This window comes from Muscardinus avellanarius (genome assembly GCF_963383645.1).
Source record: "Muscardinus avellanarius genome assembly, chromosome: 13".
In the NCBI taxonomy this organism is placed as follows: Eukaryota; Metazoa; Chordata; class Mammalia; order Rodentia; family Gliridae; genus Muscardinus; species Muscardinus avellanarius.
The window spans coordinates 4,066,373-4,205,428 of record NC_137799.1 but is presented as its reverse complement, the minus strand read 5'-3'; the positions used below and the strand labels follow the sequence as shown (position 1 = coordinate 4,205,428).

Here is a 139,056-nt window from a genome sequence, read left to right as displayed (position 1 = left end):
TCCGCGATGGTCACGAGGGGGTGGCAGGAGGGGAGAGGGTGCCCTGCTTCCAAATAAACCACCAGCACGTGCTGTGTCTCTGCAGAGGGGACCATCGTGGTGCCCCGGCCCCAGGACGGGGACTCGCCGCTCTCCGACTCACCTCCCTTCTACAAGCCCAGCTTCTCCTGGGACACCCTGGCCTCGTCTTTCAGCCACAGCTACCCGCAGGCACCCTCCACGATGCAGTCAGCCTTCCTCGAGCGCTCCGTCAGGCTGTATGGCAGCCCCCTGGTGCCCAGCGCCGAGCCGGCCCTGGACTTCAGCCTCCGCTACTCCCCGGGGATGGACACCTACCACTGTGTCAAGTGCAGCAAGGTAGGGCTCGCAGCCCGCCCCGCATCCCTCTCCAGGGCGCTGAAGGCGGCAGCCGAGGGTCCCCTGTGAGTCACGGGAGGCTGGCGGATCAAGGGTGTAGCGCATGCCTGGCCCTGTGCGACACACGTGCTCAACACACGTGGCTGAAGAGCTGTACAGTTCAGAGAGGTTAAGTTCCTTGCCCAAGACCACACAGCACAGCGGTATCAGTACCAGCATTCAAACCTGGCTTTGGCCAGCCCAGGCTCCATACCGTAGGCAATTGAGCCTTTAGTTGGGTCAAGGAGGAGCTTTCCAGATGTCTCCTCTTCCAACACCCGTGTTATAGACAGGAAACTGAGCCACAGGAGAGAAGAGGGTCCTCCCCAGGACGCACAGAAGAATGAGGAGGGCAGGCGCCAGCCCTGGCTGGGCCGCCCGCAGGGCCTCCCTCTCTGGTCTCACGCCCCGCCCGCCACAGGTGTTCTCCACCCCCCACGGGCTGGAAGTGCACGTCCGCCGTTCCCACAGCGGGACCCGGCCCTTCGCCTGCGACACCTGCGGCAAGACCTTTGGCCACGCCGTGAGCCTGGAGCAGCACACACACGTCCACTCCCAGGTGAGCCGCTGGCCACGCGCGGGACGCCGGCCCCCAAGTGACAGGGCGGGGGCCGGGTCTCCAACACCCTCTGATCCACCCAGCTGGCTTCACACACATGGAGAAGCTCTTGCCCTGGGTGGGATCTGGGGACCGTGGTGTGTCTGCGATGCTCAGAGACGGCCTGTGCCCCTGCGGGCCTGAGGACCACACGTCTTAGCATCCTGGAGTCAGGCTCAAGTATCCAGGCATCCCCCTCAGCCACGCCTCGCAGGCCCGTCTTTAGTGTGCTATTCTAGGAAGGGCACCGGGGCAGATGTGGGTCAGCAATACCGGGGCAGATGGGAAGGTCCGATGAGAAGGGCAGGAGAGGATCATGGGAGCTTCATGGATCATGGGCGCCAGCGCTGCTCTCTCCATCCTCCCAGTGCTGTGACTTAATGTTCAATACACAGACAGGCAAACCGTTGCTCCTCACAGGCCTCAAAGCCCGTGGCTCCTCAGAGGTAGAAGCCAGAATTGGGCCTCCATCAAGCGGGGCGTGGAGGATTGATCCCAGTGCTTGAGAGGCTGAGACAGGAGGATCGCAGGTTCGAAGCCAGCCTCAGCTACTTAGGCTCTTGGCAACTTAATAAGACCTAGTTTCAAAATAAAAAATAAACAAAAAAAAAAAAATAGGGCTGGGGATGTAGCTCAGAGGTAGAATACCCTGGGTTCAGTCTCCAGTTCTGCAAAAAATAAAAAAAGAAAGGAAGAAAATTGGGCCTCCATAACTGAGACTCTTGTTTTTGTTTTTTATAATTGAGACTCTTTTTTGTTTGTTTTTGGTGGTACTGGGGGTGGAACCCAGGGGCTTTCTACCTCTGGGTTTATACTCCCAGACCTTTTTTTATTTTATTTGGAAACAGGGTCTCACTAAGTTGCTGAGAGCCTCACTAAGTAGCTGAGGCTGGCTTTGAACCTTGCGATCCTCCTGTCTCAGCCTCCCGAGCGCGGGGATCACAAGTGTGTGCCACCACGCCCGGCTATAATTGAGACTCTTAACTAAGCCACTGCCCAGTCTATGGCATCCCTGCTTCAAGGAAGTCATTGTGGCATAATGTCATAGATCTGAGAGCCTAAAAAGACTCTTAGTACAGTCTATCAGTCAGTCAACAAACACACACTGAGGCTTATCTGGGGCGTGATACCTTCTGATTCGAAGGAAGCTTCTCCCAGGAGGCCAGTCGGGCCCCCTGTCGGTCCTACCTGGGAGGCAGGAGAAAGGGGGTCCCGGGGCCCTGCTCCCCCAGGCCCTGCCCTCGAGGCTACCCCAACGGAGTGTCCTCTTTCTCAGGGGATCCCGGCCAGGTCCAGTCCTGCGCCCAGCTTGGCTCTCCAGGGCCACGAGGCTCCACCTGCACCTGACCCCCCGGGGCCTCGTTTCCTCCGGCAGGAGCGCAGCTTCGAGTGCCGGATGTGCGGCAAGGCCTTCAAGCGCTCGTCCACCCTGTCCACGCACCTGCTCATCCACTCAGACACGCGGCCCTACCCCTGCCAGTTCTGCGGCAAGCGCTTCCACCAGAAGTCGGACATGAAGAAGCACACCTACATCCACACAGGTGAGCGAGCCCGCCGGCGCCCGAGGCCGGGGTGGGCGGGCTGGCCGGAAAGGAAGGCTGCGCGGCGCGGCGGCCCTGACCCCAGAACTTGAGGGGCTCAGACAGGACCCTGACCCCCGAACTTGAGGGGCTCAGACGGGACGGTCACAGCCTCAGCAACATGAGACCCTCAGCAACTTAGCGAGACCTTGTTTCAAGATAGAGACTAAGAAGGGCACGGGGTGTAGCTCAGAGGTTGAAGGCCATGGGTTCAATCCCCAGTACGACTACTACTACTAATAGCAACACCAATAATAATTATAACAGGCCTACGGGGTTAGAAGCCCATGGGCTCAGTCTCCAGTACCAATAATAATAATAATAATAATAATAATAATAATAACAACAACAACAACAAACAATAATCATAATAGGGCTGGGGTGTAGCTCGGAGGTAGAACTGGGGATTGAATCCTCAGTACCAAAAAAAAAAACCACAACCAAATCAATCAATAGATAAATAAATAAATAAATAAATAAATAAAGGGAAGGCCATAGGCCAGTGGGGTACCGAGGCCTGGTGCAGCTCAAGCACATTGGAGAAGTGGCAGGAGGGCTGGGAGGGAGCAGCAGAACGTGGGATTGGCTGGCGGAGTATTCACGCGTGCGTGCATTCGTTGCACTCCTCGCAATTGCCCAAGGAGTGAATGACTGTTTCACAGGGCCCTGTGCCCGCGGTGGCGTCTGTGGATAACCCAGGGGACCTCGTCCTGCCCTAACCGCGTGCCACCCAGCTCTCGCTGGCGCTTCCATCTCCGCTGGGCACCATGGGTGGAGAGGATCGCGTGGGCAGGGCGGCCCGGCCCCGCCCTCACCCCCCCCCCCCCGCCCGCAGGTGAGAAGCCTCATAAGTGCCAGGTGTGCGGGAAGGCCTTCAGCCAGAGCTCCAACCTCATCACCCACAGCCGCAAGCACACGGGCTTCAAGCCCTTCAGCTGCGAGCTGTGCGGCAAGGGCTTCCAGCGCAAGGTGGACCTGCGGCGCCACCGCGAGAGCCAGCACGGCCTCAAGTGAGGCCCGCGTCCTCGCCGGCTCCCAGACTCTCCCAGACGAGCAGGCGGCTCCGGCTCCTTCTGAGACCCCCCAGGCTGCTGTGTGACCTCGGGCAAGTGACCTTCCCTCTCCGATCCCATGACGTTTCCCTGGCCTCAAAGTGTGACCACCGGGCTGGGTGTCTCTGAGATGAACTTGTCTGCCGATGTGCCTTTTTCTGATGGAGCATGAACCGCTAGACCCCTGCCCCGCCACGCACACCAGGTGAACAGGATTTCAGGAACAGACCAGCTGGGGCCCACAGCAAGAGCCTCTCCCGCCGCCACCCGCTGGGATGGGTCGCCTCGGGACTTCAGGGGACCTCTTCCGGCTGTCACGGGTGGTCAGAGCTGCCTCCTGCCCCGCAGGAGGTCTGGCACCCCTTTGCTTCAGCCAGATGTGCTGGCTGCCCTACCACCCCCACCTCCAAGCAGCCCTCCTCTGCCCGCTGGTATCCAGATCTGCCCGCTGGTATCCGGTCTGGCCACGGAGCGGGAGAAACCAGCAGTTACTGCTGTCCAAAACCCATTCCTCTCAACTGCTGTAAATCAAAATAAAGACTATTTGTTTAGATGTGAGCAGCGTTCATGAAATGCTCCCAGGTCCAAGGGTCTGCCTGAGGCTTTGGGGAGGAATGCAGGGTGGAGTGGGGGCGGGGGCTGAAAGAAGCAGAGATTGCTGTGGAGGAACTCAGAGACAGGGTGGGGAGACCCACACACAGACCAGCTGCTGAGCGCTGTGACAGCGGGAGATGTCAGCGGACAGAGGGAGAGCAAGGCCTGCACCGGTGAGGGCAGTATCAGTCTCCAGTCGCTGCTATAACAAATCAGCCACAAGTCCAGTGGCCTCATAGAACAATAATTTATCCTCTTTCAGTTCCAGAGGCCAGAAACCCAAGTGGGTCTTTTTTTTTTTTTTTTCTTCTTTTTCCTTCAGTACTAGGGATTGAACCTAGGGGAATTCTACCTCTGAGCTACACCCCAGCTCTATTTTTTAGTTTTTATTTTGAAACAGGGTCTCACTAAGTTGAGGAGGGCCTCACTAGGTAGACGAGTCTGTCCTCAAATCTGTGATCCTTCTGTCTCAGCCTCACAAGTACTGGGATTACAAGTGTGTGACACCATACCTAGTTCCCAAGTAGGTCTTCTTTTAATTTTATTTTTTGGTACTAGGATTTAACCCAGGGGCATTCTACCTCTGAGCCACACCCTCATCCCTATTTTATTTTTTGTTTTGAAACAGGGTCTCACTAAATTGCTGAGGCTGGCATTCAACCTGCAACTCTCCTGTCTCAGCCTCCCAAGGACTGAGATTAACAGGCATGCATCATTGTGCCCAACTCAATTTTTTTTTTTTTTTTTGGTGGTACTGGGGTTCCTGGAAACCTTTCTACCTCCGGGCTACACTCCCAGACCTATTTTTATACTTTTTATTTTGGAAACAGGGTCTCTTAAGCCAGCACGGCTGGCCTCAAACCTGCGCGATCCTCCTGTCTCTGTCTCCTCCTGTCTCTGTCTCCCAAGCGCGGGGATTACAAGCATGTGCCCCCACGCCCGGCTTTTTTAAATTTTTTTTCTTTTGGTGGTACTGGGGTTCCTGGAAGCCCTTCTACCTCTGGGCTACACTCTCAGACCTATTTTATTTTTGGAAACAGGGTCTCTTATGCCAGCGCGACTGGCTTCGAACCTGCGCGATCCTCCTGTCTCCGCCTCCCAAGCGCGGGGATGACAAGCGTGCGCCACCACGCCCGGCTTTTTTTTTTTTTTTTAATGTTTTAATAGTAAAATAAATTGACAGCCAGGCATGGTGGCACACTTTTGTAATCCCAGCATTCAGGAGGCTGAGACAGGAGGACCACAGGTTAGCAGCCAGCCTCAGCTACTTAGTGAGGCTCTCTGCAACTTAGTGAGATCCTGTTTCAAAATAAAGAATGAAAAATAGGGCTTGGGATGTAGCTTGGAGGTAGAATGCCCCCCAAGTTCAATCCCTCATTTCACACACACAAAAAACTGACCCTATGGGGAAATTAAGTGTAATATCCAAATGAATTCTCAAGGCCTGGGCCTTGTCTCATAAACCAGCCTGTTTAAAGAGCGTGTCCCTGGGCTCAGCCTGTGAAGGAATAGCAAACAGTTTCGTGTCCCACAACCCTGGACAGCTCGAACTCAAGGGCAACTAGTCGTTCCCCTGCAGGCCTGGCCCTTCCTGCCACGGGCCCTGGACGCCGAGCCCTCCAGGTCCAAGGGCACGGCCAGAGAGGACCACAGCGTGCACACCCCATGCGTACTCGGTGTCCTGAGGCCGAGCAGACCTTTCCTGCAAACCAAAGGCCACAGTGGCCAGATGGGCATGGGACTCGGTGACAGTGGAACCCTGTGCCACGGGACCTCTGGGGCCTGCCTCCGGGAGGAGGTCCTGGGCATTCAGGGTCCCCTGACATTTGCTTTGGGAACAAAGAAGAGGAGGAGAGAGGAAGGGAGAGGACAGGAAGAAGGGGGGGGGGGGGGAGAGATGTCAGCTTCAGGCCCTGTGTCCCCTGGTGTAGGATCTGGGCTTTGAGCTGAGGCTGGCGTCTAGAGGTCTCAGGCTCTGCCCCTGAGGTTCACTTCAGTGCCAGAGCTCTTCCTGTTTGGCCAGAATTCCCCTAACAAACCTTTAGGGTGGTGCGGGTGCGGGCCTGGGGTGATTTGCATAAAAAGGTGGCCTGGCCTCCTGCGTGGGCTTCCTGCTTCTGGCCTACAGGGCCTGGCAAGATGGGCTTCAAGGGCAGGGCATCAGCGCCTGCAGAGCCTTGGAGAACACCTGTCTCCGCCCTCCCCCATGGGGACAGTGCCACCTCGAGAGGGAAAGGGACTTGCCCAAAGCCACGCTTCCAGATTCCAACTCTGCACACCTCTGGGCAGGAGAAGGGGCAGGGTAGGTACTGGGCGTGGGCGGGTACTTTGGGCCTCTTGCGTGCACACACACACACACACACACACACACACACACACACACACACACACCCGAGAAGCTGCTTTGCCTGCTCTTTGTTTGTTAAACCAAACCATACCAATATCAAGATTCCAGCCAGCCGGGCTTGGGGTGCACGCTTATAATCCCAGCGTTCGGGAGGCTGAGACAGGAGGATGGCGGTTCGCGGACAGCCTCAGCTACTTAGCGAGGCCCTTTGCCACTCAGTGAGACCCTGTTTCAAAATAAAGGTTAAAAAATAGGGCTGGAGGTGTAGCTCAGGGGTAGAATGCCCCTGGGTTCCATCCCCAGTATCACAAACAAAACAACAGCAACAAAAAATATTTCAGCCACTTCTGTGGCGGGGCGGGCCCAGAGGGGAGGCTGGGCTGGAAGGGGAGCCGGACCACAGGCTTTTTTTCACCTGCTGAGACTCCGGGAGGCGGGATTGGGCTTATCCACAGAGAGGCCCGCAGCGGCCCCAGAGCAGGGGGCCTCACACCCACTAGCATGTTGCCGAGAGGGGGCAGGTGTAAGGGAAGTTGGCGAGGAGTGGGCTTCGGGGAAAACAGCCCGGGCTGGATGGGCTGGAGAAGGCGAGACGGGCTGCTCAGAGCATGTCCTGCCTTTGTCCTGAGCCGGAGCGCCTGCTGCCCCTCCACCGCGTGGCCGGGCTGCTGGACCCCGGGCAGCACGAGGAGCGTTACCCGAGAGCGTTCCATCTCTACCATGCGGGGCTGAACTCATGTGGGGTGGGAGGGCGTGGGACTGAGCAGGTTCCGTGGGTTCCCCCCTGCTGTGATTTGAGCCCCTCCTTCTCCACTTCCCACGGTGCCCCTGGCCTGGAATTCCCACCACTCCAGGCGCTGGTGGGTGCGTGCTAAAGGTGCGAGCAGGCTTCTGTTGGCCACGCGGGGAACTGAAATCCCAAGAACGCAGGGCCGGCTCAGGGTCGTATTGGCAGTGAGTTGCAAAGCAGAGTCCAGGTTTCCAAGCCCTAGTCTGGTCCCCTTCCCACCAGGCCCTGGGCTGCGGGACCCCGGGGAGCTCCATTTAAACCGAACGTGGGGCCTATGTGACTTTAGAGTTGCTCCGGGTGCGGGGTTGGGGTTGAGGGTGTGCTGGGGCCGGGGTGCCAGGCCCCCGAGGCTGGCACCCATCCCTTGGTGCAGGGTTGGGTGGGTGTGCGTGGGGGCACAGGAGATCTCAAGATGGGGCCAGTGACTCAATCCAGAGTATCAGTCTATTCCATGGCCAAGAACAAAACCAATATTTTATTTTATTTATTTATTTATTTATTTATTTATTTATTTATTTATTTATTTTTTGGTGCTGGAGACTAAGTCCCGGGGCATTCTATCTCTGAGCTCTACTCTCGGCCCTTTTAATTATGTATTTATTTATTGTGGTACTGGGAATCTGACCCCAGGGACATTCTACCTCTAAGTTATTACCTCCCAATTCTTTTTTTACTTTTTTGTTTTGAAACAAGGTCTTGCTAGGTTGCTGAAGCTGTCCTCAAACCTGCAATCTTCCTGTCTCAGCCTCCCAAGCACAGGGATTACAGGCATGAACCACCATGCCTGGCTTTATTTTGAAACAGGGTCTACATTGATAAGGGTCTCACCAAGTTGCTGAGGCTGGCCTCCTATCTCAGCCACCCAAGAACTTAGATTATAGACATATATCATCACACCAGACTCTAATATTTTATTTTATTTTACTTTATTTTATTTTTGGTGGTACTGGGGTTCCTGGAAGCCCTTCTACCTCCGGGCTACACTCCCAGACCTATTTTAACATTTTTATTTGGAAACAGGGTCTCCTAAGCCAGCGCGCGGCTGGCTTCGAACCTGCGCGATCCTCGTCTCTGCCTCCCAAGCGCGGGGATTACAAGCGTGTGCCACCACGCCCGGCGACTCTAATATTTTAATAGCAAAACAAACTGACCCCATTGGGAAATGGAATATAACATCCAAATTAATTTTCATCACCAATATGCCATTGATGGTGGGTACTTAGGCTGTATCCCCAGCCCTGGGCTGGCCCTGCATCCCCTCTCCAGAAATCCCCTCCCCAGAGCAGGCTGTACCCCAGGAGGGCAGCCAGGCCCTGCCCACCCGGACCAGAGTCCCTGAGGGACAGATTGGGAGGTGCCCGCAGCGGTCCATTCAAATCACTGCCAGGGAAGGAGACGCTCTCCAGGGTCTGCTTGGGATTTGTGTGTGGTTGAGTTGGCCCCAGCCTGTCCCCATCTGTCGGGGGCAGGACTGTGCCGGCCTGGGAGAAGGGATGGACAGGACCAAGGAGGAGGCAGGGGCTGGATGCCAGCAGTCAGGGAAGTAGAGAGAGAAGTAGGGTTCTACGTTATGTATACGATCAACAACCCCTTGAGAGGGTTCCCTGGAGGCCAGGTGAGCCCTTACCCACTGCCTGGACAGTCCAGCGCCACCTTGGCCACTGGCTAAGACCCAGCCTTCGGGGGTGACCTTGGTCTCTGAATTCATTTTCTTTTTTGGTACTAGGGATGGAACCCAGGAGTGCTCTACCTCTGAGCTCCACCCCCAGCCCTTTTCATTATTTTATTTGAAAGAGGGTCTTGCTAAGTTGCTGAGGCTGGCCGTGAACCTGAGATGCTCCTGTCTCCGCCCCCCAAGTACAGGTGTGCCCCTGAATTCAAAGCTTTTGCTCTGTCTCTGCCCACGTGGCTCCCTCTGGGTGTGCGGTGGGTGAAGTCCACCCCAGAGGGGAGGGACCCAGGACGATGAAGAATCCTGTTGGCCGGGGGTGTTCTCACGAGGCCAGACGCAGTGCATCCGAGGTCAGCTCGCAGTGCACCCCTGGGGAACAGAAGGGCACGGGGGGGGGCCTGGCTCCCCTGCTGAGGTTGTTGAAGGAGGGAAGGACACCCACATGGAGACACAGCAGAACGCCAGGCTGCCCAGTCCTGCCACCCTGGGATCCCAGAGAAGCACCAGGCTCTTCCCTGTTACCCGCCCAAAGCCTTCCGGAATTCTCCTTGCTATTTCCCACCCTTGACCTTTGCCCACGTGGTTCCTGACACCTGAATGCCCTCTTCCCTCCCTGGAACCCTCTCAGCCTTAAGTCCTAGCTCCTGTGTGCGTGGGTACATGTGTGCATGTACATGTGTGCATGTACATGTGTGCATGTACCCACGCGCACACACACACACGCAGGCACACGAGCTTTCAAAGTGTGATGGCCCCTTGACCCTCCGGGGCAGAGCTGTGGGTGGGGAGGGAGCTGGCCACAGGAGCATCTTTGCAGCCTGTTTGTAATGGCAAAAAGAGAAGAACAGGGAAGCACCCTGCGCGCCCACCACTGGAGTCTGGCGAGGCGGCAGCTGTATATGCACAGGACGATGTCCCCGGGGTCGTGATAAGGAGCAAGTGCGCTTATGAGAACTGACCCCCAAGGGGTTTACACGTTGACCGGAAGCAAGAGATACACGTGGCAGGACAACGTGCCGGGTCTGTACAAACAGCACAGCCTGTGTTTGTACGGTCCAGCCTCTGGATTCAGAAACTCTGCGTCCCTGGATTTAGCCAACTGAGGCTAGAAAACACTCGAGGAAGCCAGGCATGGTGGCACATGCCTGTAAGCCCAGTACTTGGGGGGGCTGAGACAGGAGGATTGCAGGTGGGAGGCCAGCCTCGGCAACTTAGTGAGGTGCTCAGCAACTTAGCAAGACCCTGTTTCAAAATAAATAAATGAACAAATAGGGCTGGGGGTATAGCTCAGAGGTAGAATGTTTCCTAGGTTTAATACTTTGTATTTTCCCTCCCCACCCCACCCCCAAAGAGGGGAATACTTTTCTTTTTTAAAATACTTGGGGAATAAACCACATCAAGTATTTTAGGTAATTCAGGGATGATGCTGATGCTGTGGTGGGCGTGCCTGGGATTGAACCCAGGGGCATTCTAACTCTGAGCTCCACCCCCAGCCCTATCGTTACCTTTTCTTTAGAAACAGGGTCTTTCTAAGTTGCCGAGGGCTTCACTAGGTTGCTGAGGTTGGCCTCGAACCTCAGATCCTCCTGTCTCAGCCTCCTAAGTACCAGAATTACAGGTGTGTGCCACCATGCCTGGCTAGAGATGATCTAAAGAACACAGGGAGATGTGCGAGGGTGGGCAAACACTAGGGCATTTAATAAAGAGCTGGGACATCTGCGGACGTGGTGTGGAGCAGGGCCAGAACCAAGTCCCCACCATGCCAGGGGAGGCCGTGTACATTCACAGCAACAAACCAGTGGGAGGCCCCCCCGCACGGTGACAGCAGATGCTCCCGGGGCCTGGATGTCAAAGATACTCAGCTATTGTGTGTACATCTGTGTTTTGTTGTTTTTGTTTTTATTTTTGTTTTGGTGGTACTGGGGTTCCTGGAAGCCCTTCTACCTCCGGGCTACACTCCCAGACCTATTTTTACATTTTTATATGGAAACAGGGTCTCCTAAGCCAGCGCTCGCGGCTGGCTTGGAACCTGCACCATCCTCCTGTCTCCGCCTCCCAAATGCGGGGATTACAAGCGTGCACCACTACGCCCGGCTGCATCTGTGTTTTTAACTGAAAAAAAAAAAAAGAAAAGAAAATAGATTTTGCAGAATAAAAGCAGTGACAGAGGAAACTATTCCTGTTCTAAGTAAGAAAGTGGTTTGAAATCAGTATACACCGGACGATTCCGCCTTCCGCACACCAGGCGGGAGGGAAGCGTCAGGGATGCGGCGTGACTTGCTGACAGGGGCTGCCCCAGGGAAGGGGTGCACACAGTTTTTCCTCTAATTTTTTCAGACTGCTCGTTCTATTTTTCTGCTATGGGCAGGCATGATAACGCTATCACGGGTGTTAAAAAAAGACGCCCTGGGCTCCAATATAATTTGAGCTTTATAGTTGAGGTTGATATTAACTTGAGGTTTGCCCGAGGGTGCCCAGCTCTTTTTCCTGCCTCCGTAATGCCAGTTGGCTTGCCCCACTCCCAGCCCGAGGTCCCAACCTTTGGGGCCACGGACAGATGTGCAACTCTCCCACCCCACCCGGGGACCAAATCTCCTTGGCAGCTGGGGCAGGACCCCCAAGGGGGAGCGAGCAGGAGCCTGGCTTGGGCGCAGGAGGCTGCAGGCAGACCCATGATTCTTCCAAAGACACGCAGCTCTCCCTCCTGGCTTGGGTAGGGGGCTGCTCTGCCTGTCCCCCGCCTCTCTGAGTGTCCAGTTGGGGTTGGGCCCAGCCAGGAGGCAGGCGGGCCCGGGGTTCTTCGAGAGGGGTGCTGTAGGAAGGCGGCAGGAGGGAAATCTGGGGCAGGGCGCGTTCTGACCCGGCCGCGCTCAGGTTTGGTCTGATAAGTTTATCACCGGGTGCCGGCTGCCAACCGTCGGCATGGAGCGGGCCAGCGAGCTGGGCAGCAGGACGCTCCTGGCCGATAGCGCCTTCCAAGTGTTATCAGGGGGCTGGTGGCCCAGAGCGCGGGAAAGCAGGAACGGAGGAGGGGGCTGGCGGGGAGGGAGGAGAGGCTCCTGAGGTTCCAGCTCTGGTATTCATTAATTTGAGGCATCCCTGCCTGGACAGCCCAGGCCGAAGACCCACTGAGCCCCTTCTAGGGCCGTCTGGGCCCAGGAACGGTGCTTATGTTTCCCAGCTCCTGTCCAAAGTCTACAGCAAAAGCCGTCCTTTCTGGAAGGTTCCAGACACATCAGGAGCAGGGGGCAGCCCCCGCCCCCTGGGTCCCCTGTAATTAGCTGCTTTTCCACCCTTCTTTCCCACACCCCCTTTCTCTCCCTGCCCTGAGGTCTTGGGTGAGCGTGAGACTCAGTTTACCTTCTGAGGGCCCCTCTGCAATGTCCATCCGGACTCTTGTCCCGTCTTGGGAGGCGCAGCTCCTCCAACATGACCGCTCTCCTTCTGCAGGAGGACGCTGAGTCTCAGAGTGCGCGTGGACACGTGGGAGGACGGACGGGAGGCTGAGGCTGGGAGACCCCTCCCCAGGGTCCCGAGGTCCTCAAGGGCTCGGCGACCTGCAGAGCATAGTCACCCAGCTGGGAAGACGTCCGCGTCACTCCTGGACCAGCACAGCAGCGTGGTGACCTGAGTGTCAGGAGGGTCACAGATGCCAGTGGCAATGAAGTTATCTTGGGGGTGGATTTTTTGTGTGTATGTGTTACGGGGGTTGGTTAACCCAGGGGCATTCTACCTCTGAGCTGCACCCTCAGTCCTATTTATTTATTTATTTATTTATTGCAATACAGATATACATTATAATTAATATATAATATAAATATAATAATTCATATACTATATATTTAATAAATATATATGTTTAATAAATATATTTATTTAAAATAATAAATATTTATTTATTTATTTATTGCAATAAGGATTGAACCCAGGTGCCTGCTTTCCTTCCTTCCTTCCTTCCTTCCTTTTTTCCTTTCTCTCTCTCTCTCTCTCTCTCTCTTTTCTCTTTCTCTCTTTTTCTTTTTTTTTTTTTGTGTGTGGTAGAACCCAGGGGCATTCTACCTCTGAGCTGCACCCTTAGCCCTGTTTGTTTGTTTGTTTATTGCAGTACTAAGGATTGAACTCAGGTGCTTGCCTTTCTTTCTCTTTGTTTTTTCTTCCTTTCTTTCTCTTTCTTCTTTCTTTCTTTTTCTATCTTTCTTTTCTTCTTTCTTTTTTTCTTTTTTTCTTTTTTTTTTTTTTGTAGTACTGGGGATGGAACCCAAGGGCATTCTACCTTCAAGCTCCAGCCCTGTTTTATATTCTTTACTTTTGAAACAGGGTCTTACTAAGTTGCGGAGGGCCTCACTAAGTAGCTGAAGCTGTCCGCGAACCCATGATCCTCCGGTCTCGGCTTCCCAAGTGCTGGGATTACAAGCGTGCACCACCACGCCTGGCTTTTATTTTGTATTTTGAAACAGGGTCTTGCTAAGTTGTTGAGGGTGGCTTCAAAACACATACTCCTGTCTCAGTCTCCCAAGTACGGGGATTACAAGTGTGTGCCATCATGCCTGGCATGGTGGATTTTTTTGGTATTCTTTACTTTTTCTGGTTTTTTACCCCCCCCCCCATGATTTCTACAATAGAAATGTTTTTTGGAGAGGTATAAGAGAAAGAAAGGTGATGTGGTCATTTGTTTTAAGATGGAGAGAGAGGGGGAGGGTTACTGCCAAGTCTCCCCACTTAAAATCCCTGCCCCCCTGGAGCTAGGCGGGGAGGCAGGGCATAAACAGAGCCTGGGGAGAGTCAGGCAGTGGCCCGAGGAAGCCTCGTCCTCATCTGGAGCCCCGGAAGCGGATGGAGAGCACTGGCCAGGGAGTCTGGAGGCGGAATGCCCTCCGGCCCCGTGTGGCAGGCTGACTTTGGTCAGATGTTTCCCTGTGGCCATGATGTTTCTCAGCCATCAGATGCCACTGGGGGCCTTTAGAAATCTCCAGATCCAGCCGGGCGTGGGGACACACGCTTGTGATTCCGGCGCTTGGGAGGCTGAGACAGGAGGATGGCAGCTTTCCGGGCAGCCTTGGCAACTTAGCGAGGTTCTTAGCAACCTAGTGAGACCCTGTTTCCAAATAAGAAATAAAATGGGGCTGGGGGATGTACCTTGGAGGTAGAATGCCCTCTGGGTTCAGTACCCAGTACCACAAAATGCCCAGTACCACAAACAAAAAAAGAAAGAAAAAAAAAGAAGAGAAAAAGAAAAAAGAAAGAGGAAGAAGAAGGAAGGAAGGAAGGAAGGAAGGAAGGAAGGAAAGAAGGAAATCTTGAGATCCCTTCAAACTGCATGGCGCAGGATCCAGGATGCCTTGTGTTGTGTGTGTGTGTGTGTGTGTGTGTGTGTGTGTGTGTGTGTGTTACTGGGAAATGGACCCGGAGGCATTCTACCTTTAAGCTCCAGCCTCACTCCAGCCCTGTTTTTCATTTTCATTTTTATTTTTATCTTGAAACAGGGCCTCACTAGGTTGCTGAGACTGGCCACAAAGCTGCGATCCTCCTGTCTCATCCTCCCAAGTACTGGGATTGCAAGTATGCGCCCCCATGCCTGCTGTGACGGATCTTGAGCAGGGGATGGTATTGGAAGTGGCAACTTTTGAGGAGAGAAAAATGGAGAGAAATTTTTGTCAGGTTTAGGTTAGTAGAAAAGAAACATTTGATATGTTTTTGCAACTTAGACCTGCTTGGCATTGCTGATAATAAAGTAACATCTAAAATTTCCTGCAAGCCTGAGAAGCACCAGCTGATATTCATATAATTATGTAAACATAAATTATATATATAAAAATTATATATGTGTGTATACATATAACACACATATATATATAGCTACTGGGGTTTGAACCCAGAGGCTTCCTACCTCTGAGCTACACTCCCAGCCCTATTTTAGTTTTTTTTTTTTTTTTTGAAAAAGAGTCTCACTAAGTTATAGATGGCCTCACAAGGTTGCTGGGGCTGGCTGGGAACCTGTGATCCCATCTCAGCCTCCCAAGGACTGAGATTACAGGCATGTGCTACCACGTCTAGCTCTCTACGTTATATAAGTGAACTCCTGCCCATCATGGTTCCTGCCCATCATGGTTCCTGCCCGTCATGGTTCCTGCCCATCATGGTTCCTGCCCATCATGGTTCCTGCCCGTCATGGTTCCTGCCCATCATGGTGATACACATGTTGGGAAGCCGAGACAGGAGGACCGCAGCTTTACAGTTAGCCTCAGCCACTTAGCAAGACCTGGTTTCAAAAGAAAAAGGTCTGAGGGGCATAGCTTGGAGGTAGAATGCCTCTGGGTATTCTACCCAGTAGCATAATAATAATAATAATAATTATAATTATTATTATTATTATTATTATTTGACTACAATGCATCGATAAAAGTTAAAAATTAAACAAATAATAATTCTTTTTTTTGGAAGGTGTTGTTATTATTCCCATCTTCCTGATGGGGAAACTGAGGCCAGAGAGGTTAAACTGCAGCCGGCACTGACCTGCACCTGCTATCACCTGTCCCTCAGAGCCTCAGCTCCGTCTTCCCTGCCCGAGTGGCCTCTTTCTCCCAGCGCCCCGCCCTGCTGTGTCTGCCTGGCCAGCTGACTCCTCAGAGTCCAGCGCCCCCAGGGGGCCTCTCCCCTCTGGCCGGTTTGTCCTCGAAGCCTGCGCTCCCCACGAGGCAGGCCGTGAGCGGCATACGGGACGGGCGGTAGTTAGGGTGTCACTGCCCAAGCGCCGACCTTGGGCACAGGCGCAGCCCCCAGGCCAGGGCTGGGAGCCGATGGGGTCCTGCTGTTGCGCGATGGGCAGGACCGTGTCGCCCTCCTTGCCCGTCCCTGCCAACAGCCACCGACGCCGGGCAGAAGCGCACAGCTATTTCTGCCAAGGGTGACTTGGAACTTCCTTCCGGATCTCTTAAAAATAGAGGGGTTATCGTGGTCGTTGGGCCCCTTCCTCCCCGGGGGGAACTCTGACATGATTTCTGGGGAAGGCCTGAGCCCCCCGGCCTCCCCGGCCCCAGGAGGACTTATCTCTGAACTCAGTTGGACAGCGGAAGGGAGCCAAGCGACCACCGCGGGCAGCTCTTCCTCCCCAGAGCCCCTTTTGGGAGCAGCAGGGGATGTGGCCACTGACTCAGGGTGCCAATCACCCCTTTTCCCCGGGGGCTGCGGTTGCCCACCAGACTTGGGGGGAATCAGAAATCAGCTGGGTAGGGAACATTCTGGAGAAGCCCCCTGCAGTGTCCAGCCTGGCATTTCTGCCTGGGGGGCTCTGTCTGTTCCCTGCACGACCCGTCTCTGTGCGTGGCCTACTGCCATGTCGCCGCTGCTGCTGGACACTATACTGCCAGGCCCGTAGACAGCTGGAGGTCAGGAGGAGGTCAGCGGAGGGAGAGGGGGCAGGAGGCAGGCAGGGCCCCGGGGTTGGGCCTCCTCTCCCAGCCTGCTGCAGAAGAGGCTCTTGGGTCCAGCCATGTCCTCTGGGGACTTCTTCCTACTGCGAGGGCCCCAGACTTTTTATTTTTTATTTTTTAAGTACTGGGGATGGAATCCAGGGGCATTCTACCTCCGAGCTACACCCTGGCCCTATTTTTATTATTTTTTTCTTTATTGTGAAACAAGGTCTCACTAAGTTGCAGAAGGCTTCACTAAGTAGCTGAGGCTGTCCAAGAACCGCGATCCTCCTTTCTCAGCCTCCCAAATGCTGGGATTACAAGCGTGCGCCACCACGCCCGGCTGGCCCCAGACTTTTAGAAGACAGCCCCCCCTCGGGGCCAGAGGAGAGGCCCTAAGACTCCATTTTATTTTATAAGTAGGTACAGAATTGTCTGCTGTGGGCTGGGGTCTGGAGGGACGGACCCAGGAGAAAGATGTTGGGGTCAGGGGGAGGGCTCTGGGAGCCCTCGGGGTGGTACCAGGCCCAGCCCTAGAGGCCAGGGAAGTCTTCCTGGAAAAAGTAGGCTTGATTAATAATAATAATAATAATAATAATAATAATAATAATAACAACAACAACAACAACAACAACAACAACAACTGAACTGTAGCTGGGCGTGGTGGTGCATGTCTATAGCTCCAGTGCTTGGGAGGCAGAGACAGAAGAACACAGGATGGAGACATGTAATGAAACTCTCAGCAACCTAGCAAAACTGTGTTTCAAAACTAAAACCAGAGCCGGGCGTGGTGGCGCACGCTTGTCATCCCCGCGCTTGGGAGGTGGAGACAGGAGGATTGCGCTGGTTCGAAGCCAGCCGCGCTGGCTTAAGAGACCCTGTTTCCAAATAAAATATAAAATAGGTCTGAGGGTGTAGCCCGGAGGTAGAAGGGTTTCTATCCCCAGTACCACCACCAAAAAAACAAAACAACAACAAAAAAACGAGAGCCAGCCGGGAGTGGTGGTGCACGCTTGTAATCCCAGCATTTAGGAGATTGAGACAGGAGGATCATAGGTTCGCAGCCAGCCTCAGCTACTTAGTGAGGCCCTCTGCAACTCAGCAAGACCTTGTTTCCAAATAAAGAATAAAAATATAGGGCTGAGGGTGTTGCGTGGAGGTAGAATGTCCCTGGGTTCCATCCCCAGTACCGCAATAAACAAATAAATAAATAAACTAAAAAATAGGGCTGGGGGTGTAGCTCGGAGGTACAATACCCCTGGGTTCCATCCCCGGTACCATACACACAAAAATAAATAAAAATGAAAAGGGCTGAGAGTGTAGCTCAGAGGTAGAGTGCTCCTGGGTTTAATCCCCAGTGCCCCCCACAAATCTGTTAATAATGGAAGGGGCCACCCCAGGGCCAAGAGAAGAGCAGGCACAGGCCCGTGGGGGTCAGAGCCCCTGTGGGCCGGGCCAGAGCGGCTCTCCTAAGACTCAGGAGCCCACGGTGTGAACTACAGGTGACCTCGAAGGGTCCCCCCATGGCCATCGCACAGTCCGGCTTTCCAGTCCCTGCTGGATCACGGGGTGACCCGAGGCTTGGCTAGCCAAGGTTCGGGATCCCTGGGCCCAGCCTCCCCAGGCAGCGCCAAGGAAACCGGCAGGCAATCTTGGCTGGAAACCGTCATGGCTGGCTGGGGTTTCCTCCCCTGGCTCCCCAGCGCCCCTCGGCCCAGCCTCAGAATTATCACTGCCCCCCAGCTGCCTGGGCCCCAGCCCCCTCCAACCACCTCCCTTGCGTGAGTTGGCAAATCTTCCCTCCAAGGGGGGGAAGGCCAGAGTGAAGAAAATCACAATGTCAGATTACAAAGCCCAACTGTAGGGCAGGCCCTGGCGGGGAGATAAGGGTCCCCGGCTCCCCACACTCCCAGCCCCTTCACAGATAAGCCTTCTAGAGCAGGGTGGGCAGCTGCAGGTGTGGGCTGCGGAGGCCTGGCCTCACGGAAGTCCGGCCGGGAACACGGGCCGTTGGGTGGCCCTGCCGAGGCTGAGGGCCCGGGGCTCAGCCACCACGCTGCGAGCTGGGTGAAGAGGAAGCGCCCGGGCCACCGCTGGTGTTACCATCCCGCCCCCAGCCACAGAGGGGAAAAGAGAAGGGCGGGGGCTTTCTCAGAAAGTTCGATGGGAGGGCACCCCACAAATGCCCTCCACCCTGGGTACAAGTCCCCCTCTGCCAGCTCAGCCTGCAAACCAGGCTCCCCGCAGGGCCAAGCTGCACCCGCTCTGGGTGGCCCAGCCATGTTAAGGATCAGAAGGTTCCAGGCTGAAGGAGGGAGGAGCTGGGATGCCCCCCAGGTGGGAGCCCCTCTGGAGGCCTGGCTGGGGCCCAGGCAGCTCAGTTCTCAGCGGGGCCAGCCCCAGAGATCTTTCCAGGGGAACCCGGTTTTCCAGCTAGAGCTGTTAGGTCTGGAGACCCACCCTGGGTAGCAACTTAAATGCAGGAGACACTGGATCTCAGGAGGAGGCCGAGGGATGCAGGGCGGGAGCTCTGTGCTGGGCTGTCAGCTAAAGCAAGCCATTCCTCTGTGCTCAGCCCCGTTTATTGTAAAATAAGCACACGTCTCGACCATGGCAGGACGGTCTTGGGGGTGAGGCTGCCAGTGAGCAGCCCCAGGCTCCACTGTCCACTCCCAGCCTGGGGGCCCAGCATCTGGCCAGAATGGGCGTGACTTGGGGACAAGGCCTACGTGGCCCTTGGTGTACAGGTCCAGGATGTGCCCGTCCAGCATTCTAAAGGTCATTTCCCAGAACACTGCGGGGTCCCTGGACTGCACCAGGCCTCAGAGCTGCCCCGGCCTGAGTCTCTAGAGCTCGCAGGGCCCGATGCATGTGTAAGCCCTCTGCGGACTTGAGCTCCTCAAACTTTGAGGAAGTCCCTTCCTCCCGGCCTCGGTTTCCCGAACTGCAAAAGGAAGAGAGCTGGTCAAGACACTCGAGAACTTTGCAAAATACAAACTGCTCAGCTGGGGTGCAGTTCAGAGCAAAGCACTTGCCTAACGCGTGCGAGGCCCCGAGTTCCATCTCCAGCACTTGGCAAAACAAAACAAAACAAAATAAACAGTGACTCATTGTTTTTATAGTTGGGCCTAAGATATGACCCAGAGGCACATGTGCTACTAGCGGGCTGGCAGCCGCAGAGCTGCGTCGCTGTTCAGTAGCCAGAGGTGGCAGGAACCTGAGGGTCCGTGGAGTGCCCAGTGACCAGGCAGGCCGCCCATCCACAGGACAGGATGATTCGGCCTGAAAAGGGAAGGAGGCTGAGATAGGAGGATCAGAGATAGGAGGCCAGCCTCAGCAATTTAGCAGGCACCAACTTGGTGAGACCCTGTTTCAAAATAGAAGAAATAAAAATATAGCCGGGCATGGTGGCGCACGCTTGTAATCCCAGCGTTCGGGAGGCGGAGATCGAGGTTAGTGGACAGCCTCAGCTACTTAGTGAGGCCCTCCACAACTCTGAGGTCCTGTTTCAAAAATAAAAAGACTGTAAAATAGAGCTGGGGATGTAGCTCAGAGGTAGAATGCCCCTGGGTTCCATCCTTGATACCGCAATAAATAAATAAACAAACAAACAAACAAATAAATAAATAAATGGGTTGAGGGTGTAGCTTATAGGTAGATGCCCCTGGGTTCAATGCCCCAAATCAAAATGATAATAATAATTCTGACACCTGCTACAACACGTGCAACCCTTGGAGAAGTTACGCTAAATGAAACAAGCCAATCACAGAAGACCATGTGACTCCATTTCCACAAGGTCCCAAGAGCAGTTAAATTCATGGAGACAGAGTAGAATGCTGGTTGCCAGGGGCTGGGGCACGGTGGGGGGAGAAGGAATGGAGGGTTAGTGTTTAATGGGGACAGCCACAGTTTTATGACATGCAAAGGTTCTAGAATGGATGGCAGTGGTAGTTGCCAGCCATGGGAATGAAAGTGTATCACACTTGGAAATGAATGGGCGAAGTTCTCAGCACCAGAGTGAGACTCTGCTTCCAAATAAAATAGGTCTGGAGGTGTGGCTCGGAGGTAGAAGGCTCCTAGGTTCCATCCCCAGAACCACACACACACACAAAATGAATGAATGAATGAATGAATGGGTGAGCAAATTTCGTTATATTTTAGTACAAAACACAAAACAAAATAAAAACACCTTCACACCCTCCCCCCAGTAAAATAAAACCAAGCCACAGTGTGCCCTCGGTCCTTGCTAAATAAAGGCTTAAAAACCAGAACCCAGGCGGGCGTGGTGGGCACACTTGTAATCCCAGTACTCGGGAGGCTGAGACAGGAGGATCACGGTTCCCGGCCAGCCTGTTACTTAGTGAGGCCCTCTGCAACTCAGTGAGACCTGGTTTCAAAAGAAAGAATGAAAAATAGGGCTGGGGGTGTAGCTCAGAGGTAGCATCCCCTTGGGTTCCATCCCTAGTACTACAAAATAAATAAACAAACAAACAAATAAATAAATAAATAATAAAAATAGGGCTGGGGGTGTAGCTCAGAGGTAGCATCCCCTTGGGTTCCATCCCTAGTACTACAAAATAAATAAACAAACAAACAAATAAATAAATAAATAAATAATAAAAATAGGGCTGGGGGTGTAGCTCAGAGGTAGCATCCCCTTGGGTTCCATCCCTAGTACTACAAAATAAATAAATAAACAAACAAATAAATAAATAAATAAATAATAAAAATAGGGCTGGGGGTGTAGCTCAGAGGTAGCATCCCCTTGGGTTCCATCCCTAGTACTACAAAATAAATAAACAAACAAATAAATAAATAAATAAATAATAAAAATAGGGCTGGGGGTAGCTTAGAGGTAGAATGCCCCTGGATTCCAAGGCAGTACCAAAAAAAAAAAAAAAAAAAAAAAAAAAGGAAGGAAGAAAGAAAGAAAAGAGAATGAAAGGAAAGGAAAAAAAGAAAAGAAAAGGGAAGAACGGGCAGCTAGAGGGACGGGCCTCGCTGCCCCACGGGACGGGCTGGCCCGTGCTGTTGTGTTCTTTTGCTTGGGCTCTCCTGGATTCAGAGCCAGTGCCATCCCGCCCTGGGACCATGTATTTGTGAACCCATTGAGAACTGCCTCCTGGTGCGGGGAGGATCAGGGACCCAGCCCCCAGCTCACCTGGAGGAGGCACCTGTGTGTTGGGGGTGGGGGCTGTGGCCCCAAGGCCCCTGTCCACACGGGGTCCTTGCCGTGGCCTGGAACTTGCTGAGTGCATCCCCAGAGGGGAAACTGGGGCTCAAAGTAGCCCAAGGCTGGTCTGAACTTTAAAGGATGGTGCCCAAAGGCTGTGTGTGTGTGTGTGTGTGTGTGTGTGTGTGTGTGTGTGCGCGTGTGTGCGTGTGCAAGGGAACCAGCGTTCCGTGCAGTCCCTGTGGCCCGCTCTCCTCCCGGACAGGTTCACAGGCTGTGGCGCTGGGGTCAGGAAGGGTCCAGCTCTCCCGGCCTCCTTCCCCATCTTCCTCTCCCCTCTTTGGCCGCAGTAGGTCGCGGTCCTGGACGAAACTCCGACGTGGTACCGTGCACCCATCCCCGCCTCGCGTGGTCTGTGCGGGTGCGGGCGCCCTGGGGGATGGAGACCCGGGATGCCCTCCCCAGAGCAGCGCGGAGCCCAGGCGGGCCGGAGCGGGGACGCCGTCCTCTGGTGGCCACCCCGGCTCTCCTTCACGGTAGCCTTCTCGTCCATCAGCAGATTCAGGGCTGGTCCTGGCCATCGGCCTGGGGGATGAGGGCGCGGAGACCTCGCCCACCGGAGGGGACGCCGCCCGGCCCGCGGCTGCAGGAGCGGCCTCCTCCACGCAGGGGACACAGTGCCTTCCCAGGGCCCCCGAGGGGGCAGCAGGGGCCGGAGGGCCGAGGGGGTGCGGGCTAGGAATGTGGGGACAGAGGGTGAGCTGGATGTGTTGGGGAGGCGGGAGGAGCAGATGCCCAGGATCTGCTAGAGGTCTGCACTGCGGGGTACAGGGGAGTCACAGCAGTAGGCGGGAGTCAGACCTGTGACTGGGGAAGAGGAAGCCCTCTGTTTTGTGGGGAGGGGAATCTTGAGTCTCACTGAAGAGAAAAGAAGCCTAACACTGAGGGCCCCGGGCTACAGGAGGAGGGTCGGGCCCCTCAAGTTGAACAGCTCGGGGACCGTGCCAACCCGAGGGCCGCTGCTGGAGGAGGGTCCCTGTGACCCCAACGCAGGTCCAGTCTCATGAACGGGGAGACTGAGACCGTCACAGCCCCAAGGAGGAGATTCAGGAACGTCTACTAAAATCACAGCAGCACACACCCTTTGACCCCCGGCTGTCCAGCCAGCGTGTGAAAGGCCACGCTAGGTGATTCACGGCCCCTGTGTTTGTCCTGGAGGAGGCTGGAAACAACCTAAATACCCGTCAAGAGCGCTGGCTAAATAAATCACGGTCCGGCACACAGGGGGAATCGTGTGTGTCTCTTGGAAGAAACGAGGAGGCGCCCTCTGAGTGAATTTATGTGGAGTGATTCCCATGAGATGCTGCCCTCCCCGCCCCCCCAAAAAAAAAATGAGGAAGGGAAGAAGGGAGTTTATGGTCAGTTGCCATTTGTGGTTGGCTGGTAGATGGCTGACTTTCAAGGAGTCACATTATAACCTCAGGGAAGCAATAAAAACAAGCCTTTACTACAGTGCACATAGAATAACAACGCTCAACTGTGGGTTAGCTGTTCACTTGGTAAAAGGAGATGAGGAAGCCAGGTGCAGTGGCACATGCCCGCAATCCCGGTATTCGGGAAGCTGAGACAGGAGGATCGCAGGTTCAAGGCCAGCCTCAGCAACTTGGTGAGATCCTGTTTCAAAATTAAAAATAAGCCGGGCATGGTGGCGCACTCTTGTAATCCCCGCACTTGGGAGGCTGAGACAGGAGGATCGCGCAGGTTCGAAGCCAGCCGCAGCTACTTAGTGAGGCTCTCAGCAACTTAGTGAGACCCTGTTTCCAAATCAAGTATAAAGTAGGTGTGGGAATATATCCCGAAGGTAGAAAGCGTCTGGGTTCCACCCCCAGCACCGCCCACTCACAATTAAAAATAAGCTGGGCATAGTAGCGCACGCTTGTCATTTCAGTGCTTGGAAGGCTGAGATAGGAGGATTGAAGGTTTGAAGCCAGCCTCAGAAACTTAGCAAGGCACTCCACAACTTAGTGAGACCCTGTTTCCAAATAAGAAATAAAATTGAACTGGGGGTGGCTCAGAGGTAGAATGCCTCTGGGTCCAACCTCCAGTGCCACATACATACATACATACATACATACATACATACATACGCAAGCCAGGCATAGTGGAGCATGCCAGTAATCCTTGTAGCACTTGGGAGGCTGAAACAGGAGGATCACAGGTTCGCAGCCAGCCCCAGCAACTTGTGAGACCCTCCGTAACTTAGTGAGACCTTTTCTCAAAATAAAGAATAAAAAATTCAGTTGGGAGTGGAGCTCAGAGTTAGAATACTCCTTGGTTCTATCCCCAGTACCACACACACAAAACAAACAAACAAACAAACAAATAAGGGTAGGGGGTTTAGCTCAAAAGCAGAATGCCCCTGAGTTCAATTTTCTTTTTTTTTTTTTTTTTTTGGTGGTACTGGGGTTCCTGGAAGCCCTTCTACCTCTGGGCTACACTCCCAGACCTATTTTTATATTTTTATTTAGAAACAGGGTCTCCTAAGCCAGCGCGCGCGGCTGGCTTCGAACCTGCGCGATCCTCCTGTCTCCGCCTCCCAAGCGCGGGGATGACAAGCGTGCGCCACCACGCCCGGCTGAGTTCAATTTTCAGTACAATAAATAAATAAATAAAATTGAAAGGAGAAATAGGCAAATTTGCCGTCATATTGGGGACATTTAAAACATTACTTGTAGAACAAGAAGACCAAAAACTCAAAAGCAAGTCAGAAAAAGCACAGAACATTGCCCTGCTGCCTGGGGGCCCACATTCCTTCCAACGCGCCCAGGATGCTTCTCCAGTCTGACCGTGTGCGGGCCACAAAGCAAAGCCCCGTCCATTTCGGATACTAAAACACACAGAGCACATTCTCTGATTATGATAGAGTCATACATACAGGAAAGATATTTTTTAAAATTTCCAAATTTTCAATATTAAGCAATAGACTTTTCAATTACCTATGAATCAAATAAGAAAATCACAGTGGATGGCTGGGAACATTTTCAAATGGGAGAGAGGGAGAGAGAGAGGGAGAGAGAGAGGGAGAGGGAGAGGGAGAGGGAGAGGGAGAGGGAGAGGGAGAGAATATATTTAGAAAGCTGTGAAGAGCAACTGCTCCCATCATAACAATGAGAAAACTTGGCATAAACAGAAACTATAAAGCTTCTAAAAGAAAAGATAAAATAAGCCGGGCGTGGTGGCGCACGCTTGTAATCCCCGCGCTTGGGAGGTGGAAACAGGAGGATCGCGCAGGTTCGAAGCCAGCCTTGCTGGCGTAAGAGACCCTGTTTCCAAATAAAAAAATATAAAATAGGTCTGGGAGTGTAGCCCGGAGGTAGACGGGTTCCATCCCCAGTACCACCAAAACAACAACAACAACAAACAAACAACAACAACAAAAAAAAAAAAACAGACAGCCGTGATATCCCTGGGTGACAGGGCCTTGACCCAGATGTTGCTGTGATCCTGGTTCTGCAAATTTGTTGACAAGTTTATTTTGTGCCTCTGGCAGGCAGCATGGATGATTCCAAATTCTAGTACTTAAAGCTTATATAATTTCAGGGTCTTTTTCAGACAAAAGCAGACAAAGCTAAGATGACAGCATTAGGGCCGGGGTGGAGTTTGGTGGCACAGCGCTCACCCAGCGTGCAGAAGGCCCTGGGTTTGATCCTCAGCACAAAATTAGGTATGAAAGCAATAACTACTTGGAAAAGAAATCATAGCCAGGCGTGGTGGTGCACATCCGTAATCACAGTATTCGAGAGGCTCCGACGGGAGGATCACAGGTTCAAGGCCAGCCTTAACTTAGTAAGACCCTCAGCAACTCAGTGAGACCCTGTAAAAAAAAAATGACGCTGTCATCCCAGCATCTGGGAGGCTGAGACTAGAGGACGGCAGTCCGTGGACAACCTCAGCCACTTACCGAGGCCCTCTGCAACTCAGTGAGACCCTGTTTCAAAAATAAAAAAGACTAAAAAAAAAAAAAAATAGGGCTGGGTTATAGCTAGAAGGTACAGAGCTTCCCCGGTATCACAATAAAGAAAGAAAGAAGGAGAGAGAGAGAGAAGAGAGAGAGAGAGAGAGAGAGATTGATTCTTAAAATCCCCCCAATCCAATACAACGCTATTTATCCTCTTGAGCCCCTGGTCACCTGTGTTATTTTTGGCTATAGTCTTTGCTCGCCACTGTAATTCGAGAGAGAATGAGCTCTTTGGTGTGGGTGAACAACTCATGGATTTTGTTACTTTCCTTTTTTCAGCTTCAAAGTCTATGGGCAGTGCCGTGCTGACGGGCTCGGATGTGCTGGTGTGAGCTGGCTTCCCACAGCAGTAAGACAGACCTGCGGGAATCCGCTTAAGACGGCGCTGGCTGCTCTGGTCCACAACTGGGTGGACACGTCGCATTAAGTCTCCGGCCAGGGCAGGGACAGCACATCGTGGCGGAATTTACCACAGGGCAAAGGGCTCACTTGATGGCTCGGAAGAGGACGCCAAGGGCAGAACGGGTGCCCGGGATGGGAGGGTCTCCTTCGAGGCCTCACCTCTTTTTATTTTTATTTATTTTTTGGTACTAGGGATTGAATTTAGGGGCACTCTACCTCTGAGCCACACCCCAGCCCTGTGTGTGTTATTGAAGATTGAACCCAGAGGCATTCTCCCTCCTAGCCTTACCCCCAGCCTGTTTGTATTTTTTGTTTTGAAACAGGGTCTTATTAGGTTGCTGAGTCTAACTAAGTTGCGGAGGCTGGCCTTGAACCTGTGATCCTCCCGCCTCAGCCTCCCAAGTACTGTGATTACAGGCTTGAGCCACCATGCATGGTTACCCCAGCCCTTCTTACTTTTTATTTTGAAACAGGATCTCACTATGTTACTGAGATTCTTGCTACGTTGCCAAGGCTGGCTATAAACCTGTGACCCTCCTGTCTCAGGCTCCTGGGTACTGGGATTACAGGCATGAGCCCCTGCACCCAGCAATGTCCTACTTCTTAAAGTTTCCACCATTTCAGCTGGACATGGTGGCACACACCTGTTATCCCAGTACTTGGGAGGCTGAGACAGGAGGATCACAGGTTCAAGGCCAGCTTCAGGTACTTAGTGAGGCCCTCTGCAACTTAGTGAGACCCTGTTCCAAAATAAAGAATAAAAAATAGAACTGGGGGCATAGCTCAGAGGTAGAATGCCCTGGGTTCAATTCCCAGTACTGCAAAAAAAAAAAAAAAAAAGAAAGAAGAAAAAAAGTTTCTACTATTTCCCAACATTGCCAAGCTGGGGACCTGACACTTAGCCCATGAGGCTTTGGGGGACATATTAGGGTTTTTTTTTGTTTGTGTGTGGGTTTTTTTGTTTGTTTGTTTGTTTTGGTGGTACTGGGGTTCCAGGATCCAGGCTACACTCCCAGACCTATTTTTTTTTTTTTAAATTTTGGAAACAGGGTCTCCTAAGCCAGCACGGCGAACTTCGAACCTGCGCCATCCTCCCGTCTCTGCCTCCCAAGCACGGGGATTACAAGCGTGTGCCACCACGCCTGGCGACATAGTAGTTTTTTGTGGCTGGGACAAACATTTAGAGGAGAAGGATTTGCTGTGGCTTATGGTGTCAGAAGTGGCAGCCATGGCCGCTAGCTCTGCTGCTGCGGGCAGGTGATGAGGCTAAGCCCATGGGGGCTGGCGGAGGAGAGCTGCTCATCTCCTAGCAGTCAGGAAGCAGAGAGAGAACGGAAGGGGCTGGGGACAAGATAGGGCTCCCAAGGGCGCCTCCCCGGGGACCCGTTCCCTTCAACTCGGCCCCACTCCTTCGGTTGCCACCACTTCTCAATACTGACACCAGCTAAGAGCCAGTCCCACCGAGGGACGAGCCAACTGATGAGACCAGAGCTGATCCAAGCATTTCTGAAGATCCTACCTCCGCACGTCCCTGCGTCGGGGACCAAGCCCTCAACATGGGAGCCTCTGGGGACATCCCAGGCCCAGACCACAACAGGAGCCGCTTGAATAGGAACCATCACACTTGGGGGCACAAAAGCACACTGTGAACCCAGATTCGCTTGCCGGATGTTGTGCTGGTACTATCGCAGACGGCCAGATACCAAGTTCTGATCAATTCGATTCTGTGCGAATCAACAAAATCAATGTACAGTGTGTTAATAACTGCACACCCTGTGTTACCTCCTTCATTCCTGACAGTAAGAACGTCTATTCTGACTACGTCGGTGAGAACCAAATCCTCAGCTTACAATTTTTCAAGGAAAATTATGGTGAAATACACATAAAATTTACCATCTTAACCATTTTTGGGGGGGAACTGGGGATTGAACCCAGGGGTGTTCTACCTCTGTTAGAGACACAGAATGTCTCCTAAAGAGCTTGTGTATTAATGTTCAGAGTTTAATATAGTTAAATCATGAGGGTCGTAGTCTCATCCATCTCTGTACAAATCTCACTGTAATGGACTTACTGGGCAGTAACCACGGTGGGTGGGCTGTGGCTAGAGAAGGCGGGTCCCTGGGGCTGCGGCCTCAGGCATTGCGCGTTTGTCTTTGAATCCTCTTGTCTGTTTGCTCTCTCCTGATTCTGGCCTTCATGATGTGAGAACAGTCAGCCTCTCTTCTCTCTCTCTGACACCCACCACCACGCCCCAAGACCCCAGCCTCACATGGACTGAATCTCAAAATCTCCAAAGAAAACTGAAGAAATAAATGTTCCTTCCTCTAAGTTGTGTGGTCAGTTGTTTTGGATTTTGCAGTGAGGATTTTGACCAAGATAACCTCTGAGCTACCTGCTAGTCATTTTTGTGTGTGTGTGTGTGTATGTGTACTTTGAAACAGGTTCTAAGTTGCTGAGGGCCTTGCTAAGTTGCTGAGGCTGGCCTCAAACCTGTGATCCTCCTGTCTCAGCCTCCCAAGTATTGGGATTATAGGTGTGCACCGCTGTACCCGGCTCCACCTTAACCATTTTTAAGCACACAGTTGCGTGTATTCACACCGGCATGCACCCCTTATCACCATCCATCCGCAGAACTCTTTATATTGCAAAACTCTATACCCACGAAACACTAACTCCTATTTCCCCGTGCAGTCCCTGGCAACCAAAGTTCTATGCCACCATGGATTCTAGTTCACTAAGTGGAGCCACGTCATATTTGCCTCTTTATGGCTGGCTTACTTCATGTAGCATAATGTCCCCAAAGCTCATGCATGATGCATGCGACCCAAGGCCCTTCCTTTTAAAATAAAGCCAAAGAACATTCCAGGGTGTGGCTAGACCTCATTCTGTCCACCCACCACCCAGCGGTGGACACCGGGGCTGCTTCTACCTCCAGCTACAGGGAACTTACACTGCTATGAACAGGAGTGTCCCCTCCCGCTCGGAGGCCCTGCCTTCAGATCTTCTGGACGTATATCCCGAAGGACGATGGATGCACCGCGCGGCAGTTCTTTTTAGCTCCTCCTGAGGAGCTGCCATACCGATCCCCACAGCGGCTGCACTATTTTACATCCCCCCTTTTCAATCTGACACATGTACTGACTGGTGAGAGTTTCCACAGTCGACATTATGGCTCTGAGTGTCGCTCCTCCCTGGGCCCAGGTCTTCCATGTCACAGCCTCACGAGTTGTCGCGGAAGGTGAAGGAGCGTGCATTCTTGGGAGCTATTCCTACGTACGTGGACCAGAAATAATGACTTAATAAGTCAGGCGTGGTGGTGCGCGCTTGTAATCCTAGCCTTCGGGAGGCTGAGACAGGAAGAGTGCAGGTCGAGGATGGCCTCGGCTACTTAGAGAGGCCCTTTGCAACTCAGTGAGATCCTGTTTCAAAAGAAAGAATAAAAAATAGGGCAGGGGGTGTAGCTCAGAGGTACAGTGCCCCTTAACAAACAAAAAAAGGGAAAAATGACTTAACTATACATGGAAGTGATTGCAAGCCACGCCCGCCTAGTCCATGCCGTCGAAGCTGCGTGCATTCCCAGGTCACCTACCTGTGACTGCTCTGATGTTTCCAACCAAAGGGGAAGTGTGACGAGGGCGGGTCAGAGGGAAGGAACAGCTATCGCGGACTGCAGTGACATGTGTTACTTTTCAGTTTCCATAAAAACATAGACCCATGTGGACACAATAAGGGGCCTCGCAGGGCCTTGGAAAAGGCCTGATGCTTAACCTGTGTTAGCTTCACCATAAACCTGCCTCTGTCAGGGACTTTTTTTTTTTTGGTAGTGGAGACGGAACTCAAGAGCATTCTACTTCTGAGCCACACTCCCAGCCCTTATTTACTTTTATCTTTTGTGGTACTGGGGATTGAATCCAGCGGCACCCTACCTCCAGGTTATGTCCCCAGCACAATTTCATTTATTTGGAAACAGTGTCTCGCTAAGTTGCCGAGGTATTTACTTATTTAGAAACAGCTTCACTGAGTTGCTGAGGCTGGCCTTGAACCTGCAATCCTCCTGTGTCAGCCTCCCAAGTACTGGGATTACAGGCATGTATCACCATGCCTGGATAGTTAGGATATTTTTGAAAATGTACAACTCCCCAATATAAACTTCTTTTCTCTGTGTGTGTGTGTGTGTGTGTGTGTGTGTGTGTGTGTGGTGTTACTGAGAACTGAATCCAGGGGCATTCTATCTCTGAGCTATACCACCAGCCCCTTAAACATTTTTTTGAAACAAGGCCTTGCTAAATTGCTGAGGCTGGCCTTGAACCTGAGATCCTCTTGTATCAGCTTCTGGGATTACAGATGTGGGCCACCACACCCAGCTAACACATAAACACTATTTATGAATAAACTTTGGGATTCAGTCCCATGTGGACCTGGCTTCGTTTCGCTTTGGAATGACAAGGTGATCGGGAAGGAGACTGTCCTTCGGAGGCGAAGAGGAAACCGTGACACTTCTGTGTAGGTGCAACCCCAGGCCCTCGTCATTTGTCACCCAGTGATGGGACATGAGCCTGGCTCAGCACGAGTCTTTCAAGAATCTGTCTCGCTACCCTGGTCCCTGGCACCTGTGATTCGCCATCCTCAAAGGCCACTTCTCCTTTTCTTCCAGGTGTCATGGGCACCTGTGACCACTAGATGGCGACGTTGCCTATGAGAACGTCCTGTCTCCATCTCCTGGTCAAAAGTAAGTACTACACTTTTAGTCCGGAGCAAGGTAAGTCAAAGATTAGGAAATATTGAATACTCACTGTCCGCTTCATAGACTGAGCTGGAGGCTCAAGCGGGAGAACTCAGAGCCAAAAGGATTTTTTTCAGGGCAGGGGATGGAACTAAGGGCCTAATTCGTGCTGGACACTCTATCAGCGAGCTACGGCCTCAGTCCTATTGGTCCCCAAAGGAAAGTTTCCAAACTACCCCTTTTCACTGGGCGTGGTGGCACATGCTTGTAATCTCAGTACTCGGGAGGCTGAGACAGGAGGATTGAGATTCGCAGACAGCCCCAGCAACTTAGTGAGACCCCCCCATAACTTAGTGAGACCCTGCTTCAAAATAAAGAGTAAAATTAGGGCTGGGGATGTAGCTCAGAGGTAGAATGCCCCTGGGTTCAATCTCTGGCAATGCCGGGCGTGGTGGCGCACGCTTGTAATCCCCGCGCTTGGGAGGCAGAGACAGGAGGATCGCGCAGGTTCGAAGCCAGCCGCGCGCTGGCTTAGGAGACCCTGTTTCCAAATAAAAATATAAAATAGGTCTGGGAGTGTAGCCCAGAGGTAGAAGGGCTTCCAGGAACCCCAGTACCACCAAAAAAAATAAAAAAATAAAAAATAAATCCCTAGCAACACACTAGAAGGGCTTCCGGGAAAAAATAAAAATTAAATTAAATTTAAAAATCCCTAGCAACACACACACACACACACACACACACCGATCCAAACTCCCCCTTCCCCTTGGTTAACAGAGGATGGAGGGGCTGTGGGTGTCTCAGTGGTAGAATGCTTGCCCAGCGTGCCTGAGATCCTAAGTTCCACCCCCAGCACCACACACACACACACACACACACACACACACACACACATCAAAATAAGAGGGTCAATATTACCCCACCCCTAGTCACCCAACAGAAAGGGATCCCCTGACGGTATGCAGTATTCTAGATCTGAACCAGAAGGCAGAGGTGGGGGTTCAGAGTGGCCAGAAGTGTCAACTGCTTCCCGTCCGGAGGGACTCGGCCAGCCAGTCAGCCAGCAGCCCCTTCTAACTGCCCTGGGTCACCTGGGGTCGGGGCAGCTGGGGCCCTTTCCCCATGTCTATAAATCAGGGGCAAGCGCTGTGATTGGATGGACGCCGAGACACGGCCGGGCCTGGCATATCCCCTAGTGCTTGGGGCTGGGACACTGGTTGGAGGGCTCGAGGGGGTACTGGCCGTCCTGCCACTGCCACACCAGGGTGCCCAGCTGCCCAGGGAGGGGCTGATCCTGGGCAAGCCTGTTAGGAAACTCACCTCGGGGCTTCCTGAGTCTGCGAGAGGGGCCAGGGGTCTGTTGGGAAACACGCATGGCTGAGCGCGGGAAAGCAGGCACGGTGGTCTTTTAAGAGCGGGCACAGAGGTCTTTTAAGGGATCCTAGCACACACACCCAGCAGGGTCTTCCAAGGCTGCCCCGTGGCACTCAGATAAGGCCAGCCCATGAGGCGCATCCCTCCCAGACCTGCCGATCCCCGTCGACCTCTGACCCCTCACCTCCCGCCCTTCCCCCTGGCCTCCGGGTTACGCACTGGGCGCACACTCAATGCCCACCTGCCCCGTGGGGTTCCGAGCAGTGCCCGGCACACAGCAGACGCTTAACATTTGCCTAATGAACGAACGAGGACGCCCACGTCTCGCTTCGGGTCTGGCGTGTGTGGAGGGGGACGACAGCCATTCCTCTCAGAACTCTCTGCGGCTTCACGGGACCACCAGAATCCCTGCCCAGGGCGGCCCGGGCCACTCCGGAAGTGAGTTCGCGCCTGGGAATCAGCCCCACGCCGAGGGGGGCTGGCCGGAAGTCAGCTTCGGGCCCGCCCCGGAGTTTCATTGGGTGAAATCCCAGGAAGAGGGCGGGACTTGGCCAAATATTGGATTCCTATTGGCCGATATCGAAAAGCTGGGAAGAGGTGGAACCTGGCTCCTTCCGGACTTCTCATTGGCTGAAGCCTTAGGCTCCCAGCTTTTCACGGGCTAAAGTCGAGGGCGGGAGGGTGTTCCGGTCCCTGACTGGCTGCTGGGGAAGACGCGCCCTTGCTCCGCCCCTCGATCAGGCCTCTAGGTTTTAAACAAAAAGTCCGGCCGCGGCTGTTAGCTCGGTGTCGGGCCGGCGCTCTGCCCCCGAGGCCTTGGAGTCTCTCTGGGCCGGAGGACCCAGGAAGGTGCGAGCGGCGAGGGGGCCGGAACGATCCCTTCGCGGAACCTTCGAGGCGAGGCCCCGGGGAGCGCTCTAGAGACGGACCGCGGCGGGCCCGGCCTGGCGGGCGGGGATGGCGGCGGCGGCGGCGGCGGGCGGCGCGGAGCCCGGGGCCGCCATCCCGGTGGAGCTGCGGCGGGAGCGGCGCCTGGTGTGTGTGGAGTACCCGGGCATGGTGCGCGACGTGGCCAGGATGCTGCCCACCCTCGGCGGCGAGGAAGGCGTCTCCCGAGTAAGGGCCGGGCCTCGGGGAGCGCGCGGGGCCGTGGGTCCGGGCGCCGTGGCCGGCTGGGCTGCCCCATGGCCTGGGGGAGCGGGGCTCCCCACCCCCCCGGAGCCCAGCCGCAGAGGCTGTAGGGAGGTCCGGGGGCCTTTTCCACCCTGCCCCCATATGAACCGAATCCCCGACCTCTGCCCCGTGGGCGCAGCCGAGCCGCAGCCCCGCAGGGTGTGCCGAGCTGCCGTGCTCCGGGGCTCGGAGGAGAAGACTGGAGCGCGGGAGAGTAAAGAAGCAGGGCCTCACTGAGTTGCAGAGGGCCTCACCGAGTAGCTGGGGCTGTCCGTGAACCGCGATCCTGCTGTCCCAGGACCGCAAAACACAAAAACAAAGCAAAAACCGTTGACCTTCGTGTTATTGGAGTTAAAAGTGGTATTAGCTTTTAATAGCTAATGGCGTGGAGGGCACGCTTGTAATCCCCGCGCTTGGGAGGCGGAAGACAGGAGGATGGCGCAGGTTCGAAGCCAGCCGCGTTGGCTCAAGAGACCCTGTTTCCAAATTTAAAAAAGCATAAAAATAGGTCTGGGAGTGTTTCAAAATTTAAAAAAAAAGTATAAAAATAGGTCTAGGAGTGTAGCCCGGAGGTAGAAAGGTTTCCAGGAACCCCAGTACCACACACACACACACACACACACACACACACACACACACACAAGTGGTATTAGCTGTCATCTTTCTGGGCTAGGCAGGTTCTAGGTGTTCTAGTAGGTTCTAAAGCCTGGAGTCTAGGTTCTCGGTGCTCTAGTACACTGGAGTCTTTGGAACCTATTAGAGCCCAGTGTTGTTGCTCAGGCCTGCGATCCCAGCTACTGTACTTGGTAGGCTGAGTCGGGAACTGCCTGTCAAAATAAGCTTAAAGAAAGCCAAGTATGGTGGTCCACATCTGTAATTGCAGGGCTTGGGAGGCTGAGAAAGGAGGCTCACAGGTTCCAGACCAGCCTTAACAGCACGGAAAGATGCTCGGCAATTTAATGGGACCCTGTTCCAAAATAAAAAAGGCTGGGGTGTAACTTGGAGGTAGAATATCACAGGGTCCAATCCTCAGTGCAAAAAAGAGAAAGAAAACAAAAACAGAATGTACTTGGGCGGGAATTGTGTCTACATTTTTTCCCCCCTGGGGACTGAATCCCGGACATCAAGAGTGTGTGCTGGCCGGGCGTGGTGGCGCACGCTTGTAATCCCCGCGCTTGGGAGGCAGAGACAGGAGGATCGCGTAGGTTCGAAGCCAGCCGCGCGCGCTGGTTTAGGAGACCCTGTTTCCAAAATGAAAATGTAAAAATAGGTCTGGGAGTGTAGCCCGGAGGTAGAAGGGCTTCCAGGAACCCCAGTACCACCAAAAAAAAAAGTGTGTGCTGGGCAAATGCTTTCCCACTGAGCCACACCCCCGGCCCTTTAAAATTTTTACTTTGAAACAGGTTCGCATAGAGTTAACTAGGCTGGCTTTGAACTTGTGATCCTCCTGCCTTAGCCTTCTGAGGGGTAGGCATCCCAGGCGCATGCCACCGCCACCCTCTATTGTATATTTTTACAAGGGAACAGATGTGGCTTGTTCAAGGTCACCCAGCGAGTAGGAGATCTGGAGTGAGGCTCTGTGTATTCTTTCATTGTTCCAGATTTATTATTATTATTATTATTATTTTTGAAACAGGGTCTCACTAAGCTGTAGAGGGCCTCACCAAGTTGCTGAAGCTGGCCTTGAACTTGCGATCCTCCTGTCTTGGCCTTCCACATTCTGGGATTAAAAGCCCAGCTTTAGCCGGGCGTGGTGGCGCACGCTTGTAATCCCTGAACTTGGGAGGCGGAGACAGGAGGATCTCGCTGGTTCGAAGCCAGCCGCTGTCTCAAGAGACCCGGTTTCCAAATAAAAAAATATAAAATAGGTCTGGGAGTGTAGCCTGGAGGTAGAAGGGCTTCCAGGAACCCCAGTACCACCCCGCTCCAAAAAAAAAGCTCAGCTTTATTTTTTTATTTATTTTTGTGTGGTACTGGGAATGGGCTACCTCCAGGACACACCACCAGACCTACTCTTTCTATTTTATTTGGAAACAGGGTCTCACCAAGTTGCTGAGAGCCTCATTAAGCTGCTGAGGATATGTGATCCTCTGTCTCAGCCTCCCCAGTACTGGAATTACAAGCATGCGCCACCATGCCCAACTGACCAAATCTTGAAATGTCTCTTCTTTAGAGAGGTATTTTTTTTTCCTGACTACTCTAGCCAGAGTAGCCTCTAGCAGTTAACATCTGCCTTCTTATCCTGTTAATTCCTATCTGGAATTTGGCTTTGACATACTTACTGCCTGCTTTAGCTCTTTGGCCCTGAGGATATAAAGTCCCTGAGAGCAGGGGCCTCCCTTGTCCACGTCCATCCTCCAGTATCTAGAAGCGTGCCTGGTTCTTTACATATATGTGGGATGTATACTTGAATCTTCACAGCAGTCTAGTGAGTTAGATACTATTTTTATTCCTTTTTTAAGATAAAATCAGCCAGGCGTGGTGGCGTATGCTTGTAATCCCAGTACTTGGGAGGCTGAGACAGGAGGATCACAGGTTCAAAGCAGCCTCAGCAGCTTAGAGAGGCTGTCGGCAACTTAGTGAGACCCTGTTTCCAAATAAAATAAAAAAAAATTGGTCTGGAGGTGTAGCTCAGAGGTAGAAGGCCTCTGGGTTCCATTCCCAGTACCATGCACGCGCGCGCACACACACACACACACACACACACACACACACGATAAAATCAATTAAGAAAGGTTAAGTCAAACAGCTACATGATCCAGCAGGGACTCAAACTTGTATGTGGCCTGCTGTAGGGTCTGAGCTCTTAACTGCTGGCTGCCTCCTCCCCTGTATGACTATTTGAAAACCTGGCACTCATCCTTAAGCGAGGGTGCCAGGAGAGCTCCCAGTCGTTCACGTTTTGTTCTTTTATGCCAACTTACTCAGGTGAGTATGGCCCTGACTATCTCCAAGGAGCATCCGTACCCAACGGTGGCCTGAGCCTTTGGGAGGAAGCCATCACCATTCACTCGTCCTGCTCGATTTTCTCGAGCGGCTCCTCTGTGCCGGGCCCACGCCCCAGCTCATTTCCATCCCACCAGGACTCAGTGTTCCATGAGAAGGAGATTCCTGAGGACCAAGGCTCCTTTGAACTGTCATCTTTCCCTGGCCAGCTCCTGAGCATTTCCTGAGGGCTGGGCCCTGGCCCAGTGTCCGGGAGCCAGCAGACTAGCACATAGCTGATCTCATCTGCACTGTTGGTGCGTTCGAATGCGCACGCCCGCCACTCACTGAGCCCTCTTTCCCAGCATGGAGAAGCAGTTCATTCACCTGGGGGTGACAGGTGTGGCTTGTGTTCCACGAGTCAGGCACCAGGCCGAGTGCTTTCCAGCTGTGTCCATTCAGTCACTGCAACAGTCCTACGAGCTGGTACTATTCTTAGGGTTTTTAAGGAGAAGGTATGGTGGCTTCCGCAACCATAGGTGACAGCTAGTCAGAGCCTAGACGGCTGTTACTGATTTACTTTCCCTTGGACTTAGAAACACTTAACATGAAACTGAATACCACGGTCAGTCCTGGAGCGGGGCGAGCGGCTCCAGGAGTGGGAAGCCCGGGGCAAATGCTCAACCCGAAAGCCTCAGTTACCTGAAAGGTACACCAGGGACAGTAAAGCCGCATGTGAAATGTCAGCAGAGCCACGTCACGCCCCACGCTCGAGTGGCACTCGGTAGATGCTGGCTTTACTTCTTTGGCAATTACCTTCAAGTTTATAAGCTCTTGGAAGGAAAGAGATGCGTGGTTCTCATTTTCCCCACCAGAAACTTGAGCCGGCCGGGTTTAAAACATGATGGAACCGGAGCCTGCCGGCCCTTCCCGGGTCACCAGCAGGCTGGGGGGGGAGCAGCCCCTGCTGGCCGCGTCGCAGCTCACCGCTTCCCTCCGTGTCCCTCCGCGTCGCTGCAGATCTACGCAGACCCCACCAAGAGGCTGGAGCTGTACTTCCGCCCCAAGGACCCGTACTGCCACCCGGTGTGTGCCAACCGCTTCAGTACCAGCAGCTTGCTGCTCCGGATCAGGAAGAAGACGAGGCGGCAGAGAGGAGTGCTGGGGGCTGAGGCCCGGCCCAAGGTCGAGTTCAACATGGAGATCCTTGGCGTGGTCTCTACCATTTACAAATTTCAGGGTAACTGCAAAATCTCTGGTGGCATCAGATTGTTTTCGGGGCCCGCTGGGGAGCCACGGGGGACACTGGCTCTGTGCTGTGGGTTAGGATGTGCTCAGGGCTGTGGGGATCGGCAGAGCACAGGCCCCACCCCAAAGGCAGCCTGTCCTCTCCTCCGCCAACTCTTCCCTGTGGACCGGGGCTGTACGACCGCCCCGCCTTAGGTGTTCTTAAGAGAAGTTAGGAATTTAGAATTTGAGGACTCTCCCGGGGCTTAGTCAAACCAGTGTGGGGCCAGATCAGACTTCCAGCTTGTGCCTGGTGTTTTAGAATTCTGTCTTGGCCTCGACTACTGCTGGCCTGGCCTCTTCTCTCTGGGGCTTTCAGTAGTAGGAATGGAACCCGGGGATACTCTGCCTTTAACCCCAGTCCTTCTTTCTTTGAATCAGAATCTGGCCAAGTTGCTGAGGGCCTCACTAATTTGCAGAGGCTGGCCTCAAGCCTGCAGTCCTCTTGTCTCAGCCTCCCAGGATTACAGGTGCACACGACTGGCCTCTTCTGAAGTTAAGCTTATGGGGAACTCCTAGCAGGAGTGGTAAGGTGGGGGCTGGGGAAGTGGGGCTAGGAAGAGCAGAGGCTTGAGAACTGAGCTTGCCTGGGCTGTGCCTGTTTCTGGGGGCAGGTGGCTTGGCTTCCCGCAGCCTTGGTCGGGGGGCTGCAGGGCCCTGAGTTCATTAGGCCTCAGGAAGGTTCAGGGAGATGGTGCTTGTTCAAGGGGCTGGGCCCGGCGCGCAGGAGGCATTTGGCAAATTACCAGCAAGCCTTAGCAGTGTCTACAGCTCTAGCTGCCATTCTAAGGCAGCAGAGTCTAAAGAAGCTAAAGACTGGGAATGGAGCCAGGGCTGGTAGCGCACACCCGCAACCCGGTGCAGGAGGAACACGGGTTCAAGACCGGCCTTAGCAACTTGGCGAGACTCTACCGAGACCCTGCTTCCAAACAAAAGTCACAAAAGGGGCTGACGGTGTCGCTTAGAGGCAGGATGTCCTTGGGTTCATTTCCTAGTACCACACATCCAAATAGAATGAGACTGGAGAAGGGGAGCTCGGGGAAAAGGAGAAGAGAGGAGAAGAGCAGGACCCAGATCACGCGGCTGCGCTCTGGATGTGGTCGTCCTGGTGTTCACCTGAGAGGGTCATCCTCTCTGGGACCAGGGGTTTGAGTGGTTCCCAAAATACCACGCCTGTATTTTGTCTATCTGAGCCGGTGCCCTGATGCTTGGTGGGCCCTGGGCCAGCAGTATCAGCACCTGGAGCTTGATACACATGCAGTCCCAGGTGGTCTGTATGCACATTTTGTTATTTTTTCTGGCACTGGGCACTCGTCTTTCAAGCTACACCTCCAACTCCCCCCCCCCTTTTTTGTGTGTGGTACTGGGGATGGAACCCAGGGGCATTCTACCTCCAAGCTATTCCCCAGCCCTATTTTATTTTGAAACAGGGTTTCGCTAAATTGCTGAGGCTTGCTGGATATGGTGGTGTACACTTGTAATCCCAGTACTTGGGAGGCTGAGACAGGAGGATCGTGCTGGTTCAAAGCTAGCCTCAGCCACTTAGTGAGGCTCTCAGCAACTTAGTGAGACTCTGTTTCCAAAGAAAATATAAAATAAGTCTGTGAGTATAGCTCAGAGGTAGAAAGCTTCTGGGTTCCATCCCCAGCACCACACAAAAAAATTAGAAAATAAATAAACTGCCGAGGCTGGTCTTGAACCCATGATCCTCCTATCTCAGCCTCCCAAGTACTGAGATGACCGGCGTGCGCCACCACACCGGCTGCATGCTGTATTTTAAGAAGCACCGACCTGGACGTTGCCCTCGCTGTCCCATTGCTTCCTGCATTTTTACAGAAGTGACTTGGAGAGCGCAGATCAGGGCGCAGAAGCCGGGTCTGTTCCACTCCCAGCAGCCCTGCACGGCATGCTCAGCACCTCCCTGAGAGGCCGTGGGCGTATGTGGAGGCTGCTGGTCCTGGCACGTCCCTGGTCACGGTGCCTGCCACCAGTCTGCTTCTCTTTCCAGGAATGTCTGACTTCCAGTACTTGGCCGTGCACACGGAGCCAGGCGTCAGGCACAGGTCGATGTATGGCAAGGTGCTGATGCTGAAGCCCGAGAAGGAGAGCTTCTTCCACCAGGACCTGCCGCTCTACATCCCCCCGCCCATCTTCTCCCGCCTGGACACTCCCGTGGACTACTACTATCGACCGGAGACACAGCACCGGTAAGGAGTCTGCATGGGCCCTGCAGCCAGAGGGCCTGGGCCCGCGGCTGGACGCTGCACTCCCGTGTCGGGAGGCCTCAGGCTGCCTCCACCTCAATTACCCTTCTTGAAAATGGGATGCTGGGTGTGGTGGCGCACGCTTGTAATCCCAGCATTTGGGAGGCTGAGACAGGAGGATCGTAGTTCATGGACAGCCTCAGCTACTTAGTGAGGCCTTTTGACCCTGTTTCAAAATAAAGAATAAAAAATAGGGCTGGGGGTGTAGCTCGGAGGTAGAATGTTCTTGGGTTCCATCCCCAGTACCGAGGGGAAAAAAAAAAGAAAACATGATAAGGAGAATCTGCTCAACAGAGGTTTTAGGGTTAATTTTTTCCGTCCTGGGGATTGAACCCAGGGCCTCAGGAGTGGTGGGCACACGCTCCCCTTGGAATGACCTCCCAGCCCTCTTTCTTTGAAGACTGGGGCTCATTAAGTTGCACAGGCTGGCTAGACCTTGTGGTCCCTTCCTGCCTCTGCCTCCTGAGTAGCTGGGATTACAGGTTTTAGGACTAAAATGTAAAAGCTCGTGCGCCCAGCACGGGGCTGATACAGAAGCAGGAGGCTGGGCGGCTCTGGGTGGCCTCGTTCCCAAAGACCTGGAAAGCACAGAGGACTCGGCTGTGGAACTCGAGGGTTCCTGCTGAGGAATGGCTCTTTGCCTAATCCCCTGGTCATTGCTGCCAGCCCCTCTCTGGACCCTCACAGCCAGCGGCAGTGACACTCCTGAGAAGGGCCAGCTGTGCACGACCCCTGGCCCCAGCCTTTCCACTCCTGTGCCCCGCTCACGGCCCCCATTTCCACCCCAGAGACTTCACAGCCATCCTTGCGCTCCATCCTGCCTCTGCTGCGCCTGTTGCCACGCTCAGCCGCAGAGCCCCTGCCCCAGGTTGGCCTCGTTCTCTGCCACCTTCCCAACTGCCCTGCGGCTGCAGGGGGCTTCTGAGGCCTCCCAGTGCCCACCCGCCTCCTGCTGCTGTCCCCAGCTGGCTCGGACTCGCCTGGGTCTTGCTCCCTCTCTGTGGCTCGATCTGTGTCCTGTCCTGTCTAGAACGTGGGCTCCTGGGGACGGGCACTGGGTGTCCCTGGAACCATGGTGGGCTTCTGCACTGAGGGTTTGAAAAGCCAGGTGGACATGACTCATAGCCCCCAACCATGTGCCGGGCCTTGACCAGCCCCACCACCCGCAGCCCAAGCGAGATGGGCCCTGTCATTCAGACAATCCTAACGTAGCAGTCAGAGACTGCGGGGCTGTTGGGAAGGCAGGCCTGGGTGTTCTGGGTATTGTGGGGTGTTGGTTTCCCTGGATGCCGCAGTGTGGGGTTTTTTTTGCTGTGTGTGTGGTACTGGGGATGGAACCCAGGGGCATTCTACCTCGAGCTACACCCCCAGCCCTATATTTTATTCTTTACTTGAGAACAGGTGAGTTAAAGGCCTCACTAAGGTAGCTGAGGCTGGCCAGGACTGCGATCCTCCTGTCTCAGCCTCCCGAATGCTGGGATTACACGCATGCACCCCATGCCCGGCCTGCAGTGTGCTGACTGAGGAAGAGGGTGCCTTGTAGGAAAGCCTGCTGCACGGGGGGGAAATGAAGATGACGGGTTTGAAAATACCCGTTCGCCAGCTCTGCTGTAGTACAGCCTGGTGAGCTGCTGGCCTGTGTCTGTCCCAGCACGCCCACCCCCTTTTACAAACGAGGAAGCTGAGACTTGGGGTTCCCGGCCACATGGGAGGCATCCAGGCCTGGTCTCGTCTCCTCCGGCCTTGCTTGAAGCTCGGTGCCACATCGTCCTTATTTCCCTTTGTGTGTGTGTGTGTGTGTGTGTGTGTGTGTGTGTGTGTGTGTGTGTGGTACTGGGGTTCCTGGAAGCCCTTCTACCTCCAGGCTACACTCCCAGACCTATTTTTACATTTTTATTTGGAAACAGGGCATCCTAAGCCAGCGCGCGCGGCTGGCTTCGAACCTGCGCGATCCTCCTGTCTCCGCCTCCCAAGTGTGGAGATTACAAGTGTGTGCCACCACGCCCGGCCTTATTTCCCTTTTTAAAAATCACATGTAGCTGGGCGTGGTGGCGCCCACCTGTCAACCTAGTATTTGGGAGGTCGAGACAGGAGGATCACGGGTTCAAGACCAGCCTCAGCAACCTAGTGAGACTCTCAGTAACCTAGTGATGCCCTGTTTCAAATAAAAATTAAAAGGAGGAGAGAGAGCGTTTGCAGGCCTAGTGAAGGACGCTCTTGGGCAGCAAGATCAGTACCAACAAATAAGCAAAAGGAAATGGTTGTTCATACCATGGCCTGTAGGTGGTGATAATCGTTAAGCAGTTCTCTAGCGTGGCTTAAGAGCCTCAGGGAGCGGGCTGTGTACTGACATGGCACACTTCCAGGTACCTCGCTCTACGAAGGGCAGGTGCCAGAGCAGATTGTGTAGCATAAAAATAGTGTGTAATAGTAGAATCCTAGCAAACAGAAGAAGGGCCCGAAATAGCAATCTCTGGAGTATGGGAGGTGGAATGTCCCCTTCATTACACATTTGCTTTAGGAAGTCCCGGGCAAGGGCCTGCCGTGGCTCAGGGCACGCCCCGGAGCCTGGGCCACAACAGCGAGGCGAGGCTCACTTCTGGCCCCAGGCTGGGGAGCTGCACAGACACTAGCAAACGGATGCGCGTCCCCAAGGGGATAACGGGTGGGTGGGCCCAGGGCCGCGGGGAGGCCCCTGCAGGAGCTAATGTTTGAAACTGAGGGCTGGCACAGCCCGGCAGAAGAAGGGCTGAGAGACGGTGCCAGCAGAGACAAGGGCATGTGGGGCGAGGCTCCCGGCTCGGCAGTGGGCCTAGAGCTCGGCCGCAGACATGCACCGTTCTCTGCCTTTACGAAGAGTGTGAAGCCAGGTGTGTGGCTCACGTGTGTAATACAGTACTTGGGAGGCCGAGGTTCTCAGGGGATTCTACCCCTGAGCGACACCCCTGCCCTATTTTATTATTTTATTTTAAAACATTCTCACTAAGTGGCTGAGGAGATAGAAGGGTTCCATCCCCAGTACCACAAAAAAAAAGTAACATATTTCTGAAATATTTTGATCCACAACACGCACACAAGCAGAGAGAGAAACAAAAATATGCAAAAGAAAATGGAACCGCGGGGCCAGGGTGCGCGGGCCTGGCGGCAGCGTGGTACATCAGACAACTGTTCCGAGCCTCTGGGCAGCGATGGGAAGCCAGCCGGCGAGCCGCCCCGGGGCTGGCTTTGTTGGTTTACTGGATTAGTTGGTTTTCCAGCGCAGGGAAGGAACCTGCTCTCTTTCCCAGGGCTGCTATCGATCCTTGGCACTGCCATCTGTATTTTATTTTTTATTCTCTTTTATTTTATTGGTGGTACTGGGGATGGAACCCAGGGGCATTCTACCTACGAATTACACCCCCAGCCCTATTTTTTATTCTTTATTGTGAAACAGGGTCTCATTGAGTTGCAGAGGGCCTCACTAAGTAGCTGGGGCTGGCCCTGAACCTGCGATCCTCTTGTCTCCGCCTCCCCAGTGCTGGGGTGACAGGCGTGTGCCACCGTGCCTGGCTTGCCTGTTTTAAGACTACTATTTCAGAGCAGTTTTAGTTTCACAGCAAGATAAAAGGAAGGAGCAGATGTTCCCACGGTCGCCCTGTGTATGGCGCTTCCCCGTTATTAGCACCCTCACCAGCGAGGTCTGTCTGTTCCAATGGATGGCTCCCTCTGCACATCGCCGAGGCTTGCGGCCTGCCGGGCGCCCTTGCTCTGGGCGTGCTCTGGGCCTGGCAGCAGGGCAGCGTCCTGGTTCATTCACCTGTTCCAGCCAGGGTCCCACGGTGCTGGATGGTGGGACAGGGCGAAGAGCGAAGCCCCAACTCCTGTATGGCTCGCTCCTCGACCAGCTTTCCTAGTTCTGTGGCTCCGTGAGTCCCCGGGAGCCCCTCCTGGGATGTTGTTGAGGGTTGACAGGGTGCGTGACGTCTCAGCGTCCTCAGGTGTGGCTCTGCTCACTGGCCGCCTGAACAGCCCTTTGGTTCTTGTGTGTGGCTGTGCTGTGCCTGGTTTCACCGTCCCAGCCATGGATGTTGGGACTGCGCCTTGCTCTAGGAGGTTGTGCAAGACTAGGTAAAGCCACAGTCGGAGGCCGCAGCCTCAGGACAGGTGTCCTTCCCAAAGCCCAGCCTTGGGGACCTTTGGGCCTTGCCCACCCTCAGGTTCCCAGTCCCCAGAGCTTTTCCAAGCCACCACTGGTGGTTGGGCCCCTTCTGTTCCTCGGTCGGCAGCAGCATCCAGCTCTGAGATCTCCCCTGGGATTCCGGGAGGAAGTAGACAGATGTGGGCGCTGGTGTAACGGGGCTCCCTGCCCGCCCGGCCTGTTCTGGTCCTGAGTGCTCTGCCCCCAGCGGCTCTCTCTGCCCCCCCCCCAGGGAAGGCTACAGCACCCCTCCACTCTCAGGGGAGAACCTGATCGGCCTGAGCAGGGCCCGGCGCCCCCACAACGCCATCTTCGTCAACTTTGAGGACACCCAGGTGCCTGTGCAGCCGCTGGACGCGGCGGTCCAGACGTGGAAGAAGGCCTGCACCAACCCCATAGACCGAAAGGTGGAGGAGGAGCTGAGAAAGGTAGGGCTGCCCTTCTTTGGCGCCATGTGTTTACCCAGCTGTCCCGTCCTGCCGAGAGTTGGCCATAGTTCTATTTCTAAAACTAGTTTGTTAGCACCTGGGGATTTTCACCTCAGGATGTTGCACCTGAAGGCCACGTCTGCATAAGCCCTATGCCCCCCAGGTTGCAGGTACCCCAAAATGGGCTCCTTGTTGGAGTGTGACTTACTGGGACCCTTTTCGTGTCCATATCCTGGTTACAACCAACCAAGTAGCCCAGCCCCTGCGTCCTCGCCCCGAGGGAGCTGGAGTTGTGTTGTGGGTACCACCGAGCCCCGCGCCTCCCCTCTGGCTCTGGGACCGTGAGGATGGAGATGGGGCCTCTGTTTTGCCCACAGGCCTGACTAGCACATTCTCCCTTGTCTAAGCCAAAGTCACACCCTATTCCTGGGTGGGGGGGTTCTTAAAGAGACTGTGGGGCTCTCATTGAATTTTAGCAGTCACTTGGTGGGGGCTCACTGGCTCCTCTTTGTCCTCTGGGCTCAGTTTTGATTCCTGCACCCTGCTCACAGGGCCATCTCTGCCCTTTCTTCCACGCTGGCCACAGCACCTTGGTCCTCCCCTCCGCTCCCCGGGCCAGGCTGTCCCCTTTGTTCTTGTCTGCCCCCGCTCAGGCACCTGCCCTTTGGGTCAGTGCTGCTTAGGGTGTGGTGCTCTGGCACATGCCCTCAGCCATGCCCTCCCGAGGACAGGGACCATGCCCTGCCTGGTTGTTTCAGGACCCCAGGCCCTGCAGGGAGGGAGTGGGTGGACAGTGCAGGGGTCTGGAGGCCGGCCTGCTCTGCGTGGGATCCTCTCTGGGGGGCCTGCTGGGGGCCAGGGCTCGAGTGCTCAGCTCAGCCTCTGCCCGGACCCTCTGCAGCTGTTCGAGATCCGCCCCATCTGGTCGCGGAACGCGGTAAAGGCCAGCATCAGCGTGCACCCCGACAAGCTCAAGGTCTTGCTCCCCTTCGTGGCCTATTACATGGTAAGTGCCAGCCAGCCGGTGCCACCGCGGCTCCCTGGACCATGGTCAGCCACGGCAAGAGCGGGCCCGTCCCCGGTACCCACTCCCCCGAGGAGGAAGGGCTCCCAGCCCCCGAGTCCACGGCATGCTCCACCACCTCTTCTTATGTGTGGCCATATTTGGATGACCTGAGGACGAAGGGTCGTTGCCTGTCTCACGGGGAGCTGAGCATGATCTGTGGAATGACCTAGTGGTGAGAACTCGAGGGACCAGGCGCTGGGCAAGACTGCCCGTCACAGCCCTCATTCCTCCTGTCTTATCTTGAGAAGCCTCGGCTCAGAGCCTGCACAACCTGCCTCCGTCCTGCAGCCAGCCAGTGACAGAGCCCTGGGGTCCCTGGCCCAGGGCCTGGGCCCTAACCACAGCACCGCCTGTCTCGACTCCGGGCCCGAGTAGGGCTCAGGGGCAGACCTGCCTTTGATTCATCCCAGGGGTGGGGTGGAGATGGGGCAGCGTTACCAGGGCCCCAGTGGTGCCCGAGGAAAGGGATCCTGCCAGCCCGGGGCCCGGCAGAGCATGGGGTGGCCAGCAGAAGACGTGGCTGGGAGAGCTGGCAACAGGTGTGTGTGTTGAGGGGCTGGTCCTTCTGTCCTGTTGAACTCCACACCCTGGAGAGCGCCCTGCTGTCATGCAGTACTGGCTTCTGAGATCAAAGCACCACTTGGAGTGAGGTGTGGTGGCACATGCTGTAATCCAGTACTTGGGAGGCTGAGCCAGGAGGATTGCAGGTTTGAGGTCAGTCTCAGCAACTTAGTGAGGCCTGTAGCAACTCAGTGAGATTCTGCTCAATAGTGTGTGTGTGTGTGTGTGTGTGTGTGTGTGTGTGTGTGTGTGTGTGTGTGTTTACTGGGAATGGAACCCAAGGGCATTCTACCTCTGAGCGACACCCCCAGCCGTATTTTTGTTCATTTGGAAACAGGGTCTCACTGAGTTGCAGAGGTCCTCATTAAGTAGCTGGCGCTGTCCACACACCACAGCCCTCCTGTCTTAGCCTCCCAAAAGCTGGGATTTCAAGTCTGCACCACCACACCTGGCTTTTATTCTTTCTTTTGAAACAGTGTCTCCGCCTCCCAAATGCTAGAATTACAAGCCTTTGCCTGGCTCTGTTTCAAAATTTAAAAAGTGAAAATAGAATAGAGCTGGGGTCTAGCTGAGAGGTAGAGCTGGGAAGGACAGACACAGGACAGACACCCGGCTGCACCTGTCTCCAGTCTGTCACCTGGCAGCCGTTGGCACTTTCCAGAACCCCCTACGCCAGGCTTCTGTGGTCATCCCACAGGCCTAGCGAGGCCCAGCAAGTGTGCCCCGGGAAGCCCCACCCGAGGGGCAGGAGTGTGAGGTGGTGGTGCGAGGGGCCTCCTCCCCCGGCCTCCGCAGCGAGGGCCACCTTGTCAACCTGTGCACGCTTCCTCCTCCCCCGGCCTCCGCAGCGAGGGCCACCATGTCAACCTGCGCATGCTTCCTCCTCCCCCGGCCTCCGCAGCGAGGGCACCTTGTCAACCTGCGCACGCTTCCTCCTCCCCCGGCCTCCGCAGCGAGGGCACCTTGTCAACCTGCGCACGCTTCCTCCTCCAGAACTGCACTTGCAGAGCTCCCTTGGGCTCAACCCTTAATACCATCCACACTAGAGGAGCGCCATTTGGGGACAGAAGACACCCACGCCTCAGGACACTGCCAGGCCTGCAGACGCTCTGGTCTCTGGTCATCTGACTGGCTGGCAGACCTGGGCGTGCAGAGCTCAGCTGGCCTGTCCTTGGCGGCAGAGCTGGGGTGGGAGTTGAGTGTGTCTCCCCAGTTCTTGGGGTACTGCTGCCTCAGTGTCGGGCTCCACCCCGCCCAGGCACGGCGGGCCCTGGGCCTCGGCCCTGCCTCACACTTGAACCTTTCCTGTCTCCAGATAACAGGCCCCTGGAGAAGCCTGTGGATTCGGTTTGGCTACGACCCTCGGAAACACCCGGAAGCCAAGATTTATCAAGTCCTCGACTTCCGAATCCGGTGCGGGATGAAATATGGTAAAAAGTGTAAAAGCTTTGCTCTCTGCCTCTGTCTGTCTCTGTCTTTCTCTGTCTTCCTTTCCATGTCTCACATTCTTTTTTGTAATAAGAGTCTATTCCTATGGAGAAAATGAGAAGAGACACACACACACACACACACACAATGAAAATCTGAGCCGTCATGGCCCAGGAATGAAGGCCCTAGTTCTGAGCTCCAGTTTCTGAGCCATACCCACTAGCAGTTTTCACGGTGGCCTGTGGTCCTGCGGTGTGGGTCAGGCCCTGCTGGGTGTCTGACCCGGGACTCCAGGGACCACACCCAGGGAGTCAGCGCCTTGCCCATGTGGGACGCGCTGGCCCTGCTGGCCTCATGCCTCTGTGGTGTGGCAGCTGGGGTCACCTTTCTTAGGAGCTGGCCTTGTGACCCAGGCCCCACCTTAACATGAAGCCCTGGCTGTTGGCCAGTGGGTCCTGTACCCACCTCCTGACACGCCCACCTCGCCCGCAGGTTACGGTTCCAGCGACATGCCCGTCAAAGCAAAGCGCAGCACCTACAACTACAGCCTCCCCATCACTGTCAAGAAGACACGTGAGTGCCCAGGCCCCTCCCGTGTGGCAGGTGGGACGCCATGCCGCGGGAGGGGCCTTGATGGCAAGAGGGAGGCGCAACCTGGGGATGCCAGGGCCCGCTGGCGACTCGGGTAGGCCGGTCCCCACTCCCTGTGCCAAAGCAAATCCGTCCCTGTGCAGCCACGCAGCTGGTCAGCATGCATGACCTGAAGCAGGGCCTGGGCCCGTCCGGGATCACTGGCCCACGGAAACTGGTCTCCAACAAATACAAACTCAAGGTAGGTGGCCCGCAGCCTCGGCAGAGCGGCTCTGCCTGGCCGAGGGTGCGGGGAGGTGCCTCTTGCAGCCTGGGACCCTTCCTTGCAGCCTGGGATCCTCCCTCTTGCAGCTGGGAGCTCCCCCTTGCAGCCTAGGGACTTATGGGTAACATTAGGGGCTCTCTGCTCACCCAGTGCCTTTGTACCATTCCGACCTCAGTACCTTCCAAAAATAGAGTGCGAAACACCCAGGGCCGTGGGGATTGAGGTTGTATGGGCAGAGAGGTGGTGGAAGTCTCCGAGAGGGAAGTCTACGTGGCTGCCCCTCATGAGACTAGGCCCCTCTGAGGCCTGGAACCACTGCTGGAATGACGGAACCAAGCGCACGCACGGGCACGGAGCCAGACCAGAGCATCGGGGGCGTGGTGGCTGGCCATGGGTGCTGGGAAGGATGACACATGGGTGCGCCTTGTCACCAGTCTGTCACCTGGCAGCCGTTGGCACTTTCCAGAACCCCCTACGCCAGGCTTCTGTGGTCATCCCACAGGCCTAGCGAGGCCCAGCAAGTGTGCCCCGGGAAGCTCCACCCGAGGGGCAGGAGTGTGAGTGCAGCAGAGGCGGTGGTGCGAGGGGCCTCCTCCCCCGGCCTCTGCAGTGAAGGGCACCTGTCAACCTGCACATGCTTCCTCCTCCAGAACTGTCACCAGAACTGTCACTCGGGCTGCTGACCTGCCTCCAGAGCTCGCCCTGGGGGGCCCCTGCCTTCTTCCTGGAGGAGGTCAAGGTCGAGTGCAGGGGCCAGGCAGTTGCAGTCTGCGGGGAATAAGGCGTAGGTCCCGCTGTAAACAGGACCTGGCTGCCTCAGCCACCCTCACAGGACCTTCTGGGGACTCGGAGCCTCCTCCACATCTGCGCCCAACTGTTGCCTGCATGCCCGCCCGGTCCTGGTGGCCAGTCAGCGGGTTGCAGAGGCGCCACCCGCCGCTGCAGCACGGCCTCCCCAGCTGCCTGCCGTGGCTCTGCTAAAGGTCGTGTTCTCTGTTCATTCCCCAGGACTCTGTTTACATCTTCAGGCAGGGGGCCCTGCCGCCTTATCGGCAGATGTTCTACCAGCTGTGCGATTTGAATGTGGAAGAGTACGTACGTGGGGGGCCTGGGGGACTCTGTGGTGTTGGGAAGTTGCTGGGTACCAGGTTCTTCTGCGGGTCTTCTCTTTACACCAGCCTCAGCTCTCAGTAGGGAGCCTCGCCCCCGGGAGCTGGGCGCTGCCAAGGGTCCTACGCGCATGTGCTGTGCCGCCCTTCTCGGCCCCACACCGCGCTTCTGAGCCCTGCTGGCTGGCGGGGCCACTCTTGCTGTGGAGTCTTTGGCCCTCCTCTGCGCTTGCCCACATGAGGGTCCACAACGTGGTTCCTAATTCCTGGGCCGATTGGAATCCCAGAAACCCTTGGTCCACTTGTTTTTGGGGACGTCTAAGACATCACAGGCATGGGGCGCTGGGACAGAGGTCACGGTGCAGCATGTGACATTACATCTGGGGAAGCCATGACTCTTAGCAGAAAAGCATGTGGGCACACACTGGGCTTTGGTGTGGGAGGCCAGAGAGCACTTGGGGTAGAGCCCCACGGGGAGCAACAGCCCCTGGCTCGCCATACCTGGCACCTCGCAGACCACTGAGTGCTCTTTCTCAGCGGGCCCCACCAGGAGCCTCGGCCTGCTTTCCCCCTGCCCGCAGGCTGCAGAAAATCATCCATCGCAATGACGGGGAGGAGAGCGTGTGCACTGAGCGGGACGGCTGGTGCCTGCCCAAGACCAGCGATGACCTGCGGGACTCCATGTCCGTCATGATCCGGCAGACCATCCGCTCCAAGAGGCCTGGTGAGTGCGGTGAAGGTGAGCTGGCCACCTCTGCCCAGCCCCTGGCTGCCCACCGAGGCTGCCGGGCAGTACTTGTGGCATTGACTCGGGAGCCGAGGAAGGAGGGAGGCAAGCAGAGGGGAAGGCTGCCATCTGAGGACTCGGCCTGGTGCCCTGGCTGTCCTCCAGCCTCCTGTCTCCTTCCCCCGGGGGAGCAGGCACAGACGGGGCCAGGCCGGCCCCTGGGAGCGGGGCGAGCACTGCAGGGCATTCCAGACCTGCCTGAGGCTCCAGCTCCTGAGCTTGAGCCCAGGCACCAGCATTGTGACAGGCTGTGCTGGAGCCTCTACCCGCTGGGGTCACCTGGGAAGCCTGCGCTGGACACAGGCTTTGTTTCCTCCTGGCCCAGCTCTCTTTGCCAGCCCGTCCACGGATGACCAGGCGAAAGGGCAGCTGATGTTCGAGTCTGGAGAGGAGGAGGAGGAGGAAGAGGAGGAAGAAGAAGAGGAGGAGGAAGAAGAGGAGGAGGAGGACTTCAAGCCCTCAGATGGGAGTGAAAACGAGATGGAGACGGAGATTCTGGACTATGTGTGACAAGGCCCAGTCCCAAGGCTGACCATGCGAGACTGCTAACCAGCCCTGCGGGGACCTGCGACCCTTGCTCACCAGGACGGCCTGGAGCCCCTCTGAGGACAGCCGGACTCCCATCAAAGCAGGGCCTACCCTGCTGGGACCTGGTGCTCGGTGCTGCCCTCTGCCCTGAGTGGTTTTGGACACCCCTGGCTACACGTACCCTTGGCCCAGCCCAGCGCTCACGACCTCTGCCTGAGACCAGCCAAATGTGGTGGCGGTGCAGCTGGGTGAAGTCCATCCAGGCTTGGGTCTGGCAACTGGCGGCAGAGACAACACGAGGAGCCCAGTCTGTGGTCACGGACGGCCACAGACTTCTCTTGGCTTCTCAAAGGCCAGGCCCAGGTGGAATTAGCCTATTAAATCAGTTTTCCAGAGGGGGGGGGTCTCTGCTCGCCTTGGGGCTCCCCCAGCACCTCACTTCTCTCTTATGCCGAGACAGTTGAGACACACCCGTGGTCCTCAGCGGTTGTGGGCCAGGAGGACGCTGGGAGTGACCCCAGGCAGGCTTAGTCCTGACTTCTCCAGTACACCCTTTAGAACATGCCCAGTCAGGGCTTGCCCCCATGGGACCAGAGACTCGTGCTCCCAGAGGGGACAGAGGGGACATGGGCATCTGGGCACCAAGCCAGAGACGGGCCGTCATCCTTCTTCTCTGTGTGACCCTAGGTCTTTTCAGCCACTTGGCACGCCAGATAAAGTCACAGGTATTCCCAAGGCCAAGGCCTCAGGCCAGCCCCATCCTCTACGCGGTTCCTGGGAAGTCACCTCCGTGACAAGATCAGGAACCAGAGTTGCCGGTCCTGGGAACTGGCCGGCCCCAGGCACCCCCACTGGCCGGCTCCCTGCTGCTGCAGAGAAGGCTCAGCCCAGGCCGGGCCTCTCCCTGCCCACTGCCCTGGGTGTGACTCCCCACGAGCAGCAGGTTCTGCCGGGAGATCTTAGGCCGTTCCTGCTCCTGCTGAGAAGGTGCCTGGTCAGCACCCCGCCCACTGCAGCTGGCCCTGCCCGCCTGCCAGTGCCCAGGCAGCGCTGGTCCTGCCTCAGGTCTGCCAGACAAGAAGCTTTCCAGGGTCACCCCAAGGTTTAAAAGTTCCCTTCCTAGAACCCAGCCACCCTCTCTCCTTCCCTCCCTTTCCTTTTTTTCTTTCTGGTACTGAAAATTGAATGCAGGGTCATTCCATCTCGAGCAACACCTCCAGCCTTTTTCTATCCTTTTTATTTTGAAACAGCATCTTTCTAAGTTGGTAAGGGTCTCACTAAATTACTGAGGCCAGCCTTGAACTTGTAATTCTTCTATCTTAGACTCCAAGTACTGGGGTTATTGGTGTGTGTCTCCATACCCAGCTTATTTTTTATTTGGGATCAGGGTCTCACTGAATTACTGAGGCTAGCCTCGAACCCACAACGCTGTCTGAGCTTTCCTAGTACCGGGATTACCGGCGTACGCCACCGTGTTCGGCTAGGACTGTTTCTTGAGTCCTGTTTATCTGTCGCCCCGCCTTAGCAGTTAGTGAATTCTGCCAATCTTGTTTAGAAGCTTCTGTGCCCCAAAGTTTTTGTTTTCTATTTATGCTTTGTTAGAATTGTTATGTGGAAATCACATACTACTTTCTCCAACACATAAAACTTTTTATGTCTGTGTTTTTCTTTTTTAAAAAACGGGTATGGGACCTAGGGACATTCTACTTCTGAGCCTTACACCCTAGCCACCCTCCCCCCTTTTTTGGTGGTACTGGAGATTGAACCCCTGAGCCACACCCTCAGCCCTATTTCTTCTTATTTCCTTTTTTTTTTTTTTTTTTTTTTAGGAAACAGGGTCTCCCAAAGTTGCTGAGGCTGGCTTCAAACCTGCAATTCTCCTATCTCAGCCTCCCAAGTACTAGGATTTCAGGTGTGTGCCACCATGGCCAGCTCCCTCCAGCTCTTTTTTTTTAAAAAATTTTAGCCGGGTGTGGTGGTTCATGCCTGTAATCCCAGTACTTGGGAGGCTGGGACAGGAGGTTCACAGGTTCAAGACCAGCCTCAGCAAGTAGTGAGACTCATTAACCTAGCAAGACCCTGTTTTAAAATAAAACTAAAAAAGTAGGGCTTGGGGGTATAGCTCAGAGGTAAAATGCTTGTGTTCAACCCCAGTACCGCACACACAAAATTATTTTGAAACAGGGTCTTACTAAACTGCAGGCTGGCTGCCAACCTGAAATCCTACTATCTCACCCCCAAGTGCTGGGGTTACAGGTATGCAGCACTATGCCTGGTTATGAATTTCTTTTTCTTTTTTCTTTTTTTTTTTCTTTTTTTGTGGTACTGAAGATTGAACCCAGGGGCATTCTACCTCTGAGCTATACCCCCAGCCCTATTTTTTTATTCTTTATTTTTGAAACAGGGTCTCACTAAGTTGCTGAGGGCCTCACTAAGCAGCTGGGACTGGCCATGACCCTGAGATCTTGTCTCAGCCTACCAAGCCCTGGGATTACAAGAGTGCACCACTACACATGGCTTAGAATTTTCTTTATTTAAAATAAACTGTTGTACTAGTTGGGGTTCCCCAGAAAAGCACAACTGTTAGGATGTGCACTGATTTGTTGTAAGGAATTCACTCTTACAGTTTTGGAGGTACAAGTCCAGACTGCAGTCTAGACCCAGGGCAGAGCTACCATCCAGAGAGTGTTCTGGCAGAATCCTTCCTTCTCAGGGAGGCCATCTCTGTGCATCTGCGGGATGAGGCCCACCCACGTGCAGAGTAATCTTCATTAAAGTCCACCAGTCTATTAATTTTCTGCAAAAGTCCTTCACAGAAACATCCAGAATAACATTTTACCAAATACCTGGAGACTGGTCTAGCCTAGTTGACACACCATGTTGATCATTATAACACCTATCAAGATTTCCAGTAATTTCTTAGTATCTGTTTTATTTTCAACATTTCCCTGATTGTCTCAGGAAAAAAAAAAAAAAAAGTTTTACTTTTGGGTCAGGATTCAAACAAGTCTCACCTGTTTCTGCCACGAGATGGAGCTGCATAAGGGTGTTTGCTGGCCCTGCCCTTGGGCCTCCAGATCCATAAGACAAAAATAAGCCTCTCTGTAGACAATCCAGTCTGGTATTCTTGCAATCCTCCTGTGTCAGCCTCCCGAGTCCTGGGATTGCAGCTGTGTGCCACACGCCCAGCCTTTTCCTTAATGGCAGAGTAAAACTCCATTGTGTGTATTCGCCACATTTTTCCTATCCAGTCATCTGATGAGGGACACCGAGACCCCCAACTCTTAAAAACATACTTGCCTAAGTTCTGTGTGGCATTAAACAATTTGATTCCGTTTCCTATCTTGTCGACTACATCAGTCTGATACTTTGATACTTCTGGCCTGGTCTTTTTGGAAGGTCACAGACTCGCCAAGCATCCAGTGACAGCCATGGAATCTTTCCATAGAAAAAACCACGCATCCCAGCCAGGTGTGATGGCGCGTGTAATCCCAGCGCGTGATGGATTGCATGCCACAAATATGTGCAGTCAATGTCAGCTACACCCAGGCCCTCAGCCTGTCCTTGAATTTCCTAACAGGGTCATGGGTAGGATTCAGGACTCTGAGTCCAGTCATTTTTTACTAAATCTTGTCCCCCAAATTACCTTAGCACAGCTGATGTGTGCCGGCCCCGCCGCCTCCGGTCTTGCCTGACTTCCCATCTGGTTTGTGAGAACTGGAACGCTAAAAGAGGGAAAGCAGGAGCAGTGGAGGGCAGGGTCTTCCCCAGCCCAGGGGGTGAGGGCCGGGTGCACAGAAGCCCTGAGCGGGCCGCACCCCAGATCACACACACAGGCCAAGTCCTGCCCCTTGTCACCAGCTCCGTAGGCAGAATCAGCTCATAGACCCGTTAGACTCGGCACCAGGAAGCCAACTGGAGATACTTATTTATCTCTTTATTTTTGGTATCAGGATTGAACCCAGAGGCACTCAAGCTCCAAGATATACCCTTAGCCCTTTTAATTGTTTTATTTGAAACAAGGCCTTTCTATGTTGCTGAGGCTGTCTTGGAACCTGAGATCTTCCCGTCTCAGCCTCCCAAGTACAGGAATTCCAGAACACCATCATACCCAGCCCATTTTTACTTTCGAATGGACAATGCTAGTCTCTTCTGGGTGTTTCCGGAACTGCTAATTCATGACTTCACTTGTTTTTACAGATCATCTATTCTGCACATGACTGTGTGGGCTCCTTGTTAATTATGTAAATAACCACCACTTTTTGTTAAAAACAGAGACCTCACCGATCCAGGTGTGCGTCCCCATGCAGCAAAATGAATCTGGACACAGACCCTACGCTCTTCACAAGAGCTGTCTCAAAATGGATCACAGGCCTAAACGTACAATTATAGAACTCCTAAGAAGAAAACAGTAGGCAGCCTAGATGACCAGCACTTTGCATGACTTTTTAGAGACAACACGAAGGCCAGGACACGTATGTGCATTCAGTGTCAACTGATGAGCTGGACTTCAGAAAAAGTAAAAATGTCTGCTCTTCCAAAGAAACACTTTCTGGTAGCACACACTTGTGATCTCAGGACTGGGGAGGCTGAGACAAACCTCACAGGTTTGAGGCCAGACTCCACAAGTTAAAATAAAAGCCAGGTGTGGTGGCGCACGCTTGTAATCCCAGTACTTGGGAGGCTGAGACAGGAGGATCGCAGGTTCGCAGCCAGCCTCAGCTACTGAGTGAGGCCCTGTGCAACTTAGCAAGATCCTGTTTCAAGATAAAGAATAAAAAATAGGGCTGGGGGTGTACCTTCCAGGTAGAATACGCCTGAGTTCAATCCCAGTACAGGAAAAAAAAAAAAAAAACCCGCATTGAACGTTGAACCTCTTGAGCAATCCAGAATTCCGCTCAGAATGACTCCCTTAGCATCGCTTCTCAGAATGAGAGCAGCGGCGAAGGACCCAGTCAACAATGCGTTTCCTGCCTGACGACTCTTGCTCCTCTTCCTGGTGTCTTCCCGCCTCCCCACTGCCCTCCCACCTCCCCCACGACGCAGCCCAGAGACCTGCGCAGGTGCATAGGGCCCGGCGACCCCACGGAGGGGGGGGGGTGATGCAGGTTTGTGAATGGGAGAGGGCTGCAGGTCCAGCCTGAGGGCCGCTGGCCTGGGGGAGGGGTCTGGATTCCCAGGGGCCCCTGAGGTCTTCTTGAATGCATGAAGACTCTTAAAGGCACCTTCTTGAGGCTTGGCTCATAGCCATCTGTCACTTGGGTAACCCTTTCTGGTTTCAGAGTGACACATGTTCCTAGAAAAAGTAGGCCTTATTTATTTATTTATTTATTTATTTATTTATTTATTGTGTGTGGTACTGGGGATGGAACCCAGAGGCATACTACCCTTAGGCTACACTCCCCAGCCCTATTTTATTCTTGTAGTCTTTTATTTTTTAATTTTAATTTTAATTTTTTGGTGGTATAGGGGTGGAACCCAGAAACTTTCTACCTCCGGGCTATACTCCCAGACCTTTGTAATATTTTATTTGGAAACAGGGTCTCACTAAGTTGCTGAAAGCCTCACTAAGTAGCTGAGGCTTGCTTCAAACCCATGCGATCCTCCTGTCTCAGCCTCCCAAGTGCGGGGATTACAAGCATGCGCCACCACGCCCGGCCTTATTATTTTATTTTTAAAAGTGGGTCTCACTGCTGGGCATGGTGGCGCACGCTTGTAATCCCAGTACTTGGGAGGCTGAGATAGGAGGATCGGGGTTCGTGGACAGCCTCAGCTACTTAGTGAGGCCCTCTGCAACTCAGTGAGACCTTGTTTCAAAATAAAGAATAAAAAATAGGGCTGGGGGATATAGCTCAGAGGTAGAATGCTCCTGGGTTCCATCCCCAGTTTAAAAAAAATTTTTTTTCTTGTGCAGACAAGGGTCAGCCATGCCTGCCCAGCAGCGCATAGCCACCTCTAACCAGAAGTCCCACACAAATTGGCCCCATGAACACCCCACTGCTGAGCTAGGGGGCAGGTGAGGCACCGCGACCAAGCGTGTCGGTTTCTCTAAAGGTGACACCAAGCCCTGATAAATGCTCAGGACCGCAGGGCAGCCGGCACCCAACTGGCTCCCCTGCCCTGCCTCGTGCGGTGCCACCTGCCTCTGCTCCCAGGAGGGCAGAGACCTGCACAGGTGCTCTGTGGGCACCATCCAGGGTGCTCAGGGGCAGCCTGCCCACGCCTGTGCGCATGCTCGTGGCCTTGGCTCTGGCTCCATAAGTACCCGAGGTGAGGAGGAAGGGAGGAGGCCGCCTGGGCAGACAGTCGCCATGGGGCACCTGGAGCTGGCTGTCTTGGGCCTCGCCTGCTGCTTAGCAGTGGCAAGGGCCGCCAAGGTAAGCGACAGCCCTGCGGAGCGGCTCCTCTCCTTTGCTGAGCCCGATGTGGGAGCTGTGGGGACAGATGAGTCACGGGCAGAAAGAGCCGGGCAGGGCAAGAGAACCCAGCGCAAGCTTGCCAAGCACCCACCCCGCCCATATCGCTTGTGAGAGATGGACAGGACACCCTGCTGAGTTTGTTTTAAAGGACCCACTGTGCTGCTCTTGTTCATTCATATGAGATGGTCAGCGTGCCCTGCCGATTTGTTTTTTTCTGTGTTACTAAGAATTGAACTCAGGGACATGCTACCTCCAAGCTACACGCCAGCACTTTATTTATTTATTGTTTTGAAACGGTTTCACTAAGTTGCTGAGAGTCGCACTAGTTGGGAAATATAGGGTCAAAGAGAGCACAGATCCTCAGGAACGGATTTTATTCTGGAATAAACCTGGGAGGAGGCAACTGATTAGGAGAGAGAGTCCACGGGTGCCAGGAGCCTCGGGGGCTTAGGATGGGTGGGAGAGCAAAGCAGTCCTGTATTTCTCCAATTGGCGGGCTTGGCACTGGGCCAGAGCAGGTAAATTCATGGGGCTTGGGGCAGAGGGTGGTTAGAGACAGTTGTTCTCGGCCTCCTCTGGCCAGACCTCAGCGTCGGACCTCACAGTGCCCACATCACTAATGTTGAGGCTGTCCTTGAACCTGTGATCCTTCTGTCTCAGCTTTCCAAGTGCTGGGATTACAGGTCGTGGGCCATCACACCCAGCTCTGGCTGAATTTGAATCCCAGATCAATCATAAGCAGTTGTTGATGGGAATCTACGGCGCGAGAGAGACCTCACCTGATGCACGTAGGGCTCCTCTCTGGAGTCAGGGGCTGCCCAGCTCGTCTGGGCATCTGTGAAATCTACCTTTTAACCATGTGAGGAACAGGCCACAGGAACCCCCAGAGACACACAAACCAGAATGGGCCCAGCAGGACTCAGAGGGCCCCACACTCTTCTCTGACCTGTTCTCTCTACACCTCATCCTGCCCTCTCAGGCCCTGGGGACCCCTCCTTCCAACAGGACCCAACTCTCTGCCCCCCTTCTGCCCTTGAACCTGGAAGCTGGGGTGCTAGTCCCGGGCTCTTTTGTCATGGAAGGGAAGTAGCTCTCTTTCTTGGGAGACTTCTTTTGGGTACTGAAGGGACCCAGGTTTCCCCCTTGCTGCTCCAGAAGCCAGTGATCCCTCCAGGGTCCCCACACCTTGAACCACCCCCAGGCCCTCTGGCCATCCCAACCACATAGAGACACTTCTGAGAGGCGACTTCCCGGTCCCTGGTCCCCGGGCACTGACCTGGCCTTCTGCCTCTTCCCAGCGGCATGGCGGGAGGGCGTGGGACAAGGAAGCCTCTGCGCCTCCGGCTCCTTCCTCTCCAGCTCCTGCCTGCCCCACTCTCCCACCCAGTGTGGCAGGGGGTCAGCAGTGTAGACCTCAGACTAGGGGGTGCAGACTGGAAAGCAGCGACCACCACCGCTGCCTGTGCAGGGGAGCTGCTCCTGCACCAGCCTGGACAGAAAGGGGGCAGCACAGGTGGGGGCCAGGAGAGCTAAGGTGGGCAGCTGTCTCCCAGCAGGGAGGCCCCTGAGCCTCAGCTCCCCAGGGGCAGCGAGCAGGTGGATAAGCACCTCCCTCCAGGCCCCTCGAGAGGGTGGGTGGGCTGGCTCACGTAGGCAGTTCAGAGGCGAGGCTGGGCGCCAGGCAGCAGGTCTGCTGGCCTGAAGAGGGTGGGGAGCCCCTGGTTAGGTCTCGATGGGGGGGTGCTCTGTGCCCAGCCAGCTAGCCCAGTGGGAGGAGACGAGAGAAGGAAGAAACAACCCCCTTGCATGCAGGAAGCTCTCAGGCTTTGTGGGCTACTGAGTATCCATCACCACCCATAGCTGACAGGCCACATCTGGTGGCCTGCAGGTCGCGAGGGAAGATCTGCTGCAGCCCATCTTACAGGAGGGGAAACTGAGGCTCCAGGTCTCAGCTGGGCATCCAGAGCCAGAAGCCAGGCTCCACCCTGGCTGACTGGGAATGCGGGCTGAACCAATCCAGATCCAGGAAGCGGGGACCCCAGGGGCAGAGGCGGGGAGCCAGGCTCTCCTGCCCCATGGCAGGAGGCAGGGACCTGCCTTGCCTTGGCCCCTTTGATGCTGGCTCTAGGAGCCTCCGGGCACCCTGGACCCTGCTCCGGCGGCCTGGCCTGAGCCCCGGTGACCCTACTGCGTCTCACCCCCAGCTGGGCTCTGTGTATACCGAAGGAGGTTTCGTGGAAGGTGTCAACAAGAAGCTCAGCCTCCTGGGGGGCGATTCCGTCGACATCTTTAAGGGCATCCCTTTCGCCACTGCCAAGACCCTGGAGAACCCCCAGCGTCACCCTGGCTGGCAAGGTGGGCACCGCAGGTGCCGGGTGGGCCCTGGGGCGGGTGGGGAGGGTGGCTTCTCCTCTCACGTCAGTTTCTGCAACGCGCAGGGACCCTGAAGGCCAAGTCCTTCAAGAAGCGATGCCTGCAGGCCACCATCACCCAGGATAACACCTACGGGGACGAGGACTGCCTGTACCTCAACATCTGGGTCCCCCAGGGGAAGAAGGAAGGTCTGGCTCCCCCACTCCCTCAAGGAACCCCCGCGCCTGAGCGCTGCCCCGGGCTGTGTCTGGGAGCTGCAAAGGCGAACCCCCTGAAGTCGACAGAGGTGGGGAGGGGGTCCCAGCCTGGAGCAGGGAGCCCGCCACTCAGAGGCAGGGCCTGGCAGGGGGAGGGCCGAGGTGGGCATCGGGGTCACCGCCTGCGCCCCCTCAGTCTCCCGGGACCTGCCCGTGATGATCTGGATCTATGGAGGAGCCTTCCTCATGGGGTCCGGCCAAGGCGCCAACGTGCTCAGCAACTACCTGTACGACGGGCAGGAGCTCGCCACGCGGGGCAACGTCATCGTGGTCACCTTCAACTACCGCGTCGGGCCCCTGGGCTTCCTCAGCACCGGGGACGCCAGCCTGCCAGGTGCTCGGGTGCTCGGGTGGGGTGGAGCACAAGCTCCGGGCCCAGCAGGGGACGCTCCTCAGCACCCCTCAACCCCCAGCAGCTCCTGAAAGCCCCCCAGAGAGGGAGGCCCGGAACCCCATCCACCAGGTGGAACTGTGAGGCGCGGGGGCCACTGGGAGCTGTAGGGAAATAAGAGGTTGTGGGATGAACAGACAGACAGACAGACAGGTGCAGGGAGGCTAAGAGAGGCAGCCGGGAGGACTTGGACTGCAGGAGGGACCAGGCAGAGGGGGAGAGAGGCCAGCAGGTCCCAGCCGCCCCGAACCCCGTCCATGTCCCGACCCCACAGCCCTCCAGCACCCCGCTGGGGACCCCCATCTGCTACCCCTGAGGACACTTTTTTTCCCACCCACATCCATGTGCACCTACTGTGTGCAGACCCTGGGATGCTCCCCTCTAGGCCCAGCTGGGGGTCTCGGGTGAAGGCCCCTCTTTCTCCCCTGTCCCCAGGTAACTATGGCCTCCGGGACCAGCACATGGCCATCGCCTGGGTGAAGAGGAACATCGCGGCCTTTGGCGGGGACCCCGACAACATCACCATCTTCGGAGAATCAGCTGGAGGTGCCAGCGTCTCTCTGCAGGTCTGAGGGCTCTGGAGAAGGAGCTGTCCCCAGGGGCTTGGGAGGGTGGTGGGAAGGAGGACATGGGCGGAGTGGACTGGCTGTGGTGTCTGCAGCCCAGGTAACAGCACTTTTGTGTGTCGCAGACCCTCTCCCCCTACAACAAGGGCCTCATCCGGAGAGCCATCAGTCAGAGCGGCGTGGCTCTGAGCCCCTGGGCCATCCAGCGCAACCCTCTCTTCTGGGCCAAAAAGGTAGGTGGAGGGCAGGGACTCCATCGGATGTCCTGGCGGGGACCGTCTTTGCTCCCCTTCTCTGTGTGGGATGCGCCGTTGCTCCAAATCCCTGCCTGCCCTTCCCCGCCTGCCCCTTATCTCTGCCCCCAGATTGCTGAGAAAGTAGGCTGCCCCACGGAAGATACTGCCAGGATGGCCGGGTGTCTGAAGGTGACTGACCCCCGTGCCCTGACGCTGGCCTATAAGTTACCCCTGAGAGGCCTGGAGTGTAAGTGGTGCCGCGGGGCAGGGGCGTGGGGGCCCAGGTCACTAGGTGGCTGGCATTCCTTGGCGGCTTGCTGCCACCACTGGCCTTGGCCTTGGGGCCCCCCATGATGCGGGAGGGAGGTGCCACTGTCTGTGACCATGGGTGCCCCTTTGAGAAGCTGATGAGCCTGTGCCCCACCTCCAGATGCTTAGACTTGCAGTAACTCGCAGTTTCAGGGAGAGTCCTGGACCTCAGACCCAGGGCCCTTGTGCCACGGGACTGTCCCCAGTTCACTGGGCAAACATTTGCTGAACACCTCCTGCAGCATTGGCCCTTGCAGCTGGGACCCCGTAACAAACACTTCTAAATTCCAGCCCAGCCTATGAATACCAGTACCTGGAATGCACCCTCCCCAGCTCCTTTTCTCAGGCACAGCCTAAGGAAGCCCTTTGTTTGCGTCTTTAAGCAACGTGAACTAAGCCAGACAGAGCCAAAGCAAACAGTACGGTCCCAATGCAAACCTGTCCATTTTTTGTTTTTTGTTTATTGGTGCTGGGGACCCAACACAGGACCTTGTGCTGGCTAAGCATGTGCGTTGCCTGGGGAGGCAGAACCTCCCCAGGTTCAATCCGCAGTACCACCCCCCACAAAGTCTTGCAGCTGGAGGGGCTGTCACTGGCCTCCAGAGGTTGAGGGGCCGGGGCTGCTGCTCAACACCTCACCCTGCACAGGGCCCCCAGTCCCCAACGACATAGGATTACCTACTCCCAAGGTCCTTGGTACCTGGGTTAAGGAACCCTGGTCTAGGTCAGAGCAGGAAGGAGACCAGCTGGATGCAAGAGGCCCAGGGAAGAGCCAGGCAGACCCTGGAGGTCCAAGAACCTGTGCTCTCCCACCCAGACCCAGTGCTGCACTATCTGGGCTTCGTCCCGGTCATCGACGGAGACTTCATCCCCGATGACCCCGTCAACCTGTTCGCCAATGCTGCGGACATCGACTACTTAGCGGGCGTCAATGACATGGATGGCCACCTCTTTGCCACCGTTGACATGCCGGCCGTTGACAAGACCTACAAGGACATCACAGAGTAAGCAGGCCCCACGCCCCAGGGAAGGGATCCGCCTTGGGAGGGAGGCTGGCCCGGAGGTGTGCAGCCCCCCTCCTGGTGGCACTAGGAGGAGGGTCAGTGGCTGCTTGCTCCCCGCAGGGAGGACTTCTACAGGCTGGTCAGCGGGCTCACCATCACCAAGGGGCTCCAGGGTGCCCAGGCCACCTATCAAGTCTACACTGAGCCCTGGGACCAGGAACCATCCCAGGAGACCATGAAGAAGACCGTGGTGGACCTAGAGACTGACATCCTCTTCCTGATTCCCACAGAGATCGCCATAGCCCAGCACAGAGCCAATGCCAAGTGAGGGTCTGGGAGGGGCGCTCGCTGATGGGAGGGGGTCCAAGGTGCTCAGCCTTGCTGTCCAGGCACCTCGGCCAACTGACCAATCAGGTCAGCCCTGAATTCAGTGAAGGCGGAGGAGGAATATAAGTTGTCCAATCAAATGAAAGATGTAAATTCACACGGAGAAAAAAAAAAAAGCAAATAAGCAAACAAAGCCCTTGATACTGAATTATAGGAGGAAGGTGCCGTCAAAGGTTCTCTAGAGGTGAAGTGTAAACACTGCAGAACTGTGGAACCCGTGGACTGGGGCTGCGCTGGCCCTTCCCGGGGGCAGGGGAGCACCTCAGCTTGAGTCCTGCGGGAGCCTCCCAGCCCCTTCTCTGCTCCCCGGCCTCCCTGCAGGCCCATCTTGGGCTGAGCAGCCCAGGTGAGCCCCTGCCAACCCAGGCTATCTGTCCCCCCGCCAGGAGTGCCAAGACCTACTCCTACCTCTTTTCCCACCCCTCTCGGATGCCCATCTATCCCAAATGGATGGGAGCCGACCACGCCGATGACCTCCAGTACGTCTTTGGGAAGCCCTTCGCCACCCCCCTGGGCTACCGGGCTCAGGATAGGACCGTCTCCAAGGCCATGATCGCCTACTGGACCAACTTCGCCAGAAGTGGGTAAGGCGTGGGGTGGAGCCCAGAGCAGGGGGCAGAAGGTTTGACCCCCTGCCACCGTGGCCATGCAGGCCTGGGCTCTGACCTCTGTCCTCTCACTCAGTAGTGGGGAGGGCTTGAGCTCCTCCTGCCTGAGCCTCGGTGCTTCTGGTTGCACGTGAGGATAGGCGCTGGGGACTGAGCCCCAAGAAGACCGCACGTGGCCCCAGCCAGGGCTGGCCAGGTCGGGTGGCTCGGAGGCTGTGGGCATCTGGACCTGGGGCTGGCTGGGAGCCCGTCTCCAGCCTCCCGGGAGCCCTCGGCCCCCACCCAGCCTCTCTGCACTCTGCAGGGACCCCAACATGGGCCACTCAGCTGTGCCCACACACTGGGACCCGTACACCATGGAGGACGGCAGCTACTTGGAGATCACCAAGCGCATGAACAGCGGGTCCATGAAGCAGCATCTCAGAACCCACTACCTGCAGTACTGGACCCAGAACTACCTGCTGCTGCCCACAGTGGTCGACAAGGGGGCCACCCCAGTGCCCCCCACAGACGACTCCGAGGCTGCCCCAGTGCCCCCCGCAGACGACTCTGAGGCCGCCCCTGAGCTCCCTGAGGATGACTCCCTGGGGGCCCAGATGCCCGCAGTCATTGGCTTCTAGAGTCTCAGGAGTTTCAGCCCCAAGAGGTCTCAAAGGTGGGACCTGCAGGGCTCTTGTCCTCTCCTGCTCTCCTCCTGAATAAAAACCTCCTCTCCCTCTCCTTGCTGGTGTGTGTCATTGCTTCCAAGACCATGCTGGAGGGAGGAGGGTCCGTCAGAGCCACCCGCAGCAGCAGCCGGTGCTTGGTCCAACACCACCCCAGTATCTCCATTATTTCCCGGGTACTAGGAAGTCCCAAGTACGACCCTCACTTTAGAGAGGAAGAAACAGGTTGAGAAGTCAAGTGTGGGGTTCTTATGCTGGTGGGAACCAGCACCCTGGTCCTGGTAAACTGAAACTTAGCTGGCCTTCAGGGGGCCCCTGGCCAGGATGAGTGGTCACCACAAACCTGGAAGAGGGGTAGGACTCTCTGGGGTACTTTGGGGTATAATCAGTAGAGTCAGATGTGGGGTACCTGCTTGTAATCCTAGTATTTGGGAGGCTGAAAGAAGCAGGTTGTAAATTCAAGGCCAGCCTCCGCAACTCATTGAGACCCTCAGCCACTTAGTGAGACTGTTTCAAAATAAAAAACAAAAAGGGCTTGGGCTGTAGCTGGAAGGTAGAATGCCCCTGGGTTCAATTCCCAGGACAATAAACATATATATATATATATATATATATATATATATATATATATATATATATATAGTGTGTGCGTGTGCGTGTGCGTGTGTGTAACATTAATGGTACAAGGAGTCACAGTGGTGCTGGAGCTTGGCCCACAGGTGGCAGGATGCTTCTGGCAGGAGGCCCACGGCGGCCTTAGGTATTCATCACAGGTTCTTCCCCAGACACAAAAGCAGGCAACGAGATTCTGGGGTCAGGAGGCAGGATTCAAGTCTAAGAGAAAGGGTCAGTCGTGTTCCTTAGAGGCGACAGGGGCAGAGTCCTGCCTGTCCGCTGCCTACTGTTTTCCTTGGGCGATTTCCTCTTGACATCACAGATTTGATCTGTTTGCAATTTTTCTTTCTTAGTGCCGATTTCTACAAATCCCTGTCTGATGGTCAGAGAATCCCAGCAGGACAAGCACAATTGTTCCTCTTGTCCCAAAGCTGTGGAAAGGCGGCCAGGACGTGTTCCTTGCAAGTGCTGTTGCTATTATTTGGCACTGGGGAATCACTGAACCCAGGGCATTCTACCTTCAAGCTACATCCCCAGCTCTTTTTATTCTTTTCAGACAGCGTCTTGCTAAATTGCCAAGATGGGCCTTGAACCTGTGATCCTTCTGCCTCAGCCTCCCAAGCACTGAGGTTATAGGCATGTACCACCACCCCTGGATAAAGGCGTTTTTTCCCTAATTACCTGTTAGTTACCTCCTTTTTTTCTTTTTATGTTTTGGTACTGGGAACTGAGCCCAGGGGTGTTCTACCTCTGAGCTACACTGCTAGTCCTATTTTATTTTGAAACAGTCTCGCTGAGTCGCTGAGGGCTACATTGCTGAGGCTGGCTTTGAACCTGCAATCCTTCTGTCTCCGTTTTTCAAGCACTGGGGTTACAGGTGTGTGCCACCCCACCTGGCTTCTCAGCGTCCCTTACTTCTTTATATAGCTTCGAGTTAGTCTAATGCTTTCAATTTCACCTGAAGGACTCCTTTTAGATTTCTTGTAGGCATATCTACTAATAAACTAGCTTACTTTTGATCTGAGAATGTCTTAATTTCACATATATCTTTCAAGGATGACTTGCTTTTACTAAGCATGTTTTATTTTGTATTTTTGGTACTATAAAATCAACCCAAGGGCATTCTACCTCTAAACTATACCCAACCCTTTTATTTTTTATTTTGAAACAGGGTCTTGCTAGGTTGCTGACTGTCTTATTAAGTTGCTGAGGCTGGCCTCAAACCTGTGATCTTCCTGTCTTGGCCTCCCAAATACTGGGATTTCAGGCACATGCCACCGCACCTGGCTTTTTTAGCATGTTTTATTTTATTTTTTATTTTGTGGTATTGGGGTTCCTGGAAACCCTTCTACCTCTGGGCTATGCTCCCAGACCTATTTTATACTTTTATTATTTGGAAACAGGGTCTCTTAAGCCATCACGGCTGGCTTCGAACCTGTGTGACCCTCCTGTCTCCGCCTCCCAAGCGCGGGGATGACAAGGGTGCGCCACCACGCCCGGCTGGGATTGTTTCTATCGAATCCTTTTCTCCCCCCATCCCGGCCCCACGAATGTGCCAGTTTCCTTTCTTTGTATGATTGTGATTTTCTGAGAACTGACGAGGAGTGTCGTAAAGTGATCACTCTGGATGCCAGTCTGCCTCTGTCGGAGCGGCTCTGTTGCTCACTGAAGTCTGCAGTCTTCTGTCCTTACGGTGACTCCACACCATCTGCGTGACGCCTGCATTCCTTGTCCTGTGTCGTAGCTGAATCGTCTGTTCCCTCGTCTGGGGTCACCTGTGACCTGACAGATTTCTTTTTTTGGTGGTACTGGGGTTCCTGGAAGCCCTTCTACCTCCGGGCTCCACTCCCAGACCTATTTTTACATTTTTATTTGGAAACAGGGTCTCCTAAGCCAGCGCGCGCGGCTGGCTTCGAACCTGCGCGCTCCTCCTGTCTCCGCCTCCCAAGCGCAGGGGTGACAAGCGTGCCCACCACGCGTGGCCTGACAGATTTCTTTGATTGCTGACCTTCAGCGATGCGTCCCTTAATCAAATGCCGGTCACAGTGTCTGACCACGTCCCAGGGTCTCCAAATAGTTCCCTTTCCCTCTCAACTTGATGGTTTCCTGAAGAAACGGATGCTGGAGCTTCTTACTCTGCCGTTTTCTGGTGCAAATGTTATAAAACACCCACGTTTCTGAGACTGCTCCATTCTCTGTGACAGCACCTCCCACCTCGGCTCCCTGGGGTCCTGAGGGGCCGCCTCAGCACAGAGCTCAGTTTAATGACACTAGAATCTTCCCTGTGCGAAGCGTCGGCGCGGGGCTTCTCGGCGTGCCGGAGAAGGATGGCTGGCCCCCTCTGCTTCGGGACGAATGAAACGAAGAGCCCTGCGAGGCTCCGTTGTCTCAGCAAGAGGTGCGAGAGTCTGTCCCGTTTACATCCACACGGGATACGGAAGAACAAAACCCGCGCTGACCAGGCTGTAGTAGAAACAGAACTTTAATATAATATTCAAGTCTAGCGTTTTCTATTTACAACAAATAAATATTGCCCCAACCCAATCAGTAAACTTTTTTCTTTTTTGCTTTTTATACAAATATTTAATTGCCCTCCCCGTCCCCCCAAGTCCTCCTTCTTCCAAACCCCTGTCTCGGGTGGTCTCGTAGAGCCCAGGGTGCAGTGTTGAATGGCACTTTGAGTGGCAGGAGATGTGACCCCAGTGGGGCCGTCTTCCCTGGCCGGGTGAGGACTGTGGTCCGTGAGAGGCCTCCTCTCTCCGCCCCCGGGGAGGGCTGGGTACGTGCTGGGCAAGATGCCTCACTCTCAGTCGGCCCTCAAGATGGAATCTTTGGTGCAGCCTGAGAAAGGCTAGAGCGGTGGGAGGAGGGCCCGGGACCCCCGAGGGGTCTGGGCCAATGCCTGTGGGCACCAGGAGAGAACGGCAGTAGTCGGATGTGCTGGGTGAGGGCATGCCCTGGGGTGCGCGAGGGCACAGGTGGTAGTGACCCGCACCGGGTGAGGTGTCCGGAGTGTATGGGGGGTAGTGCCCAGGGACAGGCAGGGCACCACGCCCGTTGGCAGCGCTTCTTGGCGAAGTCGGCTCGTCCCCTGGCTGCAGAGAGCAGAAGGCACCTGAGGCAGTGCTGGTCCATGGAGGCCGGGTCAGCCTGTCGGCGGCAGGCGTCACTCCCGGCAACAGCAGGGGTTCAAGGAGAACCTGGAGTCTGGGGTGGCTCGAGCTGGCAGGTGAGCAGGAGGGGCCCGCTCGGCCGGGCCACTCTAGTCTGGAGGTGCCTGGCCACGGCCAGCCAGGCCCTGGAGAGGTCCTCAGAAGATGCCCTTGGCGATCCTGAGCCCTTTCTGCTTCACGCGAGGGAGGGTCGAGCTGGCTCCATGCTTGACCTTCGCCCCCTTGGTGAAGGCCCGCCTCCTCAGGACGAAATCATAGTTGGCAGTAGAGTTCATGGCGTAGAACACGTTGGCGTTTTCAGGGATCTTCAGCTCTAGGGGGAGGTCCAGAGGGGTGATCAGAGGTGCTCACAGAGCCCCCGCGGGACAGGCCTGAGCCCCAGGCCCGAGATCCCCGTCCCTCGGCTCCTGGGCCGCCTCCTTCTGCCTGCACTGCTGACTGCCAGTCCCGACTCCCGCTGGAACGGGCTTTCTAGAGCCCAGACCACCTCCCCTCCATGCTGTCCTGCTAAGGGCCAAGACTCTGAGGCCCAGGAAAGGGCAGGCCTCCTGAGCGGGGGCGCACCGAGGGCTCCGCACACTGGGGGCTCCTGGCACCAGCAGGAACTCCTCTGAGTTCCTGCTTCCCATCAGACACTGGCCCGGAGCCTGCTGTTGACCAAGGCTGAGCTGCACCCGTGAGGCCGATTCAGTTCTACAGCCTCCCGGGGCCTCGCTCTCCCTGCCCACCTAACCAAAATGGCTCAGGAAGCTGGGAGAGGGATTCCTTGCAACCTCTAGGGAGGGCGGGTGTCCCTGTGGGAGGTCTGGGCTAATGGCTGTGTGGTGCTTGACTCACTGAAAAGAAACAGCTACAACAGTCATTCCAGTTCACCTTGGTGGTGCGCGCGCACACACACACACACCCCTGTCTCTACTGGGGTTTGCCCGCTGAGTACTCTGATCTCCTTTTGTGGGGGGGCACAAGCACAGAGAACTCAGAACTTGCCCAAGGTCTCCGAGGCCAGATCGGCTGGCTTGTTGCTTGAGCTTTTAAATTTTTTTAATGGATACTGGGGCTTGACTCCACAGGCATTCTACCCCTCAGTAACACCCCTTGCCTGATTTTATTTATCATACTGGGAATTGAACCTGGGGCATCTACTTCTAAGCTACATTCCCTGTTTTTATTCTTTGTTTGTTTGTTTGCAGTACTGGGGATGGAACCCAGGGACAATCTACCTCTGAGCTACACCCTCAGCCCTATTTTTTATTCTTTATTTTGAAACAGGGTCTCACTAAGTAGTAGCTGAGGCTGTCCTCAAAAACTTAATCCTCAGCCGGGCGTGGTGGCGCACGCTTGCAATCCCTGCGCTTGGGAGGATGAGACAGGAGGATTGCACAGGTTCGAAGCCAGCCTCAGCTGGCTTAAGAGACCCTGTTTCTAAATAAAATATAAAATAGGTCTGGAGTGTAGCCCGGAGGTAGAAGGCCCCTGGGCGTTCCATCCCCAGTACCACCAAAAAAACCCCAAACAACAACAACAACAACAACAACAACAACAACAACAACAACAACAAAAACTTCATAATCCTCCTGTTTCAGCCTCCCAAATGCTGGGATTACAAGCAAGCGCAACCATGCCTGGCTTTTTATTCTTTATTTTGAAGCAGGGTCTCACTGAGTTGCAGAGGGCCTCACTAAGTAGCTGAGGCTGGCCGCGAACCTGCTGTCTCAGCTCCTCAAATTTTGAGATTACAAGCTTGTGCCACCACGCCTGGCTCTGATTTTATTTTTTGAGGCAGGGTCTCGCTAAATTGCCAAGGCTTCCTCAAACCTGCCGCCCTCCTGCTCAGCCTCCCCAGTCCTGGGAGTTGCAGGAGGCCACCGTGCTGGCCTCTGCAGAGCTGAGCTCCTGGTGCTGCACACACGGAACCTGACAGCGACACTGTGGTCCACGGCGCGTGTTTTCCGTCTGGCCGGGCACGCCCCTTCTTGTGGGGCGGGGCCGCCCGTACCTCTGGGGAGCCTTGGCCTTAGGTCCCCACTGATGCTATCACTGCACTCCCTGTTCATGCCCAGGGTCGGACCCGGGATGGGGGCCCAGCAGCAGCCTGGGGTAGGTCCTGCGTGCACGATGCCCGCCCCCACCTGGTGGGTGTCTCCCGGGGCTGGGAATGGGGCTGGTCCCTCCGCCATCACCCGCCTCCGGGTCCCTGACTCACTCCGCTCCTCCGAGATGACCTGCACCAGCTCGTAGTCCTCGGGCTCATCCTCGTCCAGGTTGTGCTTGTCCAAGGCCTTGCGGATGACAGACGGAGCCTTGTCCTGGCTGGTCACCTGCATTGGGCCAGGGGCGGGCCATCAGGGCATTCGCTCTGGGGCGGTGCCTGAGTACAGTCTCCGGGGACCCTTCACAGCCTCCTCAGGTCTGAGTAATGGGGCCCACAGTGGGTTCAGGGGGACCACACCTACGCCAGCGCCCCAAGGCCGCCTCCATGTAATGAGGAGGGGTCATCTAACTGTTCTCCCATGAAACCTGCCAGCTCCCCTATGCCCCTGTGGGGCACTGCCTGGGTCTCAAAGACAACAAGGACATGAAGCCGGGATCAGTCAGTGCCTAGTGCAACCTCCAGAGAGGGGAGCCGGCAGGACGTATGGTGGCCTCCTCTCTGCTGGCTGCTCTGAGCTGGAGCTGCAGTGATGGGCAGCCTGGGCCGGAGCCTGGAATGCCTTGACCAGGGCAGAACCCAGGCGGGACCTGGACACGGGGTCATCGGGCCCTGGACACCACCAGCACTCCTGGTGGTGGGAGGGGCTCGGTGCAGGGTGCAATGCTGCGGGATGGCTGATCACGCCCAGCTGAGGGTGGCAGATGGCTGGTCTGCAGCTGGACTAGGAGGACCGGAGTCCTTTCCGCAATACCCACATGCATTCTGTGAGCAGACCCTGTGGGCCCCAGTCCCAGAGATATCCAGACTCACGCTCTGCCGGCTGGGATGCCATGGCAGCCTACCCCTCGCAGCATGCCCCAAATCATGCTGCCTTCTCTGCTCCTACCTCCCGGGGCCCCATTGCCCTGTCCTTACAGCGCAGCCAGGGCCCTGGACGCTTCCCTGACCGCAGCTCCCCAGCCCTACTCCAGCGCCTCAGGCCGCCTCGCTGTCCCCTAACCTCAGGCTGGGCACACTGCCCTGCCTCCTGCTGTCAGGCCCGGCTCTGGGCGCAGGCCACTGCCGCCTGCCTTCCTGCCTGTCCTCCCCGAGGGATGAGCAGGCGGCCGGCGGGGATGGCCGGCGAGGGGGCCCGCAGGGTCGCTCACCAGGATGCTCTTGTACATGTTGCCGTTGTCCACGTCCAGGCTGACGCGGATGATGCAGCAGTCGCCCACCTGCTGGTTGTAGAGCGGCAGCGAGGAGCTGTAGCTGCAGACCCCCGAGACGGAGCGCTTGTGGGTGCGCGCCGCGGCCACGGGTGTGGTGGAGGCGGACGAGGAGGAGGTGCTGCTGGAGGCAGAGCTGATGCCGGAGGTCTCCGGGGAGGACTGGGAGGCCGACTCCCAGAACTGTGGGGAAGGGCAGCGTCGGCAAAGGCCCGGACCCTGCAGGGCAGCCCTGGGCTGGCATCAGCTCCAGGGGCCTCTAGGAGCTGTGTGCAGGAGTCGGGGCCTCCGTCCCTTGGTTGGGTGTGGAGCGGAGCCCTGACACGGGGGAGCAGGGCCGGGGAGCGTGGGGGTCACCTTCTTGTCCTGGCCGTCGGGGGACTCTGGGACAAAGCTCATGTTGATCTCCTCCACATCGGAGCTGGAGGAGCCGGCCGAGTGCACGCTGAGCGCGTCCGCCACGTCCCCGCTGCTGAGGTAGGGGCCGCACCTGAGCTGGTCGCAGGACCTGGAGTGTGAGCTGCCGCTGGTGCTGAGCTCTGTGCTGGGGGCCTGGCGGCTGGAGGAAAGGCCCCCCATGAGGACGCGTCCCACCCTGCCCCGTACCGTGCCCTGCGCACCCACTGTGTTAGGTGCCCGCTCTCCAGCAGTCAGACAGATCACCCAGCATCACCCGGGTCATGGAGGAGGAAGCCGAGGACCAGGGAGGGGAGAGGTCTCTGCAGGCTCATCAGCGGTGGGCAAGAGCCCGGGCAGCCCTGTGCCCCCCTCAGCCCGCGCTCAGCCCGAAGCTTCTCTAGCTTGTGACCCCTGTGCCCTCAAGCCCGCGCTCAGCCCCAAGCGTCTCTGGCCCACACTCGGGGCTGGCACTTACTCGCTCCAGCGCTTGACAATGGCTGTACTCTTTTTGGCCTTGAGGGTGTTGCTGGCCGACTCCGACGGGGGCTCCAGCTCACACGACAGGTTGTAGCTACGGGCAGGGGCAGCGGTGAGGCCACCAGGAGCTGCTCTCGGGCCTCCCTCCCAGGGCCTGCCCAGGAGCCGGTTCGCAGCTGACCACGGCTCGGGTCCCAGGCTCTCTGGAGCAGGTGCGGGGACATCCTGCCCTCGGGGTCCCAGGTCCCCCAGCCTCACCTCTCGACCTCGCTGAGCCGGTCCATGGCTCGGAACCAGGCCCTGAAGCGCTCCTCGGGCGCAATGCTGTAATTGTTGCAGGCTGACTGCAGCAGCTTGATCTGCGCGATCACCTCGAACTCCTGGGCCAGAGGGAGGGCGGTGGAGGACGGTGGAGGACGGGATGGAGGATGGGGTGGAGGACGGTGGAGGACAGGGTGGAGGATGAGGTGGAGGACGGGGCGAGGTGGAGGACGGGGTGGAGGACAGGTAGAGGATGGGGTGGAGGACGGGCGCACCCCTGGCTCTCTGCTTTCCTTAGTTCCTCCTCCCCTTGCTCCCTCCCACCGGGGCTCTGGACCCCATCCTGGCGCCCAGCTCCTACTCCCCTACCCTCCCGTGGGCCACCCCCTCTCTCTGTACCAAAAGTACAGCCTTACCTTCCTCCTCTTCTCGAAGTTGATCAGTCGGCCCTGGAAGACAGACAGCCAGCGAGCTTGAGCGCCTCCAGGGTAGAGGCCCCGCCCCGCTGCACTATCTGGAGGGCCCGCCAGGGGGCAGGCGCACCCACTCTCAGCCTAGGGTGCTGGATGCTAGGGAAGGGAGAACCTGCAGGCAGGGGCTCCAGGACCTTCTTGCCCAGCTAGGACAATGGAGGCGGAGGCTTCCGTGAGGAGGCCCTGCTGCCCTCTCCCCCTGCCTGAGGGGTGCGCTGTGTCCAGCTTGGCCATCTCCCCACAGCACTGCGGTCAGCAGGAAGGATGGGCGTGGGCGCCTAGGAGTGTGGAGGGCTTGGGGCCGGCAGGCTCCCCTATCCCGGGCCTCAGCAGCCCGCCCCCAGCTCATCCCCGCCCTGGGCCCGGGCTCACTCACATACAGATAGTCCTTCATGGCCGTGTCCAGCATCACCAGGTCAGTGAGGAACGTGCCCAGGTAGGGGACGGTGCCTTGAATGACTCCCTGGGGCATGGAGCAGGTGGTGAGCCAGGCCCAGGGCCCCTGGCCAGAGGCTGCCCAGCCCGACCCGGCCCCATTAGCATCTCTGGCCCAAGTGCCCTTCCGAGTCCCCATGGGCCCCTAGCTGCCTCTGGCAGAAGCCAGGGTGATGTGGCCCTCGCTTCCACCCCTTCCCCTAGGGCTCTGCCAGGCTCTGGCTCTGGTGCCCACAGCTTGTCCCCCCACGATGCCAGCTGGTCAGGGCTGGGTCCTGCCTGAGTCCCAAGGAAGCCATGTCTCACGTGGCAACGGGAGGGAAGGGCCAGGGAGCCCCTCCTCTCCTGGTCCAGGGCAGCCCTTGCCCCGTCATAGACACTCACCGTCTCCTTCGGCCGCCTCTGGGCTCTCCTAGGGTTCATCTCCAGGGTGGCAAATTTGGAGGTCCCTTCCTGCCAGAGAAGAGGCTGGAGTCAGGGAGGCCGTACTGACCTCACCTGGCAGCTGCCCTGACCTCGGCCTGGGCGTGGGGATTCCAGAGGGGGCCCGCTCCAGCATGCACCGGCGGGCCCGGGGCCAGGCTCCTCGTCTACCCCACAGGGCAGAGAGGGCTGCCTGTGGCGTGCCTGTGTAGTCACTGTCCGACTCGCCCGTGAGCGCGGGCTGCCGGGGCCTCCCTACAGTCCTTCTCCCTTTGGACCTCACAGCTTCCCTCCCAGCACCCCAGGCTCCTCTTCCCTTCATTTGCCAGGCCAGAAGACAGGCCCAGAGCGGCGCGGTGGGTGCTGGGGTCCCTCAGGGACGAGGGGATCAGGCCTTCTGCCCCATCTGGCCACTGACCAGGGTCTTGGCCTCCAGCCTCTCGCTGTGTGCCAGGGTCCCAGGGGGCGAGGGACAAAGTGTCTGGGGCTCCCGCCCGCCCCAGGCCCGGAGTCCACCCCCCAGGCGGGTCAGAGACCAGGCCAAAGCCCTTGCAATGTCTCCTGCAGAGAACTCTGCCTTCCTTCCCGCAGGTCTCCCCAGGGGACATGGCTGGCTGCCGGGAGCCTGGGTGGTGGGCACTTCCGAGGTGGCTCGGGAAAGGCCCACAGAGTTCCCTGGTCACCGATGTCTCTCGGCCACCAGGGCATCGGCCATGGCTCCAAGGAGCACCGCAGGTCCTCTAGGACTACGGGCGGCCTGCGCCCAGGGGCCCCGCACGGAGCTGCCTCTTCAGCCAGACACCAAAGGGGCCCAAGGCAGGCGGTGTCCCGGGCACCGGGAGGCTCCCCTGAGATGCACAGGGCACACAGAAGGGGTGGCGGCCGGCTTCCAGGGGACACGCTGGGCTGGTGTGGGGAAGGCAGCCACACTCTCCTGTGTTCACCCAGAGGTCGGGGGATTCTCCATCCCCCATCCTCGATCACTTCTGGCTTCCCTTCAGACATAACGTGAGGAAGGGATGCCCCAGCCCGCCCAGCCCCTCACCTTGACATAACCAGAGGAAGAGACGCCCCAGCCCGCCCAGCCCCTCACCTTGATGAGCAGCTCTCTGCTCAGGGAGTAGTTATTTTCGTCAGAGAAGATCTCAGACAGCTTCTGGAATATTCGGAAGCTGTCCCTGTGAGCCAGGGCAGAGAGAGGTGACAGTCAGGAAGGAGGGCAGGGGAGAGATGTGAAGACAAATCTTTTTTCTTTTAGAACAAACCGCTTGGATAAGTGGTTTGCAAACAGGGTTCCACCGAGCCCTAAGGCCTGCCCCGAGGAGAGGGCTGTCACGCGGGTCAGTGAAGACCCAGCCTGTTTCTGCCAAGTGGCTCTGTTTTCTCCAGTTTTGATTTCAACTGGACAAAAAAAATCTTGTTGTTTCTTTCTCTCTCTCTATCTATCTCTCTCTCTTTTCGGTACTGGGGATGGAACCCAGAGGCATTCTACCTCCGATCTACACCCCTCAACCCTATTTTTTATTCTTTATTTTGAAACAGGGTCTCACTGAGTTGCAAAGGGCCTCACTAAGTAGCGGAGGCTGTCTGAGAACCGCGATCCTCCTGTCTCAGCCTCCCTAATGCTGGGATTACAAGCTTGCGCCACCATGCCTGGCCAAAAAATCCTGTGGCTTCAAAGCAACACTGTGACAATCTCCCATGCAGCTTCCCAGGATCTGGCAGAGGAGAGGCTAAGACGCAACACAGATCTGCTGATGGGGGCGGAGACTCGTGTTGTGCCCACCGGGGAACCCTGCCTTCGGGGTTCACGGCTCACTGAGGGGCGATGGCCGCGCCGGTCACCAGAAGCTCCCAGGGGGCAGGCACACCCACCTGGAGACCTCTCCCCAGGTCTTCTTCAGGCGGTGGATGGCATTGCTCTGGAGCGCAGACAGTATGGCGTAGAGGGAAGAGAAGTTCTTCAGGACTCGGCACTCCTGGGGACGAGGATGCTGTGAGCGGCAGGGGAGCTCCAGCCTGCTCCCGCCTCGGCCCCTGGGGCTGGGCCCTCCTGGAGATAGGCTGTGCCGGGGAGCCCTCCCCAGGGGAGGGGGCACGGATGGGACTTGGGGTAAGCAGAGCGGGACCTCAGTCCAACCCAAGGAGGAGAAGCAGGAGGGAGCGAGCCCCCGGAGCGCAGGACGAGAGTCAAGGGTGACCCTGGGAAGGAGGGGTCTGGGGTCTGGGCAGGGACTCTGGCCCCAGGCGACTTGTGCCGCATACCCGGGCCACCTCGATCCAGTGCTCCACCACCCGGGCCCTGTCCGCCGCCTTCATGCTCCGGTCCCCGAGGCAGGTGGTGATGACGCAGTTGGCCACGTTGTTGAACTGGGCGACGGTGGCGCGGATGGTGGGCGCCAGGTGCTCCTTGCCCTTCTTGTCCCGCTGGGACCAGATGGAGCCCAGGCAGTGGTAGGGGACCACCTTCTTGAACAGCTCCTGGGGAGGAGGGCCAGTGTCACCCGCCCACCCCGGCTCACGCTGGAGCCCAGCCGTTGGGGCCGGAGCTTGGGAAGCTAACGATGTGGCTCAGCCTTGAGGGAATCTGGGGTTTTCTTTCCTAACCATGGAGAGCGGAGGATAGTCGGGGAGTGAAACCCAGGATGAAATGCTGGTGGGAAAGAAAGGGGCATCCCCCCCACCCCCTGGTAATAGGGACTGAACCCAGGGGCATTCTACGCCAAGCTACGCTCACAGCCGTATTTGTATTTCACTTTGCAACAGGGTCTCACTGAGCTGCTGAGGCCGGCCTCGAACCTGCTGCGAATCTCCTGCCTCAGCCTCCCAAGTTGAGCTTGCCTAGCTGAGAGGGGCATTTTCCCTGTATGGTCTCAGTCCAAGCACCAGAACGTGGCCCCTGCCTGAGGTTACCACCCCTGCCCTCCCCTTGGGCTCTGTTTTGGTGTTCATGTGTGCATCCCCGACAACTGGGGCTTTGTCTAATGTCTGCTACGGACCCTGGGACATCAGGTGTTTAATAAGCGCAGAGGCTGGTGAGGCCTGCTGGGCAGACACCGGCTGACCCGTGGGCCTGGGTGCCCACCCTTCCCCCAGGGGCCAGGCCTGCCAAGCGCTGCCTGCCCTGTCTCCTTGCGATGTCAGCCACTCCCAGAGGGGACTGAAGGGCTCTGGCTTAAACCTGCCCTGGTCACGTGGCTGCAGTAGCGGAACAGAGAGTGGGACAGGGGCAGGGGCTCTAGGCCAGGAAGGTCTGGGCAGCAGAGGCCGGAAGGAAGTCCACCCCGGCCCTGGCCAGCTCGGCTGGGCTGCTCACCGCGTCCATCAGTGTAAATTGCTCGGCCACCAGGTCAGGAGGAAACACCAAGAGGTGGGGCTTCTCCTCGCTCAGCCCATTCTCCATGGCCACAGGCGATGGCCAGCAGTGCTCCGCTTCTGGAGCGGGTGCCGGCTCCAGCTCTAGCGTCTGCGATGGAGGCGGCTCCTGCTCTGGGACCAGGGCCACGGCTGGCTCAAGATCCACAGCTGGCACTGGGGAGGGCTCTTGCTCTAGAATGGGCACTGGGGCTGGCGTTGATGCCGTCTCCAGCTCCGGGCCTGATGCTGCTACTGCTGGACTGGGTGCTGGAGCCGGAGCCAGAGCCTGAGCGGGCTCTAGAATGGGCGCTGGGGCTGGCGTCGATGCCATCTCCAGCTCCGGGCCTGATGCTGGTACTGCTGGACTAGGTGCTGGAGCTGGAGCCGGAGCCGGAGCGGGCTCTAACTCGAGCGCTGGAGCTGGTTTTAGAGTGAGCACTGGCGCTGCAGAAAGAGCTGCAGAAGGAAAACCCCCAACGTGACCGCTTTGCCCTGAGCCTTCCCAAGAACAGAGAAGCCCTGACGCCACAGCAGGACATCCTCCTAGGCTGCAGGCCGCGGGGTCCAGCTGGCCCAGCACCGACCCTTCCTGATGCGGCCTCATGTACCCACCCCAGGCCTCCTCGGCCTCGGCCTCAGCCTCGCCGGGCTCCAGGTCCTCCAGCTGGGCCAGGAGAAGGTGGGCGCGGCGTTCCAGGTCAGAGCCAGGCATGTTGAGCTGCACGTATGCCACCAGTTGCTTGAGGCAGGGAAAGTCTGGAGGCTCACAGAAGTCCTCCGAGTACTGGTCCAGCCAGGTGCCCAGGATGGAGGAGATGGCACTGGGGCGGGTGGGCAACACAGTCAGAGGCCTGGCCACTCCCTCTCACCCTCCCAGAGCACCCTGTGAGCGGGGCTCCTGGGGCTCCCCCCCCCCCCCTGCAGAGGTTGCAAAGGACTCCATCCTTTCCTCAGGGTAAGCCCGACGCCTGACCCTGTCCTGTCTCCTGGGGATGGATGGCGGGAGGGAGGGCCAACTCTGAGCTCCCACCCACAGCTCTGTGCCTTCGTCCCGACCTTAGCCCACCAGCAGGAACTGCAAGCGTAGGAGCCAGTGTTCGCGTGGCCCCCACACGTTCCCACACTGGAGACGGGAGCCCTCCCTCTGGAACCCAAGCCCACTCACTTTTTGAGCTGTTCCTGGGGCCCGCCGTTCTCGCTGGAGTAGGGCAGGATGCAGCCGTATCTAGGGGAGGCCGTGAGGGCGTCACATCTACCGTACCTGCTTATGACGTCTAGGGTTACTGGCTGGCCTCCGGCAGGAAAGGACCCAGGATGGCGGGGGGCTTCTTCCTGCCTTTGTTACCGAGTTCTACTAAGGCCCAGGGAAATGTGCCTGCACACGGTAGGTGCTTCACACATGTCTATCAAATGAATGAGCCCAACCAGCTCCTTTCCAGACCCCTTGATGAGCCTGGGCCCCCTTGATATGCACCCAGGGGTCCCTGCTGTGGCTACAGCTTAGTAGGGACCCTCAGATCGGATCTGGCAACTCCTTTACAAAGGGGCCAATTGCCCAAGGTCTCTGATAAAGGCGTCTCACATGAGAGGCTTCACGGGGGAGGGAAAAACCACACCCCAGAACCCCACAGCCCCACAGCCGAGCCTTCCAGGACTCACCCTACTTGGTCCTGACAACACCCCATGGGGGGCGGTCCTCTGAGCACCCCAGTTTCCACAATAAATGGGCTCAGAGAGGTGCAGCGCATGCCCACCCCCCCGCCAGGGGCCTGGGCTCGGAGGCGGGCTCACCTTCTGAAGAGCAGGTCCAGCACCTGCTGGGTGGTGGCAAAGGCTCTGTAGGTACACAGGAAGACGGTGACGTAGGAGAGGTCGCTGCCCTGGAAGGCGGGCACCAGGTGCTCCACCAGCTTCTCCAGCGTGCCCGCCTTCACCGTCCGCACCTTGCACGTCTCGTAGAGGTTCAGGGCCGACTCATTCTCACACTGGGGCGAACGGGGAGCCATGTGGTCAGTGGCAGCACCAGGAACCTCCAGGAGGAGAGGAGCCGGGGCTGTTCTACCCGAGCTACACCTCTGTTCTTCTTGTCTTTGTTTCTCATTTTTTTTAGTTATTATTATTTGTGGCCTTTGCACCTGGCCCTGAGTGGGGCTGGCCACGTGGGTGGGAGAGGCACTCTACCTCTGAGCTACACCCCATCATAGAGAGGAGAACACCGAGGCTCGTCCTGGGTGGGGACTCGGCCCACAGGACACCCAGGGTGCTCCTTCGCACCGCTGAAATGGCCACGGTACGAGGGCAGCGGGGCCCCAGCTGGAGCACAGCCTTGATGAGTCATGCCCGCTTCTGACCGGGAGGGCCGGGGGTGCGACCTGCAAGATTACACACTGCACAGCGATGTGTTCTTTCTGGGTATAAGACAGCCCTATTAAGAGTGAGCTGTGTGGCGGGCCCGTCGGGCTGATGCCTACCAGGGACAGAACATCTTGAACAAAATGTGCAGACGCGGCCTAACAGGGACGAGGAGCGAGCCTGTGCGTCCAGGCAGGAACGCCGGCACGGCTCTGCACCTGGCCCTGCGGGGCTGGCCCCGTGGGTGGGGGAGGGAGCGTGGGCTCAGCACGCGCTTGGACAGGGCTGGGATCCCGAGCAGGAGAGCTCTGTGTAGGCGGCCAGGACGGTCCCTTGGTCGGGGCTGGACTGGTGCCCCGGCTCCCGCACTCACCCCGAGCCAGCGCTGGCCCTTGTTGGCTCCGTGGTGAAGCTGTACCTTACGCAGGGAGATGGAATAGATGACCCCGTTGATCAGCTCCTCACCGATCTCCTGCGTGGAACTCTGCAAAGACAGCGCCCGGCAGCCGGGCAGGGGCCTCAGGGGCTGCCTGGCCACTGCTGCGGGTGTGGCTCCTCGCAGCCTTCTGCCCCCCAGATGGTGGCTGTGTCGACCTCTGGCCGAGGTGACTTGAGAGAGGCAGGGGAGGAGGCTGCTCCCTCAACAGCCTGCCGGTAACAACCTGGGTGCCCACATGATGGCTCCAGGCTTCCTGCCCAGGCCTGGCCTAGACCCGACCATGGCAGGGACCATGGTTCAGCCACCAGGGTTCCGAGGCTCTGACTTCTCTGGCGCCAGATAAGCCCCTCATGGGGGTCTGAAGCCTGCAGGCCCCGGCCCCAATCTTTCCGCTGACCCAGCTGTCGTGCGGACTGGTCTTCACCCGGCCCTGGAGTCAGCATCACGGGTCTGGGGCACGTGTGGGGTGTCTGACGGCCCTAGTGGGGGCCACTTCCTTCCCCTGGCGCTCACCCACGCCCTCGTGCCCGCTTGGGCAACAGAGGGGTTCCCAGCTCGGTTCCTCCTCCTGTGAGTGGGGCAGATGTGCGCGCTGGCAATGCTGGGACTCCACGGAATTCCCCAACACGGTCTCTGCTGGGCAGAGGCGTGCTGCTACGAAGGGAAGCCGGGCTCCCCACTTAGCTGCGGCTACCCAGACTTCAGTACCTGCTCTTACCAGGGAAGGGCGTGTTTGTGATGGGAGGGGGACTGGAGAATAAAGATGCCGATCTCTGAGTTTAGGAAGAAGCAGGACCCTGGCCCCCCACTGTACATCACTTCCAGCCCCTGGACCCCCTCACTGCCCCCACCCAGGTGGACACAGGGGCTGGGCTGAAGGGCTGGCTGAGCCTACACCCCTCACATCCTTTTCTAAGGCCCAGGTGGGAGCTGGCCCAGCATGCTGTGGGCTGTAACCTGGGCCCCACGCCTCCTGCCCACCCTTGGAGGGACCCGGGAGGCCCGGGAGCCATCTTCCGGAAGTCCACTTCCCCTGACCCATGGCCACCCGCCCACTGTGGGCTTTCGACAAGAGGGAAAGCTGGGGACATCACACTGGGCTTCTGACCCACTGTTTCCTCTGGAGAAAGGGCCAGCCTGGTTTCTTGGAAGTCAGCCGGGAACCGACAGGCACACCCACACCCCCATGCCTGGGGGAGCACGGTTCCCCTTCCATGGAGGAGGGGAACGTCCCTGCAGTTATCAGGAAAACGAGACAGATGGTTTCCTTTTCCGCACAAAGCTGTCTTGGTGGAGACAAGCCGCGAAGGCCGGGGCGCCAGGGCCCTGACACCCCCAGCCTCCTTGGAGGTCCTTAAGGTCGAGGCTTGGCGGAGTCTCCCGCTTTTTCAGGGACATTAGCCATGCCAGGAGTCAACATCTGAGGCCCCCGCAGCAGTGCAGGAGTCTTGTGCAGGACCCACCTGCCACAGGGCCCTGGACTTTTAATCTCTCGGGAGCCCAGCATGCCCCTAGCCCGCAGCAGGGTTCCATGGGGGCCCTGCCGTGCCAACTCCCAGGAGGAGCGGGCCAGGCGGCTGCCATCCCCCAGCTGGTCTAAATAGCGGCTCCTCAGTGAGCCCTGGGGCCGGGCAGGCAGCCCAGCAGCTGGCCGGGCTGTGCGTGGTCATGTGATCCCTGTGCCCTTCCCCCAGCCCTGAGGGGCCCCTTCTGAGAGCTGGGTGGGGGCAGGGGGTGTAGGCAGGCACTGAGAGCCAGGCGAGCCTGCCAGGGGAGCCGTCTCCCTGTTACACAGATGGGGAGCTACTCTAGCGCACGCAGGGCTACTCCCCAGCTCTCGGCTCCCATCACAGAACAGCGGCGGCAGGAGTGTAGCGCGGATTGCCAGCACGGCACTGAGCACGGGTATGCTGCACAGGCCATGGCGGTGGTGGGGCTGCGGGCTGCGCCTCTGTTCCTGGTTCTGACCCCCTTCTACGGACAGAGAAGAAAAGCAACCAGCGGGCCCGGGGTCTGCCCCCAGGATACCCAGGGCCACCAGGCACCCACACGCCACCCTCTGTTAGCAGAGCAGACAGCTGGTGCTTGCAGCACGAGGCCCCCAGGGACGCTTTGGCGGGGTGGGAGCTGGAGGAGGGGCGTGGAGAAACAGCTGATGCAGGGAGAAGCCCTGAGGGCTCCTCCCCAAGGGCAGCTCTGGGCTCCTAGTAGCAAAGAATGCCACAGGGCTGGCGGTGTCCTCAGGGCAGGATCCTCCATCCCTCGTGGGTACAAAGTCCCCAGGGCCTGACACCCAGTCAGTGAAGGAGGTGGAAGTGCCCTGGGGTCCTACCCTTTAGTGTCTGCCAGGCACATCCAGAGTCCCCAGGTCAGGGACAGGAGACAGGACACAGTGGTCAGTGTATCAGGTCCTCTGGGTGATGGGCCAGCAGGATGCCATATCCTTAGCCAAGGTCAGATCCCCTTGAGGTAGAATAAGGGAGGCTTCCAGGGGCCCCCTGGGGTCTGCCCAGCCCTGTCCTCTCCCGGTGGTTCACACCTGCATGGGCAGAGGCAGTATCGTCCATCCTTGTCCCCCAGTGACCCAGCTCCTCACTCCAATACATCCTGTGGAAGCTACAACCAGGGCTCCCCCAGCCCCTCTGGCCTCCGGGTGCACCCTGGTTCTCCTGAGGGGCTGAGGCCGAGGCCAGGAGCCTGAACCACAGGCCTCTTCTTGCACGGAGAGAGGCTCAGCCATGCTTGGGCAGGGTGGCGTTAGGTCCCGAGGGACCTTACTGCACACCCCTGGGGCTGCTGCCCAGGTCCAGTGAGCCACCAGAGGTCACCCTGGGGCTCGCTTCAGCTCCTTGTAGCTCTGGGTGTGTGGGGCTGCCCCTTGGGCTCCTCCAGACCCATGCACCACCTCTCACAAAGAGCCCCAGTTCGGCTCAGTGAATTGGTGGGCTGGGGCAAACGGCAACAGCTCTCCATCAGGCGAAGGCAGGGTGGAGCTAAGCGTGTGCGGCCTGGCCGGTGTGGTAGGCAACGCCTGACCAGATGCAGCCCCCAGGGACTGGCGAGGAGCCCCGGGTGGGAACCGGTGGAGGAAGGCCTGCAGCAGCTGCTGAGGCTGAGGCCTGAGGAGGCGGCTCCCCACTGGGTGAGTGAGCCAGCTCCTGGCCTCTGGCTGGAACAGAGGCCAGAACCCGGAACCCAGAAGAGATCAGAGACTGTGGCTCTCAAGAGACTTCCAGGCTGTTTCAGTCTGCAGTGGCTAAAGCACCCTCCTATTTTACAGGGGGTCTGGGGGACTGAGGTGCAAGGGAGGGTGCCGAGTAGAGGATCCAGGTCTTGGGGTGGCTGTTAGATTGTAGGCTCCAACGAGGGAGGGAACAGAACACCAAGCACTGCAACCGTCCATCTTGGGCTAGCCCCCCAACTCTGGGTGGGTTTCCTCTACCTGGGGCTTGAGGGCACTGACAGGGAGGTGGGTCCGAGCTGGGTGGGTGTGGCCACTCTGGGTTCCTAGCCACTGTAGCCAAAGAGGCAGCTTCCACTGGGGTTTGCACAAAGTGTCTGGTTGCCATAGCAACAAGGGAGCTCCAGGACCCCAGAAAGTGCAATGTGACCAGTCTTCACTAAGTTCCCAAAGAGGCTGGCTCAGGTCCCAGGACCCCTCCCTGGGAAGGGAGACATGGCCTTCAGCTTGGAGGCCCCTGGCCTTGTCCACCCTGTCCACTGTCTGCTCACAACTGACTCCTGACTGAAGGTCTAGACCCAACACCACCGGCCACAGTGTCCAGCACAGGTGGGCACTGCCTGGTGCCAGGTCACCTCATTGAATCCTCCCAACACCCCACCTGGTGGATGAGAAAACAGGCGCACAGGTTGGGAGCCTGGATATGGCAGCCAGGACGGGATCTGAACCCTGGCCTGCGGGGCCACACCCAGGCCCAGCTGGTCGCCGCCTCTACCAGTGACAGCCTCAAAGCCTTGTGCACAGACGTGGCTGAGGGCCTGTGGGCACAGTGTGTTCACCCACCGGCATCTCTGGTGAGTTTGTGGACACGTTCTGGGGCTCCAAGAGCCAGGCTGGGAAGTGCTGTGTCTGGGCTGGACGGGAGACAGGGCAGCCTGCCCCGGGAGTCCAGGGCTTTTGGAAGGCTCAGGTGACACCTGGCCAGAAACCCAATTGCAGCTGTGACACCGCATCAGGCTGCCTGTCTCACTCGGCCCACACCAGGAGCCCGAGAGGACCAACTGATGCCATGTCTGTTTTGCAGATGAAAAAACCCAGGCTCAGGGACCACGGCAGGACTCACAGGGGCGGGGCTCGCGTGCCAGCGTGGGCCACCTTCCCCCCAGAGTCCTGGTTCTCCTGCTTTGTGTTCCGAGGGACGGGCATGCCTGCAGGTGCGACTGCGTGTGAAGGAGGTCACCGCCACAGCACCCAAAGAGCTCTCGGACACTAGCCGTGCTCCGGGGCTGTCACCCTCTGGCTCCCTGGGGGAACTGGCTCTGCTGGAAGCTGGGCTCCATCAAGATGGCAGGCTTCAGCTTCGGGTCTCTTCAGAATGGGGCTGGGGAGGGCCACTTCCCTGGAGGAGTATGTCCAGGGACACAGAGTCTCTGGGCCTGTGAGGCTGGAGCCCGACTCTGGGACAAGGTAGCCCTGGCAAGGTGATACCGTGCCGTGGACGCCACCTGGCAGCTGGCCAATAGCCCCAGGACTCAGTCCTCCAACGGCCTGGGCGCAGCCTCGTGAGCCCGGCTGGATCCTTTGGAACCTGTCTGCCAAGGGTATTGGTAAATCTACCCTGGCCCTTCTCACTGCGATGCAGGCAGGGCCTGCTTGCAGTCTTTTTTTTTTTTTTTTTTCCTGGTCCTGGGGCTGGAACCCAGGGCTATTCTACCTCCAAGCTACATCCCCACCCCTGTTTTTTCTTTTATTCTTTTTATTTTGAAACAGGGTCTCACTGAGTTGTGAAGGGCCTTGCTAAGTAGCTGAGGCTGTCCACAAACTGCAATCCTCTGGTCTCTGCCTCCCAGATGCTAGGATTACAAGTGTGTGTCATCACACCTGGCCCTGCTTGCAGTCTTAACGTCTTCTGGAGCTGTCCCCTGCAGAGCTATCCCTGAGCCTCCTGAGAAAAGGCCTGAATGTCCCCAACCTGGAGAAGGTAAGAAGACCCTTACCAGCCACCTGACCCCTCCTTCCTCTACTCCTGAGCCCCCTAGGGAGTCAAACAAGAGGGGAGCAGGAGGGTCCTGGGGCCCAGTGGTGACAGCCAGCCCCTCCTGCACTGAAAGCATCAAAGCTGGCCCTTTGAAATCGACCAGAAAGTCCTCCTGAAAGATTTTAGTACACACACACACACACACACACACACACACACACACACACCTCAGGCCCAGCCTCTGCTCTCCAGTGCCAAAGGTACCAAAGAGCCCCGGGGTTTAGCTGAAGAGCTGCACGCCGTGTGATCAAGAGACCAGACCGGGGGCAGGAGGTGGGAGGTCGGCAGGAGGTGCCCGCTCAGTCTGTGCTGCCCACACGACCCGCAGGCCTCCCGGAAGGCTTCCCGGGTCAGAATTCTGCCTCTGCCACCGAGTGGCTTGTTGACTTGGTGCAATCTAATTAGTTGCTTCATCTGTCAAATGGGCTATGAATAGTCCTGACCCCCAAACGACAGAGCGTATGCAAATTCTTTAGCACAGGGCCTCCCACGGAGGGCACTGGCTCCTGTTAGATTATGTTAAACCTGTGGGCCCAGCATGGGCGGGCCTTGTCCTGCAGTCTCCCCCGGGCCCTCTGGCCTGAAGCACTTTCACCTCCCTCTGGACTATAAATAAGCTTTCCTAACCCGTACCTGCCCAGGGCCTTCTGGCTGTCTGGGCCTGGCTGTTAGGGCCGGCTCCGTGGGGCTCCAGCCAGCTCTGCCCATCCTACGCTGACCCCTACCAGCACGCGGCAGGCACTCCTCGGGGAACAGAGTCTACATCCAAGCCCCGGAGCCGGCCACCATGGCCAAATGGCTGTCTAGGCCAGGGACTTCACCTCGCTGCCCTCCTCCCCCGGTCTCCAGAAGATGAGCAGATAATCTAAGCCAGATGAGCAGGAGCAAACGCACCCTTCTCTGAATCCCCCCAAATCCTCACACATTCAGGGGATTTGCACATTTCCTGGCCAGGTAGATAGGAATCATACCCGAGGCCTGAGAAGCCCCGCCGCTCATCTCGTCCCGGACACCTAGTCCCACTTGCTGGTAACTGGCTGCGGCCTCTCTCTTTCCTTTCCTACAGCCAGCAGGCGCTGCTGACCCCCGAGCTCTCCTTGCCCCGCTCAGGCATCATCCTGCCCAAAGGCAGGACAGCGGTCCTGGTGACCTCCAGAACGCACAGAACGGCACAGGCCAAGCTGGGTCACGGTGGCTTGGCTTAGAATGGAGATGGCAGGCGGACGCCCAGATGTGCGAGGACGTCTAGCATCCCAGAGAGGGAGCGGGACTGGGGGAGTGCTGGATGGGAGCACAGGGCAGGAAAGGCAGAGTGCCCGGTGGTTTCCAGAGGACAGGGACCTCCACGGGGTGCTTCAGCCACCAGGAAGTCGGCTCCAGGATGGGGGGGTTGGCAGGAGTGACAGGGACTTCCCCGCCCCCTCCCAGGCCGATGCTAAATGGTCATTGTGTTCGGTTTCCGGCAGGGGCCTCCTCTCCTGCCAGGACCCTGGTTTTCCTGTCCCAGCCAGAAGCTTCCCCTGATTTCTGCAGCTTGGTGCTGAGGCCCAGGGCGGAGAGCAGAGATCAATGGATGGCAGCGGCTGGGCAGGGATGGAGCTCTGTCTGCCTCTATCTCGTGGTTCCTGGGGTATGCAGATGACCAGGGCCAGAGGGAAGCTGCCCCACCCCAGCCAGGAACCTGCCCAGCCCCTGAAAGGGCTCAGGCCAGACCCTCCCAGCACACAAAGCCGGAGGCGCTGCCAGATGTAAAGAGAGCCAGACGAGTGCTGGCTGCTGTCAGGGGCTCCGCCCCAAGCGCCCCCAGGGTCCTCCTCCAGGGAGAGGAGGGGACCAAGACTCAGGATGGTCAAGGCCAGGCAGCCGCCTCTCCTGGATGCCTGCCAAGCTCTGGAGGTCTCCTGAGCCTGGGGTTCCCCCACCAGGCTCTCAAGCTGGGCAGAGAAACCTGTTTCAGCGCGGCCCAGTCTAGGAAGCGCTGGGCGAGAAGGCTGCTCCTGGACCGCGCTTTCTCTGCTGCGGGGTCCCAGGGGCATGGTCAGGCAAAGGAGGGCCCAGGGCATCCTACAAAGGGCCCCTGGCCCCAGTACTCAGACATCCATACAGGATGGGCAAATGACCCCCCTCGCTGAACCCTCTCAAGTCCTTACAAACACAGGGTGCACGTTTTCGAGTCGGGCATAAACACCCCGCCTGGATGGCACTGTCGTCTCTCTGCCTGGGCCCATATACTGGAGGCCCACTACCACGCTCTCTGGACAGACTGATGTCTCCCTGGCCTTCGGACCCCTATGTGGCCCAGGAGGGCTGTCCAGAATGTCCCTGCAGTCCAATCGCCTCGGGAGACCCTAGAACTTGGCCGCCCGGCTGCCCGCAGGACACCTGCTCTCTGTAGCCTAACACTGCGCTGCAGGCCCGGCCGGCCTGGACTTACAGAGGGCCGAGGCCTGCGGTTGGGAAGTCCACAGCCACAGACATATAATAAACAGTGACAGTGCGAGGGAGAAGGTCTACCTGGAGGCCGGGGGAGGGCGCGGGGGCTGGGGCCGCCACACCTGGGCTGGCACTGGGACCACCTGGGGGGCACGAAAACCTCGCTCTCCTTCCTACGCCGGGGGACAGGCGAGCTGGCAGCCGCCGTGCCCAGCTCGCTGCCGTGGGGCTGGCACCGGGGGGGGGGGGTTTCTGCGGACGACCCCCCCCCAGCGCCCCGATGTCGGAGGGAGGCGGCCAGCTAGGGACGCCGGGCCGCGTCCGGTCCCCCGGGCTCACCCACCTCCAGGCGCGGCAGGTCCGGGTCGAGCTGCGTGAAGCCTTGCAGCACCACCGGGCAGCGGTCGGGGACGCCCACCTCCAGCCGCACGGCGTCCCACACGCTGCGGCTCCGCCGGGAGCCCGGGAACAGCGGCTCGGCGCCGCCCGCGGGCCCGGCCGCCTCGGCCCACATGCGCTGCACCATGGACGGCTCGCGGCGGGCGGGCGGGCGGGCGGGCGGCCGGAGGGCCGCGGGACCCGGGGCGGCGGGCGCGGGGCCGGCCCGGCGCGGCTGGCGCTGCCTGCGCTCTGCGCCCGCGGCCCTGAGGCCAGGCCGGGGGCGGGGCGGGCGAGGAGGCGGGGTCGGCGGGGGCGTGGCCACACGGGAGCGCGGCCGGCCGGGGGCCGGCGAGGGGCGTGGTCAGCCGGAGGCGGGGCCATCGGGGCGGGACCAATCGGGGGCGCGCGAGGGCGTGGCCAATCGGGGGCGGGGTCAGATGGGGGCGTGGCCAGCGGGGGCGTGGCCAGCGGGCGGGTGCTCCCGTCTCCTACCGGGTGTGTGAGTCCCGGGGCCGCGAGGACCGGGAACCGCGCGTGCGCGGATGCGCGCCGCAGTCAGACCCACCTTCCCTGAATTCCAGGTAAGCCCTGGCCTAGCTGCGGCCCTGCCCGACTTGCTTAACGGGGCCTCAGTTTCTTCATCTGGAAAACACGGGTAATGAAACATGACTTCCTCCGAGTGGCCGGAGGATGGCTTAGGTCACCGACTAAGAGCACTGGGCCACGTGCTCACGCCGGAGCCCTGGAAGGGTGGCCGTGGCGTGGGCTGGGGAGGGAGGAGCCCGGCTCTGTTCAGGGAAAGGCTGACAGCCGTTTTGATCTCTTAGCCTGCCGCCCCAGGAGGAGGCCCACGCCAAGAGGGGGCAGAGGTGGGCAGCCAGGGAGCTGGCAGGACACCCAGAGAGTGGAGTCTCCGGGGTTGGGGCCCGCAGTGCCCAAGGCAGGAGGTTCACGAGCCACGCCTGTCGAGCGGCGCACCTGGCCAGCGGCCTGGCCAGCTGGAGCAGCTGGCGGCTTGGGCATTCATGGACCCGGGCTGCGGTCACAACAGGTGGGAAGGAGGCTGCCCAGGGCCGAGGGGTTGGGGAGCTTCAGCTGGTCCTTCTGGCAGCGGGGAGGAGGGACACAGGAGTCTGGTGGTTAGCAGAGGGTCGGGGAGGGGGTTTTGAGGACCCTTCCTTGTCGGGTCACAGCTTTCAGCAGCCCTCAAAATGTCACCAAACGTCTAGGACTGTGCCATAACACTGGGCCTCAATTAGGACCACAGCACAACACTCCACAAACACTCTTGGGCACCAACCGTGCACCCAGCCCCAGCCATGGGTGAAACACGAACACTCCTGCGGGCGCCGGGCAGCGTTCAGAGCCAGCCGCCACAGCGTGTGCCCCCCGGACGGGCCTGCTGCGCCAGAGCAATTAATGCTGGCTATTCTGGGTGGGGCGGAATATTTTCACATTTTCTCTGGATTTTCTAATTACTCTAAAATATTTTGGTAATTGGGCATATGTAATAAGTGCTGCTTTTTTTTTTTTTTTTTTTGATACTAGGGATTGGACCCAGGACTGGCTGTACTACCTCTGAGCTATCTCCTAGACCTCTTTTACTTTTCGTTTTGAAACAAGACCTTGCTAGGTTGCTGAGAGTCTAAGTTGCTGAGGCCGGACTCTAACCTACGATCCTCCTGTCTCAGCCTCCCAAATACGGGGATCACCGTTTTGTGCCACCGTGCCTGGCTCTGCTTTGCTTGTTTTAAAAAGCAGAGCAGGTAGATTTGGCCTGGGGCTGAGACCCCTAGCTGCTAGGAAGCCCCCTGGCTCTGCTCCAGGATGCAGGTGAGGCGGGCGGGCACATCAGAGGGGGCACTGGGGACCTGGATATGGCCCAGGACATGGGCTGCTCCCGCTGCTCCTCCAACCAGGCTCTCAGCACCCTGCCCAGCTGGCTTGATGGCTGCCCTTGCTCTGTCTGTCTCCAGGGTGAGTTCCCGCCCAAGAGACCAGGAGGGGAGGAGCGGGGAGTTAATCACACTGTGCCCTGACACAGCCAGCCCAGCTGCCTCCCTCCCAAGGACACGGTGTGCGGTGGGGTTCCCTGTCATCCACCTCCTCAGTCCCTCTGGTTGCTGTCCGCTGTGTGTACAAAGTTCTTTCTCTGCCTCATTTCCCCGCGGTGCCTATCTCAGGCACCTACGATGCACCAAGCCCCTGGTCGGCTGACCTTGGCTGTCACTGCACAAGCACCCATAACACCTTGGATCCCAGCGAAGCCCGGCTCCATCTTGTCTTGCTCCCCTAAGCAAGCCACCCCATCTCTGTGGCCCAGAAAAGCTGAGGACACAGCACGGGGAGCCCTGTATCCCAGGTGGGGCTCAGTGCCCAGGCCTGCGAGCATCCCTGGACACCTGCACGTAAGGCCCTCTCCTGAGGCCTCCTGTGCCCACCCCAACCTCCCGCCATCCCCAAGGAGGGGACGAGGACAGCCTGTGCCGTCTGACCCAAACCTGGATCCCACCAGGCCTCTGCACGTGACCACTGTCCGGGGGACCACAGGGGACGAGGACATGTTAGCCACACAACCGGCATGCAGCCCACAAAGTCCAGGGCGTGGGGTGAGGCCACACAGGCAAGAGGAAAAGCAATGGGGAGCTCCATAGTCAAGGTGGGAGACAGCAGCCAGATGGAACATGTGGGCTTTGGGTCACGATTTGAACAAGGCAGCGTGTAAGAAAACAAGAGATAACTGGGGTCAGGGTAGTCCCCCTTGCTCAAGGGGGACATGTCCTCTGTCCCCTATGGTTCCACCCAAGACTTCCAGTGAATGACTGAAAACAAGGATAGTACTGAACACAAGCACCGCAGCACTGTGGCGATGGATCTGGCAACCCAGATGGCTACATGGTGAGCGGGCGGGTAGCGTATATGGTGTGGATACGCTGGATGAGGGGACCGGGTGAGATCTCATCATGCTGCTCGGAACAGCATGCAATACATTTTAAAATTTTTCTACATTTTTTCCTTTTGATATTTGGATCCCACTTGACCTCAGGTAACTGAAACCCAAACAAAACGCGGATAAGGAGGGAGGGTTACTGCATCTGGACACTGCTGGAGATTTGAGGTCATCAGACACAACTTTCTAGGGGTGATAATGGCATAGTCTCTGCTGGAGTTACATACACTGGGATCTGTGGGTGAGCACTGGGCCTGGGCTTTGTGTAGACACGGTTCCCTGGGGCTGGCGGGCGGCGGGGGCAGTCAGGCCCCTTGCCACGCTGATAAATCTGGAGGCCTTTATGCCATTTTTTTTTTTAACTTTTGTGTTCCTCTGGGATTGATCCACAATAAAAGTAAAAGAAGAAAAAGAGCTTAGTTTGCGACTACCACCCCAATGACCCTGGGGGGGGCCAAAAGCTGCAGACCCAGCTGAGGCGGTGACCCAGGGTGTGCCTTTACCCCCCCCCCCTTGCTCCCTGCCTGAGGCATCCTTAGAACAAGAGGCTGGGGACCTTGCTTTGGGGCCCAGGCAGTGGGGGAAACTGAGTCCCGATGCCCAGGTAGGACTATCAGAGAAGACTGGGGGCAGGAGGCAGCCCCAGTGACCTCGGGGGAGTCTGAAACTCCAGGCTGATGCCAACCCTTGCACTTGGGGGACCTGCTAGACCTCCATGAAGAGTAACCACAGAGCAAAGTCCTCCCTAAAAAGTAGGGGTTCATTAGATGCGGGTGCCCCTCCCCTCCCTCATCCTGTGCCCAGCCCCCACACCTGGGAATGCATCTTTCCTCCTGGGGCGGGGGCTGTGACAAGCCTTCTACAGTGGGGCTGTTCCTCGAAGAAAAGTTTTGAAAGACTGAACCGGCAGCTGGAGCTGGGGACCAGGCCAAATCTAGCCTACATGTGTGTTTTGTTTGGCCTGAAAAATGTTTTCAAAATTTGGAGCCACCAGTAAAAGGTCAGGTGGTTTCACATGCAAATCCCTATTTCCAGCTTCTCCCGTAACTTCGTAACTTCGGCTGACCTGACCACACGGGTCTGCGTTCCTGAGTGTGACCTCATGCGACCAGAGGCTGGGCGGGGACTGACCAGCTCCGCTGCCTTCGCCGCGGCATCTTCTCTACGTTTGCCACAGGTCTCCGGGCACAGTCCCGGGCTCCCTGGCCCTGATCTTCTGGCTTCCAGGAAAGGTGTGCTCAGGCCAAATGGCTGTGGTCTCTTCTCCCCCACCCCCATACCATCGGGTTCCACAGACACAAAGCACTGCAGACTCTCCTACCGTGCCCCACCGGGCCCAGACAGGTCCCCAGTGGGTGCCCAGAGCCTTGGGCCTTCAGTTCTCTGGGTTTTTGTCAGAAGCCTATTACCCCCCTGTGTCCAGTGGGTGGCCCAGTCAGGGCCTGGCCTGCCTTTGTCCTGAGTCCCTGAAGTGGCAGCTGAGGGTGAAAACTAGGCAAAAGGTTCCATCAGGGCCACCGCAGACCTTGACCACCACCTCCTCCAACCTGGGCTGGCCAGGCTGGGAGGACAGCAGCCAGGTTCCCAGATGCAGCCGGCCCTGGTGGGAAACCTTTCACCCCATACTGGGCAGGGGAGGACACCCTGTCAGTCTGTTCTACATTTAGAACCTGGGAGAACACGAGAGGGTGTGGCCGGGCCAAGCCCCTCTGTCATTTCCTGGCAGGGACATTACCATTCCTGGCCTGCCCGGGGCCTGGGGTGGCCCTGTGTGGGCGGGTGAGCACACACCTTGGCGGGAAGGCGGCCTGCACAGCCCAGTGAGGCGCTGGGGCTGGCTGGGCCCCTCCTCTCTTCCCCCTGGGATGGGAGGGGCATCACCACAGGCTGCAGGCATCACCACCCCAACCTCTGACCTCACGGGGCATGGCCGCCAACAGCACCCAGAACCAGCTGCACCGAGGCCCGGACAATGGGGAGGGTAGACCAAGGGCAGGGAGCCGAGGACCAGGCTCTCTGTCCCCGTGGACTGTGAGATCGCAGCCGGGTCTTGGATCCTCTGAAGCTGAGCGGGAGGCAAAGGGGTGGACCTCGTGTCCTCAGAGCCTTGCCGGGCACTGCTCTGACAGCGGCCCGCTCCTGAGTGCCGGCTGCTGTCCACTCCTGAGGATGACCAAGTGCACAGGTGCTGGCTCCAGGTGGAAGGATGGGGAGAAGAGGAGCGAGGGGGAGAGGGGCCACGACAGATGGCAAAGGGGGCTGAGACTCAAAACAGCCAACACAGAGGGCGCGAGAGCAGGGAGAAAGGAAGCCCCCGGGGAGCCGAGCGGCAGAGACTGCACAGGGACCAGGGCCAGAGCGGGCACCCGTGGCTAGGTGGGCCCAGCAGTCTCAGCCCCAAACCCGTTCCCAAGCCTGGGGACCAGGAGACAGTAACCTCTCTCCTACCGCTGTGTGAGGCAGGAGACGACAGGCCCATGGCACCCAAGAGCGGCCCGCGTGCCCCCACCTGTCCCCAGCCCTTCCCTGGAGGGCGGTGGGCCAGCATCCAGCCCCAGCTCTGCGTAAGCACTCACGAAGGGCTGGCTAGAAACCCGCGCAGCATCTGGGGCTTGGCGCCCAGTCCTGAGAAGCCATTCTGTGCTGCCCGTCTGGGAAACTCTCAGGGCTGGGGGCCCACACTCTAGGTCAAGGCCCTGCTCCGTGTCTCGCCTGCCTCGGTTTCACCTCCTGAGCCTCGGAGTTCCTCTATCAGAAAATGGGGGTGACAGTAATAACCACCACTACGGGATCTCAGATTCTTAGGAGAGCAGATGAGAAAAGAAGACACACAAGCCCTCGGTCACCCAAGAGCTGCCGCAGGACCCGAGGCGCAGCGACAGCCCACTGCCACCCTGCCCTGACCCACCGGGGTGGGGGGCAGGTGGCGAGGCCAGCCAGACGTGCACACATGGCTGCCAGGAGAACATCCCTGCTCCCTGAGCTCCGTCGACGGAGGCGCCCGCAGCTCCCCATGGAACTCCTCTAACCAGTTCTGAGGAGGAGGGAGGGAGGGAGGCCAGGGATCCCGGAGCCTGGCTTGACCCAGCCGGCCTCTCTGGGCACAAACTCACCTCAGGGGTGGCAGGAATGGGCAGGGGTGCTGGCCGATGCGTTGGGGCTTGGGGGGTGGCCTGGCGGGCACTAGCCCACCGCCTGGCAGTCACCACTGACACACAGGCAAAGAACACGGAGGCCTTCCGCCCTCTGGGCACCGCGGGCCTGGCATGGGCCTCGCCGGCCTCCCGGGCCATGGCAGGGCAGGAGCCCGGTGGTGAAGCGGCGGCTCAGGAGGCCTCAGCCAGTGTGTGTGCTGCCGGCTGCCCGCCCCAGTGCAGTCAAGCCGAGTGCCTAGGCTTGGTGTCACCCACATGGCTGTCATACCTGCTCCTGTGACGGGCAGGGCCAGGAATTCCCGCTTGTACCAGGCCATGGGGCAGCCAGGGATGAGTGGCTGGGGCCGGTCCCAGGCCTCCCAGTAGCTCTGGCCCAAACCTGGTACCCCTGGGCAGGCGCAGCCCTCTCCTCTTAGCACCCCGAGGCCCCGTCCCCTGGCCTGCCTTGGAGCCTAGGAAGCAGCACGGGAGGCCAGAGGGGCAGGGATCCAGGTGACCGAGGTCAAGACGCTGGGCGGGGCAGAGCCACCTGACCTCAGGACTCCTCCCACCCGACACCCAGGTGCGAGGGGGGGTCATTTTGAACTGGGGAGGCCCATCCTAGGGGTGCCAGCTGTTTCTGAACAGCCCCACCAGCATGGTCAGCGTTTTAGAAAAGACCAGCCACAATCCCGGAGGGCAGTCTGGGGAAGAGGGGACTGGAGGGCTGGAGCTGCAGCTCCAGGTGACTTGCCGCCATCTCCCTGGCTCTCATCTCAATGCCAAGCAGACACTGGAAGTCCCCGAGGGGTGACTCGTGACGTGCCTACTTGACACTCGAAAGCCCAAGGCCCAGAGACAGCGGGGACTTGCCGAAGACCCCCTGTCTGCAAAGCCCAGGGATCCCTCCACCATCACACAGAGGCCCAAGATGGATCCCGGGGTAAAGGCGAGGGCGAGGAGCCCTCCTCCTTACCCTCCTAAGACCCTGGCTGCGAGCGGAGGGCACCGGGCTGGGCACACAGCGCCACTGAGGCGGGGGAAGGGCCGGTGGGCAGGGGCTCCCAAGGGCCCCCTGGGGGTGGTGGAGACCTAGCGGGCACCCACCCCTGGCCGCCTGCACCTTGACTGCTCCTCTGAGCTGGACATCCCGTTCCGGTGGCTCTGGGGGGCAGGTGCCTGGTCACGGGTGGCTCAGAGCCTGGGGTGAGACTTGGTTCCTGTCGCTGCTTGGTGCCGCCTCCCGTGGGACCTGCAGGTCCCTCTTCTCCCTGGACCTCAGTGTCCTGATCTGGGGTGGCGGTGGGGTGGGTGGGGGTGGGGAGCGGCGAGGAATGGCCTCCTTCTCCTCCCCTCGCCAGCCTCACCCTAGCTCTCAATCTTGACCTTTCACCCTATAGGCTCCTGCAGAACCTCCTTCATGGAAGAGACTTTGGGGCTACCCCCGGGGTGCAGGTTCTCTGGAGAGAGAATGGGTGGGGGGCAGGGTCTGCCTTCTTGTCTCCTTGCCCTCCCCTTGCAGCCCCAGCAGCTCCCTCCACCCAGAGGAGGAGACGCCACGTCCTCACCTGCCCCAGCCCCTGCTACCCACAAGGGCTGTGACCCTGGCACAGTTACCCTCGGACCACCGGGGCTCGGCCACACGGCTGATCCACGGCACGCGCCGACACTTAACCCTGACCTCTGGGGAACAGCAGGGCAGCCAGCCCAGAACTCAGATCCTGACCTTCGTGGACGGTGGCCCTGGACCAGTCCTTGGTTTCCTCATCTGTGAAACGGGCACAAGAACACGGGTGCAAGCAAGCTAGGCTGTCTCTATGTGTCTGTCTTTTTCTCTTTTTCTTTCTGTACTAGAGATTGAACCCAGGGGTATTCTCTCTCTGAGCTATATCTCAGCCCTATTTTAATTATTTATTTTTATTTCTTGTGGTGCTGGGGATTGAACCTAGGGGCATTCCAACTTCAAGCTACACCCCCAGCCTGACTTTGTATACTTTATTTTGAAACAGGGTATCAGTTGTGAAGGACCTCACTATGCAGCTGAGGCTGGCCGCTAACCGTATCCCCCTGTCTCAGCCTCCCAAGTCCTGGAATCACAAGAATGCGCCACCACACCCGTTATTATTATTATTATTATTATTATTATTATTATTATTATTTTGAAACAGGCTCTCTCAGTTACTGCATGCTGGCCTCCAACCTGTGGTCCTCCTGTCTTAGCCTCCTGAGTGCTGGGATTGAAGGTGTTTGACACCACGACCAGCTGGCATTGGAGGACCTGACAAGAACCCTGCAGGCCTAAGCACTCCACAGACACGCACCGATTATGCCCTGCGGCCGCTGAGGAGTCCTGCCCTGGGGCCCAGTGCTTACAGCACAGCGGGTGGACACTGCCCACACCCAGGAGCACGGCGCCTGGCCCCTGCTGGACAGCGAGCTCCAGGCGGCAGGCAGTCGGGTCTGCCTGTACTCAGAGCCTGGCCTTGTAACGATCCCAGTAGATAACTCAGAGCTGACTGCTGATATCAAAGCAAACATGGGGTGGGGGTTGCAGGGCCAGCCTGGTCTCTGGGAGGGGGCCGGCAGGCCTCACAGCTCAGCACCTCACCCCCTGCATTACCCACTGCGTGGCACTGCTCGGTGTGGCTGAGCGCTGCTGCCGGCCACAGGGAGTGGTCTAGATGACGCGGGCAGGGGCAGGGCCTCTCCTGGGCCTGGGGGTCCTTGTCTGCAAAGCTCTGGGCCAGGGCTGAGGAGGGTCAGTGGGCGCGTGAGGGGAAGGGGCTCCGACGACGCACGTGTGTCGGGAGCTTGGTCCCATGGAGGCGCCCAGCTTCAGTGAGCAGACCAGAGGCGGGGGACCCGGAGGGCCGCTGTGGCAGTGCCTTTGATGGTCGGCCTTTGTTGAGCACCTCCTGGGTGCCAGGCCCTGTGCTCTGGGGCCCAGGACAAAGCATGCACCTGCACCCTGTGGCCCGAGGCCAAGGCTCGCCCACAGGCACAAACCCAGGGCTGGGCGGCGTCCTGTCCTCTAACGCCCCATTCCGACCCGCTGCCCGAGCCAACTGCCAGCACATCCCCCTCCTCCAGCTGGCTCCAGACCCCGGCCTGGCCTCAGGGTCTAATCCTGAGGCAACTCCTTCGGACTGGCAGGTTAGGGCTGGGAAGACCGGAGGGGCCCAGCCATAGCTAGGTCTCCTATGCAGGATCAGCTGCTGCTCAGCTCAGAAATGCCTGAGCCCCGAAGGGGCGGGGCCGCGAGGGGCGGGGCAGGGGAGCCGGGATGGGCGGGGCCGGGAGGAGCCAGCAGGCGCATCCTACCCACCCCTCCTCCACCGCCAGCTTGGGGAGAGCAGGCCCTTTGTTTTCTGCTGACCTATGGCGGCCACGTGATGCGCTGCGTCACTGTCACTGTCACTGCCTGGGACCGGGACGGCCAGAGGGCAGGGGCTGGGACCTCCACCTGCGGCCTCGCCGCTCACTCAGGGCGCCCAAGTACTAGACACCGCACGGCGCGGCCTGTGCGCCTGCCGTGTGCGAGGGCCCAGCACGCGGGCACCTGGCCTGCCAGTGGTGCTCGGCCCACCCTCCCGGTGTCCCTGGCATAATGCACCTTGGCCACGCCCACACAAGCCCAGCTCTAGCAAAACCCAGCCTGCGCCAGGACACCTGTGCGCACCTGCGCGTGCACGGGCTCCCCGGCCCAGGCGCCTTTTCTGGGCTGTGGGCTGCTGCATCTGGGGCATCCCCCCTCCCCCAGGTAGGGGCTGGCCTCAGCAGGGTATGAGCCCATTGTTTGTAAACACCGTGCGGCTGTCGCTAGGAGCCGTGACTCAGAGCGGAATGGTGACTCCTCTCCAAGCTGTTTACTCGCACAACATCCTGTCCAGGAAGCAGACAGGAGAGGCCATGGCCTGACATCTGCCCGTTTCCTGTAGCCTGCTGACCGGACTCGGGGTCCTGCAGGGGGCAAGCTCAGCTCCCCCTCCTTTTCCGGGAACTAGGGTCCATCATCAAATCACTCAACACACATGCACACATCCATGGCCACGCTGCTCTGCTAGCTAGGGAGGCGTGCTGTGGGTGAGACCCTCCGAGCCCCTGGGGCCTGCGGAAGGGCCCGGGTCTGGGCTGCACCCAGGCCTCTTAGGGTCTGATGTGAGACTCCCAGGGACCAGGGACACTGCAGACACCTGCGCCCTGCAGCCCAAAGGGGCTGACCCACAGTCTGAAGCTGGAGCTCCTGATGCCCCTTTGTCCTCAGACCCCGCCAGGGGAGGACAAAGCACTTCCCACCTGCCGATCATTATCAACCAGCGTACAGCTGAGAACCTCAAGGCCCAGAGGAGGTGATGGGCTTGCCTGAGGTCACAGCGCCTGAGTGTCCAGCCCAGGTGGGGGCCGAGGCCTCTGCAGCCCCCAGCCTGCTCGCTTTCCTCCAGTCTGCACCCAGTTAAAGATGGCCAACAGACCTGGGAGCGGGGCAGCAGCGCGGGCCTGAAATGCCAGCTGCTCTGGAGGTTGAGGCAGGAGGTCCACAAGTTTGAGCCCAGCCTGGGTAACTTAGTGAGGCCTCGTGTCAAAATAAAAAATCAAACGGGCTGGGGAAGTAGCCTGTGCTTGTCTGGGGTGTGAGAGGCTCTGGGTTCGATCCCCCCAAACAAACCGACAACACAGAGGAGGTTTGTGCCTGGCAGTGCAGACAGGTGAGGGGCTGTGGGGCTCCTGCCACGGGGCCAGTGGTCGTCCCCAGGAAGCGAGCCATTTGCCCTGATGGGCCACCACAGCCTTGGGCCTAAACTGGAGTCACAACGCCCAGTGTTTGCTCTAGTCCTAGATGTGCTGGTCTGGGTATCATTTAAAACATCACCACGTGTTAGGCGGTTTGGCAGAGGGCCTGGGTATGGAAGCTCAGAGCAACACGGCACAGCTGGCATGACTGGCATGGCACGTGGGGTCTAACCTCGCCTGGCTGCGTGGCCGCTGTTCCCAGCCGCTCCTTCCTGCCCGACCCCAGCTTTTCAGAGAGCAGACGACGGGGAGTGCACCCCTGTGGTGCCTGCTATGGACAGCATGGAGCTCAGGGGCTCCTGGTCGACAGGAGGGCCAACAGGGTGCAAGCAGGGCTTCAGAGTGACTCCCCCAATGGGGAGACTAGAGGACCCCAGGAATGGCGGGACGGCAGGATGCACCTGCCGAGGCGTGGGGAGGGCCGGAAAGGCAGAGCTTACTTTGGCAGCTGAGGCTTGGCCCTGCCCCAGGCAGAACACCAACTTCCAGGCGGCTGACTCTGGCCCGGCAGGGCTCCCCCGTGCTGGCTGCCTGCCCCCCTGTGCCACGTGGGTTGCAAGAAGCTGAGGATCCAAGCCCTGCCCAGCCTTGCCTGCTGGCTCCCAGCCCGCCGGACCCAGTGGTGTGGTGCCAAGGACACGCAGCTCCCAGGGCCGGCTCCCTTCCCCCAGGAAGCCCCCACGAAGCCCCACAGCCACTGGAAGAGTTCTTGCAGCAGCAGCCTGGAGCTGGGGGTTCAGGGAGGCCGGGCCCCAAGCCCATCACTGGTTGGCTGACACCAAGGAGGCCGGGCCTTGGGTCTGGCCCACAAACAAGGCTAAAACCTTCCTCCGACAGGTTGTCCAGTGAGCCGAATACTGGACGGGAAGCGGGATGAGACCTGGCACGGGCCACATGCTCAGACACCGGAACGGGAAGAGCCTGGCTTTGTGGGGGAGGACCAGTAGTCTCAGGGTTTTGTTTAGTTTTTTGGTCCTGGGGCTTGAACCCAGGTGCTCTACCACTAAGCTAGACCCCCCCCCCCGAGTCTCCGTTTTAGAAAGTCGTGTATTTGTTTGTTTTTAATTTTGGGACAGGGTCTTGCAGCCATGTCACGTTGCCATAAAAGTTCCTAGACAACATCATTTACCTACCCAAGCACAGGAGGGCTGATGACAGACTCTGGCCTGTACCGTCTAAGGGCAGCAGAGGGCCTGGGCATAATGGCAGTTTTCATACGGCCAGCCAGCAGGCATTCACTGACCACCTGCTAAGTGCCGGGCACCATTCGAGGGCCAGTGACGTACCAAAAACCAAAACAGAATCCAGCTTTGACCCCAGATGCCCCGAGCAGGACCCACGTTTAAAGGGGAGAGTGGGGTAGAAATAGAAACAGAATAGAAACAGAACGCAGGAGGGCACCTGGGAGCAGTGGAAGGGCCGCTACAACTTCCAACATGCGGGGAGCCGAGGGCACAGCAGGGTGAGGGGGCCAAGGAGGAACCTTCCAAATATTTCCTCTACTGCGGAATCAGTTATGCCTGAGGTCCGCGGGGCAGCGGCCAGGTGTGCCCTGTTCACCCACCTCTACCCAAGTGCCCACAGCGGCGCCTGGCCCGCAGTGAGCTGTCTCAACAGGGTAAAGAGATGTGCATGCATACACAGGCCCTGCGCACCAGGGGCCTCTGTCCCCTGATGTACCGAGAGGGCGCCTGATCAGAGCGGGCGCTCGGTGAATACCTGCATGAACAAGCAGACGCCAGTCCAGATGGATCCTGCAGCTTCAAGTTCCTGGGCTACAAAATTCAGAATTCCTCAAGGGAGGACAGCCTGGAAAACTTCTCGGGGGAGGCAGCACGGCTGGAGGGGAGCGGGAGGGTGGAACGCGGAGGGCAAGGTCGCCTCTGCCCGCCTGGCTCCCGTTAAGGGGCTTCCCGGGCACTGGGAACTGAGCTGGGAGGCAGACCCTGGCAGGGAAGCGGGAGGCGGCGCAGTCAGGCTTTCTGGGAAGCAGGGGCCTGTAGGTTCCCAGAAGCCGGCCTGCCCTGGCACGTGGGCACGGGGTGGGGGGTCAGGTCGGCCCTGGTTCAGCCCAGGGGATTTCCCCCTTCTTGGGGAGTGGTGGGTACACAGCAGCTTGGGGGGTGGAGGCTGAGCCCACAGTGCTGTTCGCCGGGTGCTCCAGGACCAGGGGAGGCAGGACAAATGGGCCCTTGTGGTGCGGGCAGGCTGCCTGCTGTGCCAGGGACACTGTGTGCCGGGGCTGTCACTGTCCTGCTACCCAGGCCTGGGAAGCAGGGCTACCCTTTCAGAAGGGGACCTCCAGGCCCGCCCTGGCCCCTGGAGAGGCTCGGGGCTCCCGCTGGCGGCCGGGAAGCGGCGGGGCTGGTGCCCACTGCCCTCCTTCCCACAGTCTTTTCCAAGCAGGAAGGCCCCCCAGGCCGGGCGCAGTTTCCGGGGACCGGGAGCTGAGTGGCACTGCTAGGTCCTACCTTCCGGCTGCCACTGTTCCCGGCCGCCCCCACACCTGGGATGCTGGAGCAGGTGCCCCTGCGTGCCCGGCCCCTCCAGGAACTACTCAGGCCCCGGGGACACTGTCTGACAACAGAGTGACTGACTGACAGGTACAGCACTGTGGCCGCTACAACCCTGTGAGCTGGGCGCAGCGGTCAACCGATTCCAACGAGAAGCTGACACTCAGGGTCTCGGACGCCATGCTCCTCACAGTCAAGATGGGGGCTTGGTGCTTGCGAAAGCAAAGTACACACACACACACACCCCTCACTCCCCTGCTCTCAGCCACTTCGAGGCCTGTGCCCCCCCCACGCACACGCCTGGCACACGGTGACCTCTGAGGTCACGCGTTAACTTAAATGTGGCATGGCCACCCAAAGGCGGGAGATGGTCCCGACACTCGTGTGGTGTCCGGCAGCGAATGCGCACACCTCTCCATCTCCATCACGCGCAGCGGGCAGTGCACAGTGTGCCGCCTGCAGGCAGTGTCTGCTCCAGGGGCGCTGCTGAGGGGCCCGAGGCGCTGGCTCTGAGCAGATGGGAAAGGTAACTCCTCTAGGAATTTCTAGCAGTTTGCTGGGAGGGGAGGAGCTGGCAGGGAGGTGCTGGGTTCCCTGGGCAGGTGACAGATAACAGAGATAGTCAGGGTGGGGCAGAGTCAGAATGAGCTGGAGGGAAGAATCTGGCGCTGGCAGCCCTCAAGGCTGCACCCCTCCCCCCCATCCTCAGTCTCCCAGTTTGAGCTAGACTTTTACAGGAAAAAGACCTGACCCCTTCCCCTCCCCCCAACCTTGTGCAGCCTCATGCAACAGTTAGGATGGAGTCCCAAGAGGGGTTGGGGTGGGAGAGATGGGGGAGTCCCTGGTGGTGCATGCTTGTAATCTCAGCAATGGGGAGGCAGAGACCAGAGGACCATGGTTTGTGGACAGCCTAGGCTACTTAGCAAGGCCCTTCGCTACTCAGCAAGACCCTGTTTCAAAATATAAAGACTAGAGCCCGGGCGTGGTGGCGCACACTTGTAATCCCACCATTCGGGAGGCTGAGACCAGAGGATCGCGGTTCGCAGACAGCCTCAGCTACTTAGTGGGGCCCTCTGCAGCTCAGTGAGACCCGGTTTCAAAATAAAGAATAAAAAATAGGGCAGGGGCTGTAGCTCAGAGGTTGAATGCCTCTGAGTTCCATCCCTAGACCCACACACACAAAAAGACTAAAAATAGGACTGGGGGTATAGCTTGTAAGTACAATGCCCTGGGTTTCATCGCCAGTAGCGCAAAAAAAAAAAAAAAAAAAAAAAAAAAAAAAAAAAAAAAGAGTCCTTCCTCCTCTATCCTCCTTGGTGAGACAGGTCAGATGGGCAGACCTGGGATCTCAGGCGGTGCCCAGAGTAGAGGTCCTGTGCCCTCCTCAGCCGCCCCAGTTCTGACGCCCTCCTGCCATGGTGTACCTCTGGGAGCCTGGCACACTCCAGGCAGGCCAGGGCAGACCAGGGTGGCACAAAGGCCTTGATGTCAGTGCTGTAAAGGCTGGGGGGGCCTCTTTGCTTCCTCCCTGGCTGTGGCCTTCTGCACTCTCCCCACCCCACATACTCGGGGCGCAGCATGAACGTGGGCAGCTCTGGGGCACCCCTGGCTTTCCTGGACATCGCCTACACAGCCCTCACCCCGCCCCCTGCCACCTGGCACCCACCAGAATCCACTGCTGCCCGGCTCAGAGGTGAGGGTATGGCCCAAGGTCACAGAGAGAATGGTCAAGAGCAGACGAGAATCCTGGCTCCACAGGGTACCAGGAAACTCCTCTTTGGGCAGGGATAACAGTCACAGCCTCACGGCCATTCCCAGGACTGTGAGGATCATGGGGCCTCACACCTGTGTCCCTGAGGCACAAACCACCTGACAAGCCCATCCCCTTGCCCTGCCCATTCCTGTGCCCAAGGGCTTCAAACCCAGCTCCTTCCCAGCTGGACACTCCCGCCAGGGTTAAGGGAGCCCCAGGGGCCAGATTCCCAGATATCATCCTGAGGGTGGCCAGGTGTGGGCGGTTTCCCCATGGGAAGAGGGGGAGGGTGGAGGAGGGGTAGACAGGGACCCAGCAGGCTCAGAGTTTAGTGTTTAGTGCTCCTTCAAGGCCACCCAGTAATAAGCCTGGAGCTGAGATTCAAATCCAGGTGTCCTGCTACTCTGGCCGGCCAGTGCACCTGAGGACCAGGGGCTGCCTGACTCTGCCACCTCCCCACCCCACCCCAAGCCCTAGTAAGGACTATATGCAGAGCGATGTTTATGCAATGAATGGCGTGAACACACAGATAGAGGGGTGGATGGGCCGCAGATGGGGAGACTGAGGCTAGTCTCAAGTCTGGCCTGAAGCCACACCCTCTATTTTCTTTCTTTCTTTCTTTTTTTTTTTTTTTTTGCAGTACTAGGGATAGAACCCAGGGACATTCTACCTCTGATAATATACCTCCGGCCCTGCTTTATCTTTTAGTTTGAAACAGGATCTCACTAAATGGTGAAGGGTTTCCCTGAGTTGCTGAGGCTGGCCTTGAACCTGTGATCCTCCTGTCTTAGCCTCACGAGTACTGGGGTTACAAGTGTGTGCCATCACCTCTGGGTTACTGTGCCTTCTGACACTCTGCTGCTGCCAGGAGCCAGTCAGGTATCTGGGAACTGGCTTCTGTTGCTAGGGGCCTGGACCAATGCCAGGAGGCTGGCAGGGCGGGATGTTGGGGAGGGGCAGTGGACTGGAGTTCCCCTCAGGAAGGACCCACAGGCGGGAGCTGCTGGGTTCTGTCTCAGAGGTGGGAGGTGGATCAACGGTAAGTTCAGGACGCAACTCAGAACTGCAGGTCACAGGCAGGCCACAGGAAAGCCCCCAGCCCGGAGCCTTCCTGCAAGTATTTTGGGGGCTTGCAGTTGCTAAGCAACAGCTCCAGGTTGCCACGGGAACTCTCCCTGCTTCTGAGGCTTGAGCTTGTCATTTTTAGGGGGATGCCACAATGATTCCCATACTCTTTCTTCTCCACCTCCAAACCCTGGCTCAGCTATGCTGGGAGGGGACATCAAGGGTCCATAAACTCACCCCTAATCCCTGAGGGCCCCACCCAGCCCGGGCCCTAGGAGAACGCTCCCCAGCTCAAAACCCTAGAACCCTGAGAAAATGCAGAGCGGAGTCCAAGGCCTTCATTAGAGCCGGAGGGGATGAAAGGGCTCCTTAGCTTGCTTACGTCTCCATTCCTCTGCTAACCACCACCTTGGGGTGCCTCCCGGCCCTGCCCCAGGCCTGCTAGCTTGGCCTGACCTTGGAAACCCACTATAATTGACAGGAATGTGGCCCCAGCCCCGGCGCCGGCGGCGCCTGGTCCCTCTGAGGCTTGTCTGCAAACAGGAGCACCCCCCAGCTGTGGGAGTGCTCTCCCCTCGGGGGGCGTCGGTCCCCCCAGTGGAAGTGAGGATGCCAGCAGCACCCATCTTGCAGGGTGCCAGGCAGATACAAGGAGCCCCTGCAGCAGGAGACGGGGCGCAGGGGCAGTGCTGTCAGGCCCGGGCATCCCTACAGTCCAGGAGAGGCGTGGGAAGGACCCTTGCTGGGTAGTGGGACAGTGACCCGCACTGCGGAAGGCAGAGCTGCAGCTGAACCCCAGTCCTCGGGCTCCCTGCCCTCATCTCCTCAGAGACCTGCTGCCCGCCCCACAGTCCTTCCTATGCCTCCTCCCTCAGACAGCGGTCCTGGGTTCCTCTCAGCGCAGCTGGGTGCCGAGGCCCTCCATGAACACTGCCTGTGAATCAGTGGGCAGCTGGCTGTCAGGAACAGCAGCTTCAGCGGCAGACGCAGCACCAGGGGCTGCAATGGTGGAGTGGCCTTGTGAGATTCAGATATGCTGGGCGTGGTGGCGCACACTTGCAGTCCCAGCACTTGGGAGGCTGAGACCGGATGGCCGGTTTGCAGCCAGCCTCAGCTACTTAGTGAGGCCCTTTGCAACTCAGTGAGACCCTGTTTCAAAATAAAGAATAAAAATGGGGCTGGGGATATAGCTTGGAGGTAGAATGCCCCTGGAATCCATCCTCAGTATTGAAAAGGAAAAAAAAAAGTAACTCAGGGGCTGAGATGGTGACGGTTTATGACAGGCAGTCTGTCCCATATGACTGATGTTTACGGGAACCCACTCCACAGAGGGGAGCCTGGCTCCTCCCAGCCCCCCAGACTATCTAAAGGGCATCCATGCCAGGCACAACAGGGCACGGAAGCCCGCCCATCCCATGGCTACAGCCCCCCTCCCTCCCCGAAGGCTGTCTTCTCTGGGCCCGCAGCCCGGGCCCCGGGGCTGATTTGCAGTAACAGGAGCTCTGTGTGGGAATCTCGGGTGTCAGCTACTGCAGCCCTGGAAAGACTGAGAAGAGCGGCTCAGCTTGCAGGTGCCACTGGAGGGAGCAGCAAGTAGAGGCAGGTCCTCTGCCACCGGAGTCTCCTCCTCCTCAAACACCTCTACTCCCGGCCTCCGGCGCCAGGGGCCACCACCCCGCGGCCCCGCCTGGTTTGATTTCCTTTGGCGTGTGTCACCCACGAAATGACTGTGCTCCTGGCCTGTTTACAGTTGGGTGTCATTTCCCCGCCACTGGAGGTGAGACCTTTGTCTTCAGGAGCTCAGTACTGGGCTCAGACCGCACAGCGGAGCCACTGCGCCACCTGCTGGTGCTGCTGCTGCTGCTGTTTGAGGAACAGGCCCTGCACACCCCACATCCTCAGCCCCAGCGGCTCCCAGTGATGTGAGAACCTGGCATCTGGAAGGCCTTATCATTCCCAATATCCCTGTTATGGGTGAAACGGTGTCCCTTCAAAGCCCCCTGGCACCTGAAGACCTGATTTTTTTTTTGTGTGTGTGTAGTGCTGGAGATGGAACCCAGGGGCATTCGACCTCCAAGCTACAACCTCAGCCCTATTTTTTATTCTTTATTTTGAAACAGGGTCTCACTGAGTTGCAAAGGGCCTCACTAAGTAGCTGAGGCTTTCCACGAATCATGATCCTCCTATCTCAGCCTCCCAAGTGCTGGGATTATAAGTGTGCGCCACCACGCCCGGCAAAGACCTGATTTTTTTTGGTGGTACTGGGGTTCCTGGAAACCCTTCTACTTCCGGGCTACACTCCCAGACCCTTCTACTTCCGGGCTACACTCCCAGACCCATTTTTTAAATACTTTTTTTAAATTTGGAAACAGGGTCTCTTAAGCCAGCGCGGCTGGCTTCGAACCTGCGATCCTCCTGTCTCCGCCTCCCAAGCGCGGGGATTACAAGTGTGCGCCACCACGCCCGGCTGAAGACCTGATTTAGAAACAGGTCCTGTCTGTTATATTTGATTGGGTGACCTTATCACGATGGGAAATTCGGTACAGATACACAGTGGCAGCCACGTGAAGGCAGCATTTTGGAGTGGTGTGCTTTTAAGATGAGGACCTAAAGCTAAGGATTGCTGAAAACCATCGGAAGTTAGAAGAGGCTGGAGGGATCCTCTCCTAGAGCCTGCGGAGAGAGCACAGCCTGCGACGCCCTGGTCTTGGACTTCAGGCCTCTGCAACAGTGGGAGAACGAAGTTCTGTTGGGCCGAGTCACCCGGTACATGACACTGGGTCACAGCAGCCCTGGGACATGAGTACAACCGACAGTGGGCCAACCACCATCCTCCTGGTCTCCATCAGGGCTCCCCTCCCGGAGCCAACCCTGACATGGGATACCGCCTCCCGGGATCCCTCTGGGTACCCACCTGCTCCCCAGACGAGCACCGCCCACTCCCCCAGCAACTTTGGGGACCGGGCTCCTGCTTCCTCTGGCATGGCCTGGGCCCAGGCAACACACCAACTCGATGGATGAGTGAATTCTCTCCTCTGCTATGATGTCCTACTCAGATGTCCATCAAGACCAAGGGGCAGCAGGATTGGGGTGCAGGAAAACAAAGTGGGTGCTGGCAGGTGAGGGGGGTGCCCATAGTTGGAGCTTCAGATGCTCACGGCCACCTGGTGGGCCGGGACTGCCCCCCACCCGGGGAAGGGGTTCCACATCTGAGGCTCAGGAGGTAAAGGCATCCGGGTCACCTAGTTCCTCCCTCCCACCAGTTCTGTGACCCTGGCCAGTCCCTGTGCCTGGCAGGGCCGCCCCACGTGCGCGACGGGGACACTCTATAATCTGCTTCGTGAGTGTGTGTGAGAGATGATACCCCAGACAGGTTGATGTCACCTGTGACTAACACAGCAACTCGGAGCTGAAGGACTGCAAGGTGCAGGACTCGGTAAACCGACTCACAGCAGGCCTGGCTCTGCGGCTGGCGGCGTCTGTGCGCTAAGGAAAGTCATTCATTTCCCCTCTGACTCTCACTTCCTAGTCTGCGCCACAAGGGGGTCGAAAAGTAAGCGAAGCCGGGCGTGGTGGCGCATGCTTGTCATCCCAGCTTCTGAGAGGCTGAGACAGGAGGATCATTGCAGTCTACGGCCAGCCTCAGCTGCTTAGTGAGGCCCTCTGCAACTCGGTGAGAACTTGTTTCAAAATAAAGAATGAAAAATAGGGGTGGGGGGTATAGCTCGGAGGTAGAATGTCCCTGGGTTCCATTCCCAGTACCCCCCCCAAAAAAAAAAAAGAAAGAAAGAAAGAAAAGGAAAGAAAAGAAAATTAAGTGAAAGCCAGACACAGTCAGTCTCTGGACTAAACCTCCCAAAGGCCGTCCATTATGTTCAGAATGATGCCCAAGCCGTCACCTCAGCCCCTGGACTAGGCACCCACAGGGCTCCAGATCCCTGCCTGCTGGTTCGTGGGTCCTTGTGCAATCTGCTCTCTCAGGTGGGCTGGCTTCCTCGATGACAAAGTACAGCGGAAGCAATGTGAGGCCACTAACAAACTACGACTCTGTCTCACTGCTGGGTTTCCCTCTGCCCTGGGAAGCGAGTGCTAACGTCCTACAGAGGGGCCCACACACCAACCCTCCGAGTGTCCCGGGCAAGGGGCACAGAGGAGCGGAAGCCGTCAGATCAAAGGGAATCCTGTTAATAACATCAGATGGGCTCAGGGGCTGATCCTCCAAGCTGAGGCTCTGTGGAGGCGGAAGCCCCAGCCTCCTGAGAGGCCGGGAGGCAGAGGCACTGGGCCAAGCAGGCCGGGGTACAGGTACACAGCAACTGCGATACCATCCATGCATGTGCTGTCAGCAGTGAGTGAAGGGGAAGCTGCCACACATCGGGGATAACTAGAGATTCTGGGGTTCTCCACCTGCGCCTCCACTTGCAGACTGGCAGGTCCTGGGGGACAGGGGCCATGGCGGTCCCGTTCAGGGCTGCACCCAGGACCACCGGGACCCCTTCCCAGGCTGAGGGCTGGTGAACACTGCTGAGTGCAAAGACAGGAGGGTCGGAGCCCCTCCCTGCCGCCGAGCGAGCGGGACAGGGATGCTAGTCCTGGGCGGTCCTGACCCTGGGGTTGCTCTCCTGGCGGCACTTGTTCCTTTAGCACCGCTGCCCCCTCGTGGCCACCGCCAGCACTGCAACCCCAAGCAAGAAACCACAAAACAAAACACACACCTTTGTTTGCACGTTGTCAAGGTAGCAGCTCTCCCGGGCCCCGGGGGGGCAAAGGAGCGGGACCTGCAGGTTCCCTGAGTAAGGAGGAGGCCCTCGGAGGCCTCGCTTGCTCCCCTCGCTGCCCCGCGGCCCGGGAGGGCCCAGTTCACGCAGGAGGCCTCCTGGCCCTGCCGGTGCAGTGACAGCGGCCCCACTTCCAAATGAGCCCCCCAAGCTCCAACAGGGACGGCCCCATCCCTGTATGGTCCAGTGTTCTGCCTCAGCGTGCAGCGCCCAGGCCGGTCTCCGTCCCCCGAGTGCCCCAGGCTGCCCTCCGCGGAGCACAAAGCATTTCCCCAAGACCTTGGAAGGCAGCGGGTCGCCCATGCAGAACGACGGCGCCCCCCAGCTTCCAGGGGCCTGCGGATCCCTGGGGTCGCAAAGGCCAGGCACTCCCGTTTGCAGAGGACCCTAAGGCCCTGTCCCCGTCCACCCCAATCCAGGTGGCCAGAGTGGTGGGGGTGGGCCCTGCCCTCCCAGGCTGCCCTCTGCCCGGCAGGCGGGAGGAGCCTGGGTACCCCTCCGTCCATCAGCCGGGCACGGCCCGTGTCCTGCTGCCGGTCACCCCGCCCGGTCACCTCCCTCTGCCTGGCTCAGTTTCCCGATGGTGCCAGGAAGGGCCGGCCGCGGAACTGCGTCAGCGCGCTCCCGGCCGGCCCCCACCCGTGGGCGTGGGCGCTCACCTGGCAGTCCACCATCATCCTCGGCCCCGCAGCTCATCGCCGGCCCCAGGGCGGGGCCTGGGGCTCGCAGAGGCCGCTCGCCTCGGCCCGCGCGCGGCGCCCGGCGGCGGGGCTCATGGCCGGGCTCCCATGGTCCGCGCCGCCGCCGCCGCCGCCGCCGCTCGGGCCGCGCTCGGCTCCGCCCGGCTCGGGCTCCGGCTCCGGCTCCCGCTCGGGCTCGGCGGTGGGCGGGGACAGCGCGGCCCCGCCCCGGCCGCCCGCAGGTGCCGGGCGCGCGCTCGCGGCGCGGGGGCGCGCAGGGACCCGCCCCTACTCGCCGCGCACGCGCACGCGCACGCGCCTGCCGCCCCGCTAGGACGGGCGCCAGATGTACACCCGGGAACCCAGTGCCTCGGGCAGGGCGCAGTGGACGCTGGGCAGGGACAATGGCGCTCTGAATTCCTTTTCTGCCCTCTCCCCAGTCACCACAAGGTCCCGGCAGGTGTAAGAGTGAGGACACAGAGCCCGGAGGAGGGGCCTACACCCAGCGGGCCCAGTTGCGGTGTCACTGTTATTTAGGGAGCCCCCCTGGGTGTCAGTTGTAATTATTATTATCATTATTATTATTATTTTGTGGTACTGAAGGTGGAACTCCGGGCTATACTCTCAGACCTATTTTATTTGGAAACAGGGTCTCACTAAGTAGCTGAGGCTGGCTTCGAACCTGTGCGATCCTCCTGTCTCAGCCTCCCAAGCGCTGGGATTACAAGCGTGCGCCACCACGCCCGGCTTTATTTGTGGTATTTCTACCTCTGGTTATACTCCCAGACCTACTTTATACTTTATTTGGAAACAGGGTCTCACTAAGTTGCCGAGAGCCTCACTCAGTAGCTGAGGCTGGCTTCGAACCTGTGCGATCCTCCTGTCTCAGCCTCCCAAGCGCGGGGATTACAAGCGCGCGCCGCCGTGCCCAGCTAAGTGCTCAGGAATTAAACCTCAGTTTAAATTTTATTTTTGGTGCTGTGAATTAAAATCCAGAACATTCTCCCTCTGCATTCGATGGAAGAAACAATCAAGGTGGGCTTCCTGGGGGTGACGTGAGGAGCGAGTCCCAGGGAATTGGCGTGGCTGCGGGAAGGGGGACCCGACGTGGGCAGCATGTGCAGAGGGGAGATGGTGGATTGTGACGTGGGATGGGGGTGTTTGCTGGCCATGAAAGGACAGGAAGTTCAAGCTTGGGGGATGCTCTGCGGCAGGGGACACGGCGGCAGACGTCTGTAATGTCTAATTCCTTGAAGAGGTCCCTCTGTGATTTTAAAAGCATCAGAGCTGGTGAAACCTCCATCTGCCACGGCTGGTCTGGTGCCGGCAGTTACACCAAGCTTAGATCTGCTTCTGCCAGACAGAGGCTGAGGGCTCCCCACTGGACTCTGTCCCTGGCCACCTCCCTCTGCCAGGCCAGCCCTGCCCTTTTCTAGAAAGCAACTGGACAGCGTGGTTCCCGGAGTTGAGCTCCTGAACTGAGCTCACACCAAGGGCCGGCCCTGGGACGCGGCGGGGATGAATCCGGATGGCCCAGAGCCAGGCCTGGAGGCCGGGCGCCACGCTGGCTGCGCGTGGGTCCCGAGCAAGGCTGGTGGTAACCTGCCTCCTGTGGCCCGTGCTGCCCGGTTGGTCTCAGGGTCCCCTCCTCACGAAGCCTTCCTGGCCTCCACATCCGGGAGCCGCCTCCTGCTCCAAACAGAAGCTCCTGGAAGGCAGGGCCTGCTCCTTCAACACGGCCCTGCTTCAGAGCTCTCTCCCGAGGCAGCCTTGGACAGGTGCCCGCCAAGAATAGAAGCCGTGGGGCGTGTGTGTGTGTGTGTGTGTGTGTGTGTGTGTGTGTGTGTGTGAGAGAGAGAGAGAGAGAGAGAGAGAGAGAGAGAGACAGACACTAGCAATTGAATCCAGGGTCTATCACTGAACTACATCCTCAGTCCTTTTTAATTTTGAAACCGGGTCTCACCAAGTTGCTGAAGCCAGCCTCCAGCCTGCGATCCTCCTGTCTCGGCCTCCCAAGTTCTGAGATCACAGGCATCCCCACCACAACTGGCTGCAGTGGGTCCACTCTTGCCCTCTGCCCAGGAAGCACCCAGGCCTCCTTCTGACTCTGCGCTGGACACTCCATCGGATCTGTCCACACCCTTGGGATCTATCCCGATTTGCAAGCTAAACCCTAGGTTGTAGGAAGACCTGGCCGCCCCAGCTTTGCCAGGGAGGTCAGGCAGGGGCCATCTCCCTATTCTGGTGTGACCCCAGATTGCATCCCCGACTTAGCCCTGCTTCCCCCAGGAGTGTGGGTGCCGGGCCACCCAACCCTCAACCATGTTGCACCCACCTCTGCCCGGCAGGGCAGTCAGATTGTCCTGGGGCTCTGAAATCCCTCAGGGCCCAGGCTGGAGCTGCGCCCTGGCAGGCCCTCTAATCCTGGCCTGCGCTACTGTCCTGGAGCCCCGCGCCCACCTGTGCCTCCAGGGGCCCCGGATACAGGAGGGCCGTCAGACACAGCCCTTCTGTGGGCAGGGGCCAGAAGCTCTCTTCTCAGGCAGGTGTGCGGCAAGTGTCCGCAGGTCCCGCTGCTCCCAGGATCCCAAGGACCAGTATAAACTGTCTGTAGTAACAGCTGCCTGTAGTCCAGATGTCCTGGAACAAGACCCTTTTATGCCAGGTTGTGTGTGCGCGCGTGTGTGTGTGTGTTGATACTGGGGATTGAACCCAAGGGTGTTTTGAGTTATATTCTCAACCCTATTTATTTATTTACTTATTTATCTGCAGTACTGAGGATGGAACCCAGGGGCATTCTACCTCTAAGCTATACCCCCAGCCCTGTTTTATATTTATTTATTTATTTATTTATTTATTTTATTTATTTATTTATTTATTTATTTCAGTACTGGGATGGAACCCAGAGGAGTTCTACCTGCGAGCTACACCCTCAGCCCTAGTTTTTAGTCTTTTTATTTATTTATTTTTGTGGGTCTGGGAATGGAACCCAGGGGCATTTGACCTCTGAGCTACAGCCCCTGCTCTATTTTTTATTCCTTATTTTGAAGCAGGGTCTCACTAAGTTGCAGAGGGCCTCACTAGGTAGCTGAGGCTGTTGGCAAACCCTGATCCTCTGGTCTCAGCCTCTCAAATGCTGGGATTACAAGCGTGCGCCAGCACGCCTGGATTTTTATTTTTGAAACAGGGTCTCACTGAGTTGCGAAGGGCCTTGCTAAGTAGCTGAGGCTGGTCGTGAACCACGATCCTCCTGACTCAGCCTCCCAAACGCTGAGACATTTGCGCCACCACACCCCAGCTTCTACTTTTTATTTTTATTTTTTTGTGGTACTGGGGATGAAAGCCAGGGGCCTTCTACTTCTGGGCTACACTCCCAGACCTCTTTTATATTTTATTTGGAAACAGGGTCTAACTAAGTTGCTGAAAGCCTAAGTAGCTGAGGTTGGCTTCGAACCTGTGAGATCCTCCTGTCTCAGCCTCACAAGTACTGGGATTACAAGCGTGAGCCTCCACGCCCAGCTTTTATTTTTATTTTGAAACAGGGTCTTGCCTAAGCTGCGGAGGGCCTCGCTAAATTGTTGAGGGTGGCCTTGAACCTGCAATCCTCCTGTCTCAGCCTGCCAAGTACTGGGACTACAGGTGTGCACCACCACGCCCAGCTCCACTGGTGTTTGGAACCCAATCTGCGTGAATCCCCAGAGCCTGGCCACACATTAAGACAAGCAGGTTGGGGTCTACCTAGGACACGCTACATTTATTGAAAACCCAAACCCCATTCAAAAAGAAGGGACAGGTCCCTGAGAGTGTGGCTCGCGGGGGCGCGAGGCGGGGAGCAGGCAGCCAGAGGGCACCTAGGCAGAGCCCTGGGTCCCAACTGAGGAGCAGCTGTATATGGCTAGGGGCACAGTAGCCAGGATGGGCAGGGGCCCGGGGCGCTTTCTCACACTAGGGGATTACAGTGCAACTTTAAGGGCAACCAACATTCGACAAAAGGGGACAGCAGCGGGCTTCCGGGCACTTTGCATGGGGCGGGGACTCCGACCGCCCCCAGGTGAAGCCAGGTCTGCCGACGTATTTTTGAGCCTTTGTTTCCGTGCCAGATCGTCGTGTGATCGTGGGTGCACAGCCCTTCACACTTCACAGCAGCCTCTCCACACCCGTTTTCCGGTTGGATTCACAGGGCTGGCCCCTGCCTGGAGCTTGGACCGGGCTGGGTGGCTGCGGGGATCTGGGCCCCCGTCCTTGGAGGCCGCTGCTCTGCCGTCAGCCCCTTAGCCGGCTGGTGTCCTTGTCCAGTGTAGAAAAGCGGATGAGCTTCAGGTAGGGTGGCTGGGGCTTCCTGTCATCCCAGAGGTACTCAGGGGACAGCACCTTGGACGGCTTGAGGGAGATGAAGCGCCGGTTCAGGTGGCTCTCCTCCTGCCAGGCGGCCATGATGCCGTTGGCTTTGTCTGCCAGGATGCCCATGTGGCAGCCCCTGGTAAACTCATACACACTGGCTACTCGCCCGCCGAACACCGCCCCACCATAGTAGAAGTCCCCCTCGCTGTGGGCCACAAAGGCAGTAGAGGCCCGCCTGCGCTCGTAGGGGAAGTGCTGGCGAGGTTCAGCGAAGTAGCCCGGGTGAATGGCGGCCACCAGGTCCCCCAAGGTCTCGGGGCCCCACGGGCTCCGGAACACCATGTCCACGTCGAGGCAGAAGAGGTAGTCCACCTCCTGGTGCGCTCTCTTGGCAATGTGCTGGCTAATGGTCTCCATACGGCGCATGGAGATCTCCTCCCAGCGGGAGAAGCCCTGGACGGGGAGGACGCTGAGGAGCCGGCCGGGGCCCAGCGGGACCCTGGGAATGGCCGCGGGGTCGTCGGTGAAGATGTAGTAGTGCACCTGGTACCCGCGCATGAAGAAGCTCTCCGCCGACTCCAGGAAGCGCTGGACGAAGAGGGTGTACCTGGTGACCACAAACCCCGCGGGTCACACGGGGCACAGGGCTCGGGACAGCCAGGCTGGGGCCCAGCTCCGGCTCCCCTCTCAAGTCAGCCGGCCCCTCGGGCCGGACCCTGGCGTCCCCCTCTGCCAAGATCCTACAGCCCTCCTACAGGTTCAGCACCTCTCATCTGCAATCCCAGCTGCAGACTCTGGGGTGCTCAATCGATAAGGCAAATTCCCAGAAGTCTTCAAACCTCCAGATCTAAAGAAATGCTAGCCCCAAGCGTTTTGGATAAGAAAGGGATCCTCAACCTGTACCATCGACCTCGGACTGCTGTCAAAAAAAATGATCTTTGAGGTATTCACAAGCCACACTATATATATATATATATCAGGGACATTCTACCTCCGAGCTATACCCCTAGCCCTATTTTATTCTTTATTTTCAAACGGGGTCTTGCTGAGTTGCAAAGGACCTCCTGTCTCAGCCTCCCAAATGCTGGGATTACAAGCATGTGCCACCATGTCCGGCTTGCAAACCACACTTTTCCTGAGCACTCACATCCCGCCAGGCGGTGTTTCAGGGCTTCTCATGATCTTACAGATTAAGCGTGCCCCCGCCCTGTTTTATTATTATGTTGCCACAGCGTTTCACTACTTATGGGTGAGAGTCTCACTGTTTGTGGAGGTTGTCCTTGAACCTGCGATCCTCCTGTCTTAGCCTCCCAAGTACTGGAGGATCAGGGGAAGAAAGCAGTCGGGGAGCAGGTGGGTGGCAGAAGGCAGGGCAGAGTGGGATGCTGGGGGCCTGGCCTCCTGGGATGGGGGGGTCACTTGACTCCAGGTGGGCCATTCCTCATCTGCTGGGGGCCCCATCATGGTGGTAGGTACTAAAGACAAGGCCAGGTGGGGCCAGAGAAGAGGGGAGAGCCCTGGAGGCCCAGGGGAGGCAGGGCCCTGCAGCTCCTCACCCTCCATGTCAGGGCCAGACCCCTCCCATCACTCCGCTCAGCACCTGCAAGGCCCATTTAACCTCTCAGCTCCGGAGCTCGGGAAGCCCGCCCCCCACCGCGCCCCCCACTCACTTCCCCACAGCAAACGCTGTGACCCCGATGGTCAGGTTGAGTGGCTGGTACATGTGCCGCAGCAGCTCCGGGTCGAAGGTTCCCTCGGACACGATGGGCGCCATCCAGGGCGTGAGCGTCAGCAGCTCCGAGGGCCTGGCAGCAACAGAGGTGGGCGCCGAGGGCCTCCCTGGTCCTGCCTCTCCTACTCCACGCCCCCGCGGAAACCCTGGCCCTGTCGCCAGGCCTCAGTTTCCCCATGTGGAAAGCAGGGGAAATGACAGCTACTCCCCCCACCCCCCAACAGGACCAGGAGTGGCAAGGGCGGGCAGCTCAAGGAGCCTGGGGTTGGTTCAGGGCCACCCCGTACTTGTATCCCTTCAGCCTCCTGCCATGGTCCCCTGTACAGAAAAATCTCAGAGCAGTTGACCAACCTGTCCAAGGTCACACAGCTGGCGAGAGCCGGACCAGGGCCCTGACTTGCTGCGTCCCAAGGCCACCCTGGCACTGGTACCACCAACTTTTTTTTTTTTTTTAGGTACTGGGGATGGAACCCAGGGGCATTCTACTTCTGAGCTGCACCTCCAGCCTGATTTTTTACTCTTTATTTGGAAACAGGGTCTCACTGAGTTGCAAAGGGCTTCTCTATGTAGCTGAGGCTGTCTGCGAACCTCCATCTTCCTGTCTCAGCCTCCCAGACGCTGGATGACAAGCGTGCGCCACCACGCCCAGCTTACCACCAACTTTTAAATCAGAGCTCTGTCGCCACCCCAGCCCCGCCGCTGCCCGCTCTCTGTGTGATGCCTACCTCCGCTCCAGCAGCTTGGGCTGAGGGTACTGGGACCTGCAAGCAAGCAGGGCCAGTGTGAGGGGAGGCAGCCCACCCTGGGGCGGCACAGCGGGGGTGGCGGTCTCCTTACAGTGTCACGGGCTGGAGTGGCTCCTCTCCCTTGTATTGCAGCTTCATGTTGCTGCGAACGAGGGAAGAAAGAGCTGTCAGTGCCTGGCAGGAAGGTGGGAATCAGACGTGGGGATCCAGCCCTCCAGTAGCTCCTGGCTCCTATGGCCCTGCCTGTCCAGGCTCACTGGGGAGGGAACATGGGCGGTGCTAGAACTCAGTACCAGTTGGCCCAAAGCTGAAAGTTTTTCAACCAATCACACCGTAGGAGCCTGGCACTGGGCAGGAGTGAGAAGCCACAAAGGCCTGGGGACAGGGGACCTTAGGTGAGCTGATTAAGCCCCAGCCCACTGGTGACCATCTTGGCTAGGCTACGGTGCAGGGTTTCTCAAACCTGAGTCTAGGGGTTGCTGTGAAGGCCTTTTGGAGATGAGATTAGCATCATTTAATTGCCCAGGCTGGCTTCAAACTTGCAATCCTATTGCCTCAGCTTCCTGAGGAGCTAAGATTACAGGTGAGTGCTGCCACCCTTGGTTCTTGGTGTGTGTGTGTGTTTTGTGGTACTAGAGGTGGAACCCAGGGGCATTCTACCTCTGAGCTATACCCTCAGCCCTTCCTTCCTTCCTTCCTTCCTTCCTTCTTTCCTGGTACTGGGGATAGAAGCTAGGGCATTCTACCTCTGAGCCACACCCCCTCAGCCCTATTTTTATTCTTTATTTTTGAAACAGGGTCTTACTGAGTTGTAAAGGGCCTCACCAAGTAGGTGAGGTTGTCCTTGAACTGTGATCCTCCTGTCTCGGCCTCCCAAAAGCTGGGATTACAAGCGTGCTCCATCACGCCGGGCTTGGTGGTTAGTTTTATATATAAAGGAGATTACCCCACATAACCCACATGGGCCTCAACCGAAAACCATAAGGATAAAACAGGTTTCCCTGAGGCAGAAGAATTCTGCCAGTGGTCTGCAGCATCAGAGTTCCGGCCTGCCCTGTGGCTTCCAGTCCTGCCTGGCTGGTCCCCACCATCCCAGCAGCCGCTTCCTCCTGATAATTCTCTGTCTTTATCTCCTGTCTGCCTTGCAGTGGTCCTGTTCTTCTAGTGAGACCTGAAGGAGGCCTTTCCCCAACCGCCACCCTGGGCCCTAAGGGCACTCAGCCCATGTCCAGCGTGTGGCCAGCCCTTGATGGGGCCAGGCATCCTGGCCACACGTTGGCAGCCAGCCTGTGTAACCGGGGCCCTCGCGCTTCGGCAAGTCAGGTTGAGCAGAGAAGCTAGAGGGGCCTGGTCCTGGAAGGAGCGGGTGGCAGGGCTGCAGGGCCAGGCGCCTGGGCTCACTGTGGCTCTGCCACCCACCGGCCAGCGGACTTGGGGCTGAATCCCTGGCTCCGCTCTTTGCTCATTCACAAAGCCAATCACATCTTGGTGGAACCCAGAGAGGGTGAAGCCTGCCCAGGGCGGCCCAGCCAGAGGTGATGTGGCAGAATCCACTCCAGATGGGCTCCCAGGGGGCTGGCACGGGCAGTCTTGTGGACTGAGTGCCGGTGGCCCAGTTGTCTAACTTTCAACGTGGCACATGAGTATGGCCTCAGCCCTTGAGTTTTCCCACCTTTGGTCTGGGGTCTCATGTGTGTGTGTGTGTATGTGTGTGTGTGTGTGTGTGTGTGTGTGTGTGCACGCAGTAAAATATACAGATGTTTACTATTACATATGTTTACTATTTTAACCTCTTTTTCCCCCCCAGTAATAGGGATTGAACCTAGGGGCATTCTCCGAGCTACACCCCCCTCAGGCCCTATTTTATTTATTTATTTATTTAGCGGCACTAAGGATGGAGCCCAGGGGCATTATACCTCTGAGCTACACCCCAGCCCTATTTTTTAGTATTTTTACTTTTTGAAACAGAGTTGCAAAGGGCCTCGCTAAATAGCTGAGGCTGTCTACGAACGGGATCCTCTGGTTTCTATGTTTCGAATGCTGGGATTACAAGCACCAGGCCTGGCCTTATTTTTATTTTGAAACAAAGTCTTGCTAAGTTGCTGAGTCTCACTACTTGCTGAGGCTATCCTCGAATCTGTGATCCTCCTGTCTCAACCTCCCAAGTACTGAGATTACAGGCATGGGCTACCATGCTTGGCTAAACCCAGGAACATTCTACCTCTGAGCTATACTCCCAGCTCTTTTCAGTTAATTAATTAATTTATTTTTGTTTTGAAACAGGGTCTCACTGTATTGCTAGGAGCCTCACTTAAGTTTTTGAGGCTGGCCTCAAACCTGCATTCCTCCTGCCTCAGTCTCCCAAGTACTGGGATTACAGGTGCGTCCCTCCACGCCTGGCTTATTTTTTTTTGTGTGTGTGGTACTGGGGGTGGGACCCAGAGGCTTTCTACCTCCAGGCTATACTCCCAGACCTATTTTATATTTTATTTGGAAACAGGGTCTCACTAAGTTGCTGAGAGCCTCACTAAGTAGCTGATGGTGGCTTTGAACCTGTGCGATCCTCCTGTCTCAGCCTCTTAAGCGCAGGGATTACAGGCGTGCGCCACCACGCCCGGCTATGCCTGGCTTATTTTAAACATTTTTCAGCATATGGTTCAGTGGCACTAAGCACATCCACACTGTCACGCAGTCTCTGCCACTGTGATGGGCTGGATCTGGACCATCCCAAAGCCTTGCGTGTTGATTAGTCCGTCCATAAGTTCCTAGCTCCTGGCAGCACTGAGAGGTGGTGAAGGTGGTAGGAGGGGACCTTGTTGGAGAAAGTGGGTCGCTGGGTATTTCTGGTTACGGGCCCTTCCTTGCTGTCTGTCTCCTGACCTAGGGGTGAGCCGCTTTGATGGGTTCACCCTTCTGCCACGACACCCCGCGTACTGCAGTCCCAGAAGCATGAAGCCAGCCGCCCGTGGACAGACCCCTCTGAAACCGTAAGCCCAAATCAGTCTTTCCTCCTTAAAGTTGATTTGCCCAGGTATTCTGTCCAAGCAAGAAAAGCGGATTAACACAACAACTACCCATGTCTAGAACGTCTTCATTATCTGAGACATAAACTTGGTACCATTATCTAGTAGCTCCCGGGTCCTCTCGCCCAGGAGTGACTTCTGCCTCTGGGGATCTGACACTTGTAGGTTCTACACCCAAGTGGAATTATGTAGTATTGGTCCTTTTGTGATTAGTGTTGACTTTTAATTTTATTTTATATTGTGTGTGTGTGTGGGTCGAACCTCTAAGGGGGCGCTCTACTCATAAGCTACATCCCCAGACTTTTAAAAAATTTTATTTTAGCCAGGCGTGGCCCATGCTGGTAATCCCAGTACCTGGGAGGCTGGGACAGGAGGATTGCAGGCTTGAAGCCAGCTTCAGCAATTTAGTGAGGCTCTCAGGAACTTAGTGAGATCCTGTTTCCAAATAAAAAAATAAAATAGGTCTGGTGGAATAGCCCAGAGGTAGAAGGCCCCTGGGTTTCATCCCTAGTACTATACACACATACATATACAAAATTATTTTGAGACAGGGTTTCACTAAGTTGCACAGGCTGGCCTGAAATTTGTGATCCTCCTGCCTCTGCCTCCCTAGTAGATGGGATTACAGGTATGTGCCACTGCGCCCGGTTAGTCTTTATTCCGAAATTACAATCTTTGATTCATCGGAATGGCTCTCTGACCTAGTTTCTTACAGACATATTTCATGTCTTTTCTCTCCACAAGCCCAGATGTGTCCCACTGCAATCAGACATCACAAAACAAAACTAGACCCGGGGTGTAGCTCATTTCCCACTTCATAGCATGTGTGAGGCCCTGGGTCCAATCTCTCCCCCCCTAAAAAAAGCCACAGACTGAATTCAGATGCCACAACTAAGCCAAGCATGGTGGCGCACGCTTGTAATCCCAGTACTTGGGAGAATGAGACAGGAGGTTCACAGGTTCAAGGTCAGCCTCGGCAAGTGGTGAGACTCCGCCACTTAGCAAGCACTCATTGAAATACAAAATAAAAGGACTGGGGGTGTACCTTGGAGGTGGGACTCCCCTGGGCTCAATCTGCAGTACCAAAAAAGAAAAAAAGGAAGCCATCACTAGATGTCAACCCTCGCCCTTGGGTCGGAACCATGGCCCCCACAGTGTGTGGTGTTGAGTTACTAGCAACAGAAAGTAAGCTGAGCTGCTGAGTTACTGCATTCCGTGTTCACAACAGTAAACCGAGCCTTGTGTCAATCAGCGTCTGTGATCCAGATGTTTCACTCTCCTTTAGCTGCCATGAAAAACGAAAGGCCGTGGGAAGCTGGGCACTTGGGAGGCTGAGACAGAAGGATGTTGGGTTCAAAGCCAGCCTCAGCAATGGAGAGAGGCTCTCAAGAACTTAGCAAGACCTTGTTTCCAAATGAAAAGTAAAACAGAACTGGGAGTGAAGCTCGCAGGTAGGATGCCCCTGGGTTCAATCCCCAGTAAAACACACACACACACACACACACACACACACACACACACACACACGCACACACACGCGCGCACACACACGGCTCCGGCGCCCCTTTGAGACTGTTCCAAGCCATTTTTCTCCCCATTCCATCCACATGGAACACAAAATTGACCCAAACGTCCTGTCCATGACGCACCGTTTACTGACATCCAGTATGCACTGGACAATGTCAGGCTATTTACAGGCATCATTACACCTCAAGTTCCCAGTGGCCCTGGATGGGCACCTCTGCCATCCCATGTTACCGCTGCAGCTGAGCAGCAAGTCCAAAGCCAGCTCACGCAGAAGCAACGGTTGGCCTTGGCAGAGCCATCTCACGCCACATCCATCCATGACCTAAGCACTGCTACGATGATCAGAATCCCCAGCTTAGGACTCGCGGGCCCACAGGCAGGGTGCCCTTAAACATTCCCCCCGTCTCTCCAAATGTGAACAGCCCATGGGAAGCCCAGTCCTCCCGGCCCCATACTTACAAGATCTCGGGGCAAGGAAGATAATAGGGGACATAGGTGACTGGCAGCCAATTCTGGACAGATGCCCTAGGGAAGAAAAACACCTGTTGCCTCCGTTTTGCTGAATCCCACTCAGCACTAACCACTGGGAGTAAAGACCCCAGGGGTGCATCTGGGGGGTCTCCTGCCATCCCTGGGTCTGGCTGACCTCAGAGGACCGCCTCCTGGAATCCCGGCGCACAGCACAGGGCTCTGCGTGCTATCATTCCTCCATCCACGGCCATTCATCCCTGGGGCTTATCTACGTCCTTGATGCCAGTTCCCCGCCACAGCAGCAGGGTGGGGCACGGCCCAGGATCCGCCCAGGAGGGAACAGTGACAAACTTGGGGTCACCAACACAGGGCTTGAAGGGCTGTCTAGGTAGAGGAAATTGCAGTTCAAACACCAGGAGGCCAGTACAGAGCAAAATTCAGAAGCCAAACAGTTGGGCTGGCTGGGGCTGGGGGTCTGGGAGACTGGCCAGGTGGGCGGGACCTGGCAAAGGAGAAGGGAATGAGGGTTTGGGGTTGGAATGCAGAGGCTGGGTAGGCAGGAGGGAGGGCTCCACGGGGAAACTCACCACAGGGCCCACAGGCTGGTGCTAGCCAGCAGGCAGAGCCCCAGGCCCAGGGCCAGTCTCCAGCGGGCCATCCCTGGGTAGGCCTGGGCACCTGCAGAGACCTGGGGGGCCTTGGCTATTCTGAGCCTGCCCCGGGAACACCTAGAAAGGAATGCCCTTCATTCAAACCCACTCTGCAACTCTGACCTTCTGGGTGCGCACCCATCCCGGCAGCAGGGATCCCAGGCCTCTCTTTCTGCAAGCCTACACTGGGCTCAGCCTTGGGTGGCAGATGGATGTTAGTGGCTCAGTGCTCAGCCTTGCTGGCCCCTTGGGAAGGCTCTGGGACCACTTAGCAGAGAAGGCGGCCACGGCCTTGGCTTCCTGTCTCCAGAGGGATTCCCCAGAGCATTCCTCATGGAAAACAGCGGGAACCAGGCTTAGCGCCAGCACAGCTGAGAGGGGCCTCGCGGCTGGGCCCAGGGTATTGGGAGAGGTGGCAGCTGGGCCCTCCTCTGGAAGGCTGGGCCTGGGCTCTCTGGGGAACCGCGGAAAGGCCCTTCCAGGGCTCACAGACTCAGTGACCTTGAGCAAGTCATCCCCGACTCAGCTTCGGGGTTCCCCTTGGCTAAAGCAGGAGGAGCACGCTCCAGCCGGGGCAGGGCGCGCGGAGAGGGCTGTCTAGCGCCTGGCACCTCGTGGGCCACACGGAGCGCAGACCTCGGAGGGCAGAGATTGCAGGCCTGGGGTCCTGAGGGTTAGGTCTCTGTCTGCTGGCTCGCGAGTTTCTGGCAAGCCTGCACCTCTCACTCCCTCTGGGGCCTCAGTTTCCCCAGCCAGGCCTCTGCGCACCGCGTCCACGGAGCCGTTCCTTCCCCTTCCCGCCCCGCCTGGCCTCTGGGCCGCTAAGCAGGAGCTGAGCTCAGCCCAAGCCGCGCCCCAGCCGGGGTCTGGACCGGGAGGCTGGGCCCGAGCTGTACCCAGACTTCTGCCCTCCGGCTGGGGTCGCTCCTCCACCCGGGTGGAGGACAGACGGACAGGGTGCTGCGGGGGAGGCGGGGGCAGGCTCACTCCTTGAGGCCGGCTGGCTCTAGGACGTACGGAGGGACGTACCTCTGCCCAGGAAGCGGGGATTCGCAGGCCTGGCCCCCAGGGGCCCCGGTAGGCAGTGCCGTGCGCCTAGCTGGAGGGACGCCGCCCGGCGCTGGGTGCGCAGCTGGGCCTGGACCTCCGGGGCGGGGCCGGTAAATCCGCAGGGAGGGCGTGGCCGGGGAGCCGCTGGCCCCGCCCACGGCCCCGCCCACCCACACCCGCTTCTGAAGCGCCTGGGCCCAGAAAGTGAACTAGGATAGGAAAGAGGGGATAGCAGAGAAGGAGGAAGGTGCTAAATTTACAACTAAAGGCAGGAGGATCGCGGTTCGCGGACAGCCCCAGCTACTTAGCGAGGCCCTCTGCAACTCAGTGAGACCCTGTTTCAAAATAAAGAATAAAAAACAGGGCTGGGGGTATCGCTCAGAGGTAGAATGTGCCTGGGTTCCATCCCTAGGACAGCAAAACAAACACACAAACACACACACAAACAAAAGGTTCGAGAACACCCTCACTTGCCCTCACCAAGCCTGTGTTCCTCAGCCATTAATTCTTAGCCCGTGAATCTGGGGGTATCGTGAGCACAGATGGTCAGTGCCTACATCACGGGCTGACACAGCGCACTTTCTGTGGACCAAATAAAGCCAAGGGGAAATGTTGTTAGAGATTTGTGATATGGGCACATTCCAAACATTATCCGCTAACTAGATGACACCAACGTAGTAATCCTGAGAGGACCAGGCCACGGAGATCGACTGAGAGAACGGACCTCACAGGCTGATGCCACCCCTCCTCCAGGGCTCTCTCCCATCACTAACTACGAAGTTTCCTTTAAAAAGAAGAGCTGGAGACCCTCAAAGCTCACCTCTTCTCTCCCTCCCTCTCTGTCTCTCTGTCTCTCCGTCTCTCTCTTGCAGTACTGGGGGGTTGGAACTCAGGGGCATTCTACCTCTGAGTTATAACCCTAGTTTCATTTTTTATTCTTTATTTTGAAACAGGGTCTCACTGAGTTGCACAGGGCCTCACTAAGCAGCTGAGGCTGTCTGCGAACAGCGACCCTCCTGTCTCAGCCTCTCAAATGCCGGGCTCACAAGCGTGCCCACCACGCCCGGCTTTGCCTCCTCTTGAACTCTTCTTAGCTGCCTTCCTTTGAGTGTGTATCCTGTTCTATTCTTTCCAGAATAAATCCCCTTGTTTGCTTACATAAGTCTTGTGCAGCCCTTTTTTGGTACTGCAGGTTGAACCCAAGGTTAACCGTAACCCTAACCTTATCCCTAACCCTCAGCTCCTTCCCTTTAAATCATCGTCAACAACAACAACAACAACAACAACAACAACAACAGCAACAACAACAACAGCAACAACAACAACAGCAACAACAACAGCAACAACAACAACAACAGCAACAGCAACAACAGCAACAACAACAGCAACAGCAACAGCAACAACAACAACAACAACAGCAACAACAACAACAACAACAACAGCAACAGCAACAACAACAGCAACAACAACAACAACAGCAACAACAGCAACAACAGCAGCAGGAGCTTGCTAAATTGCTGAGGCTGGCCTCGGACTCGTGATCTTCCTGTCTCGTCCCTCCAAATACCGGGATTACAGGTGCGTGCTGCAGAGCTGGGCCAGCCTCGTGCCTCTTTTGACACACCTTTAAATTCCTTTCTGTGGCCCAAGTCGAGCACCTGCTGGGGCTGGGTTGAGATCACCTCCCCCTTTTGGTGGACCTCCCCGGGCCCCTATCCCGCGACAAGCAGAGTATGGTCTGAGAAATGAGACAGGATTTTGGGGGGGAAACCCTTTCTTGTGCTCAGAAGAGTCTCTAGACTGTGACAGAAGAGGAGGACCAGCTGGATGCCACGATCGCTGTCAGGTTTAGGATGGATCCTGCTTCCCTCCGCGGCTCTGCACCTGGCTTCTCTCCCAAATCGCCTGGCTGCTCCAGAATCTCCTGGAGCGACCGCTTCCTCCTCCACCCAAGGGGGTTGGCCATGCCTTCCCTCCTGCATCTGTCTGGTCCTTCCAGGAAGGGCTGCTCTTGCTTACTCTGGGACCCCAGGAAGGACCCTTGGCATCTTGCCTGGAGTCGGTCAGCCGCACAGGTTTAAGGTTTGAGGCTTTGGCCTCTGGAACCTGGAGAAGAGGAGGTGAAGGGGGGAAGCAGAGGCCCCCAGGGTTCATAAGGGAGAGAGTAGGAGCAGGGAGCTGGGGAGGGGGAGAAGCCAGCCAAAGAAACAGCGTGGGAGACTAAAGAGCTCAGTTACAACACGCCAGCGCGGCTCTGGGTTTTCTTAGAGTCACGGTGAAGCTAAGAGCCACAAATCTAGACCTCCCTGGCACTTGGGCCCACCTCCCAGATGCTCCTCAGGGCGTGTTGCCTGCATCTGGGGAGTTGAGACCCAAGGTTCCTGTGCGCCTGGGCCTCTTTCCTCCCTCTGCGGGAGCTGGTGAGTGCTGGCTCAAAGTCCATGCTTCTGCTTCTGGGGGCAAACACTGGCTCCCCCGGACCTGGTGTGGGATCTCCCGATTCACTCTCCTTACTTGATTTATGCTGCACAGTTCCCTTGGGGATGTTAGCGCCGCCCTGGTAACTGCTCTCTAATAGAGACACAAGGCGGGGCACACTGAGCTGTGTGGCCCTTGCAGGCAGGCCCAGGACACTCTGCCTGTTGGCCACAGCCCCCTCCTGGCCCGCCTACTTTTTCCCCCTCCTCTACCCCCGAGGAGGGCAAATTTAGCCTAGTGGCTACAGCTGGCCTGGAAGGGGCCGGTGAAGAGATGAAGGATGACAAAAGAGAGCCCCATGACTTAAAAATAGAGCATGCAACAACTGGGAGGGGAAAGGGAGATACCAGGCAGTTCAGGAAGTGCACTGGACATGCTTCTTATTGGACATAGAAGTGGATGGCACCGGGCACTAGGCTAGGGACTTGGGCAGAGGTCTGAAAATTTCTAGGGAATCAGCAAGAGGACCAAAAAGAAGAAAATCCACCCAGTTACAGGGCCGAGGGAGCCATGGGAGGACGGCAGTGCCAGGTTGCCAGTTCTCTCTCTCTCTCTGTGTCTGTCTCTTTCTGCCTCTGCCTGTTAGGCTTTGGCTACGGATGCTCCCAGAAAAGACCAGGTGTTGGCAACGCAGCAGGGCCCAGGGGAAATCATCCAATCACGAAGGCTCTACTCCATTGGATGGCTTCATAGTTTCAATGGCTTTGCAGGCAGGTGGGGCGTGGCAAGAGGAGCTGGGTCACTGAGGGCACGGCTTGGGAACTATATCTGTCCCTGGCCCCTTCCTCTGTCTCTCCTGGCTTCCCAGCTACCATGATGTTTCTGCCTTGGAGCTGGCCAACCCTGGACCGAACCTCTGCAACCATGAGCCAAATAAACCTTTCCTCCTCAGAGTTGGTCTTCTCAGGTATTTTGATCACGGTTATTAAAAGCCGACCGTGTGTGTGTGTGTGTGTGTGTGTGTGTGTGTGTGTGTGTGTAAAATCTTTTTTTTTTTTTTTTTTTGGTGATACTGGGGGTGGACCCAGAGGCTTTCTACCTCCGGGCTATACTCCCAGACCTGTTTTATATTTTATTTGGAAACGGGGTCTCACTAAGTAGCTGAGGCTGGCTTCGAACCTGCACAATCCTTCTGTCTCAGCCTCCCAAGTGCAGGGATTACAAGCGTGTGCCATCACACCTGGCAAAAACTCTTATTAAATATAACTTAAATATATTTGGAGGAGGAGGCAAGCTCCGGAAGCTGAGGCCCCGACCAAGGCCTTCACCACGGCTGTGGGTGTGATGCTGCCCAACCTGTTGGTCTGCTAGCTCCGAGGGCAGAGGATGTGTCAAGGGTTGTGTTCTAGGTACCTGCAGATGCCAGGTGCTGAATGCATGAATGAGTGAATGAATGAATAAGCCCAAGGCCTCTTTTGTGTCTTGTAAAATAATAACACCCACCTCATAGAGCTGTTTGGAGAGACACACTGATTCTTTAGCTTATTAATTTGTAAATAGTAAGTGTCTCCTGTGTAGCAGGTGCTGTTCTGGAAGCCTGATCATGCCCGGCCCCGTTCACATGGTTCTAACTGAAGGGTGGGGGGATAAACAAGAGGATGCAGGTCACAGGTATGGGGTCTGAGCTCAGCTGGGAGCAGTGGCTCCCACTGCTCATGCACAAGGTCAAGTCCAGCAGCCCAGGCTCAACCCTAGTAGGGCCGGTGGAAGACAGGACATGGGACCCACAGTGCTATGGCTTGGACAAGTGTCCCCCAAAGGCCCATGGTAACAGATTGTTCCCCAGTGTGACGCTGGTAGGAGGCAGTGGAGACTTTTTAGAGTGGGATCTAAGGGGAGACCTTCCATTTATAAACAGCATGCCATTGGGGGACCCCAGCCCCTTCTTCCTGTGCCTCCCTTCTGTATCCCAGCCATGAGCTGAATGGGCTTCCTCCTCCACCCAGCCCCCATGTAATGTTTTGGAGATAGAATGCCCCCCAACCCTCACGGAAACGGGGTGGCAATGTTGGAAGCCAGGTTTGGTTGTAATCTCAGCAGTGGCTGAATCCATTGAAATGGATTTATCTGGGTGGTGGCCCAGGCCTGTAGAAAGTGGATCCCTGGGGCTGGGGCCTTGGGGATCATACATGGTTCCTTCTCCCCTCGCTTTCTCTTTTGCTTCTGGTTTCCAGGATGTGAGGAGCACGGCCTTGTGCCCCCCAGCTCCACGTCCTGAGACCTGCAGTCCCCAGCCTCATGTGGACTGAAGCTGTGAGCAAATCAGTCTTTCTTCTTCTAAGTTGTATGGTCAGTTCATTAGATTATAGCTGTGACGATGGTGACTAAGACATCCCACCATGATGTGCTGTCTCACCACAGGCCCCAAAGAAAGAGCCAGTTATCCATAGACTGAAACCTTTAAGCATATGACTGTGAGTCAAAATACCCCACGCCTACCTTTTTTGTGGTACTGGGAACTGAGTACCTGCCCCAGGAAGACCTAGGGACAGTCTTCCTCCGAGCTGTATCCCCAGCCCTTTTTATTTTTCGTTTTGAAACAGTTTCTTGCTAGATTGCCGAGAGTCTCATTATGTTGCTACGGCTGTCTTCAAACTGCAATCCTCCTGTCTTAGCCTCCCAGGTACTGGAAACACAGGCAGGCACTACTATGCCTGGCTACCCTGAGCCCTTTTTGTTTTTTATTTTGAAACAGGGCCTCTCCAAGCTGCCAAGTCTGGCCACAAACCTGCAATCCTCCTGTCTCAGTAGCAAGAGTCAAAGAAGGGAGTGTGTCGCCATCTGCATAGTATCTGCAGCTGAGACAACCCCTCCCACTGGCAGCCGGGGCAGTCTGAGGCCAAGGCTGGACCAGAGACCAGCCAGCTCTTTCCTGTGTTGTGGACACACCGCCTGTTCCAATCTCACTAGGCAAACCCCTGCCCTCCATCTGCCAGAGCCCCATTCTTGGTCACAGGGACAGGCCCTCTGACACTTTTGTCACAGTGATAAACAGTGTTGGCAGCTCATAGTATCACTAGGGACCCGACAATGTGCTCTGTCTGGAGGAAGGTCCCTTCCATGTTTCCCCTCCGGGGCTGGAGCTGGTGAGCTTCATGTATGGGGGAGTTCAGTGCACCCTTGAAGGTAATTTATCTTCATGCTCTCCTGGGAGGGGGCTGCTGCCCCATGTCACAGAAGAAGAACCTGTGCTCACACGGGAGCCCCCTCCAAGGATACCTGGTCTGTCTGACCGCAGAACCCCTGTCCCTAACCATTGCCCCCACCTCACCCCAGCAGCACTCCCTGCTTGTCCGGCCTCCACACAGCTCTGGTTTTGACCTGCTACTATCCAAGCAGGGGCGTCCCTCACTGCCCCCAGGATGGCCTGTGTATATCCTCCCACAGGACCGGGCTTGGGCTCCAGCCTGCAGCTGGACGGTGCTGGTGGTCCTCAGCATGGCGGATGGACTAGTGCCCCAAAGTTGTGTGATTTAAAATGAGTATTTTTTTTTTTTTTTTTGGTGGTACTGGGGGTGGAATCCAGAGGCTTTCTACATCCGGGCTATACTCCCAGACCTTTTTTTTAAATATTTTATTTGGAAACAGGGTCTCACTAAGTTGCTGGAAGCCTCACTGAGTAGCTGAGGCTGGCTTGGAACCCGTGCGATCCTCCTGTCTCAGCCTCCCAAGCGCGGGATTACAAGCGTAATGAGTAAGTATTTTTTACATCTTACATCTTGGTAGGGCTGCAGTGGGAGACCTCGCTGCTGTCTGAGCTCCGTGATGCTGCCCCAGGACGACAGGGACAAGAAAGACAATGACCCGGGGAACAAAACTGGGGGCAAGGCCAAAAAGAAGGGGTCCAAAGCCTGGAATTCTCATCTCAAAGGAAGTCCCACCTTTTGTGAGTCTAAAGATTCAAAGAGGCTGCACCTTATGTTGCCCAGTTTCCCCTGCTATGTGCCCCTAACCATCCCCTCTCTAGGTATCCTATAAAAAAAGGATTGCAGAAGCTCCTGGGGCCCATCACACTGGAGATGGTTTGCATTTCCCCTTAACGTGTATCTTTACTTTTCTTAAGTTTAATCTGTTTTTTTTTCCCTCTGATTGGTGTGTGTGTTTTTTGTCACCACCAAAGCCAAGAACTCCTCAGATTTATCACGTGGAGATTACATTTTTGTGTGACCTTTGTCCCCTGATCACCAGATCTGTCTCCTGCTTAACTCTTCCCAGGTTGGATGATGGACAGTTCAAGGATTTTTTTTTTTTGCGGGTCTGGGGATGGAGCTCAGGGGCATTCATCCACGAGCTACACCCCCTGCCCCTGCCCTATTTTTTAATCTTTATTTTGAAACAGGGTCTCACTGAGTTGGAGAGGGCCTCACTAAGTAGCTGAGGCTGTCCGCAAACCATGACTCTCCGGTCTCAGCCTCCCAAATGCTGGGATTATAAGCGTGCGCCACCATGCCCCGGCTTTGTTCAAGTTTTTTTTTTTTTTTTTTTTGTGACTAAATTTCCAGCCTGGTGCCCAACCATCTTTCAGATCTTTTGTGTGGTCTCTGAGCAATCAATGCCTCTTTGAGGACAGTCAACAGTGCTGAGTGATTATTAAAAGCTTGCAAATCCCTCAGAAACCCGGGGCTAAGAGGCCTGGCTGGGGAGTAGGGGCTTTGGGGAATTTTCCTCGACTTTCCATATTAAAGTTGCAGTTTCTGTGTTCTCCCTTTAGGTTTCCTCTACATATTTCTTTTATCCTACCTCAATACACATACCTACCATCCTTCTTTTCACTCTATTTTCTAGGCTGAATTCAAGGGATCCATGGTGCTGGTTTCTTCCAGAGGCTCCAGGGGAGAATTGCATTCTGTTACGGTTTGGGGGAACTGTTCCGGGGACCCTTTTAGGCTCCCAGAAACTGTTCCAGTAGCCGAAGGTTCTTGTCCTGAACTAGGTATAAATAAAACATTAGTCTAAACTCTTGCTAAAAGCCTAAATGAGTTTATTATTATAAAGATAGAAATACAGGTGATAGCTGGGCGTGGTGGTGAAGGCTTGTAATCCCCGCGCTTGGGAGGCGAAGATGGGAGGATTGGGCAGGTTCAAAGCCAGCCATGCTGGCTTAAGAGACCTTGTTTCCAAATTTAAAAAAGTGTAAAATAGGTCTGGGAGTGTAGCCCGGAGGTAGAAGGGCTTCTAGGAACCCCAGTACCACCACCAAAAAAAAAATAAAAATAAAAAAATAAAAAGGAAATATAGGAGATAGTATACCAGTATTGAGAACGGCCTAGGAAGATTTGGGAAAGCTCTGATTATTAATATATTTCAAAAGAAAATAATTGATATATTTCAAAATAGTTGTGTCAAAATGGCGGCAGACATGGGTAAAGAAAGGACTTGATTTCTGCCTAAAACAGGCAGCTATTTCAATGTAAATTAACCTAACTAAAAGCAGTAAACCAGTCAATAGGAGAGCAGAACTAGCCACGTCTCTATCTAAAGACAGATCTTAGTTGAGGAGAACTAGGCCTTTATCTAAAGACAGATCTACTTGATGATCTAGGGAGGATGAAGCAGGGTTTGACCTCGCCCTTCATGGAAAAAAGACACCTTGCCACACCTTGCTGGGGGAGGTACCTTACAGGGTTAAGGGGAGGTACCTTACAGGGACATTCACTACATCAGAGTCACGCAAACAAGATGGAGGTCATGGGTATAAAAGGCTGAGGCCACGTGTAATTCCTTTGGTGTATTCATTTTGAGTCACCCCCCATGCCATCTTGGCATGGGGCTGTATTTCTATTTTCTGTATTTCTATCTTTCTAATAAACTTCTTTAAATCTTCAGCAACTGTCCAAGCTATGCATATTTATTCTTAGCTTAGGGCAAGAACCCGTGGTTTTTCTGTTTTTGGTCGTTTTGGCTTTTGTTATGGGTTGGGGGAAAGTGTGTCCGGGACCCTAGCAGGGGTTCCTGGGGAATGGCTTCCCCAAACCATATTCTCCCAATCCGTAACAGATAGTTTACAGCCTTATTCTGTCCCTACCAGGATAGTATAGGGGGATGGCTTGAAAAGAAGTCACTGGAGGCTGCTGGACCCAGAGTGTTTTATTCCAATAATCTTTTGACCCAACTAGATCTGCCCCCTCTGGGGCCAGTCTTTTGATGTGGAAAGTCCTTCCTGTAGGTCTGTCCTTTCTTTGGTACAGACCCCAAGCCTTTTGTTACCTCCCAAATTGTGTTATTTGATCCTCGGAGTCTGGTATCTCTTGAAGGCTTATGGCATCCTCCCATGATTATCGGAGTCTGGGATCTCTTGCAAGTTTATGGAATCCTCCCACATCTTTGGGATGAAAAGGGCCCAGGAACTATCTCTGTTGTCTTACTAATCACCCTTGGTGCCTGGAATTCTGCAGCCCTTTCCCTGAAGCTCCTGGCTTTTTATTTTTTAACTACCAAGGATATATTTTGAAAATTGAAAATATTTCCCAATACTGGTGCATTAATACTGTTTGAAGCCTCTTCCCAGTACCGGTACAGTCCCCCCTCTCTCCCAAGGTAAACCTAGGGAATACATTTTACAGCTCTTAGTCACAATCAATACAAGCTCAGTTCCCATCAACACCCTCCCCCTCCATTTTTACTACTTGCGTGCACCCATAGCAAAGGAATTAGGACGCCGACTCACTCATTAACTCCTTCGAGCTGAACAGGGATGAGGTTGGGGGGCCCCTGCTTTAGGGTGCATGCAAGCAGTTTGGCATTGAGGAGTCATGGGTGAGTGTCTTGAGTCCCTATGGCTGTCCAAGGGCTTCGATAAACGTCCTTCTTTGGCTCCATCTGAAGTTTGACAGCTTCAGGCCTATGAGGAACAAAACTTGCAATACAGTTTAGCAGGCACGGCCCAAAAAGCAAAATGAAAAAGAGAATAAGAAGGGGAGTTCCAAAGGGCAGGAGCCATGCCACCCACGAGGAACCATATCCCAAGCCCCTTTATACTGCTGGGTATGCCTTAGTTGCTCCTGCGTGTCTGATATTAAACTAGTTACTTTTTAAACATTATCAGTGGTGTTAAGACAACACATTTTAGGGAATTCTTGACATCCCAGATGATGGAGCAAGAGCAAATAGTCAATTGCTGCTGTATTTTCAAGAGTGGCTTGGGGGACTTCGTCAAGTTCAGTATTGATAGCTGCCAAAGCTGAGGCCGTGTCATTAGCTGTCTTAGCGAATAAATAGGCAAGTTTATTAATTCACATATAAGCACCTAGCATTCATCCAGGGATGACTACTAAGGTGAGAGATAATCCCACAACAAGGCCTGAGGACCAAAAATGTCAATTATCATTACAATCAGGAGGTAAAGAAGGAAGGGAATGAGTGACTCGTAAGTGGGGGGAGGGGTAATGGTGGAATGGGTAAAATCATCCCGAGTTTGCCAACATTATAGCAGCCTTGGAAGCTTTTAGAGATGATGGAACGAGAAACATTAAAACAGAAAACTGACCGGCCTAAGGGGAGATGTAAGAACGATGCTGGGACGGGCTGTCCGTAGTACGATTGCATTTGAGATTACATGGCTCTGGTCCCACGCGCAGTCTCCCGGGACAATTATCAAGGTTGGAATGGGGTCTCCCACCGTCTGAAGTTTTTTATGAGAATTATAACCATTAAAACCTAAAAAGGACGTTAGATTGAGGTTTGTTTGTCTTTTGATATCCTGTTCTGTTAGGCCTAAACCAATTAAATGAGAAGTTAAAACCTGTTTTGCTGACAGGCTTAAACATACAAAAGTGAGACGTATTTAGTATATTTTGTGCCATGTGGATCCAGAAATTAGTACTGTGGAGACCCGAAATAGGCTTTAGGGTAATTTGAATAAAGCCTTTAGATGATTCTTTATATGTTATATCATTAGGGTATTGCTTTTGAATTTTAATGCACCTATAGGTACCAGTATCTAGTAGAGTGGCTTGAGGCAGAATAATAGAGAAATTGGTATTAGAAGGCTTTGATTGATCTGTTAAATTTTAAATCTAGACTGGTGAGCATTATAAGAAAGTACTGGTTTTGAATCTTTTACCCATATTATGGGTCCTATGGGAAAGCTACAATTTGTCCAGCAATGTAAAATTAAAGAATCCCCTATCAGCACTGTGTCACCGCTGTGGCTGGAGGCTTCCCTCAGCGATTGAACTCATAAGAATTGGGAAAAGGCCTAAAATGAACAGTCTCATTGTTTAATTAACTAAGAAAAATGAGTATAATCAGGAAGAGTGAAAAGACACAAATTTGAGTGCCTGTGTATTCCTGGAAAGTGCCCTGGAGCCACCCTTCGTGGAGCACCTGCAAGAGTTGTTCAGGAGTATCTAGGGGGTCACAAGGTAACAAAGTGAGCTCTTGGGCAAAGTCCAGGAGTAACCTATGGGATTCTTGTGGGGAAAGGGGCATACTCAATTGCCCCAATTAATTGTGACTACTTATTGGGAAGTGTCTTCTTGAAAAGAAGTCTGAGTCTCTCTAGTGGCTTGCAGGAATATTTTGGGGTGATTTATGGAGCTTCAGAGGCAGAGCAGGAGCTGGTGATGGGTCTTCTGCTGTCCACCTTTTAACCCTGGTATGATGTATCCATGTATCAATGCCAGATACCTTAACAGCAGTGGGAGTAGAAATGATAACAGTGTACCAGTATTGGGAAGGGCCTAGGAAAATTTGAGAAAGCTATGATTATTAATATATTTCAAAAATTGGGTGAGGGGCAAATCTGTGCAAGGACTTGGTTTCTACCTAAAAGCAGGCAACTATTCCAATGTAAATTAACCTAGCTAAAAGCAATTAACCAGTCAATAGGAGAGGAGAACTAGGCCTGTCTCTATCTAAAGATAGATCTTAGTAGAGGAGAACTAGGCCTTTATCTAAAGACAGATCTACATGATTGGATAAGCTAGCTAAGATGGTAGGATGGGTCGACCTTCATGAAAGGAGACACCCTGCCACACCTTGCTGAGGGAGGTACCTTACAGGGACGTTCTCTACGTCAGAGTCATGCAAACAAGATGGAGGTCATGGGTATAAAAGGCTGAGTCCACGTGTAATTCCTTTGGTGTATTCATTTCGAGTCTCCCCCTCATGCCATTTTGGCATGGGGCTGTATTTCTATTTTCTGTATTTCTATCTTTTAATAAACTTCTTTAAATCTTCAGCAACTGTCCAAGCTATGCATACTTATTCTTAGCTTAGGACAAGAACCCGCGGTAATTTTCTGTTTTTGGTCGTTTTGGTTTTTGTTATGGGTTGGGGGAAAGTGTGTCCGGGACCCTCGCAGGGATTCCAGGGACCAGTTTCACCACAACCATATTCTCCTAATCCGTAACAACAGGACATGGGCCCATCCAGGGGTTTTCCTTTTTTTCAATGGATTTGATGAGTACCAGGTCACCTGGACAAAACAATGGTTCCCCCTTCCTCTCTGGCACTGTTTGGAGTTTACTTAAAATGTGCTGATACACTGCCAATTGAGTAATATTGTCTGTTAATACTTGAGATTCTGTATTTAGGACTATGTTCTGAGTCAGAAAAGATCTCCCATACAACTTTTCAAAGGGAGTGAGATTTAATTGACCAGGCATATCTGAATCCTTATCAGGGCCACTGGGAGTAATTGCCACCAGGAGGCTTGCACCTCCTGGGTTAATTTGAGAAGGTGTTGTTTTAAATCCCATTTGCCCTTTCTACATTTCTGAGGACTGGCAGTGCCAGGCACAATGTAAGTTGAAATCTACCCCCAGAGCCTGGGTGATACCTTGGGTGATTTCCGATTTGAACGCTGGTTCATTATCACTCTGTAATGAGTGGGGGACTCCAAAGCGGGGAACACTTTCTTGGAGTAGTACTATTGAGGAGGTAGAAAGGAAATAGGCAGACAGGGAAAAGGCCTTGGTAGAAAAGAGTTAATTTCCTGAGTTTCCTGAGGGGCGACAAATGCCTGAAATTCCAAAGGCTCAGAGATAAGAAGGCCAGAGCTTCACAGAGCCATCTGTTTACTAATCAACAAACCCACCGAGCAGGTCTGGCATTCCTGAAAGGAGACCTTTCAAAGGACTTGCAAATACCCTATGCAAATTCTCCTTGGAATCCCAAAAGTCACCCTAACCAAAAGCGGACTTGCAAGTGGTCAGGAAAGGCCTGACCGGATGGCAAAGGGGGGACTTTCCCGCTCGGGATCCCCTCCCCTTTTGGGAGCTGTTCTCTCTCTCTCTTGAAGGTCGTGTTGGCCCTGAGAGAAGGCAGAGTGCATCTGAGGGCACGTGGCTCGGGCGACTCTCGAGTAGTGACCTGAAGGCCTCTGCTGGACATCATGGCTGGCCAGGCCCCTAGCGGTGACCTGCACCTCTTTTCTGGCAGATCGCGTGGACTCTGGGAGAAAGTAGTTTGCAACTGATGGGCACTTGGCTCGGGCGACACTCGGGTAGTGACCCTGAAGGCAGCTACTGGACCCCGGAGTTCTGACCGCCCCTATGGGGTGTTTGGCCACTTTTCTTATTCCCTTCTGGCAGATCGTGTGGACGCTGGAAGAAAGCAGCCTGCACCTGAAGGCAATTCGGCTTGGGCTACTCTCAAGTATTGTCCTGAAGGCAGCTGCTGGACCCAGAGTCCCAGCCCCTTTGGGGGTGTTCAGCCACCCTTGCCCCATTCCCTGCTGCTTCCAATAAACCTTTTACTCCCCTTCCTGAGGTCTGCGGGTGTCATTCTTCGCTCACCGTAGACAAGAACTCGCCGGGTTTTCTCTCAAGAAACCCCCGTTTCAGTACTGCTACCTCCTGGGCCTTTTCTCATCTACAGGCCAAAGCTTCTACCCATCCTGTAAAAGTATCGACCAGCACTAACTTTACCCAGTGCCTCCTTCCCCCGGTATGTGAGGAAAATCAAGCTGCCAGTCTTCACCTGGATATGTGCCTCTGGATTGCCTGCCTGGTGGATTTAACAAGCTATTTTTGGGATGAATTCTGAGGCATATTTCACGTCCCTGCAGGATATGACCCATTGTCTCCTGTAACTGTTCTCTAGTAAACAACCTTTGTGGAAGCAGAAGAGACTCCATTTTTGTCTCCCCTGACATTATCCTATAACTAAATCCCCTTAAGCCCCCCCTCTCCTGTTTTAAGCTGCTAATCTAAAGTTTAACCTTGTAATTCTAGGAATGACCTAGCTAATTCCAGCTGGGGGACCACTCCCCTGCCCTATGCAAATAGTTTATCTCACTACCTGAAATTCCTGTGTTTGGCGGTATCCCTCCCCCAACAATTCCTCCATCCTCTGACCTTGGGTGGAGCCTAGGCCTCACCCAGCACGTGACCACCTAGATATGCTAACTTGTGAGTTTCTGCTTCTGTAAACCTACTTGCTGATCCCGTATAAGCCCCTACCCTGGGTCAATCGGGGCGCCCCTCTAGTCTGATTTCTAGACTGAGGGCTCTGCCCCTGGCCAGCTAATAAAGGCTTCAATCGGCACATTCCCTTGGACTCTCGAGTCTCTCATTCCTCGCTAACTCTGCATACACTTGGAGGCCCCACGAGATTCTTGAGAGAAGTAAAGAGTTTCCACTGGGAACCAAGAAGACGTCTTCTCAGCTTCACTCCAACGCCTCTCCAAGTCCACGATTGAACGCTCTCTGGTGAAGCCACCTAAATCTGAGTGGCCGACCATCTGGGGAGGGTGCAGACATGGTAGATGTACCCGGTGACTCTGGCCCTTGGGCTGATGTGCCGTTTTGGTCCTGGTAGGGCTACAGCGCTCCATTCTGCTATCCCTGCCCCACTCCTGGTAGGGCGGCTACGCCCTATTGTTATCCTTGCCCCAATCCCGGTGGAGGAAATGCTGTGCCCTATTCTGTCTTCCCTGTCCCCCTGGTGAGGCTGTCGTGCCCTATCTGGTCCTGGTAGGGCCTCAGCGCTATTCTGGCATCTCTGTAATTTGTGTCTTATACGTGTGTACGTCTGGTTTAATCTTGCTTGGTTTAATCTTGGTTTAATTTTTGTTTATTTGGTCTGAAGTTTTGGATAACTTATGTTCACTTTCCCCATGAGTACTGTCTCTACGTGTTGAATATCATCTAAGGTTGTGGCTGGCTCTTCCTCTGGTGCTTGTAGTTTTTGCTCTGTCAATAGGGCTGGGGGCAGTCACCCCTCGAGAGTGGAATGAGGCCAAAAGGTGCTGCTATCTGTCTGCTTTGTTTTGGTTTGTTTCTTTCTAGTTAGTGTTCAATATATGACAGGTGTACCAGACTGTTGGTGGATAGAAAGGTCACAGGAAGTTTGCCCAAGTCTTAGAGTCTTAGAGTGTGTTGAAGTTAGGAGTGGTCAGACTAACTTCTGGAGAGAATACATACCCCCACCCCTGGGTCAGAAGGGGAGAAAGGACAGTTTGTCCAGGAGAGTGGTCACCTCAGCACTCTGAACTGGCCCTCCTCCCCCTGCCAGGAGACGGTTTCCCTGAGACCTAGTGGAGGCACACGGCCCTGACATGAAACTCAGGGAAGTCCCTTCCAAAAGCAGCATCCACTCAGACCTGAAACACTGGGCCCCTCCTCGGACCTCAGATCGGGTGTACGGACTCCAGGAGGCCCTCTCTGCCAAGCTTGCTTGAGTGGTTTTCCGCCCACTTGTAACCCCTAAGGAATGGGGGAAGCATTCCCACGGCAGGAGACAGGGTGGAGGTTTATACTGACCCTCCTCATTCCAAACCCAACTTGAGGTCTGCCCTAACCTTACCCTGGGACAAACTCAGTCCTCTCTCCAGTTGTGTCCAACCGTTCTACAGTGTTTTTTTTTTTTTTTTTTTTTTGGACAACTTAAAAGTCTTTCAAAGACGAGCTGCAGATTATGAAACATTAGCCGATTTGTTCGCCCTCCGCAGGTTTTATGAAGTGGAGTAGCCTGCTTTTGGAGTGGGGTGGCCACCAGAGGGCACTGTAGATCGCCTAACTGCCCTCCGAGTGAAAAAAATTGTCTTTGGACAACCTGGCCACTTGGAACAGGCTCTGTGTACTCAAATCTGGTCTGATATTCCGTTTGATAAATGAATGGCTAAAAACTTTTCTTAAAGGTTCATTTGTCGTGTCTCATTCTCTGTCCTGCCAGAGTGTCTTGGTCTATGTTTGAACTTTTACACACCCCCACCCCAGGGTTGGATGGGGAATAAGCGGGAAGATTCTGCCGACAAGCACGCACAGGGACTGGTCCCCCTGGTGCTTTGAATCGGCCTGTCCCTGGAGTCGGGATGAGGATTGTCTGGGCTTCGGAGGCTGAATGCTAACTCAGCTTGCAAAAAGGGCGACTCCTCTTTGCAGGTCTTAGACCTAAGGCCCTCCTGATGCCATAAAACTGTAGTGGGCCTCCAAAACCGTTGAAGTAAAAGGCCGAAATTTTCCTCCCGAGGAAAGTGTTTCCCAGCCAGATTCCAGAGAAAGAAAACTCCAGAGGCTGGTGAGCAGGAGAGTGGGTCTCTCTTCAATTAGCTGAAGTCCAGGCGGTTAATTCTGGCTTCTATCCCCTGGGCCATAAACAGAGATATTTTAACCCTATACCATTCAGCCAAGTAACTCAGAGAAGAATAAAAGGAAAAATTACACCTAGCAGGACTGTGTTGTAAAATCAGAAAAGTATT

The 139,056-nt window shown here is 56.5% G+C and overlaps 5 protein-coding genes across 9 annotated transcripts in view; 3 read left to right on the top strand and 2 right to left on the bottom strand.

The window, feature by feature from the left end:
• GFI1B (growth factor independent 1B transcriptional repressor) overlaps positions 1 to 3,588 on the top strand; it is a gene marked incomplete at both ends in the record, with an annotated part of 4,530 nt that extends 942 nt beyond the window's left edge. Inside the window, 4 exons of the mRNA XM_080709227.1 lie at positions 86 to 357; positions 818 to 955; positions 2,271 to 2,535; positions 3,410 to 3,588. Of these exons, the coding sequence (XP_080565353.1) occupies positions 86 to 357; positions 818 to 955; positions 2,271 to 2,535; positions 3,410 to 3,588 (854 nt within the window). The remainder of the gene's footprint in view (positions 1 to 85; positions 358 to 817; positions 956 to 2,270; positions 2,536 to 3,409) is intronic.
• Positions 3,589 to 33,085: 29,497 nt separating this feature from the next.
• GTF3C5 (general transcription factor IIIC subunit 5) lies at positions 33,086 to 50,699 on the top strand (the record flags this gene model as incomplete). 2 transcript variants are annotated; one of them, XM_080709351.1, is made up of 11 exons in its annotated part: positions 33,086 to 33,244; positions 37,247 to 37,466; positions 39,522 to 39,720; positions 44,187 to 44,382; positions 45,284 to 45,388; positions 47,325 to 47,439; positions 47,930 to 48,010; positions 48,172 to 48,269; positions 49,302 to 49,384; positions 49,984 to 50,126; positions 50,515 to 50,699. In XM_080709351.1, 11 exons carry the CDS (start codon positions 33,086 to 33,088, stop codon positions 50,697 to 50,699), a joined length of 1,584 nt encoding a protein of 527 aa, XP_080565477.1. The 2 variants fall into 2 exon arrangements, with proteins under 2 accessions (XP_080565477.1, XP_080565478.1); XM_080709352.1 differs by having other exon boundaries at positions 49,984 to 50,130; positions 50,528 to 50,699.
• Positions 50,700 to 57,028: 6,329 nt separating this feature from the next.
• Positions 57,029 to 63,887, top strand: CEL (carboxyl ester lipase; the record flags this gene model as incomplete). The annotated part of the gene is made up of 11 exons (XM_080709045.1): positions 57,029 to 57,094; positions 59,341 to 59,491; positions 59,575 to 59,697; positions 59,903 to 60,100; positions 60,593 to 60,723; positions 60,849 to 60,956; positions 61,089 to 61,206; positions 62,086 to 62,272; positions 62,393 to 62,596; positions 63,046 to 63,243; positions 63,572 to 63,887. 11 exons carry the CDS (start codon positions 57,029 to 57,031, stop codon positions 63,885 to 63,887), a joined length of 1,800 nt encoding a protein of 599 aa, XP_080565171.1.
• Positions 63,888 to 67,857: 3,970 nt separating this feature from the next.
• Positions 67,858 to 93,972, bottom strand: RALGDS (ral guanine nucleotide dissociation stimulator; the record flags this gene model as incomplete). 4 transcript variants are annotated; one of them, XM_080709283.1, is made up of 18 exons in its annotated part: positions 67,858 to 68,033; positions 69,924 to 70,038; positions 71,021 to 71,263; positions 71,438 to 71,639; positions 71,955 to 72,050; positions 72,215 to 72,336; positions 72,634 to 72,666; positions 73,067 to 73,153; positions 73,510 to 73,578; positions 74,642 to 74,726; positions 75,424 to 75,527; positions 75,814 to 76,029; positions 76,865 to 77,349; positions 77,518 to 77,726; positions 78,071 to 78,166; positions 78,697 to 78,890; positions 79,631 to 79,741; positions 93,793 to 93,972. In XM_080709283.1, the coding sequence occupies 18 exons, from the start codon at positions 93,970 to 93,972 to the stop codon at positions 67,858 to 67,860; spliced, it is 2,823 nt and encodes a 940-aa protein (XP_080565409.1). The 4 variants fall into 4 exon arrangements, with proteins under 4 accessions (XP_080565409.1, XP_080565407.1, XP_080565408.1 ...); XM_080709281.1 differs by lacking the exon at positions 93,793 to 93,972 and adding an exon at positions 87,692 to 87,874 and having other exon boundaries at positions 76,865 to 77,361; positions 78,071 to 78,169; XM_080709282.1 differs by lacking the exon at positions 93,793 to 93,972 and adding an exon at positions 87,692 to 87,874.
• Positions 93,973 to 113,656: 19,684 nt separating this feature from the next.
• On the bottom strand, positions 113,657 to 121,891 carry GBGT1 (globoside alpha-1,3-N-acetylgalactosaminyltransferase 1 (FORS blood group); the record flags this gene model as incomplete). The annotated part of the gene is made up of 6 exons (XM_080708860.1): positions 113,657 to 114,341; positions 115,405 to 115,539; positions 116,192 to 116,227; positions 116,304 to 116,354; positions 121,222 to 121,287; positions 121,821 to 121,891. The coding sequence occupies 6 exons, from the start codon at positions 121,889 to 121,891 to the stop codon at positions 113,657 to 113,659; spliced, it is 1,044 nt and encodes a 347-aa protein (XP_080564986.1).
• Positions 121,892 to 139,056: the final 17,165 nt, after the last annotated feature.